Source organism: Eubalaena glacialis, chromosome 14 (assembly GCF_028564815.1).
Source record: "Eubalaena glacialis isolate mEubGla1 chromosome 14, mEubGla1.1.hap2.+ XY, whole genome shotgun sequence".
Lineage (NCBI taxonomy): Eukaryota > Metazoa > Chordata > Mammalia > Artiodactyla > Balaenidae > Eubalaena > Eubalaena glacialis.
Genome location: NC_083729.1, coordinates 25,368,229 through 25,485,162, shown reverse-complemented (window position 1 = coordinate 25,485,162; position 116,934 = coordinate 25,368,229). Strand labels below are relative to the sequence as shown.

Below are 116,934 nucleotides of genomic sequence, written 5' to 3'. Positions count from 1 at the left end.
CCTCTGACTACAGTGAGTCCTCCTAAACATCTTTGGGCACTTCAGTGTCTTTGTGGACATGTGCCCCATGGAAGTCCACAGAATGGCCACATGGCTGCCTTCCTCCCGGGGAGAACAGTGAGTTTGGGTCCACTGTAAACCTAAATTTTTAATGTGAGTTTATAGATCCCAAATAATAGTAGTAATTCACTTGATAACTCACTTGGTAGATATTTGGTAAATAATCTTTTGATATAGAAATAAAATTTTATACAAATTAAAGGGAGGATCAGTGAGGGACTTATCAGAAGAATCTTCCCAGTGCTTGATGGGGTAAATATTATACACTGAGAAGCCTTAATCTAGAGCAACAGAATCACCTGAGCTGGTTACTGAAAATGCAGCTTCCAGGGCCCCCCACAGAGATTCTGGTTAAATGGGTCAGGAGTGGGAGCCCAGGAATCTGCATTTTAAACAAGCAGGGAATACTGATGTAGGTGGTTCACAGACACAAATTGATCAAAAACACCTAGAAAAAGAGTGGGCCCACTCTAGGCCAGATGCTTGCGTACCTGCTATTCTGAGAGAATTTCCAGGGCTGGAGTCTGCCTTTATGAGTTGGGGGTGGGTAGGTGGGTCAGGCTGGTTTATACAGCCAGAGTCAGAGAGGGCAGTGAGGAAGGGCCCAAGCAAGGTGGGCTCTCTATGTTGGAGAAATCTTCTGGTTTGATCCTTGAGTTGTGGCAGCTGAGAGAAAACTAAAGTCCTCTTAGAGGGAATGGGACCAAGGAATGAGAGACTCAGAAGCCAAGGCTGGAGATGCAATGTGAGAGGGAGAAGACCACAGAGAGGGCTGGAAGGACATAGGGGAAGTGATAAAAGAAAAGGAATGTACATCCACACAGCACTGACTGTGGACCAAGGGCTTTACCTATCTATCTCACTCACTGCTCACCACAATGCTCCGAGCTGGCAAAAGCATTCCCTCCTACATGTGCAGAGAGGGTGGCTCGGAAAGGTTAACCAACGGGCTAAAAATAGGATGGCAGTCAGGATTTCATTCCAGGGCCATATGGTTCCTGAGCTCTGGCTCTTTACCTAGCGCTTTGAAAGATGAGTAAATTACGTGCAACCACTCTACCCATCTATACATTTATTCATTATTTCATTTATCCATCCAACATGAATGAGCTGCTACTAAGTCTCAGGCACTGAGATAGGGTCCAGGGATTGACTGGTAAACAAAACAGACATTATCCTAGATTTTAATAGACGCATACATTAGACAACCACACAGGTTAACTATAACTTTGCAAACAGTTGTAAGAACTAAAAAAGAAAATTGCAGGCTCTATACGACAGAAAGCAGGGGCTCTTATTTTAGGCTGGAGGGTCAGAGAAGGCCTCTGTGGGAATGTGACATTTAAGCTGAGACTTGAAGGATAGGTTGGAGTTAGCCAAGCTCGAGTGTAGGGAAGACTGTCCCAGAACTTCTGTGATGATGGGAATATCCCATATCTGTGCTGTCCAGGATGCTACCAATGAGCCACATGTGACTCTTGAGCCCTTGAAATGTGTTTCATGTGACTGAGGAACTGAATTTTAAATTTTATTTAATTTCAATTAATTTAAGTGTATATATAAAAAAGCCACGTGTGGCTAGTGGCCATTGTATTGGACAGCCCAGCTCTAGAACAAAGGGAAAGTTTGTGCAAAGGACCTGAGGTGGAAAAGGAGTTGGTGGCTTCCAGGAGCCTAGTGTTGGGCTGCAAGGGGGAGATGGAGCAAGGTGTCCAGGGGGGGTTTTCGATTTTACTGCGATGGGGAAGTTGTTGAAGGGTTTTCAGAAGAGGAGTATCTTGGGCAATTTTACTTTTTAAGAAGCTCGCTCTGTGCTATGCCAAAAGGATCACAGAGGGTGAAAGTAGGAGAAAAGAAACCAGGGAGGAGGGGATGGTGATGGTTCAGCCTAGGGCGGAAACTGGAAATGAGGAGAAGAGGACAGTTTTGTGCTACCATTTTCAGGTAGAATCGACAGAACATGCAGTTTAAAAGAGACAGAATCCATCTCCCCAGACCTGTGTTGACTAATATGGTAGTCACCAGCCCCTTGAGGCTACTTAAATTTAAAGTAATTAAAATTAGGGACTTCCCTGGTGGTCCAGCGGTTAAGACTCCATGCTCCTAATGCAGGGGGCCCAGGTTCGATCCCTGGTCAGGGAACTAGATCCCGCATGCTGCAACTAAAAGCCCACATGCCGCAACTAAAAGATCCCACACGGCAGCAAATATCCCACATGCTGCAACAAAGACCCGGTGCAGCCAAATAAATAAATTAATTTAAATAAATAAATAAATAAAGTAATTAAAATTAAATGAAATAAAAAATGTTGCTTGCCCACACAAGGCACATTTCAAGTGTTCAATGGCCACACCTGGCTACCGGCTGCCATTATTGGACAGTGTAGCTTTAGTGAACATGTCCATCATGGCAGTAACTTCTACTGGCTAGTGCTAAGATCATTTGCAAAAGTATTTTAAAATGGGTCTATAAGAGATCAAAGAGGTCATTAAGTCCAACACCCTCATTTTAGAGGTGACCTGTTGGAGGACGCCCAGGTGATGTCACTAGAGGGGTACCCACACAGGCTCTCCTATGGCAGCCTCCTACGCTCGCTTGCTTTGTAAGCATCATTGGCAGAAACTCCAGCTTTCCGGCTCCTGGAAGGCTCAGGCCTGATCCTGACTCAGACCACTTAAGCATTCCATAGCAGCCTGGAAGGAGAAGGAAGGGTGAGATATAAACAAAACATAAGCACCATTATTGTTTCCAGCTAACATGGCCCAGGGCTGGAGGCCCGGAGGACATGTCTTTAGTCCTTTCAGCAGGAAAGGATGCATTGCCTCTGAAAACCACACACCACATGGGGAGCCTCATTTTGTCATTCAGTCCCATCCCCTCACTCAGCCTCTCCAAAGATACCAAAGAAGTGGGTTCCAAAGAAATACTACCCGCTCACACTTTACACTCAAGTCTAGATCCCAAGTAGATCTTGTCATCAGAGAAGCAACAAGAAAAAAGAAAAAAGAAAGGAAAAAACTGAACTAGCGAAGCTTCCTGGTGACCTGGTAATTCTGGGAACAATTAAGTGAGTTCACAGGAAGTAGGCGAAACGAAAAGAGAGCCTGTTTTCGTCACCTCTGAGCTTCTGGTTATGGGCAGGGCTTAGCTTCGGATGAGTCAAGTGGAGGAAGGGGTGGGGGAAACTGTGTGAGGAGCGGACTTGGGAAGGAGACGGTGGAGGACAGCAGACGTCTAAGGGTTCATGATACCCCCCAACACCCTGATTTGCTCAACCTGGGACAAACTTTACTATGGGACAGAGGGTTCATCTCCACCTCCCCTCCCACAGCGCAGGCTGCTCAGGAGACCACCACCCTCCTCAGTGGAGGCAGCGGTGCCCTGACAGCCTTCCAGCATTTCTTGTTGCCCTGTGCCTTCTCGGACTGCAGAGAGATGATTCATGACTATGACGTACCCATATGTCATCCCCCTCAGACAATGCTTGGATTCACATCCCTTACATTCGTGTTTTCACTAACATTTGAGTAGGCTAACGAGCAGAGCTCCCATGAGTTGAGCCCCATCTATGTGCTGGATGCTGTGCAAAGTGCTTCACGTGCAGTAGCTCAATCAAACATCATGAAGAAAGTGAGGCTCAGAGAAGTTACAGTAACCATATGATCCAGCACTTGTACTCTTTGGTATTTACTCAGATGAAAACTTTACTCCATACACAAACCTGCATGTGGATGTTTATAGCAGCTTATTCATAATTGCCCAAACTTGGAAGCAACCAAGATGTCCTTCAGTAGGTGGGCCGAGAAATAAATTGTGGTACCTTGGGACAATGGATTATTATTCAATGCTAAAAACAAATGAGCTATTGAGCCATGAAAAGACATGGAGGAACCTTAAATGCACATTACTAAGTGAAGAAGCCTATCTGAGAAGGCTCCGTAGGATATGAATCCAACTATATGACATTCTGAAAAAGGCAAAACTATGGAGACAGTAAAAAGACCAATGGTTGTCAGGGCTGGAAGGAGGGAGCGATGAATAGTCAGAGCACAGAGGATTTTGAGGGCAGTGAAAATATTCTGTGTGATACTATAATGGTGGATACCTGTCACTATACATTTGTCAAAACCCACGGAATGTACACCACCAAGGGTGAACCTTAATGTAAACTAAAGACTTTGAGTGATAATGCCTTTGGGTGACAATGTAGGTTCATCAGTTGTAACATCAGGGCAGGATGTTGATGGTGGGGAAGCTCTGGATTGGGGAGATGGGGATATGGAAGTCTCTGTAATTTCTGCTCAGCTTTGCTGTGAACCTAAGACTGCTCTAAAACATAATCTACGTTAAAAAGTTTCAGTGCCTGTCCAAGGTCCAGCCTGAGTGGAGAGTGGAACTGGGACCCAGTGCAGAGCTTTTTAACCCCAAATACCCTGATCTTCACCTTCACCCTATCCCACCTCAGTGTAACCTTTCATATTATACTTCACAAATACTTTTGTTTTTAATTCACAGTGACTCTATGATGTGGGCGTTAATCCTATTTTCTAGGTAAGGAAATAGGCTTCAAGAGGTTAGCTAACTTAAGTTACGGAGTTGGGTGGGTGAGCAGCTGAGTCAGAACTTGAATTTAGGTCAGCTGACTTGCAACTCTGTACTCTCAGATAACACCTTGATTCCCCTGATCCAGAAACTCATCTGACCTAGAAACACACAGAGTGGTGTCCGCGCTGATTGCCTTCACCTCCCAGCTACGACGTGACGTTCGCAAGATGTTGAGTTATTCCATGAGCTGCTAGCGGTGGATGGATCCCTGTGTATCACGGGACTTGGGTCATTCTCCACCAAGGCAGGATGCCATTGGTCCACACCTAGAATAAAGGGGTGTGTGCTACATGGAGAGAGAAGGGACAAGGGAGGTGACTGGGCTTGTGTGCCGGGAAATTGAGATGCAGGCCCAGCACCTCCCGCCTCACCCCAGAGGGCTCGGCTCCTCTTCCCACTGACGTAATGGGCTTCTGGGCCGCCTCGTGGGTGGCCAGACCTCCTGGCTGCAGGGGAAAGCTCGAAGTAGGAATGGAGAGGCCCTTTGGAAACACTGGGAACATTCAGAACTCCCTTCTCCCTAGGTCCCCTCCCTAACGGGAAGTTTGACAATGCCCTCTTCTCCTCTGTATGCTGAGAACTTCCCTGATTGAAATCCTGACCACATGCTGGGCTCCCCTCTCCTCTTTCTTTCCTCTGATTCCAGGCCACACTCCTTTCCCTGTTCTCTCCTAGGAAAGGAGGAGATGAAGGGTGCCACATCATGTCTGTCTGTCAGGTTGGTGCCTTCTTTCTTGACCAGTCTACACTCTGGCCCACCGATTTCACTGCTCTATGAGGGGACAGCCTTCAAAATAGTGAAATGTTGAGCACACAGCCACCCTGCTGCAGAAAAACAACTCAAAACTTAAGGTGATAACCACAGGGGTTGCCAACATGGAGTCGGGCAGGTTGGACACTGCCCAAGGGTGCCTGGCACCGGGGGTGAGTGCTGAGTGGGATCTGAAATAGAAACCTTGGTATCTTCACCAGGCTGTACTCCCTCAGCCCAGAGGGGCATCTAATGAACACAGACGTGCCAAGCTGCCTGAGGTATTTTAAAGGCGGTGGTGATCACCGTTGTAATCGGCATTGCTGTTGTTATTTTTAGTCCTAATACTTGACCCAGCGTGGAAAGAGGCTGAGCTTGGGAGTCAAGGCCCCGGGTTCCATGTAACTTCTCCACTTATAGGAGGTAAGGACTTTGTAAGTCTCTTGGCCTCAATTTACCCAAAATGCTTCCAAATACATATTTTCATTGACTTTAAGAAAAGAAAAAGAAAAAAAAATTAAAAACTCTGTAAGGAAAGCAAAGCTTGAACTACCAGTCCCATTTCACAGAGGCAAAGTTAGGTGATTTGCCCAAGGCCACCAAGTTAGTAAGTGGTGGAGAAAGCATGGGACCTGGGTCTTCTCTTTTGGTTCCAGCCTACCTCTCTCCAGCACCCACCCACCCCCGCTCCAAACCCGCCACGGTTTAGCAAACCTATACACACTAGTATAACATTTGAAGCACTCTCACATTTGTTATCTTATTTGAGTCTTAAAATGAACCAGACAAAGATGACAGTGGATGTGTTTAGGGCAGGTCCTGCTGATATCTTGTTTAATCCAACACTAGGGGGATGAGTGTCCAGAATTAGCCACGAACACAGTGAATGAACACAATTCACTGGCCGTTCGCTAAATGATATTCTCTTATTTTTGCATAGCCCTTTGCAGTTTAAAATGTCCTTCCAAACATAATATTTGAAGCTCTCATTTGCTCTCCCACACAAGCCAGGGAGGAGCCAGGGCAGATCAGACCGATGAGGGTGCGGCAGTGAGAGGAGTGGGCTGACGCCTCAGCTCACCCAGCTGCAGGGGCAGAAGCGCAGGGCAGAATCAGACATTCTGGTGCTGAACCAGTGCCCCGCCCAGGACTCCCTTCTGCCTGGAGCCATGCCCTAACCTATTGGTTTTCAGAACTCTTGAGGGCTTCCTGGAGGTGACTCCAGGGCTTCCCCCTGAGGTTTGTGTGTATGGGGGCGGGGGAGGGGATCATTTGCATCTGCTCTAATAACATTATTTAAGTTTTTAGTAGATAATGCATACATAGTGAACAGACTTCAGAAGATGTATTTATTTGGCCAGACACACGTGTGGGTGCTTGGCCCTGTGCCAGCATGCCAGACAGAGGCAGATCGGCGTGCGGTGTGGAAGCTTGATTAGAGAGTGCTCTCGGGATGGACATCTGTGGAAGGAAGGGAAGGAGGAAGCAGGACTGAAGTGAGGGGAAAGCTGCGGGCTGGTGCAGCGGCAACAGACAAAGGCCTCCGCCAACACCGTGGGGAGCCCGGAAGCTGGGGTGGACCTTCAGAGTCGGATCGAGTGGTGGGGATGGTACAGAGCTTTTACACCTCCGCATCCACCAGTCACTGGATGCAGGTTGCCCTGGGAAGAGGGTGTCATTTGGGGCGAGGCAACTCTCTACCACCAAGGCAGTTCTGAAGGGGGTTCTCAGCTGGCAGCAGTTCCAGCAGCTGAGGGAGTAAGTTCTCTAGTCCTGAAGCGGCCTCTGGGCTGCTCAGCACAGCATCTTCCATGGTCTATCTTTTGTGCCACTCAGACCCACTTCTTCTTAGACGTTCTGGAAGCAGCTCCTCCAGGATTCTGGTGGTCTCTTTTCCTGGGAGACACTTACAAGAGGAAATGAGACAAACCCCAGCTGGTCTCAGGGCCACAACTATGCTCATATCCCCATCCTTGTTGCCCACACCCTCATCCAGCCCTTCTACTGGTCTCAACAGCTTCCCTGGTGGTGTGACCCAGATAGACCCTCATCCCTGAGGTGTTTGAGTCTCTTCAATGCTTTTCTAAGCCCATGACTGCTTCATTTTCCATATACTGTCAAGATTGGGGCAAAGAGTAGCAAGGGCACCCAAAGGAATGGCCTGGTGCCCTTACTTCTCCCTGCCCCCACCGGGTAACAGCAGCCTGACCTCCTCCTGTGACCATGTCAATCACCCCTGCCAGGACGGTGAGTCTGCTTCTTAGTTTCCAGCCTCATGACACACACACACACACACACACACCCACTCAAACTCAAATGTGCAGGTGGCAGCTGTAGCTTATCATTCAATGGACCTTCTTGATCCCAGGTAGAAGCTCCCCTTTAGAAAACCCATTGGATGATAACAACAAGTTTTTCTGCTTTTTATTTCATTAGAATTTTGAACTACAAGGAAAAACATGACAGACCTTAGTTGGGTTTCTTTCTAAGTAAGAATCAGCAGGCCTCCTCTATCATTTTCTTCTAGGCCCTTCCAGGCTCCAGAGACACTTCTGCTCCCAACTCTCTTAGCCAGAGCCCCTCAGAGCAGAGGCCCCCAGGCCCCCACTGGAGGCGACTGCTTTCGCAGCCAGGGGCTGCTCTTGCCTGTATCAGAGCCTGTGGCCTCACCCTCGGGTCCTGGTGCGGAAGGCATTCTTTCAAGGGCTCCAAGTATTTTTAATCATCCGTGTTTATGGGACCTGGCATGGGGCAGGGCTCAGTGGGCGCTCTGTGGTTTTTTTCTTTTTCCTGGACAATCAGCTGGGATTGTCAGGAATTCCAGGCTGTGTGTATTTACGGAAGGCCATGGGGTCCTGAGAGAGGAAAGTGACATGCTGACCTCCCTTCCCATGAGCCCCTGGGAGCCTAGAGCCTTCTCCTTTCCGCCCCCCCAGAGCCTGTGGCCCCAAACCCAGGACACCATCCGGGGGGGGTGGTCAATGAGACGTGCAAGGAAGGGAGGGGAACTTGGCCGCAGAGCCTCTAATCTGGGGTGTCACCCACCTCCATCCCTGCCCAGTCGGCAAGTATTTCCAGAATGTCTCTTGTGGGCACGCAGTGCTTTCCTCAGCCTGGGGAAACTGCTCAACTCAGGGCCACTTAAGGAGGGAACCAAGAGACAGAGAAACCGGTACAGCCCTGACGGCCAGAAGCACCCAGTAAATGCTCACGAGGGAGCGATTATTCCCGGCTCGTATCCATAGCCTATTGCCGACTCTCTATGTGAGCTTCTTTCATTCCAGCCCCACCTGCAGCTACCCCGGGCCACAGGGCAGCCCCCCCCAGAAATGTCAGTGAGTTGCAGCATGGGTCTGAGAAGCACGTGGCTGACCACCACCTCCCTCCCCGCCAGCCCCAGGATATTTTTGCAGGGTGCTTACCAGTCTGGGCCCAGCCGAGATCTTCTTTTACCCAGTAATCCTGCTGGCAGACAGGTGTGAAAGGAACCGAAAGCAGACAGCACGGTCTGTTGATTGAATTATTGCTCTTCGGAGCAGCTGAGTTTTGGTCTGGAAAGCTCCTAATGGCAGGTCTGTCTGTGGAACAAGAGCAGACATTGTGAGCTTCAAATAGGGGCTTGACAAGCCACAGCTGACAACGCTGAGCAGCCAGTCAGAGCAGCCAGTCCGGGCAGACTCCTGTGGCTTTGGCCCCCTTTCCCTGTGCCTCAGGTGTGGGCCGTGGTGCTCAGATGAGCTCCTGTGCTGGCCAGGAGGAGCCTGCAGCCAGGACGGGGAGGACGAGGCAGGGACACCCCTCGGGGGACGCTGAGCCGTACGTTACATGGTCCAAGAGGTGCGTGTCCTTTTCTTTATTCACTCAACAAGCATTTGTTAAGCACCTGTATCATTTGCCAAACGTTGTTCTTCCCTGGGGATACAATGGTGAGCAGGGAGTCACAGTGGTGAGTGGTCAAATGCCCCGTCTTCCTGGAACTTTTGTTCTCTGTTGCCCTTCGTCCGGTGCCCCTGTCTGGCCATGAGTTTGCAGATAAGAGGAAAGCTTTTCAGGTGCAGAGTCTCCGAGAACAAGCGTCTTGCAGAACGTGGCCCCAGGCCTGAGGTTATGCCAGTGTGGGCCCTGGAAGACCCCAGTGAAGTGTGGTCCTGTCAGCATCCTTCAGACAAATCCTGGCTCCTCAGACAGCCTCAGGCGCCAGGTGAACGGCCGGCTTTTCGTGCTGCCCCAGGTGGCCATTTCTGATGGCCTGTGTTTGGTGGGGGAAGGGCAAACCACGTATCAGTAAGGACTAGCCATTATTTCAGATATTCTCGGGGGTACGGGCGGAAAACTGGGGGCGAGCGAGGCCATGTCCCAGGGTGTTTGTGCAGAATGAACGGACAGGAGTAGCGACCTATCCATCTGTCTTTGAGCTGTTCAGAGACCGTGGGTCAAGGTCTTTGTCGGGGTCTCTGCTGGCACCGTAGTGCTCCAGTCCGGGCCACCGTAACCCTCACCTTCCACCCGAGCCCACGTGAAACAGCCATACCACCCCCGCGTGGCCTGTTCTGGGCATGCTTGACTGCCCGCGGCCCTGATGGCGTTGCTCTCGCCTCCTCAAACCCGCAGCCTAGTGCGGCTGGGTGGCGAAGGGCTGTGAAACAAGGGCGTTTTCAGCAGCGAAAGGATTCAGACGGGACACTCGAACACTGAAGGATCAGACAGCCTATGCCTTTCCTCTCTGGCTATCTCAATTTACAATCCTATTTTCTTCCGTCACAGGCATTTATTTAAAGCCAATATCAAGGGTCCCACTCTGTGTCAGGCATTGTGTTTACATGAATTGTTTCATTTAATCTTCCAGACAGTCCTGTGAAGAAGCATGATGAAACCTTATCTTACAGAAGAGGGAACTGAAACTTAACAAGGAAGGAAGTTTGCCCAGCATCCCTCAGATAGTTACGGGGTTTGACCCTCATGGGCTGGCCTTGGAGCTCCTGCCCTTAACCTGCACTCTGCGGACCCTCCAGGCCAAATGATGCCCATGTCATGCTTGTCTCATTCATGGTCAAGGCTGAGGTTCAGCTTTGAACCTGTCATTCAGTTAGTTCTGGAAGGTGGCTGATTTTCTTGTCTCTTCCTTTCAAGACCTAGGGCTCTGCCTCTCCATGCCTGAGGGTGAAATCTGCCCAGGCCCATAACCCAGCAGTCCCATGGGAGTCACCTGCCGCTCCTATGTCCACCATCCTAAGTGCCCTCCAAGGGGACCACAGAGATGGGGGAGGGGTGGTGGTATCTATAACCACCCATGGAGCTCTGCTCCCATGCTCACTCTCTGTGTGATCTTGAGCAAGTTGCTAACCTCTTTAAGTTTCAGTTTCCTCATCTGTGAAATGGAAGTAAAATGAGAACTTACCTCTTAGTCTGTTGGCGGATTATATGAGTTAACTCACAGTAGGCATTTAGCAGAGTCTGGCGTATAATAAGCACTCAATAATTATTATCTACTAGAGGTCCACATTCTGTTATCTACGGTTCTGAAGTCAAAACTCTGAAAGTTGTGTGGTTGGTGTTGAAACTCATTTGGAAGTAAAACCTCTCCTGATGTGGAATGCAGCTATATTTAGAAATACTAATGAGATGCTGCTTTGGACACTGCTGGGGTTGTTACAGAATATATTGTATATGCACCACATCACCTTTCTGAAATCTGAAGAATTCTGAATTCTGAAACACACCTGGTTCTGAGAGTTTAGGATAAGGGGTTGTGAACCTGTATTGCTTTTAAAAGCAGAGTCAGTATGGCCCCTAAATGAGTCTCAGTAGTGGTGACTGTCAACTCTGGAACTCTGAGAGCCAAAACCCTGGAAGGAATGGAATTAACTCTCTTTTCCCCCGGAAGAATTTTTTTTTTAACATCTTTATTGGAGTATAATTGCTTTACAATGTTGTGTTGGTTGCTGCTGTATAACAAGGTGAATCAGCTATATATATACATATATCCCCGTATCCCCTCCCTCTTGCGTCTCCCTCCCACTCTCCCTATCCCACCCCTCTAGGTGGTCACAAAGCATCGAGCTCATCTCCCTGTGCTAATGCGGCTGCTTCCCACTAGCTATCTATTTATTTTTGTCTTCTTTCTCCTAGAAGAAATTTTGGATTTCTATTTAAGGGCAAAAAGAACTAGAGGTAGTGAAACAATGTTCCTTTCTTCATTCGCTTGTGTGATCATTGAGGAGTTTCTAGAGTGGTCTGGTCCTGGGTGAGAACAATCTTTTTTTGTTTGTTTGTTTGGTTTTTTTTTTTTTTTTGGTGTGTTTTTTTTTTTGGCTGCATTGGGTCTTCGTTGCTACGCCGCGGGCTTTCTCTATTTGTGGTGAGTGGGGTCTAGTCTTTGTTGCAGTGCGCGGCCTTCTCATTGTGGTGGCTTCTCTTGTTGTGGAGCACAGGCTCTAGGCACGCGGGCTTCAGTAGTTGCAGCACGCGGGCTCTGTAGTTGTGGCGCATGGGCTTCGCTGCTCCACGGCATGTGGGATCTTCCCAGACCAGGGCTTGAACCTGTGTCCCCTGCATTGGCAGGCGGATTCTTAACCACTGTGCCACCAGGGAAGCCCGAGAACAATCTTTAAGGACCATTTAAATTCCCAGATTCCAGGACATGGTGGTCACTTCCTGCTTATTTAGCATTTTTCTAGGCCGGGATGAGGAGAGGGGAGCAGAGCAGTCATCCTCTCTCAAGGAATCTATGCTTTTATCGAGGATACAAGCTACGCATGCTTGAAAGAAACAGTCATATGTTAGTGCTGTAGGAAAAAATGTGGCGAGAGGATAGTCACGTCCCAGGCCTTGGGTGAGTCCCTGGGATGGACCGCCAAGTGAGGATCCTTAGCTTCGTGCTGGAAAGAATTCAAGAGTGAGTCATAATAAAGTGAAAGCGGGTTTATTGAGAGAGATACACATTCCATAGACAGAATGTGGTCCATCTCAGAAAGCAAGAGCTGCCCCGAAATATGGGGTGGTTAGTTTTTATGGGATGGGTAGTTTCATAGGCTAATGAGTGGAAGGATTATTCCAACTGTTTTGGGGAAGAGGCAGGGATTTCCAGGAATTGGGACACTGCCCACTTTTTGGCCCTTTATGGTCGACCTCATAACTGTCGTGGGTGTGTCATTTAGATGCTAATGTATCACAAAGAGCATATGATGAGGCTCAGGGTCTACTGGAAGTTGATCCTCTGCTATCTTGGACCTTATTGGCTCTAACCAGTTTATGTCCTGTCCTGTCCTTGACAGCTATGTCATTCTTTTAAAGGTTGTGCCCTGCCTCCTTCCTTCCTGTCTCGTTAGGAGACTCAGTTAGATTAGAATATATTAGACGATTATGAAATCAACATTCAAGTGAGTAACATAGCTCGTATGCACAGTAGGAGTCCAGAAAAGAGACCCCACAGGTGGGAGAGCTAATCTAAGGCCAGCTCATTCATAGCGAGAAGAGCCCCAAGGAATGACTAAGAATGGAGAGAAGAGGGGAACTGACATTGGAGTGCAAGGAAAAGCAGAGACTTTGGAATTCAGTCCACACTCCACGGGTACTAGCTTTGTGGCTTGGCTAACCTTCTGAGTCTGTTGCCTCATCTCTAATGTGGAGACAGTTCTATCTCTGTCTAGCTACAATTATTATAAATATTACACAAAACAGTGAATGTAAGGTGTTGCCGGAACACCCTTTCTTCTTTTGGGGGCCATGTCCCTGCAATTCGGCTCTCAGAATCTTAGCGCTCCTTGACTCCAAGATGCCTGTTGACCCTGGGCTGGGCAGCTCACAGCCTTGCTCAAAGGTGTGTGTTTGAAAGGCATATAAATCAGGAGGAAACAAACACAAACAGCCATTCAACCCGCTAAAACCTCAAACAAATAACCCGTACCCCCATGGCAATATTTGACAACGGGGCTCCATTCAGCCCCTCCTGAGCTCTAATTAAGCTAACGTAGCACTGGAGAGGGGAAACCAGCCCATCCACGGAACTTTGCCCACAAGTCAAAGATGTTTGTTCTCAAAGATCTCATTTTATCTTCTTCTTCTTAGGACCTCTTGGCCTGTTAACACACAGCACCACCCCATGGGAAGGTTCTTGACAGATGGCAATTGTCCTGGTATCTTGGCTCCAATGCCATCGTCAGGCTCAATAGGTCATACAAATACCAAATTCTACATATCAACCCAGGGAGAGGTTAAGGGGAAATGTAAAACGAAAGGGGGGAAATGTAAAACGAAAGGGAGTAGATGTTATCGTGGTAGAAATGCAGAGTGAGAGAAAGCTGCACCATATCTAATACAGAAGAAAGAGTCACCAGAACACTTAACACCAGAGCCTACCCCACAAACAGGGAGCTTAGGAAAACTGTCTCAATTTGATGGGAAGCATCCTTACCCCACTATAAACACCTAGGAGATCTGGGGCATATGAGGTTTTGGATGAATGGAAGCTATTATTAATAGTAGCAGCAGTGGTTTGGTAATATCATCGTCATCATCGTCATCACCCACCTTTATAGAGGGTGAAGGTTCATGAAGGTCATCTCTCTTAGGAGGGCTGGGCTCAGGAAGAGCACACGTACCTCAGTGACCAGTGACAGGGGGGAGAACAGTCTGTCTAAAGTAGAGGGGATGCTGGCAGTTTAGATGTAGAGATTGGAAGACTTTGAACACCCAGCTGAAACTTCATCTCTAGTCACTGGGATGTCATTGGGCATTGCTGAGAGAGCAAATGTCGTGAGTGAAAATGGTGTGAGGAAGCCCTGAGGTGACAGGTGACCGTGAATGTTTGACGGAGGAAGAGAAAGGAGTCAGGGAGACTAATAGGAATTAAAACGAAAGGATGAGTCCCAATGATATTCTTGTTTTGTTCAAATTAGTTTTATTGTTATTTTATCAACAAAAGTATTTATACCATTTACTGAGATACAATTCACATAACATAAAATTAACCATTTTAGAGTGAATAATCCAGTGGCATTTAGAACATTCATAATATTGTGCAACCACCACCTTTATCTAGTTCCAAAACTTTTCTGTCATTCAAAGTAAAACCCTGTACCCATTAAGCAGTTTCTCCCCATTCCCCTCTCCTCCAGCCCCCGGTAGCCACCAGCTGTCTTCTGTCTCTATGGATTTATCTCTTCTGAGTATTGCATATATGTGGAATCATATGATATGTGACCTTTCGTGCCTGGTTTCTTTCACTTAGTATATTTTCATGGTTCACCCACACTGTAGCATACACTAGTATATACTTTATTCTTTTTAATGGCCGAATAATGTTCCGTTGTATGGATATACCAAAATGTGTGTATCCATTCATCCATTAATGGACATTTGGACTGTTCCACATTTTGGCTATTGTGAAGCGTCAACAGAAACACGCACGTACAATCCCGATGACATTTTAAAGGTGACTTTAAAATGTGTTTTGATGGCGTCTCTGCTCGGATGCAAGTCAGACTTCGTGAAATATATCTCAGAGGCTAGTTTCCCAATTTTAGTTACTGCTGAGCCAGGACATGGGCATCAATAGGCAGAAGAGGCTAAAGATCAAATAACCCCCATCCTGGGGAAACAGCTCCAATTCAGCTCAAGAGGTCTGGTAGAGAACGTCCTAGGTTGGGGTCAGGAGACACACAGCTGTTTACATGATGGTTCTGCCATCCCCAGGCTGTGTAGCAGCTGGGCAGGTCTCTGGACCTCAGCCTCCTCCTTTCTCAAAAGGTGCTGTGATTGCTGCTTGCCTTCCTCACGGAGCTGTTAGAAAGCCAAGGAGCTGTCTGGTGTCGGGGTGCTCCTCAGCCAGTCCGGGATCACACATTTGTGCTGAGACTATTACCTTCCTGTTAGAAGACACACCATGTGACACCTCTGACTCACCATCAGTACACTGTTGCATTCATCACAGTGCTGTATTTATAAGTATTAGAAAATGGAGATCTTCAGAAGGCACCTGGGTAGCCCACAGAATTGGAGAAATGAATAATCAGACTCAAAAGGGGCAGGGGCCAGACAAGGTCTGGGGTCCTGGGGTCAGAAGCTGACTGCTGGGGTGAACGGGTGATGGTCATTTTTCTGTCTTTACATCCCTCCACTCAAGGTTCCAAATCCCAGGACAGGGTCTGATTGATGGGCCACTTGACCAGGGGAGGGCAAGAATCCTTGACTGATAGTTCCGTCAAGCCGGCGCATTGGGTGGAAGAGGTGATTCTCCAGATGGAAATGGGGGAGCCATTAACAGAAGGAATGGGAGCTGGATGCTGGGAGACCCCAAAGCCTCAAATGTCCACTAGAGACAAACTCTTTGAACTGTTTATGCAGAAGCAAGCACAGTGGGGACTGCTGAGCCAAAGGCTCTGAGCTACCCTAGAAGCAGAGCACAAGTTGGGGTGACCAGGGATTTGTGGTGAAGGCTGAGGCCTGGCACCTGCACACCCCCTGCAAGGTGCCGCCCTGATATGCCACGTTCCATGTGTGAGGTTCAACATCTCAGCCTGAGAATCTGGACCAAACTGCATCTGGCAACTAAAAATATCCAGGCCCCAGGGAACTAGCAGAAAGAGCTTTCCAAAGCTGGCCAAGGTCTTCAATGTATGTAGGAAATTATTCATCACACCCTGTGATTCTTCTCGGTATGAGCTGTCTTTACACTTTAAGAATAAGTAAATGTGGACCAGGGCCCACCGGGCCCCTCCTTTCTGTAATCATCCATCTCGGAAGTAGTTGGTAAACCCTGCTGTCCATGCCCCCCGATAGTCTTCCCTGCTCCCTGGAAAAACAGGAATTTCTTATCAGATCAACAGGAAATTCTATTTTTACTTGATGTTAGAATTAGAAATACCACAGGGAGAGAGAGGCACTCCCATATCCAAGCTGGGCACTAAGTTTATCCCCCCACCCCCAATGAGGGGTTCCCCTCCCAAACTTTGGTCGGGGGTTCACTCCCAGGGTTGACTCCCTCTGCGACTGGCCCCAGATAGCACGGATGGACAGAGAGCTGTGACATCCCAGCTTGGTTTTCTTCCTAACCCCAGGTAGCAGTGTTGCCAGGAGGACCACCTGTGACTCTAGGAGGGCGATGCTCCATGCATGTCATGGTTGGGCCTAGAAAGGTGCTCCAGAGACATCCATTAAGACACTGAGACAGGTCCAGTTAGCAGCACTCCGCAGCTGACTAAGTGGCCCTGGCTAAGAGTGGCCCTTAAGCCAGAGAACCCCTTTCCCTAAAGCAGTTAGGAGAATGGCATTGATTTGCTATGAGAAACCAGCCTCAGGAACATCAGGGAAGGAAAGGCGAAGTTTACTAGGGCCTGACTGTGTGCCAAGGACCTCCTAGCGGGACCAGGCCATTCAGTGTCCCCCGCAACCATCAGTGGAAAGTACCTTCAGCATCTTCCCCAATTTACAGAGGAGAACGCAGAAGCTCACAGAGGTGGTCAGGGATTGGAATTCGGGTCAACTTGATTCCCGAACTCTATCTCTTTTCTCTTTACCAGCAATATTTAGTTCAATGTCTTGCTGCAGGTCAGAAGCTAGGCTAATGGATCCAGTGGCCACTAGTGTGGGCACAGCCAGCTGGATGGGTGGCAGCCCTCCAGGACTCCTTTCTCCTGGAAGGAGTATCTGTTTAGCAGCGCAGCTGCTTTTGCTTGGCTTTAACTGGAGCACAAATAACTACCCCACTCGGAGGGCAGAAGAAATTCCCTCAATGCCCAGCTTGCTTGAACTTGAAAGTCACATGACTTCTTGTACTCTGCTAAAGTACCTTCAGCATTTTCGTCTGGGGTTCGTATAAACCAATACCTTATTTGCTGCTGAGTGGTATTTTTGTTTTGTTCTGGTTTGGGGTGTTTTAGTGGTACCACTAAAAGGGTATCGCAGACACCTAGCCTTTAACCTGCCTCTGAAGTGGGGATCTTGATGTCATTCATTTCTCGTCTCAGGGCCTCAGTTTCCTCATCTCTAATGATAAGAGGCTTCACTAGACCTGTGCTCTCAATACAGAGGCCACTAGTCACAAACGGCTAGTGAGCACTCGAGCTGTGAGTGGTCCAAAATGGGGTGTGCTGTAAGGGTAAAATACACACTGGATTTTGAAAACAGTTTCAGAGAAAGAATGTAAACTTTCTCATTAATAATAATTATATTGATTACACATTGAACTGACAATTTTTGGATATATTGGGGTAAATAAAAAGGTATCATTAAAATTAATTTCACCTACCTGTTGTTTTTTTTTACTAATGTGGCTGTTAGAATATTTAAAATATAGATGTGATTTGTAGTATGTTTCTCATGGACAGGTTAGACTAGACTTTCTGGGTTCCTTTCCATTTTTGGTTTGGTTGGTTAACTAGCCTGGGGTTAGGTGAAAGGGGGGCTTAGTGGAAGACTCAAGGTGGCTGCAAGGACACTGCCTCTGGCTGCTCCTGGGTCATTTGCTCTAATGTCCCTCACAGAGTTGGCCAAGGCGGAAAGGGGAAACCCAAGACTGCCAGTGTCCTTGTGAACAACATACTCCTGTGGCAAAATATTTGCTCTGAAAGGAGCTGCTCCAGGGCATGGCCTGTCCTCTCTGCCACCAGTATGAGGAAGAAGTCACCCATGCTCTGAGATCCTTCCTGCTCTGGGTTGACCAACTCCTTAAGAATGTCAGGCATGTGACTGATGGCTGAAGGGCAGCCTTGACTTTTGACACCATGTCCAGGAATACATGATGGTCTGCCATGTTTTAAGAACTTCCTGTCTTAACTTCCAAAGAACTGGTTCTTTTCCTGTCGAGGCAGCTTAAGGAAAGGAGATCAAAAGACAAAGAAAAGGAATTAAGAGTATGTCCTGGACAGAAACCTGATGACCTGATTAAAAGGCTGACAGCACTTAGAATACTCAAGAACGGAGGTGTGATAAGAAAAAACAAAAGAAACAAACACACACGAAAAAACAAGCTCACACCTCATGGACTCTATTGTCAAAGGCCAGGTGCTTGTGTGGAGTTGGTTAAGGATCGTACATGTTATTTGAATAAATACCAGTTAAAGGCAGGACCTGGTAGATAGTCAAGCATAAACTCACAGCTGTGGGCAGCTGGATGAGGAACTAGGAGATGGGAAGGGTGATTCAAGAGTGAGTCAGTGCATGTAGTCTGACCTTTGCCCCACCTGGAGAAGTCCTGGTTACTCCCAGGGAGAGATGAGATAAGCCCTTGAGATAGCTGGTTGGTCCTCCACATACACAGGGCACCATCATGAACACAGAAGGGTACAGGACAAGACAGCCTAGAAGGGTTTTTGTCCCGTATTCTCATTCTGGAAGTGGGGAAACAGTCTGTGAGCAGGATCACGCAGCTAAGTAGTGGAGGGCCGGTGCTGAGATCCCAGACTCCTGCTGTTAGGTCCTTGGTCTCAAGGATCCTACAGGATGGTGCCATGGAAACAGCATTGAACTGGATGTTAGGGGAACTTGGCCCTAGACTTGAGTCACTACTAATGATGTGACCTTGGGCAAGTCATTCCATCTCCTCTAAGCCTTAGTTTCCTCGCCTGTAAAGCAGGAGATGGGCTAGTTGTTCTCTTAGATTTCATATCATAGCAGTCAGGATAAGCCAGATTTTGCTGTGATAACAAACAACCTCCAAATCTCAGTGGCTTATGATGCAAAGACGTTTCTCACTCCCACTATATGATCATAGCAGGTCAGCAAGGTCTCAGGCTGATGGAAGCCTCACTTGACACATGTTTCATGGGGAAGATAAAGTGGCAAAGTATACACTGGCTTTTCAAGCTTCTGGCCAAAAATGACACGGATCACTTTCATTTACATTTGTTGGCCAAAGCGAGTCACGAGGTCGTCCACCAAATGCCCAGCAGAAGAGACTGGGAATATATGGCAACAGTCCTACCAGCCATATCGTCCCTACATTGTGACAAAACAATACGGAGAGCTGTGTGGGGCAGTGGGGATGGGAGCACTGGCCCTGAGCAGCCTTGATGGGGAGACTTCATGGAGAAGGCTGCACTCTGAGAGGCACGGATTGGAGAGCACAGGATCTAGAAGGGTTGGTGGGGGCAGAAGCAGGGCTGTGGCAAAGGACAAGAAATGTGAACTTAATGGGGAACTACCTAGTTTGGCTGAAGTGTAGGTGCACGAGGGGAGGAATAATAAGAGAGAAATCTGAGACCAGTTCACGCGGGGCTTTGAGTGCCAGGAGAAGGGGCGTGTGCCTTGTTTGCTAGGCTCTGCGATTTCTGAGCAGGTTTGTGAACGCATTGAGTGGCGTGTGGATGGTACCAGCAGCTCTAGAGAAGTAGGGATAAGAGTAGCACAGGGTAGGGGGAGACCAGGTAAGAGGCCACTGCTGTCCTTGGGGCTGGAGGTGATGAGACCCTAAGGTCCTGAGGCTTTATTCTAGGCTGGGTGCAGCAGGGGAAATGGGACAAATGCAAGTGAGACTACCTGTGAAGGAACCTAGCACAGGTCTTGGCCGCCTAGACCTTGGCTGTACAGCCTGTGTTCTCTGAGCATGTGTGGATGCCCACACAGGGGCAAGTATAATTAGTCTGGGAGTTACCTGGAGCTGCCCCGAGAGGTTCATGCTTCTAAGGGCACCTGGGACCTTCTCGGGAGGGAAAGGGGATAACCCTGAGGGCTTGTGGGAGCTCCCTCCTGAACTCTAAGGGGAGAATCAGGCTGAGCGACAGTGTGGACACTCCTGCCTGGTCTGGAGTCATGGGCAATGTCATGGGTAACATCCAGTGCCAAACAAAGGGGACCGCATGCGTCAGCTGTCCTTCTCTCTCATTCCAACTGGCCGTTTTGTGCATTTTGTCCCGATCTCAACGTGACATTTCTAAAGTGGCTGCAATCGTCTGGAGTTAATCCAGAAAAGACGCTGACGCACCCTCTCAGCCCCTGCTGCTATGATCCTCCAAGACTCTGAATATGATTATTTAAAGTAATAATGAAAAGCAAAACAGGAAATTCTTATCCATTTTGGCAGGAAATTCTTTAGCTGCGTGGAAGGTACTGCTCCGGGGGTTTGTGCCCTCCAGGAACCATTTGGAAATGATTTATGGTCCAAGATGGCGCCAGTCCCTCCTCAACACCCCGCGATGGAAGAGGGAGGGATGAGCTGGGCCATGGGAAGCGGGACCTGCATTATCTCGGAATGTGCCTTTCTGTTGATAACATGTTCATTGTCTCCACTAATAAGTTATGGTCCTGTTTTCGTCTTGCCCTGGGATGGGAAGTACCAAATTTAGGCAAATTAAAGATGTTCCATTTCAAGTTTGAAAAGTTTAATTCCTCAATATGTATTAGTTTATGTGGAATCCTAAGTAATAGGACTTAGGGGAGAAGGTTTACGTTGATTAAGGACACATGAGTTCCACATGTTGTGATAGACCTTCTTTATGTATCATGTTATCTTCTCTAATTATGGGTATTATTTTCTTCATCTCACAGATGTAAAAACTGAGGCTCACTGAGGTTAAGCAACCTGGTCTAAGACATATAAGTAGTAAAGGGTAGAACCAGAAGAAATGTTTTCAATAGACTCTGAAGTTACCTGAGGGCCCAGGCCAGGTCAGCTTTGCTCACCAAATGTGTCCCCAGCACCTGGCAGAGTGCCTGGAATACAGTATGTTTAACCCACCCCCCCCCCAAAAAAAAGTTCTCAAATGAAAGAATTAAAGTGTCTAGGAAATGGAGAGGCTGATTATGAGAGCTTTGCTGCAGTGTTATATGATGAGGACCCCTTGTTCTGTTCCCGTGAGGTCTGTTGATTATTTCTAGTATACACAGTGCCAGAGAGGATAGATGTCGTTAAAACGTTGAAGGATTGTTGATTTCTACCAAAAACCAGTGATATGGGCTGAATTGTGTCCCCCTCAAATTCATATGAAGTCCTAACCTCCAGTACCTCAGAATGTGACTGTGGTTTGGAGATACGATTTTAAGGAGGTAATTAAGGTTAAATGAGGTCATTAGGATGGGCCCTAATTCAATATGACCAATGTCCTTACAAAAAGAGGCAATCGGGACACAGACACACACAGAGGAAAGACCATGTAAAGATACATGGAGACGACAAGCCAAGGAGAGCGGCCTCAGAAGAAACTAACATGCCCTTGATCTTGGACTTGTAGCCTCCAGGACTGTGAGGAGATAAATTTCTGTTGGTTAGACCACCCAGTCTGTGGCACTATATTATGGCAGCCCAAGCAGACTAATACAGCCAGCCTCCCTCTGTGTCTCATTACCAGTGGGAATCACGTCCTTATGTTGGCTTCTGGCACATTCCTTATTGCACTTTTATCTCGGAACCTGCATCAGGGCAAGGCCAGTGCTGAAAGCAGTCTGAAGCTCAGCTTAGGCTGAGGGTCAGGGGCAGAAGATCTGTGTTTGAACCTGCCATGGCCACAGACCCTCTTCTCTCCCCCAGGGGTCTTGACGATGTAATGCTTGCAGTTGGAAGATAGAGATTGCAGTCATCAGGCTGCCACAAGCAGGCAGGCTCTTCCACTCTCTGAGCCGGTTTCTTCGTCTGTATTTGTGAGGCTGGCAAAGGTTTTGTTTTTAACCGATTTTTAAAGGCCTCCGTTGAAAAGGGCGTGCGTTCTCCGGTTCACCACCGCCCAGCACCCCGTCGTCGTGTACCTGTCTGCTTTACTCGCTTACATTTGGGTTGGAACCTCTTCTGGCTCCGGCAGCCTCTGTGTATGTGTTGCTAGGACAGTTGAGCATGTGGCTGAGCCTGTGCGTGGCCCTGAACTAAGGAGGCTTCTCACGGCAAGGCCGGTCCCCTCTGCTGCGTGGCCTCCTCTGTGGCTCATGTTTACACCTGGTGTCCTGCCAGCTTGTCTGTCTTCATACTGCCGACTTACTTCAAATTCCACCTCCGTGAACTTGGGACTGCCCCCTCCTTGTTTCATACCGAGGTTAGCACTGTTTTTGGGTTCTCCCCAGGTCTGATCATGTCAGCAATCCTATATTCACTCATTCATTTATTCATTCATTCAACAGATATTTATTGCTGGCTTTCCAGGATGTCTTTTCAGCTCATCGTTACCTCTGGTGCTGCTAGCTTATTTATAGTGTGGCTAAGAATTGGCAAACTGTTTTTGTTTATCCCTCCTAGGTAAATTAGGCTGACACTGGGAGGTAGGCATTTATAGACCCATTTTACAGATGAGGGAATGGAGGCTTGGAGAGCTTACTCACCCAGAGTCACGTGGCTAATAGCAGCAGAGCCAGCAGCTACTCTGGTTCTATATTTTCAGGATACCCTGTTTGATTCTAACCCCTGACAAATATGAAGGGGAGAGGTTTGTCAGCTTGGAGAGTTTCCTAAATTCTAAGAAAAGATACACTAATAAGGAATTGTGTACCTAAACCCTGCTCCTGAGAAAGCACTGTTAAAAGAAGTGGACCCAAGCTGGGGGAGGCTGGGGGAGATGAGCTGTCAAAGAGGGATTTGAGGATGTGGGCTCTGCAGGGATGTGGCCAGACGGGAGCAGGAGAAGGTCGGGGGACGTTCTAGCAAGCCCATCCATATGCTGCAGGCCTGAGCACTTCCTGGCCATGAAGCCCTTGGAAGAATGTTTTGATCCAAAGCAGAGGCCCGGCCTGGGACCTTGGCTGTAAGGAGCTTTATTTGTCAGGGGCTGAGGACTAACAGTGAAAGCTTGACTTTGATTTAGAGGGCAGAGAGCTAGAATGTCAGTGACCAGAAGGTTCTAGATAGTTGAAACGAGTTAACCAAGAGCTTGAATGGGGAGTAGCAGGAGACACCAAGACTTTAGCCCTGAGCCAAGCTAACTGAGCAACTGAGGATGTGTTTCTATAATCCGTAAACCCAAATGTTCTTTGTGCACCAAGAGACTTCCCAGTGGAATAAAAATTGGTGTATAGAAAGTCTCCCTTTTCAGGTCAGCCTTTCTACCTTTCCCAGGATCCTGTAATTCCCTCTCTCCATCCCCACTCTTTCCCCTTTGCATTTTGTAGGATGACCAACTCCTTCCGGTTTACTTGGGACTTTACCAGTTTTGATGCTAAAAGCCTCATATCCCAGGAAATGGCTCAGTTACAGGCAAGCCAGGAGTGTAGGTTACCCTAAAGATCTTTTCCTCCACTGACTCTTTCCTAACCTAACATATGCTCATGACTCCTCTTTGTTAAAAAATTCCACTTCCTTTTGAGCTCCTATTCCATTCTTTGTCATCTATGGATTGCTAAACCTCTCCCACGTGTAGTCCATCAACTCACTATGTCCCTGCCCACTTCCGGATGACTCCTGAACCTCGCCTATCAAACTTCACCAGCCTTCGTTCTTGGTAGCTTTTCCATTGCATTTAGTACCACTGGGTTCTGAGATCCCATTTTCTGCTTCCAGCTCTGAAGTGGCTGCTGCTCTGTCTCAGGTCTAAGGAGTGACTGCGCCCTCTGCTCTGTCTGCCTGTTTGGGACACCCCTCAAGGCTCGGGTCTTGGTCCTGTGCTCTCACTGATCTACAAAATGCCTAAAAGAGTAGGTGGGTGATGCGATCTGTTAGGCAGACTGAGTAGGGATGGCGTGAAGCGGAGAGTCTGTGCCCCATCTAGAGAGGTCTTCTTTTTAGAAGGTTTTCAAAAGAGTTGGCCACCCTTGGTTTGAGTGTTTTTGGAGTTCAGCTGTTATATGAAGTCAATTTGATCCAACCTGGGAATGGGACATTTCCACCCAAAAGCATGGAAACAAATCTGGATATACCTTAGGCAAGAATTCAGAGTTTTGGGAAATATCCTATCCTTGACTTGGGGGAAGAGTTCTTGTCCTTGCATTGGGGTGAGAAGGCTCTCTCCTCACCTGACTTCCCGCCTTTCCTCCTCCTAAGCAGGTAATCAAGTTCTTAGTCACAAGGCTCTCACAGTACAGTCAGGACCTTGATGGAGAGAAACGAGGGCCAGCTTGTCAAGTCCAGGGAGCATTGTTAACGTGGAAAAAATGCTCCTATCTGATGAAAGTCTTTTCACTCATCAGAGACTTATTATTCTTTCCATTGCAATTAAGGGATAGAATGTGGCAATATCATGAGTGCACGATGGTCAGCAACTAAGGATCAGATAGATCACAAGACATTTCAGACATGAACAAGGTCAACAGCTTGACTATTTAAGCTATTTTAGTATCCAATGTCACAAGTCTAGAAAGGACTTTGAAGAATAATTTGTCTATTCTTCTGGTCCCTAGTGGGGCTGTATGTAAATAATCTCAGATTTTCTATATTCTAATTCTTATTATTTCCCTAAAGAGTTTGTGCCCTTTGCTCCTTTTTAAAAAACAATTCCTTCATTCCTTTATTAAGCATTTTTTTAAGGCAATATAGTTGGATATAAAAAGTAGAAGAAGGTGTATCTCTCTCCTTGAAAAGTTTCCAGTTAGAGAGGGGAAGACGAAATATACATAAATCCTTGGAAAGACTTCCCGTTGCTAATCCAATCCTGCCACTTCATGGATGTCAAGCTGGGGCAAGTTAACAATCAAGTCTCATCTGAGTCCGTGCAAGGCTGGAGGCTTCTCTGACTGCAGCCCTCAAGGGACTCCATTCACTGGGCCTGTGACAATCTGTCCAACACCAAATACCAGCAGATTGCCCCTGGCTCGTCCAGGCAGTTTGGGAGGAAGCAACAGGAACAGGAAACTCAAGCCTGCCCGTGGAAGCTTGGAGTGTGGTCAACAGACAAAATAAAGACACTTGAGACCCTTAATAAACAGCTCAGTCTTACGTTATTAGGTGCTGAGTGTGTGAGTGCATCCAGTTCAGGAAAGGGAGAGGCCACTGTGGACTTGTGACCAGAGCTGAAAAGAGGGGAAAGTGGTGACAAGGAGAGAGGGCATATTCCCGAGCTGCCTTCTGTGGAAGGGTGTTAGCAGGCAGCACCGGGAGGAAAGGGTGCAGAGCGCTTACATTTTACAGATGTGGTTCAAAGAAGGGTTCAACTACCTGCCCAGATGATGGGCTGCAGAGGACCTGGTAGTGGGCTTGGTGGCCTGCAGGCCTGACTGGTTCATAATAGGTCAACATTGTCCTGAGTCTTCAAATTGCTCAGCTGGAAGCACTTTTCAATGTTGTCTTTCCAAAGCTGGAATTGCTTAAGAGAAACAGGATAGGAACGTTCCGGTAAGGTGTCTTGCAAAGTTGTTCTCAGGTACTCTCCAAAACTGTTGTACCACTAGAGAAGCAGGACAAAAATAGTTATCAACACACACACGCAGCCACACACACAAATACCCACACACAAGGCACACATAAATGCTCACAGATACTTTCTCTGTCTCTTTCTCTCTCTCACACACACACACACGAATGTTGAAGCCCTGTAGACACTGCACTACTCCTAACACATACTTCGGCAAAATTGTTGAATTAGGGCCAAAACCTACAGTAACTGAAATAGCTTTGTATGAAATCTTTTCGGGCAGTGGGAAGAGTCAGGGGAAGGGCATTGGAAGGATTACCTTACTTTTCATCCTTATTTGATTAATTCTCACAGAGAAAGGGCACGTGATGAAATTGATCATATTCCCCACACCCCCAATCTGCCTTTTTTATTGAACAAAAAAATGATTCTGGTTTCAGACACATAAATGATACATTTGGTTTTCAAGGGAAATTTTATTTTTGCATTGGAAGAAAATTAAAGAGTTCATTTTAAAAAAAACTTATCTAGCGAGTTGCATTTCCTGAGCTGCAAAGAAAAAAAAAATTCTTTCCCTTCTCGTGACTTATCTCCTTTTCTCTCAGCAATAAGTCATCTTGGGTTATTTTTTTCCGTGCCTGGATCAAATGAGACCAACAACGGAGGGAAATGATGGGACATGACGGTCTCAAAGCTTGGCCACGGTGGAAGGCAGGCCCTCAGTAGTAGAACTGAAATGGGGAGCTGAAAAGGGGTATGAGGACAAGGGGACCAAGTGCTCCTGAGATAAGCTGCAGCTGCAAAGATGAGAATATTGCAGAGTTAATTAAATGATCATCTATTTAAATCTTCTTTCTTTTCTAGACCCCAGTTCCCCCAAATCAAAACTCAGCCCCTCACAACACCCAGCAGTCATTTGACTTTATTTTGTCTCAGTGAGACGGGAAAGGAGCCGGAGAACCCAATCCCGTTGACCCCAGAGTTCATGCCAGACAGCACGTCCTTCACTGTGACATACAGCTACAGAGCTCCACGTGTGCAGACAGGGCCCTGATTTATTTCTTTCTTTTTCACTAATAGGCTTTATTTTTCGAGCAGTTTTAGGTTCATGGAAAACTGAGCAGAAAGTACGGAGAGTTCCCACACATGCACAGCCTCCCTAACTCTCAATATCCCCCGCCAGAACGGTACACTCGTTACAATGGATGAACCTACGCTGACGCATCACATCACTCAAAGCCCGTAGTTTACGTTAGAGCTCACTCTCAGTGTTCTACATTCTATGGGTTTTGACAAGTGTATTTTGGTCCTACATTCTTTTCAGATGCAGTTCCATGTGCGTGTTGATAAGGCAAAGTGTTGTGATAATGAGATAGTGACTGCTGAAAGATATCGCCTCCAGAAGAAATTGGTCTGGACACGTGGGTGGCCAGGGACAGTCATAAGGTTACAGAGCTCCATTGGTGGGTGTCTGAGGCTGGGTGGACATGATGATTTCCAAGGTCCCGTTCAACTCCTAGACCTGTGGTTCTATGACCTAGGCCAGACACAATCAGGAATTGGCCTTATGAAGGCATGTTCTATAAAGGGTGCTGTTACCCATCCTGCCACTCTGGCCAACAGGGGATTTACCGCAATGATTCACTGGGGTTCACCGTGTCCAGGCTTCTATTTGCTTAAAAGTGTCAGAAGAAGATCCTTTTTCTCAAGACTTTTCAAAGACGATAAAATGATTGAGACTATGAAATAAGATTGATATGGTTCATTAAACTATTAACTATGTCTAGCATAAAATTATTTATATAATAAACTATATACAATATACAATATGGCTCTGGTATTAAATTTGATTCCTCTTCACTGAGGAACTGGTGACATTTTAGTCTAGGAGGAATGTGCCACCATTCCCCATTTCTGTGCCAGCAAAGCCATAGCTGACTGGTCACGGAAGGCACTCTGAGTCCTCCCATCAGTGTTCCCGGCAGCTGCTACGCGTCCATGGCTGCTGGGATGTGGAAACCAGCCGTGAGGATCCTGATCCCCATCAGATCTTCTTTTGTTGCCCCAGTTCTTTTTCATCCACTGATCTATTATATCCTACAAGTCTGCAATTAAAAAAAAAAAAAATCTCATCCTTATCACCAAGGCTTTTACGGCAAATGCAGAAAAGTCTCCCAATGCAGTGGTTCTAGATTTCTGCTTAAGGACAGCATCTTCACCAATTCCGCTCCTAAGGAAGTGTCCTTCCCTCTAATGCTTACTTTTTGAAAGGATGTTCTCTCTGTCATCTATGGACCTCCATCTCTCTCTGAGCTGCAGCACGTCCAAGAACAGGAGAGACTGGCTGTCAGTAAGAAAAGAAGAAATGGTAGATTGAGAGTGATTTGAAAAAATGGTCTCATTCTGCAAAGAAAAAGAGTCCTATGGTCCTTCCCCTCATTTACTAATAAACAACCCTTTGGCTGGAGCTGCCTGAGGTGTAACTCAGGAACAATTTTGCCTTTTTCCCTGCGTTCCATGGTGCCAGCTTCTCCCAGTAATTCAAAGTGACCTGCCAAGTAGGTTTGGTGCCACATGGCACTTACCTTCTGGCAAGGCCACCTCTCCTATTTGCATGGTCAACTAAGTAGTTCCCATGAGGCCAACCTCTGATTAGATTTATCACTGAGCAACTAACTGACTGTTCAACTGTGCCAACCAGTATCTATTGAGCAGCTTCTATCTGCCAGACCCTCTCTTTTATTGCAGGGTGGGATCTCTGGGAAGCAGACCCTGGGATGGAGTTTAGCATGCAGCAAGTTTATCGGAGGGTGCTCTTGGAAAGGGGAAGGGAAAGATGCAGGAGGGGGCGGAGGGAGGTGTTGGGCTGCAGTGCAGTCAGGAGGGCTGGGCTGAGCCCATGTGGAGTTCTAAAATGAGAGGGCGCTTCAGAACCGTTCCAGGTGGGGCAAGGGGCCAGGCCTTCGTAGCCTCTCACTGACCCCTCATTGGGTGCAGCTGTTCCTGGGGAGAGGGTGTGGCACCGGGGGGAGGCCGCTGAGGATAATTTCTGGAGACGGCTTGAAGTTGAGGGCGGGCAGCTGGCAGCACTTCCTGCAGCTCGGGAAATAAGCACTCGAGGACAATCCAGGTGACACAGCGAGGCACCCCTGCACTGGGCTAAGCGTGTTCCATGCCCTGAAGGAGTTCATTATCTGGATGGTGAAATTCGACACGTATGCCAATGACGTTGATCCATTTGAATTAGGTCTTGGAAAATCCCAGCTTGTGGGTTTTTGTCATTATCCAGTCGAGGCAGCCCAGCTGAAATCCTTGGTGCATGAAGTGGCCCTTCTTGTACACAGACCACTAGACCTGGATTCCAAACCAGAAGTTAAGTCAATCCCCAGGACTGAGGAGTGACATCTGGCCGAGCACTGCAGCTCAGAGTCAGTTTGCTTGTTTTCTCTTCTTCTCAAGAAGTTCCAGGAAATGTCACTACAGAGTTCAGGGCTACTATTATCTCAGGCCTCACTTCCTGTGGTCCCTGGACGTGCCAGAGGATCAAGAGGACAAGCTGCATCTGCTCTGGGGCCTGGACGGTTACTCTGCTCAGGGCAAGAAGCACCAGCTGACTTCCTTGCAGTTATATCTTTTCATGCCATGGCCTATTCCTGAGGAGTAGAATTTTCTGGAATTGGGGAATTGCTGTGTACTGCCGAGAAAGCTGTGGAGGTATTTAGGAAGTAGATAAGATCCAGAGGGGAAGCCTGCATAGAAGCAGGTGTCTGCATGGTGGTGTGTCCCAACACCCGCCTGATCCTGAATCTCCTGCCTTCTTCTTTGATGGATTGACTGGGACCTTTCCCACTGGGCCATCCTGCTAGACTCATACCTATGACCAGAGCCACGGCCACAGCATCTGACCCCATGGTCACACATGCAGACTCTTGGTTCCTCAGATCAGCCAGTGGTCCCATGGCAGGACCCAGCTCCACGGGAGGGAACAGACATGGCTACTGGGAGTGGGGTGTGTGTGTGTGTGTATCACTGGTCTGGAAAGGGCAGAATGCCCAGCTGGGGAGAAGTGGTCCTCTGACACCCTGGATGGGGGTGGGAAGAAGAGCAGGAGAAAGAGGAAAGAGAGGAAGTGGGCTGTGAGAAGGGAGACGTGGACTGAAATCAGATTTCACTGGCATCATCATTACACCAGTAAGTGAGATTCTCGCAAAGGTGAACCAAATCCCAGTCCCATCCCGCAATGGGGGTGGGATGCAATGAGGGTCATCTCCTTTCTACTCTGATCTGGCATTTGCCACTCTCTTAGCTCCTTGTCTCAAACAAGGATTAAGAAATGCTATTTCAAAACAAACAAATAAACAAAACACAGGCTGGTAGAAAAGGAGACTTCACCTTACATAATAGTGTGATTCTGGAACTTTGTGAATGAAGATAAACCTTTGATATTTGGGTTGTGTATTCAATATCCTGGAGGATCTGCTATGACCTGTGACATCCGTAGATGGCCTGTGTTGGAGCCAGGCTGTCATGCTGCCCCTCCAGCCCACCCAGTGAGTGCACCTTGATTGTTCACAGCCCTCTGCTAGCACCAGAGCGTGGTGGCTGGGAGGCCAGGCAGGGGTGCCAAGCAGAGATGCAGGGCTGTGCATTTACCCAGGTGGCCGGGGCCCTGGTGGTCTAGGGCCTGCAGGTACCCGCAGGTAGTCTCCAGCCCCCGGGCACATTTCAAGAATTCAAGCACTGCAAGCCTGCTCTTCCCAGATCCTCCACACTTCCTCTTCCATTCTTCTTTCTCTCTGTGCCTTTTTGGGGCTTGGCTGCTTTCCTTCCCTCCCGTATGTAGGATTCTTGCCTCTTCCCTGAATCGTGCCTCTTCCAGCACATGCCAACAAAACTCACATGTGCAGCATTTATGTTACTGGTGAGCTTTCCCACCTATTGTCTCTTTGTATTTTCACAATACCTCCAAAAAATTGAAATGATCCCTACTTAGGGGAAAAATAAACGGAGGCACAGAGAGGCAGCATGGCTTATCCTGATGCTGGAGTTCAGGTAGCCTGAGCCCCAGTCCTTGCACTTTCCATGTCTTCTCTGAGTAATGAGGTGTGTACATGCTGACCAGCCCTCAGGCCATGGTTGCCGCTATTATGCTTTAGTGACGTTTCCTGGGAAGGGGTTGGGGGAAAATCTCCCCATGAAATTCTAAGGGAGGAGATAGAACTGCTATTCTTTTTTTTTACCATTTCCTTATTTTATAGTCTCAAGTATTCTAAGTACACACATTCGTACCCTCTGGATTCTTAGAAAGGGATTATTACTTTGAAAATTCCCCAGTCATCACTCTCTCTGGAAAGCCCCGCCATCCCCTCCCTTCCTCACTTATCCTGCAAGAACCACTTCAGGGTATCCTCCCAGCACACACATACACACACACACCCACACACCCCTCCAGGAAGCCTGCCCTGTTGCAGCCTGGGTCCCCTCTGCACGTCTCAGCAGTGCCCAGGCCCTCTGGTTAGGTGGCATATGATCATTTGCTGTGCTGTCACTAGTGCAGGCCACTGCTTCATCTGACCTCACAAGCAAGGCCTCTAGCTTCTTGAGCATAAAAAGGAAGCTGTGAAGTCAGGAAGCTTCTGTGTTAGCTGCTGGGTCCACCTCTGGCATGATCTGCTTCAGTAAACTCTCCCACGAGTACATCTGGTTGGCAGACCTAAACCACATCCTGAGCCTGGCTGCAAGGGAGTCTGGGGATTGTAGTTCTTCTCTTTCCAACCTGTGCACTCTCTGTTTAGCTCTAGGCAGACAAATGCCCATTCAATCCCCAGAATCTATATTATCACAGAAAGAAGACAGGGTCTATCAGCATTTGCCTCCATTAGTGCAAAGTTCTCCATCTTAAAAAGTGATATGAAGGGCTGGGCTGGGACATTGCAGAATATGGCTCAGACACTAAAAGACTTTGCGTAAATCACCTAAGCCTTCAGCTTCAGGTGAACTTGGTTCTGCAGAAAGCAGAAACTCAATCTCCTAGAAGACTTTCCTTTACACTTACTCAATGGACTAAACTTTTGGAAGAACTTAGCAGGTATTTTGGCTGTGATAGTCTAGGTGATGCTGGGTGATAAATAGCCCATGACTGTCAGCGGCTTAAAATTAAAATGACTAGAGTTCCCATTTTGCTCATGCCACCTGTCCAATGCAGACTGGCAAGGGATTTCAGAGTGACCCAGGGACTTGGGCTCACTAAGGCTCCCACGTGCATTCCTGGCCAGGCAAGAGAAACAGAATGTGGCAAACCGCATGCTTGTTTCTGCCAGGAGGGGACATGTCGCCGACCACCATATCTCACGAGCCAAAGCAAGTCACGCAGCTCACCTTTTTTCTTTTTTTTAACATTTTTACTGGAGTATAATTGCTTTACAATGGTGTGTTAGTTTCTGCTTTATAACAAAGTGAATCAGCTATACACATACATATATCCCCATATGTCCTCCCCCTTGCGTCTCCCTCCCACCTTCCCTATCCCACCCCTCTAGGTGGTCACAGAGCACCAAGCTGATCTCCCTGTGCTATGCGCTGCTTCCCACTAGCTATCTATTTTACATTTGGTAGTGTATATATGTCCATGCCACTCTCTCACTTCGTCCCAGCTTACCCTTCTCCCTCCCCGTGTCCTCAAGTCCATTCTCTACATCTGCGTCTTTATTCCTGTCCTGCCCCTAGGTTCTTCAGAACCATTTTTTTTCTTTAGATTTCATATATATGTGTTAGCATACGGTATTTGTTTTTCTCTTTCTGACTTACTTCACTCTGTATGACAGACTCTAGGTCCATCCACCTCACTACAAATAACTCAATTTTGTTTCTTTTTATGGCTGAGTAATATTCCATTGTATATATGTGCCACATCTTCTTTATCCATTCATCTGTCGATGGACACTTAGGTTGATTCCATGTCCTGGCTACTGTAAATAGAGCTACAATGAACATTGTGGTATATGACCCAGTAGTGGGATTGCTGGGTCATATGGTAGTTCTATTTTTACTTTTTTAAGGAACCTCCATACTGTTCTCCATAGTGGCTGTATCAATTTGCATTCCCACCAACAGTGCAAGAGGGTTCCCTTTTCTCCACACCCTCTCCAGCATTTATTGTTTGTAGATTTTTTGATGATGGCCATTCTGACTAGTGTGAGGTGATACCTCATTGTAGTTTTGATTTACATTTCTCTAATGATTCGTGATGTTGAGCATCCTTTCATGTGTTTGTTGGCAATCTGTATATCTTCTTTGGAGAAATGTCTATGTAGGTCTTCTACCCATTTTTGGATTGGGTTGTTTGTTTTTTTGACATTGAGCTGCATGAGCTGCTTGTAAATTTTGGAGATTAATCCTTTGTCAGTTGCTTCATTTGCAAATATTTTCTCCCATTCTAAGGGTTGTCTTTTCATCTTATTTATGTTTTCCTTAACTTTAAGGGAGTAGAAAGTTCGGTCCTCCCTGTGCCAGAAGGACCTGAGAACCACACTGTGGGGAACAGCACTAATTACCTCCAGGGGGAGGTCGAGCAGAGAGCCGTGTCCCTTACAACCTCCGTTTCCCTCATGGCTCCAGCTGGGATAACTTACGATCCCTGTTACCATTTTTCTTTTTCTCCAAGCACTGAAAATTTCAACTTGAAAGATACTGATAAAATTTTTGCTTGAAATGGCCTGTGAAAAACCAGCACAGTCCCCAGGGACAAAATTCTCATCATGCTTTTCCTCAAATACATCAGCGGTTCCGAGTCTGTCATGACTTTGTGGGCTGGGAATGCTGTGTGTTTACTTTTGTATAAAAATCCTGTCTTCCTTGGATTAGAGAAGAGAGATGATGGGCACAAGAGGCAGACTCCAGAAGGTTTCGGGCTCAGCTCAAGTGTCCCACCCTTGCCCCAGGCTTTCTCTGACCACCTCCTCTCCAGTTGGAAGCCATTTCTGACTCTCATGAGCCTCCACTTTTCCTGCACTCCCCCATCTCAGGACCTGTCATTGTCCCTCACTGTATTATCGATGTTTGTATAAATGTCTCACTTCCCCAACTAGGCTGTGAGCTCTTTGAGAGCTGGAACCTGATTGGCTCCATCTAGGACTGTCACCCTGCACAGGTGGCATTTATTAAGTATTTTTGAATGGCTCAATGGATGTACAAATCTCATCTTAGGGCCTTTTCTGCAGGAGATTCTCAGTGTCTTCTGAATGAAAGGATGACTGGATGGATAAATGGATGGATGGACAAATTAAAGAATAAAAGATTGAATATGTATAGAGGCTAGTTAACATCTCATAGGGAAAACAAGCCTATTCCCCCCACATGGCTGTGCTAATTCTGACCAGCTAACACATAAATGTAGATTCTTGGAACAGAAGGGACAAATGGGAGTGGGGTGACTCAGGGAAACCTCTTCCCACCCTGCAAACGGAGGCCAGGCCCTGCTGTGGCAGCAGTGTCCCCTGTACGTGACTGGGCTTTGGTCATGACTTAGTCCTCAGGTGCCAGGGGCAGGCTTTCTGGACACAGGGGCACAGGGCGTGGCTCTTCCTGTCTGAGCATTTCTGTGGCCCAGGCTGAGTTTGGGGGAAGGAGCGACAGGCCAGCGGAGCCCCTAGGGATTCTTGCCAGCGAGACTGCTGTGACGTGGTTCTGCTGTCCACATTAAATGTTTTTGAGGCTGAGGCAGGGGATCTCTGCAGGCCCCCAGAGCCCACAAGAGGTCAGTAGGTCGAGGCGGCAGGGGCAGAGGGACAGCCCCAGAGAAAGTGTTCCTCATCTGTCCCCTCACCCGTGGGGAGGAGCCTCAAGCAGCATTTCCTCTTTCTCAGGAGATGCCAACACGAATTCCCATGCCTCCCAGATCTCTCCAGGGTGGAGCCTTGAGGAAGGGAGGGGAGACAGGCAGGGAGAGGAAGGGCAGGAAGGTGGCACATGTGTCCAAGAGGTGGTGGGGTGAGGGGACAAACGGACACCCCCTTTTATCTAAAATAAAGACAGAAACCTCCCCTCCCTCTGCTGTCTCCTTCCCATTTCTCCTTCAGCTCAAGTAAAGGCACAGAGGTGAGAAATGGCCCCTTTGCTGGGCTTGGCACTTGAGTTAGAGAAGGTTAGACCTCTCTGCCTTGGTCTTCCTTTCATGAGAAAGAGAAATGTATGGATGCAGAAGGACGCCCAGGAGTTGGGGACCATCTTCCCTCCAGAGTGTCAGGGTGGTTCCACCAGGGCAACGGGCCTGGAGAGGCACCATGCCAACGGGATGCTACTTGTGGATGCTGGCTATGGGCGGCCCCGATCCTCTGCCAGAGATGCCCGAGTAAGAGTCCAGCTCCTCTCCTCAGCCTCCCACGGAATGATGCTCTGTGGCCAAGCAGGTACCAAAGGATAAATGTGCTATATTAACATGAACACTAATGACAAATGCACTGCAGTAGTGAGCACATCGTAGATACACAGAATAGTCTCTATATAGTCTGAACATAGATACAAAATAAGTTACACTTGTTTTTGTTTTCCATCACAGTAGGAGCATAGCATACAAAGTCAGTGGCCGCAAAGCAAGCCAAGGGAGAGACCACGAGGGAGACTGTAGGGCACCGAGAACGGTGGGGATTTGCCAAGGACGCCGCAGACTCCTGGGGGTCCTGCAGGGAACACGACCTTAGACCTCTCAAACTGGCCTTCAGAGAATCAGCAGGAGGTCCCACTTGATAAGAGTTGGTGGCTGCATTTGAGCTGGGATGATTCAGGCTACTGGGTGGGAAGCAGAGCAGAGATAGAGGCGAACAGCACCCAACAGGCCAGCCCACTCTCCCGCTGGTGCTGTTGGGCTTCTGCGATTTTAGGAACATGGGGAGCATCGCCAGAAGCCACGGTTTGCTTCTGTGCTGTGACAGATGGCCAGACTGATGGCCCACCAAATGCTGGCTGGCCCTTCTCCCTCGCCAGCCTGCTCTGGGAGGCCATGAGGGGGCTGTGTGCTCAGCTTATTCGCCATGGTTTGTCATGGGATCCTGTACATCATCACAGCAGAGGGCAGAGTCTGTGGCCCTGGCTCTATCACACGTGAGTTCTGTGACCCTGAGAGGCTCACCTGAGTCTCAGGCTCCTCTCTGCAAATTGGAGGGACTAATACATACTTCCTCGGAGCGTGGTGAGGACCACATGGGATAATGTATATAAAGTGCCTAACACAGCTCCTGGCACTCAGAAGAGGCTGGATAAATGTGAGTCGAGCACAAGCATCCAAACATAGAGGCCAGGTGGGAAAAAATATGAATCTCACAAAATCTGTGGAATATAAACCACCTTGACTGGTTATGAGAGCAGAGGATGACAGAACAGTTTCTTTGCTTTCGTTCCTGCCAAGTTTTTCCCTTCTCTCTCTGCTTCTGGGATTCTTTGAAGTGAAGTGCAAGCAGGTTTCAAAGCCAGGTCTGCCAAGGCAGTCAGAGCCTAAGCCTGGGAAAGAACAGGGCTCAGGGCCACGTCTCGTCAAGTCTGGGGCTTGGTTCGCTGAGGACGCTTCCCTCCTCCCCTCCCCTCCCTGCCGCAGCTCCCCTCCCCTCCCATCTCCTGGCCCCAGAGCAGACTTCATATTAGGAAGCCAAAGATGGGGGAGAAAGCACAGAAAAAAAGTGGATTGTCTATTAAGTGAAAAGCCTTTTCCACCTGCTCTGAGTCCGGGGAATCTGGAGGTAGGTGGGCCACCTGTGGGTGAGTGAACTGCCCCCTCTGTGGGAGAAGGCGGGTCTCTGGGCAGTGGAATAGGGGAGGGAAAGAGGGATGGAGACCTAGGCTTGACACCTGGGACCCTGGGAGTGCGCCTGTGCTTCAGCCAATGCTGAGAACTTGGAGATGTGTCTACGCAAAGATCCACCTGGAAACCTAGGGATCACTGTCCCCTCTTATCCGCAATGCTATTCTCAACATCTGTGTGTGTGTGTGTGTGTGTGTGTGTGTGTGTCTGTGTGTATGTGATCGCCTCTCCCATCTCCTCTAACACCTGCCTGCTCTGGACCTCCCCGCCTCCCATCACTCGGTGGCTTTCCTCTTGGATGGGGGTATGAGGTGGGCAGGCAGCTCGTTGGGCAGCTCATGCCCCTCCAGCTTGACCTTGATGAGGTGGTTGGCCAGTGCGAACTCCTCGTCATCCAACATGCCATCCTTGTCAATGTCGGCCAGCTTCCAGATCTTGCCCAGCACGCTGTTGGGCAGCTTGGAGCGCACCATCTCCTTCTTGGCATTGGCGCCCGTGATCTTGCCATCCACCGGTGACAGGGTGTAGAAGATCTCATCGTACATGGGTTTGTCCCTGGCCACCACCCACTCAGCATCATCGATGCCCTCCCCAGCCCCCTCCCCATAGCCGTGCCCGAAGGGGCCATGCAGGGTGCCCTCAAATGCTCCGCCCTTCACTATCTGGGCGGGCCGCTGTGTCTCCTCCTGGCGCACCAGCACCATGAGCTGGGCAATGTCATGGGCCAGCATGTCGTCCACCACCTCTAGCAGTTTGCTTTTCAGTGGCTGGAATTTGCTGAAGTCCTGGGCCTGCAGCTGGTCCTGCAGAAAGAGAGAGAAAAAAGAAGATGAGGACAGAAGACAATGGAAGGAGATCCACAAAAGATATGAGAGGAGGAGAAAAAAGGCACGTTGGCTCTTGGTGGATTTTTCAAGAGAGAAAATAGTTGCAGGGGCTGGAGAAGAAAGGGACATTTAACAATCACTGGTTTGATCCATTTGGATTTCCTTTAGCGTTCTAGAAAGCAAATACAGTCAGCTCTCTGTATCCGAGGGTTCTGCATCTGTGGATACAGAGGGCCAACTGTACCTCACCATTTTATATAGTGAACTTGAGCATCCATGGATTTTGGTATCTGTGGAGGGTCCTGGAACCAATCCCCTGTGGATACCGAGGGATGACTATGATTAAATTTCTCTTTAAGTTAGTTTTGGCTATTGAACAGTGAGTGGTTCTTGAATGCTGTACCCCTCTGAGACTGAGTCATGCGGGTGTCTACTTCAATAAGGGTTATACTCGAGAACACTGGCGGTGCTTTCACTACATTAATTATCTCATTCACTCCCCCGTGACCTTCTGAAAGTGGGAAATCACATGCTATCCCTATATAGGGAAGGAAACATGGAGGCATAGGCAACTAAAAACAAATCACAGTAGAAGCCAAAGGTCATTCCTAAGCCAGTAGTTCTTAATCAGGATGCTCTCGGGATTATCTGGAGAGAGTTTTCAACTATTGGCTTCTCCCTGAGGGTTCTGACTCAGTAGGCAAGGGCAACAGCTCCCCTCCTTGACTTCCCATGACACCCACAGCACACAGGAAAAGAAATATGTTCCGCTTTGCATGTCTTTGCCATTTTGAAAGGTCCTGAGTCTCAAGCATCCAGCTTCTCCTTGGCCTCTGTAATGATAAGACAAGAGCTTCCCGCTCCCACTCTGGCTCTGGCCACAGCAATCTCAGGACACGGGGCAGAGGCCAATGCACAGGGGACAGTGGCAGGACAAGCACACTGAGTTCACTGCAGAAAAATTCAGAAAACACCCACGGCTACATTTCAAGACCAAGTGTGAGCCTGGGCATTCTCACCTCCCTTCCAGGGCAGGGCTGGACCAGGGAGGCTGGGGGGGCTGGGGGTTGGAGGGTGGAGCAGACAAGCCTTTTCTCCTGCCCTCAGCACGACCTCCTAAGGTCCCTGTCTCTCCCAGCCTGTCCACAGCTAAGCGTGTTTGGTGGGCTCCCAACTAGGGGGTCCCAGTATCTTCCAGAGGACGTGAGGGTTGCTCCCATCGGCCCACACATATGCCCCCACCGGACAGCTATTTACATACCGATCCAGCATCCCTAACAGAACCTGACATCAGACAGGCAAACAAGTGAGAAGGTGAGACCATTTATGTTGCAAAAGAATTCCTCACATTAAAAAGTCATATGCAAGAGGGAAGAGATATGGGAACATATGTATATGTATAACTGATTCACTTTGTTATAAAGCAGAAACTAACACACCATTGTAAAGCAATTATATTTCAATAAAGATGTTTTAAAAAAAAAAAAAAGTCATATGGTCCCTTTCAAATGTCATCTTCCCCAAATGTTTGCTTACAGATCATTAAATTCTTAATACAAAGAGAAACTGAAAATTGAAACAATTCTGAAATTAGTGACTGGCTCTCGGTAGGTGGTTATAGGAATGAATGGATACATGAACAAATGCATACTTTGGATGTCTATTCTTTCTTTTTATTTTACTAGATAGGAAATTAAAAATGCGTATTTGGGACTATACTGATATTCTGAAACCCTAAAAGCAACAAGAGCAAAAACAATATTACTACTATATCTGCTGCTATTTTTTCCTAATTCCCTAATTCTTAAAAACTTTTCATTTTTATTTATTTTTTTATTTTTATTTTTATTTTTTTAAGCTTAAACCATGGTAGCTGATAATGTGAGTTGACTTGTAGTCACTTAAATCTTTTTTTGTTTGTTTTTTTGTTTGTTTTTGTTTTTGTTTATTGACTTTTATTTATTTATTTATGGCTGTGTTGGGTCTTCGTTTCTGTGCGAGGGCTTTCTCTAGTTGCGGCAAGTGGGGGCCAGTCTTCATCGTGGTGCGCAGGCCTCTCATTATCGCGGCCTCTCTTGTTGCGGAGCACAGGCTCCAGATGCGCAGGCTCAGTAATTGTGGCTCACAGACCTAGTTGCTCCGCGGCATGTGGGATCTTCCCAGACCAGGGCTCGAACCCATGTCCCCTGCATTGGCAGGCAGATTCTCAACCACTGCGCCACCAGGGAAGCCCCTCATTTTTATTTTTTTATTTTATTTTTTAATAAATTTATTTATTTTATTGTTTATTTTTGGCTGCTTTGGGTCTTCGTTGCTGCATGCGGGCTTTCTCTATTTGCGGGGAGCGGGGGCTACTCTTCGTTGTGGTGCACGGGCTTCTCATTGCGGGGGCTTCTCTTGCTGCGGAGCACGGGCTCTAGGCGCACGGGCTTCAGTAGTTGTGGCTCACGGGCTCTAGAGTGCAGGCTCAGTAGTTGTGGCGCACTGGCTTAGTTGCTCCGCGGCATGTGGGATCTTCCCAGTCCAGGGCTTGAACCCGTGTCCCCTGCATTGGCAGGCAGATTCTTAACCACTGCGCTACCAGGGAAGCCCTTCATTTTAAAATAATTACATGAGAATTAATCATGAGAAGTTGCAAAAATTGTGCAGAGAGCTAGGTTCCTCATGCTCATCACCCAGCTTCCTCTACTGGTGACATCTCACCTAACTTGCTACTGCATTTTAAGAGCATAGTTGGTGCCAGGCCATGCTAAGTGCCTTGCAAATATTATCTGATATACGCCCACAATATCCATATAAGGTGGTGCTTTTGTAGCCTCAATATGTAGATGAAAAGACAGAGGGTCAGAGAGGATCCAGTTAGTATGGTGTGGTAGTTTTTTGCTTAGACCTCGGACACTCCTGGGGTTTCTACTTGCAGGCTGTGTAAACACTACTAAAACCATAGGCAGGTTAATTACCTTTGTAAACCTCAGTTTGCTTATCTGTAAAAGGAGGATGAAATGCCTCCCTCAGAGGACTTTTCACACATAAGAAACTATGTGTGACTGACCCTGGCCCAAGAGAGGGGCCCATGGTATGCTCCAAAGATGGTGAGCTCCTGTGCGGATTTCTGCTTCTCTGTGGCTTATGTCCCAAATCGCTCCCAAGGAGGAGCTCAGTGGTAAACTTAAGCAATGAAGGGCCGGGAGAATGTCAGGTGACTTGTCCTGTTTCACATGACGTGGCGGGGATTCCAAACCTGTGGTGGCCAGGACTGGGGAAGGTCATAAACTTGAGGTATCAGATCCCCGAACATCCTCTAACGCTGCTGCCCACTGGGAGCACTGGGGCCCCACGTTTCTCCCTGAGCCCAGATACGGCCCCTGTTGGGCCAGTGTCAGCCCAGCAGGACGGGCAGACCCAGGGCCATCTGCCTGCCTGCCTACTGATTCTGGGTTGAGTTTCCACCCGGGGAATCCGAGGGTGGCCTCCTCCTCCAAGCTCAGGCTTCTTAGGCAGCTTGTTCCTTTCCTGGAGCCCCAGACCCCGGTTACCTGCATCCTCTTCAGGTTGGGGAAGTCCCCAGGTGAGATCTGGTGCTCCCGCTCGATCTGGCCGTAAATCTCGGCCAGGTTGTTCACCAGCTCCTTCTTCTTGTTGTCCTTTCCGAACACCGAGGGCATCTCCTTCTTCAGAGAGCTGATGATGTAGGCGTGGACCTGAATAACAGGGGCAGAGAGAAACCTTCAGATCGAGACGTCAATCCTTTCCTTCCCTCTAGGGCGGCTCTCACCCCATCTCTTCCCATAAATCCCCCCTCCTCCTGCTCCTACTTCCAAAATTATTTCTGTCTCCACCCTCTTTCTCTCCCATTGCTTGCAGCGCACGTGGTTTTGCTAAATCCTGGGGAAAGGTGAGATTGTGGGGAGGTTAAGGTCAAGGCAGTAACAGGGATGGAAATTCTGGTGATGACGTTGATGAGGAAGACAGTAACAACAGCTGACGTGTACAAAGCACTTCTGAGGATGCCAGGCACTGTGATGAGGGCTTTTCCATTCTTTATTCTACTTTACCTTCTAACCCTTTCATTTTACGTATGTGGAAACAGGCACAGCACAACTAAGGGCCTTGCTGGGGTCGGGATCACACAGTAAACTGTGGAGTTGAGTCCAACCTGGCCATCTGACGCCAGGGCTTGTGATCATTACCACCACACTCTCCTGCCCTGCCCCCCTTCCCCCCTGCAGCTCTTGCAGCTAACCCCCCCCACCCCAAACCATTGGCCCCGCTCATGCTGCCCATCCCCCCCACCCCCCCCAGGTAGCCTCACCTTGGCCAGCCTGGCCCTCTTGATGAGGTCGTTCAGCTTGCGCAGGGCAGCGTTTCGCGGCAGACTCTGGATGTCTCTGAACAGGTCCTGCTCCTCGGCCTCAAAGAGCTTCCGGTTGTCTGGGATGAGAAGGGGGTGGGACCAGAAGGAGCCGATGTAGACCCGGATCACCTCCGGGGTGTTCACGATCTTCCCCAGGGACCACATGAGGGCCCCGTACACCCGCATCAGCTGCTGCGTCTCAATCTGGTCCGCCTTGTTCAGCACTACCCGCATCTTGTCCTCGTGGTTCTTGAGGGCCTTGATGACTTCTGAGAACTCATCAGAGATGTCCAGCTTGTGGGCGTCGAAGAGCAGGATGATGCGATCGACCCGCTCGGCGAACCACTCGAGGACGGCCGCGAAGTCGTACCCTGCGACACAGCAGAGTCAGGGGGCGGGGCCTTTGGGGCGGAGGGTAGGGTTGTGGGGGGAGGCAGCCGGTGCAGTAGAAATAACATGGTCTCGGGAGGCAGATCTGGGTTCAAATCTGGCTCCTCCACATTTTCACAATTTGGCCTTCAGCCAGTTACCAAATGTCTCTGAGTCAGTGTTTTTCCATCTATAAATGGGCGTGCTAATAGTATCTAGTTAATAGAATTTTAAGGACTAAAGATGCTCAGAGCCCAGCACCTAGCAGCTGCTCAGTAGATGCTAGTTATTATTATTAACATCATTAGCCCCATAAAACACAGCCACCATCCAGCTCCCCTATCCTTGCTTACTGTATTTAGGAGCCAGGGGCCCTGTTGGAAAAGAAACTCTGGACATATATTTTGAATAAATACCCAGAAATTCTTAACAAGGTCCCATGGTTCAGACCATGCCCATCACTGGTCTGGAAGAAATCTGAGGCTCTTGACACACAACTTCTTCTCATGCCTGCTCATAAGCTCGCTTCATTCCTTATTCATCAGCTGCAGCCCCCAAATTCCCAACTCTTAAAACCACAAGGGGTTTCTTCCTTAGCATGGGACAGACCTCTGGCTGCCACACGTTGGTTATCTGGCACTGAGCTGCTTCAGGTCAGGCTGGTTCCAGGAACCCCACAGCACCTGCTCTGCTCAACCCCAAGTAGCAGTGGATCCGGGAGGGCCTGGAGGGGGAGGTCATGCCAACAGTCGGCACATTCAGCCTCATATTCACTGACCCTTAACAGCTGGAAGCAGCTTCACCTCTCTGTGCCTCAGTCTCCTCTTCCATGAAATAGAGGACAATAGATGGGGAAGTGAGGCTCAGAGAGGGAAAGTGACTTGCTCGAGGGCACACAGCCCAGGAGCAGCAGCACGGGGATGAGGGTGGAGGTGTTAGGCCCTCTGCCGCTCCCCCGTGCCACACCTCTGGCAGGGGGGTAGGAGCCCTTTCTTAGGCTCTGGTGGGATCAACGACCCCGGCTCCCAACATCACAGGCTTTCAGGGGCATAGACCCTGGGGCCCCAAAGCTCATTGCCACCATTGAGTGGGAGACCCAGCCATCGGGGAAAAAGCCAGCAGTTCCTGCCCTGCCTCACAAAGGAAGATTAGAGACCAGGGCAGGTCATTAGGCAGCTGCTTTGCAACTGAGTCAGATGCAAGCAGCTCTGCTCGCCTGGAACGGCGGTCCTCAACTTGAGCGCGCAGCGGAATCCCCCAGGGGGCCTGTTAAAACCCAGATGGCTGGGCCTACCTCAGAGCTTCTGATTCAGTTCACATCATAACCTCATTTCCCCTTCGCACCACCCTCTGAGGTAGGCACAGTCCCACTTTCCAGAGGAGAAACCTGGGGTTCAGAGATGAGGGGAGAGCCAAATCGCCGGCATGCTGTGGGGTCAGGATTGGACCCAGCCACGGGGCCCTGGGCGCCCTACACAGGCCGTGCTGGCAGCGGTCCTGCACCTGCGCCCCTACCCGCCCCGCCTCCCACTCCCCTCCCGTCTCCTCCCTGCACGCGGGCCGGCCAGCAGCCCCCCAGAGCCCAGGCGGCCCCTGCACTCCTGCTCCCGGTGGGCCAGCAGCCTGCCCCTGCTCTCTCCCCTGCCTCCTCCCTTCCCAGGGCTGGCTCCAGGCTATTTTCAGTCTCCCTCAGCACAGCCAGGTCTGAAGGCCCTCCCTCAGAGCCGTGGGCAGGAGGGGGGCAGAGGGCTCAGAAAATCAGGGCAAACTGACTCCCAGGCCCCATCCACCCCAACCCGGAGGACAGGTCACGGCCTGGCTGCTTTGGTGCCTGGAGCCTGCAGGCTTGCCCTCGGTTGCAGCTGGGGAGTGCAGGGGGCTCAGAGGCCTCTGGCCTTCTGCTGAGACCTGTTCCCAAATCTAGCCTGACAAGGTTTTGGCTGTGGTGGTGCAGGCCGCGGGGAGGGCAGCTGCGAAGAGCGTGCTGCGCCCTCCCTCCCTCCCAGCAGATTTCAGCCATCACTGCTCAGCGCACCGGCTCACTGCTCACAGGCAGCCGGTGGCAGCAGCTCACAGCCGGCCGTGCAGCCACAGCAGCTAGCCCTGGGCACTTAATGACAGGGCTCAAAGCAAGTGGGTGAGATGCGCCCAGGGCCAAGCAGAGGGAGGGCCAGGACCAGAACACAGGTCTTCCTGCCCTAAGCCCAGCACTCCAGCCAGCCCTCCACGGGCTGGGGAAAGCGAAGGGGCCAGAGAAGCTGCAGAGAAGAGGCTTCTGGTCCCTGAGATCTCACCAACCCCAGATGGCAGCAGCCGTGCAAGAGGAGCCTCAGCTGCAAAAGCTTGGACGGGGGTGGGGCAGATCCCAGCAAGCTGACCAGCCCCCGCTTGGGGTGGGGCAGGAGAGTGGCAGCAGCAGGTCAGCGCTGCCGAAATAGGCCAGCCCATGTCCGTTCCCGTCCTCACGGCTGGGTCAGGTGCCCCTCAGGCAGGCCCTTGCCTCTCTGCTCACCCAGGGATTTATCCTCCCCCCAGCGCACAGGGAGCTGGGCGGGGCAGGGGCTGCTCATCCTTCTCTGCTTCCTCTGCGCCCAGCATGGTGCCCCCCACACAGTAGGTGCTCTATCAGCATTTGCTGAACAGACCTGAAATGTGAGCCCTGTTCTGCCTTTTACATCCCAGGGACAGTGAACAAGTCATCTCTGGGCCTCAGTTTTCTGGTCTCTGAATTGGAACCCACCAGACCCTGCCAGAGGGTGGCTGTGAGGATCCAATCAAAGAAGAGGATGCAGGTGAGACTGCTTGCCTGTGACCCTGGCTGTCCCTATGGCTCTGCCCCTTTATAAAGAGCTCCTTCCAGGCACCAGTTTCCATGACTTGGGTGTGCTCTGAAGGGGTCACCCGAGGAGCACTGGCCCAGGCAAGCCCATCTCTAGTTTCTGCTCAGCTATGAATCTGCTGTGTGTCCTTGGGCAAGTAGCCTCCCTTCTCTGGTCCTTGGTCTCTTTGCATGTTAATCCACAGAGTTGGACTGGAAGATCTCTGAGTTTCCTTTCTCAGTTCACAATTCCCTGCTTCTAAGACTGAAGGTATGAGGGTGGGGAGTACAGCAGGATGGATGGAGATTAGAAACAAGGAAGCTCTTGCAGGACAAGGAGAAGGAAGGCTGGGGGCTGCTGTCTTTAATGCCCTGGGCTGCCTATGTGAAGCCTGCTCCTGCCTGAGAACAGGCCGATGGCTTCTGCGAACCCTTTCTAGGATTTCAGAAGCACAGAGGCCTCCTATTCATCCTCCCACTTTTGCAAATTTTGTATGTTCTGGCAAGGCTGGCTATCAAATTACCAGCTGGGTAATGCTGGAAGCTTTCTCCTCAGGTGTGGCTGTGAGGAAATGAGAATCAAGCAAGGACTCTGTGGGCTTCCTCTGAAGCTCAGCCTCACTGATCCTGGCTATTCAGAGGCTAGCAGGCTCCAGGCTGGGTATTTAATTATTTCTGTAGACTGGGCTTATGCGTATCCAAGAATGGGAGCATCTGAAAGGCACAGACGGAACCTATTAAGGAAAAGGGAACGGGTCGGCTCTCCCATTTATTCTGTGTGGTCTTAGGCAAGTCTGAACCTCAGTTTTTTCAGCTGAAAAACGGGAATAAAAACGACTGACTGATGAGGGGTCAATGGTAGAACCATGGCAACAAGATAGCGGAGGGAGGGCCCAGATTCAGTCTGGAGTCTCTGCCCTGACGTCTAGGGTGATAGGCCCCCTTTCCCTCGCTGGTCCTGGGAACGGCTCTGAGCCCCAAAATAGGAGCTCTTGAGCACCTGCAGCAGCCCAAGGGCTCATAAGATATGGACTAGTGGGTGGTGGGAGACTCAGGCTCCAGGAGACTGATGGCGAAGCTGGCTGTCCTGGAATTGCGGGTAGCAAGTCTGCCGCCTCTGGAAGATCTGGTGTGCAGGCACCTGGAGCAGAGACTGGGCAGCCTGCAGGGAGCTGGGGCTCTCCCCACTGACCCCAGGCTCCAGTGGAATGGAAGGAAAGCATTTCTAAGTAATGCCAGGCAGGAGGAAGTCAATGAGACAAACACAATAAGTGAGGCAACTCCTTAGTCATCAACCAGCTTCCTTCACAGCCTGAAAGGCAGTGCAGGGGCTTCCCTAGTGGCACAGTGGTTAAGAATCCACCTGCCAATGCAGGGGACATGGGTTCGAGCCCTGGTCTGGGAAGATCCCACATGCCGCGGAGCAACTAAGCCCGTGCGCCACAACTACTGAGCCTGTGCTCTAGAGCCCGCGAGCCACAACTACTGAGCCCGCATGCCACAACTACTGCAGCCCGTGAGCCTAGAGCCCGTGCTCTGCAACAAGAGAACCCAGCGCACTGCAACGAAGAGTAGCCCCCGCTCGCTGCAACTAGAGAAAGCCCGCACGCAGCAACGAAGACCCAACACAGCCAAAAATTAAAGAAAAAAAAAGCTTATTAAAAAAAAAGAAAGGCAGTGCAAGGGTGCTGACAAGGCAGCACATTTCTTTGTATTTTCAGCCACACGATCTCATTTGATCCTCACAACGCTCCATGTGCCAGGAGGTAAACAGGCACACACAGGGAAGGGAGAGGGAACAGAGAGGTTAAGGGGCTCACCCAAGCTCACACAGCCAGGTGGTGGCAAACTCGGGCCTAGGACCCAGATCCTTACTTCCATCTGCATTCCCTTCTCGGCTCAGAGCCCTGCCAGGCTGGAGCTCAGGGGGCTGAGCCCTCCAACCAGGCACTTACTTGTGGTGGTACTTAAAGTTCCCATCCTGCCCCCCAAAAGCTTTCAAGATTTAAAGACATTTTAGCAAAAGAGAAATTAGAAGGCATCAGTTTGCAAAATGTGGGAAGAGTTCAGATGACAAAGGCCACACTACTTGCCTCCCAGAAGTAACCTTGAAAAGCAGCCCAGCAGTTTCATCCCAGGCCTCCCAGAGGGCCACAAGTTGTCAGTGCAGCCTTTTAAAGGGAGTCGGGACCCTGCTGCTCTGTCCCCGCGTGTGATGCCCCCAGAGCCGTGTATGTACAGCATGCGGTCTGGGGCCCCAGAGGCCCCAAAGTGAGGATGCCAGGGATGGGAGGCTGTGAGGATCAGCCCAGACCCTCCGGGGTCCCCCAGGGGAAAGTTGTCCATGAGAGTTTGCCCTCATTCCTCTTTGAGTTCTTCCTGGGCAGGCAGGCCATGATAACGTGCTGAAAAGCCACTGGACGGGGAAGCAGGAGACCAGAATTCCCATCCCAGTTTTGTGACCTGGGCAAGTTTTTTCCTGCTCTGGCCCTCCTGAGTTCACCTGTACAGGAAGGGGTCCACTGGGAGTGATGTGTGCAACGCGTCATGGGGTTGCTTTTCTAGGGTGGGGCCTGTGGGGATTTCTAGCTGAGAAGCAGACAGGAAATGTGGTTCCCAAGTGTGAGGACACTCAGGCTTCCGGAGCCCTCCCACCTCTGCTGCATCCTTGCTTCTTCCCAGTAATGAGTCCTGGGCTGCATCCTGTCACTTCCAGGAACTCCCTCCCTGCCCCTCTCCCGCCCACCCCAGTGCATCTACATCCAGAGACAAGTGTGGGCCTGGGACTTCCCGGGCTCAGGTTCCCGGATGTCCCTTGCTTCTGCTCTCCCCCCAAGACTCACACAGCCCCCCAGGTCCGGGCAGAGGGGCCACACTTTGTCCAGCTGTGGCCCGGGGCCTGAGTGCTCCTTCCCGTGAAGCCTGAGGCCCGGGGAGCCCCTTGGGAGCAGCTGGCTTTCCAGAATGTGGCACATCAGGCCTCGGCCCAGAGGTGGCTCTGTGTGGATTTGATAACGATGCCCTGGCATCAGGCTCAGTGAGCGGAACGTGGGCTGGATTTCAGGCTTAATACACTCCTCAGTCGGGTGCCCTCCTGCAGGGCTGTCCGTGGACTATCCATGGGGCCCTGCCCGGCCCTGGGCTGGAGGAAAGCAAGAAGCACCAAATCTGTGCTGCGGCCAAACCCAGAGTTCTGAGAGCCCCGGGCGAGAAGCCACGCGAAGTGCGTTTGGTTCTGTGCACACACTTGTGTGCGTGTGTGGGGAGCGGGATGTGGAGGGAGGTGTGATGTGTGTAGATGGGGGGTGCATATGTGTATAGGCATAAACTGAACTACTGAGTTCTACGGCTGATTGTGAAAGAGGCGGAGGGGGTCTTCATACTGGAAACTTTTCTCATTTGGGGTGCCCCTGATATCTGAGGGTGTCTGATCCCTGGCCCCCACCCAACTTTCCTGGTCTCTGTGGAGTGCTGGGGTCAGCACTGCCCCAGGCTGACGATGCAGGACTGGCGGCCCAGCTCTCAGCTCTTGTTTTTATCACAGGCTACTTTTGCCAGCAGCTGCATTTATAGTCTAGAATCAGGAGGGCAGAGAACAACTGGTCTGCATGGATACACACAGAGCTATCACTTCTCCCAGAGGTGGGGTGAGACCTGGTGGTAGTCGGTATGGGGTGGCAGGCGATAGGAAGGGTGGGCAAGAAGAACAAGACCCCAATTTACTGTAGAGCAGCCACTGAGGTCCAAAGATAAAGTCAGGAGAAAAGGTAGAGGGATAAGAAAAGAATGGAATGGAACAGAAGCTGAGGAAGGCAGGACTCCCTAGGAGCAGGGCTGCCACATACAGCTGCATAGGCTGTGCACTGCACAACTGCAAGGAAGGCCATTCACGTAGATTACCCTGGGGTTGTTTAACAGGGTGACCCTGGATGGCAGATAAAGAGGAAAGAAGGGAGCTCACTGTGATCCAGACCCACAGCTGATGTCTGTGTTTCCATTACCATCTGTGGATCTCACGAGGTCATGTGATGGGTATCATTACCCCTTGTTATGCACGGGGACATTAAGGCTCAGGGGGAAAATGTGACCTCTGGAGACCCACAGGTTCTAAAACCCAATGCTCTAAACTCCCAGTCCAGTGCCCTTGGAACCCCTGAAGGCTGGAATCCTCTCTGGACCCACCTGTCAGGCTGCACTAGCCTTGTGTAGCCACCCACCCGCTGGGTAGTTCAGGTGGAGAATTTTGGCTGCTCTCCAAGCCTTCCTCGAGGAGATACAGGCTGTTTGTGTGAAACAGTAAATCCCCTTTAGGCCTAAACTCAGGATGAACTTGGAGGAAGACTTACGGCATGAGGTTAGAGACTGGTCAGGAGAGAGGGAGTATCTAGGGAAACAAATAGAAACAAGACAGAGAACCACCCACGCTGCACCCTCCCCCCGACCACAGGGCCCTGAACAGGGTGCCAGGGTGCTTACAAAGGGCAGGTAGGCCAGAAGGAGATGCTCCTCCACCCAGGGCCGTGGGTTCTTTGCCCCCCTCGCCCTCGCACCACCATACATGCACCTCACCCCAGGCACGTGCAGGAGGAAGGCAGACAGTCACCTAAGGTCAGTTCAGGGCAGAGTCCTGGCTGCTGCTCAGAGAGCTCTTGCCAGTCCAAAGCCTTCCCTTCCCAGAAGCTGCCCTCTGAGTGCCGATCTGGCTCCTGCCCAGCTCCCAGCTCCCAGCTCCTAGCTCCAGGACTGGGGTGGCTGTGGCTTCATCAGCTTTTCTTCCCAGCAATACGGCATGCGGCACAGAAAGGGTTGGGGGCTACCTGGGGCACACAGCATGGTGTGGCAGGAGAGGCTGGGGGAGGGGAGCTGGGAGCTGTAGTTTCAAGACTTTTACAGTATCCATCTAGGATTTTAGAGCTAGGAAAAAAACCAGTGATTATGATGATGATGATCTATAGCACCTCATGTTTACTGGGGACTTGCTATGTGCCAAGTAGGAGGCTTTTTACCTGTATTATTTCTTTTAATCCTCAAACAACCCTAGAAGGTAGATAGAATTATGTCGCCTACTCTACAGATGAGCCAGCTGAAGGAAAGAAACCCGCCAGGTCACCGTGCCAGGAAGTGTTAGAGGCAGGCTCAGGACGCTGGTGGTCTGGCTCCTGAGTTCCATCTCCCGACCCGCATGCCGGCAACCTCCCTCAGTGAACAATTACCCACATCTGTCTGGAATGAGCAGTTTTCAAGGGCTTTCACATACCCAGCTCCCGACTCTCACTCCCCAGAGCACACTGTCATCCTCACGTTGTTGGCTGGAGTCCTCTGCAGGCTTGTCTCCCCTGCGGAGCTGCAAGCTCCTGGGGCAGGGGCAGCCGGAACTTCAGAAGAAAGCCAGGGTCTGGCCCATGAAGAAACCCGATGAGGTGCACAATGCAGACACTGATGTCTCCATTTCACAGATGAGAAGACCGAGGCCAGCCATCTCCTGAGCTGCAGTGGACCCAAACCCATCTGCTGACCCTTGCCTAGGACGACCCCACAGAGCGCACGAGGCAGCACTGGCTCATCAAGAGACAGCAAGGCCCCGGGAGCCTCTCTCCTGGTATGGAAGCCAGAGAACGTACCAGAAAGAACACAGCACAGAGTCAGAGCCAACCCTACCAGCTGCCTCACTTACCTCGGCTGATCCTCTGCTTCTCCCCGGAGAGGATGCCCGGCGTGTCGATGACGCTGATGCTCTCCAGCACGGGGTTGGGCAGCTGGGCGCACACGAACCTGCAGCGGGGGGAGGAGACCCGTGGTGAGCCGCCGTCCTGTCCTTGCCTCTCAGGCACCCTCGTTTCAGCCACATGCCAACCTCTCCTGCCCTGGGCAGAGGTTCTGAAGCCCGGCCGCCTTCCAGGGCAGACTCCCAGCCCCAAGCTAGACTCAGCCCCAGTAGTGGGCCCAGGATCTGTACTTCGAGGAAGCTCCCGGGGTGGTCCTAAGGCAGCTGTGGGCCTAGGTTTGTGAGCCCCTGCTGTCGGGGACACCAGGATGTCCAGCCCTCGATCCCTGCCCCCAAGGAGCACAGTCTGGTGGAAGAGCAGAGGCATGCATAAGGACAACCATGATATGGGTGCGATGGGAGCAGCGCCCCCAAGGGAGGTCAAGTGAAGGACTCGGAAGATCCAAGGTGGAAGGAAGCCTTCCTGGAGGAGGCGGCACTGCAGCTGGCCTCGAAGAGTGGGGCACACCACCCAGGAACGTTTATCTGGGTTTCTAAAAGGCTGTGCAAATACCAAACATTGCTAGTAGGATAGCAGTCAAGCCTTATCCCAGGAAATATTCCCAGTATCACATCCCAAAGTCTCCAAATACAAATTGGTAAACCTAAGCTAGATCCTTCTGACTTCAAGCCTTCTCTCTTAAATGCCATTTTTGGTGGAAGCCAGCAAGGTGTCTGACCATCACAGGTACAGTTCACGGTCCCATAGTCTCCAAGAACAGACAGGGAAGGGAGCCTCTGCTACCCAGTGAGGTGGCTACAGAGATGCAGGTTAGGGGACGAGGCTGGGGATGCCCGGGAAAGAGGGTCCGGGAAGCTTCTCAGAGGACGCAGAACCTGAACTGAGACCTCAAAAGATGACCAGCATTTGCCAGGTGGACAGGGGGGTGGGCAGGAAGCCAGCGTACATGCGTGTGTGTGCGTGTGTGTGTGTAGCTATGTGAAGATACAGACATGCACAGAGGGGAGATTGGAATTATTGGAATTATGCTGCCACAAGCAAAATGCCTGGAGTAACCAGAAGCTGGAAGAAGCAAGGAAAGATCCTCCTCTACAGGCTTTGGAGGGAGCATGGCCCCGCCAACACCTTGATTTTGAACTTCTGGCTTCCAAACTATGAGTCAGTAGTTACCTTAAAGCCACTCAGTTCGCGGTAATTTATTCTGGCATCCCTAGGAAACTAATAGAAGCAGGTGTAAATGCAGCCCAGAAATGAGGGGCGGGGAGAGAAAAAGAGGGGGTGAGGGAGTGTGTGTGTGTGTGTGTGTGTGTGTGTGTGTGTGTGTGTGCGTGCGTGCAGGCACCATTCCAGGAGAGCGCTCATCACTGGGCGAGAACAAGAAGGCTGGAGCCCCTAGAGATGTGGCCGAGACAGGGAGGCAGGGGCCAGATCACAAGGGCCTTGAAAGCCACATTAAGAGACGTGGATTTTATACTGAGGGCGGTAAAAATCCATTGGAACATTTTAAGCACAAGAGTGACACAGTCTGATATGATGGTTGTCAGCATGTCCAGTTCAGTTCAACAAATATTTATGAAGCATGTGCTCTGTTTCTGGCATTGCGCTAGATAGCGGGGGTAGAAAAGTCCATGGCACAGCCCTCGCCCTACCGAAGCCCATGGTTTTCATTGTGCCTGGGGCCCAGCCACATTCTGGTCCTTAGGTTCTAGCATTCCTCAATACATTCCATGTTTTGCTGAAGCCACCTTGAGCAGGGCTGCTGTCACTTGGTGACCAGAAGGCCGTGTACATGGGGCTGGTGTTTGGGGCCAGGGCTGCGGTTGAGGTATCACCCAGGCTGGGTGCATGGAGTGAGAAGGGCAGGGGGCTGAGGATGCCACCAGGTCATAGGAGCCGGAGACCAAGGGGACCAGGGTCTGCTAGGGAGGCAGGAGGAGGGCCAAGGAGCTGGGAGGGGCTGGTGGTTGAGAGAAACCAATACCCAAGAGAGATGGGGTAAGGTGAGGACGGAAAGTGCTCACCGCTTGTCACTGAGAGGTCGCAGATGACCTTCACACGGGCAGCTGTGACGGGGTGAAGCCATGTTCCACAGGTTGGGGGACAGGGAAAAGTGAGGAGGTGAAGCCCTGAAACTTGGCTGCGAGAGGAAAGCGAGGGGGTAAGGGCTAGTAGGACCTACTGCAGGGCTTGCAAGAGGAGATAGATAGTTCCAGGCGGAGAAGGAGCCAAGGGACGGGGGAGCTGTCAGAAAGAGTAACTGACAGAGCCATCCCTGGGCAGATGGCCGGATGCACGGGTCGGGGGCACAGGGCCGCAGACCTGAGGGGAAAAGAGAGGACTCAGCTCTCTGCAGGCTACGTGGACGGCAGGGGCGGGGTGGGGGGGACGGGACTGATGCAAGCGAACTCCCTTTACGGACAGTTTAAAACAAACCAACTACAGGGAACCCATGGATACGGGCTTCCATCTTCTCTAGAATAGGAAGCAAGGTCATCTGCCAAGAGAGGAGGCTGAGGTGTCTGGAGAAGGCTTGGAACACCCACAGAGAAGGGGAGGGGAGATGTCAAGGGCCGCGAAATGGGATCACGGGGCAGCAGGCGTCCGGGGTGTAGTCTCCCTGTGGGTGTGCGGCTGCAGTGAGGCTGGTGACACATGGAGGGCCCTCTCCCACCCTACCCCCGCCCCAATCCTGTTATCCCTCCAATGGATGTGCCTGACAGATCCCCGGCCAACAGTTAGTCTACACATCTGTCACCCAGCTGTCGCACGCTCCTGTAGAGAAGCACGAACCTTACGGCGCCATCTACGTATGCAGTGCCATCTATGTATGTTGCAGTGTTCCTGCATTAAGCCACATTCTTTCAGTCCTCTGTGTGTATGTGTTTGTGTGTATATATATATATTTTCAGTTTTCTCTGCCTGGAATGTCCTTTTTTTTTTTTCAACCCTTTCAGTGTGATTTCACTCATGATTGAACATCCGGTTCAAATGCCAACTTTTCCGCCAAGTCCTCTTGCCTTGGAGGAGGACATTACTATTATCCTATTTTACAGATGAGAAAAGTGAGACACAGACCGGTCAGGTAACCTGTCTAAGATTGTGGTGCTATTTGGCAGGATTTGAACCCAAGTCTGTCTGAAGCCAAAGCCCATAGTCTTTACCTTTACTCTAAATGCCTTCAGTTAGAGAAAGTAGTTTAAAAAATTTTAAATGCAATACAGATGCAAAATTGTGGTGTGGATCTACATAACAAGCATGATCAGGGGATCAGCCTGCATTCTAGTTAAGCAGAATAATGGGAAGGCCTGGGTCAGCTTGCCAAGCAGTCTCTAGAGCTTCCTCCACTCAAATTGACCCAATGGCCCTGGTGTCTGCAGGCTGACTTGTCCCAGGGGAGGTGACTTGTCCAAGGTCACAGAGTGAGTTTAGTAGGAGGGTCAGTGCTCAAAGCCAGGGCTTCTACCTTATGTCCAGGGTTCCTGCCACCAAGTAAAAACAATATCTAGGCACAGAGAGGAACCTTCCCTTGTCTCCTTCCAGTTGTATGCAAAGCCCTTCCGTAGTTTAGGCAAAAGCTGGGAACTACACAGAGCAGCCCTCTCTGCTTTTACTGGAGGGAGGTACACATTAGAGAAATGTGATTTAACTAGTTGAACCCTTCCCCCAACTTGATCGGGAGAAATCAGCTCAGTGTTTGCAGCTCCTGCATCCCTAATCAACGGTGGTTTCATTCCCAGCAAGAAGGGGACAATCAAGAGAGATTCCAGGTCTGGAAAAGGTACAGAGTTTCCCAAGACCCTGCCCCACCCTTTCACCTCTCATACTCCAAGAAGAAAAGAGAGCCCCCAAGGCTTGTGTGTGTTCCCTCTGCACTCACCTGTTCAAGAAGGCATTGCCAAAGGCGTTCAATTTCCTGAAAGGTTTCTTAGGATCCACCACCAGGGCATTGCCGGGGATGATGCCCTCCACCTCTCCCTGCATCACCGCAATGAAGGAGTCCGTGGTCGGCTCGGGCCCAATCCTCATGCCTGGGAAATCCTGTTCCAGCAGGTACCTGGCAGAAGGGAACACAGTCATGATGCAGGGATTCTATTCACAGATCAACACCGCATGCCTACCACAAGGCAGACGGTGTGAGTCATGGCAGAGGGACAGATCCAGAGCAAGGAGATTTCACAGCAGGGAGAGATTTTCACCGATGGGGAGTCCAAAGACCTTTGGGAGGAGGTGGGATTTCAGTTGAACTTAAAATAACAAATCTGTCCTTCTCGGTCCTTATCTTTTTCCCTCCATGAAGCAGGGCCGGGGGTGTGGGGCGGGGGGTGCGGGGAAGAGCAAGGTTTGGGCTCAGAAATAAAGCGTGGCTTGAAACTGATTCCTACACAGAATATTGTAGACTTCACAGCTGTAGGGAGTCTGCCAAAGTCCCTGCACACAGGCATGGTTAGAATTAGATCACCCATAGGCTCTGCTGGCCATCCATAGGTCCTTATTTATTTATCTGCTTAGTCAGTCGTTTAATGTAAAAACAGCTCGTACATAATACAAACTGTGTGACAGGAACACTATGACAAGTGGATGTCCATCCTACCCTAGACTTTTGGTCCCACCCTCTAGCACAGGTGCCAGGCTGTGGCCCCAGGGGACAGGTGCCTCTCTTTGCTCTGCTCCAGGCCTGGGCAGTGAGAGCCCAAGGCCACTGCCCTTCTCCACAGCTCCCTTTAGAACACATGGTGAGCCACAGAATGAAGAGAACAGGCTGGAAAGACAACCAGGCCCTTTGGAAGGAGCTCAGAACAGCTTTGAGCCCAAACAGCTTACGGCTGGACTTCGGGCGGAGGAGCCCAGAACTGCCCTGGGCTGGGACAGGCCAGAGAAGAGTCCCAGGGGCCATGATGGACAAGGAGCTAAGGGGTGTGTTGCCCAACAAACACAGACCCTTGGGTGAGCCCGCACCGTGTGCCAAGACCCTCCCCCTAAACCTTGCGGGCCAATGTTCACGCTCAGAGGGAAAAGTCAAGGAGCCCTCAGGAGAAGAGATGGCAAGTCAGAGGCTGCTGGCTGGGGAGAGAGCCTGAGACCTCCAGGACCAGCGGTCCTCAGCTGGCTGCCCATGGAGCAACCGTGGAGCTCTAGCTGCCGGTGTCGGGGCCCAGCCCAGAGGTTCTGACCCACTGGCTCAGGGCGGGGTCCTGGCGACCGGTCCTTTTTAGGAACTCCCCAGTTGATTCTGATGTGCAGCCGGGGTTGACAACCTGCTCTAGACCCTGTCATTATGCTGATAATACCACTGACACTCAATAGCATGTCCATGCCATACATCGCACTCATCACTTTGAGAACGTATCTCTTTCTGGCTTCACCGCACCCCTATAGGTAGGTACAGTAGGGCTCTGCGTATCCGCAGGTTCCACATCTGAGGATACAACCAACCGCGGAGGACCCGTGGTTGAATCCAAGAATATGGAACCCGCGGATCCGGAGGGCCGGCCTTACTGTGCCATTTTACATACGGGACTTGAGCATCTGCGTGGGAGGTGGGGTCCTCGAACCAAGGTCCCGCGGATACTACCAAGGGACGGCTGTACTGAGGAAACCCAGGCTTTGAAGGGTTTCCTCAGTACAGCCGTCCTATTAGCTCACTATTAACTCTTTAACATGATGGAGCTGGAATCCAAACCCTTATCAGTCTAACACCAAATCCTTTTCTCTTCAACTGTCTTCTACCCCGAGGAAATGCTCTCTGCCCACCCTGTGCCACCCCAAGGTGGGTCTGCTCTACCCAGCGCGTGGCAACCAGGGGCACTGGCTGGGGTTTCTTCCGGCTCATCGACATCCCTCTGTGTCCTGAGCTGTTAGTTTACTCTGTGCTTCCAGGGCAGTTCAAGTCGGGTTGCCACGGGCTCCCTCCCCAAGGAGCTGGCAGGGGAGCTGCTGCGGAGGGGCCGCTGTCCAGGGCCACCCCGCCTGCACCGGGGGTTTTAGGTTGCCTTGGGAAGCACCCCATCTCCCTCCAGGATCCCAGCCCCGCATTCTGGGTGTGAAGACAGGATTTCCTCCCATCAGAGGACCATTTTGAAAGCTGGATTGTGATGAGGATAAATCACCACAGCCGCACTTGGACGACACTTGCTGCTTTCTCAGACGCTCCTCCTTCAGGGTTTTGGGCGAGAGACAGGGAACCTCAGGGCCTGGGGCCAGCAGACCTGGTTTCTCTAAGCTTCAAAAGGTTCTCGACCTCTGCAAACCTCAGCACTTTCCTCTGTAACATGGGAGATCATTGTTCTGATTTATTAAGCACCTGTGATGTGCCAGGTACTGTTCTAGACTTTCCGTGAATTGTCTCGTTTCATGTCACATTTCTGCTGATGTGAGCTCTATGACCCTTATCATCAAATGGGCCTCATGGGTGAACCCACCTCATCGGGTGTTCTGAGGGTTAAAAAAGTTACAGACCTTAAGCACAGAAACCAGTACCTAGAACCTAGATCACCATCCCATTTTACAGAAGAGAAGATAAAGGTTAAACTATTTGCTGCAGGTTATGCAGTCAGTAAACAGCAGAGCTAGGATTTGAATCTAACACGCACGCTCCTAACCACTACATTCGCTGTCTCCCTTCCTGCCTGAGGTATCTCCTTGATCAGGAAATGCAAAAGGGCTGAGCACGCCCTTGGGACTAGAAGAAGTGGGGCAAGAAAGCCACGAAAGAATCTGGTTTGGCAGGAGGCTGGCCGGCACCAGGCCCTGGGGGCAAGGTTAGGCTTCAGGGCCCACAAACCCAGGAACTACTCATCTCCATAAACATCTGCCCTTGGGGTTAACACTTTGGCCTCAGCCTCGGTGGGTGGGACGTGGCAGCAAAAGCTGTTGCTATCAGGTGACCCAAGCAGGCCCCAGGCCCACTGGATCTAAAAGGATATTCTTGGGACTTGAAGCAGTTTCAGGAGAATCAACACCAAGATCTGGAAACCCCACCCATGCTTGGCCCATGTGCAGGGAGCACTGGTCCCAGTGGGTGCCTGGGTGAGAAGCCCCAAGCAGGGGGTGTGGCATGGGCGAATTCTGAGGCAGAAGGAGGGTGGTGGATATCATCAAAGGCTTCAGGGACGGCTGAAATAGACAGGGGTGGAAGCAAACAGCCTGAGGCACCCTTGAAAATGCCCAGCCTGAACACTGCCAAGCAGCAGTGAGGAAGTACCTTCCTGACCCAGGCGTCTCAGATTTCATCCCTGAGATGCACTGTGCTGGCAGGCAAAGGGTGATGCGCCCCAGCATAGCGGGGGCCACTTCCTGGGACGTTCTGGAGCCGCAGCCTCAGGCGGCCCAGCCAGGGCCTGGAGGCTGGAACTGCTGTCCTGCCTCCTCGGCTAAACCCACATGACCCCAGGTTTGCCGACCACACATGAGTCTGGAGAAATATAGAGTCCAAATGAAGCCAACAGCAAGTCCAGGGATGCAGTCAGACCAAGCAGAGAACCCAAGGCTGGGTAAATTCTCAGGGACATTTGGGTATGGCCTGCAGCCCCAAGTGCCCCCTTAACAAAGCCACCACTGTGTCCAGAAAGGAAAACCTATTGAGGAATATCATGGCTGCTTCTCTATGGGGAGTGATACAGATGGCCTCTGTTGCCAGGCAAAAACATTCCCAAGGCAGTGTAAAAAAAGAAAAGTTAATTCAAGCCTGGGTGGGAGCAGCTGAGATGGGGAAGCAAGAGAATAAGGCGGGGCTGACAGGCTGAGCACCCGCTGTAAGGCCGGTGCTGTTCTGCGACCTTTCCCTGAATTATTCTACTGAATCGGTCCTAGAAGCACAGTGGAATGGCTGAATTATTTCAGTTTTGCAGGTGAGCAAGTTGAGATGGAGTCTGCCCGAGTTCAGGGCCAAATACAAATATTTAGAGGCCCAAAGAGCTGAAAAGTTTTGGGTCCCCCCTCCTTGCTATCCAATGTAAGATAAATACTAAACCATAAAATGGGTATAGGGAAGTCCAACGCAATTCAGATTTTACCCATGAGGCCTACTTTTCTTCATATTTTTCTTAAGCAAACTCTTTCCTAACATTTCCCTCATCTTTTGGTGTCCTGCTTGGCTGGCAATCTAAGCACGTGGCTTGCATTACTGGTGACCTAAGCACCCAGGGTAAGGCGTGGAGCCAAGAATCTTAACCCAGTCTCCAGTGTACCCATCTCTGCAATAGCGGGACCAAACCTGCCCGCTGCTGGGGCAGCATCCAGGGCGAGGAACAGAGGGCCCGGGGCCACAAGAAGTGCCACCAGAGGCCTTGGGCTGGCTGGACCCTCTGCCTTGGCTCAGTTAGGGAATGCGCCTTGGTGGGTGTCTGCTTCATCACAGATATGACCTTGGACAAGTCCCTCAAGAGCCCACTGCCTCAGTTTCCCCAGTTTATAGAGCAGGGCTAATCCTGGGTTTCTAACTAGCTCAGAGGGTTAGAGTGAAGGTTTTGAGATGACATACTTGAGTTTGGGAAAAGCAAAGGCTACACCAGACATGCGCCCACATTGGCAGAGACAATAATTAGAGAAAACAAATGTCTCATCACTGCCTGTAAGAACTCAGCGCATTTCTACCTGGACTCCAAATCCAGGGCCCTCGCCGCCTCTGTGAAAATCCACATAGCTCTTAATTTACATATCTTCAGGTAGACACAGAAGGCACGTATCACTTTCTGCCCGTGTTAGGTATTCGTGTTATATATCTGTATCTTGGTTTGTTTTGTTTCTGTTTTTGGCCGCACCATTTGCCGTGTGGGATCTTAGTTCCCTGACCAGCGATCGAACCCGTGCCCCCTGCAGTGGAAGCGAGGAGTCCTAACCACTGGACCACCAGGGAATTCCCATATATATCTGTATCTTTGATCTCTCTAAGCCTTGTGTACTTCAGCTTTAAAATGGGGTGAAGACAATAATGCTTGTCCTGTCAGCCTCTCGGGGTTCCGGGGATACCGTAAGTCACTCCACGGACACAAAGTGAGGTAGGAGATGGGGGACTCAATGGCTGAGTTGAGGTCTGAGTCAGCTCTGTGCTCCACGGAGCAGTCACCACTGTCCCTGGGGCGCAGCAGCCTCCACCAGGGATCAAAGTGACCCCAGCACAAAGGAGGCCAGTGGCCAGACTGTCAAGCCTCCCACTAGCCTTGCCTTGTCCGCCCACCCCTGCGACAGGCTGGCCTGAGTGACCCTATGAGGTGTCACTATTCCCATGTTAGAGACAAGGACACTGAGGCTCAGAAAGGTCAGACCTTCCTAACATGGTCTCTTGGCTGGGAACTGGTGGAGCCTGGGTTCTGCTGGGCCGCCTGTGTTCTTTCCATGGCTGCGTTCTGGTGTCAGTGGGAGTGGGATGGAGCCCTTCCCCAGAGGTCCTTCTCCCAATGACCTCCACTCCTGACTCTCAAGGCAGATCTTAAGCCGGACCTCAGGCAGGTGGACCCAGTGCCTCTGCCCTAGGCCCTCTGCTCCCTTGAGTAACACTCAAGCCTTGTAAGATGCAGGTGGATTTCCACCTAGTCCCACTTAAGGACCAGGAGATCAGAGCCCTGGCAGGAAAAGGACATCCATGGACCTCAGAGGGGGCACAGGAGTGAGGACTTGCAGGGGCCGTGGCTGGCAGCATGGGCCTGGCAGAGGTCAGTGGGTCTACCTGGAATGGAAGGATGGCCCCTTCTCTAGCCCTTCAGCTTTCCAGAGAATCATCTTTCCTGGGTGGTGATGCTGCCATGAGGCCTGGGCAGCAGAGATGCCAGGGAGATGATGGGAGAGGGTACAACCACAGGCAAATGCTGCGTCACCTTGGGGGGGAGGATGCAGAGAGCCCCCTGAAAAAGTGGGGGAGGTCGAAAGGGCTGGCTGAGCAGCCCCCCCGACTGGCCCACCCCACCATGTGCTCATTCATAGTTGAGAGTCTGGGTCACGCTATAGAAGAGCCACAGGCGATCCTCAAGACCAGCTCAGATCTCCCTGTGGAGCGCCAGGCAGCTTAGCTCCAGCAGCCCTGGGCCCCATACCCAGTGCTCCCGGCCCTCTACTCCAGTGCCGCCGCGGTCCAGAGAGGCCTCCCTTGCGGCCCCTCAGACACTGGGGACACTGGGCCTTGCAGTCCCTGGGGCAGCCAGTTATTCACCTCCATGACCAGGGGGCCAAACGGTGAGAGAGAGGAGGGACTTGAGGCTTCAGGCCAGCAGGAGGAAGAGTGAAGGGAGAAAAACAGCAGAGAAGGGAGGGAAGGCTGTCAGGCCAGAAGGACACAGAGCTACTGTACTTGGAAGAGGCAGCCTGTGTTGAAGGAAGCATCCACCAGGCCAATTTATTGTTTATTATCCTGGGTTGCCGGGCCTTAGGCCAGGGAAGTTATTTCAGGCAGAGGTCATAGAACATTAATTAGTTGTTAGAAGAATGTCCTTTTCTGTATGTTCTTCCTGAGACAAGAAATAGACCCTGAGGCAAGTACATATAACTGAAAGTGGATGGACACTCAGGTGGCAAAAGGCCAAGGGCCGAGGAATGAAGAGGCAAGTCTGCTTCCGAGGGAAAGGTCCCTCACAGGTTCAGGCCGGAACACAGACCTGAATCGCTGTGTTCAAGGCAAGAAGCAGGGTTGCGAGAGGGCGTAGCTGCTAAGGCAGGCTGTACTCTGCACCCAGGCGCATTTAGCTACCCCAAGGGGAACTTTCTTTGCTTTGGGGGAGGGGTGTTGTACCAGCCTACCCTCTTGGAAAGCAACTCAAAAATATGACTCTTAATACCAAGATTAAAAAGTAAGAAAATGTTAAAACAAAACAAAACAAAACAAAAAAACAACCCCAGAACTCTGTACAACCTTTGGCCTAGTGATTTCACTTCTGGGAATCTCTGAGAAAACAGTCGAATATGTGGAAAAATATTATGCACAGAGATATTCAGAGTGATTCTACAATAGCAAAAAATAAAATTAGAAACAACTTCAAACATTCAAAAGAAGTAGATTGGTTAAATGAATAACTGCATATACATGCAGTGAAATATCATGTGGCTCTTAAAAATAATGCTTACAAAGATTTTTTTAATTTACCCGGGAAATGCTCACGCCATAAGTGAAATAAATCCACATACAAAATTACATGATCTCAACTGTGTTATAAAATAGCTAAAAATACTGGTGGAAAGAGATATATATATATATATAAAATATTTAAAATGGTTTCCCGAGTCGTGGGATGATGGGGCATTTTTTTCTTCTTCCTCAAATGTATTCTTGTCTGCATTTTCCAATTTAAAAAAATAGCTGTTCAGTGGATTTAATGAGAAGAAAGGAAAATATGTAATTTGGTTTTGGAGGGCTTCCCTGTGCTGCAGCCCCTCCTCCCCTGCTGGTAGTCTCTCCCTCAAAGGGAGACAGCCTTTGATGCACGAGCTAAATTCAGTTACTGATGTGAGTAGGGAGGGAGAACGCTTGTACTCGGAGGATAAGAGAGAGGAGGGATCTGCCTCTCCTGGCCTTCCAGTCTCCCTCAGATAAGGAGTAATCTATGGCAACTTGGCTCTGCCACTTTCTTAGACCCAGTTAACAGCGAGCATGACTCAGGCAAAGCCAGGACAGTGTCTCAGACAAGAGGCACGTCTGCTGCTCCAGGATCCTGCCCTCAGGGACGCTAGCTTCTCCCCATCTCCCCTCCCATTCTGCAAACCTCTACTGGGAGCTCCTGTAGCTGAGACCCCAGGCAAGGCCCCAGGGAGCTAAGGCACAGTAGTAAGTGCTGGTGCTACAGGAAGGAGAAGCTCTAAATAACGTACTACGAATTATAACCAAGGTGTGTCCAGAGGGCTGCAGAAGGCTGTGCAAGGGCAGGAGCCACCTGTAAAAGGCCTGTGCTTCCCATGGGGCATAAACCGGGCCAGGCGGAGGATGCGTGTTACAAAGGAAACCGTGAACAGAACCCAGGTAGCTCTGAAGTGCCTTTGGCAGCAATGGGTGTTTAACAAAATAAGGGAGATGGATTAGATCAGGGGTTCTTGCCCTAAGGGCCAAGGCAGCCCTTGAACCCCCCAAATTATATGTAAATTTGGGATGTATGTGCATTTTTCTAAAGATGGGTCCACATATTTCATCAGATTTTCAAAGGAGGTACTGACCTTTTGAAAAGTTAAGAAGCAAAGAATTAGATTCATCATTAAGGGGCCTTGTAGTTCCAACAATATAAGATATCCAAAAGCCAACATTCCCCCTGGGTACCCAACTTCAGAAATCACTCAGCCTCTCAAAGCTGCTGAGTCCAAGGCTGTCCACCCCACAAGGAAAAACTCATCTGGTGTTCCATTCAGACATGACATGTTAGTATGGTACATGCCCTGCTTCCAAAAGGCTTCTGTTAAAAGCTTAGAGCTAGGGAAAATTTGAATCTAGAAAATCAGGAACCAGACTGTGAACTTCTCTGCTTTCCTCGCCAAACAAAGCACAGTGTTTTGCATGTTGCAGGTGCTTGGTCAGTGAATGGAAACAAGAGCACCCCTGCTTTGACACCTTCCACAGGAGATGAGCACCATTGACTCTGGGGGCGGTGGGCACAGAACACATCACCACTCTGTACAAGCCTGACTCTCAACACAGAGGGCCACGAGCACCCTCAACAGCTTGCAGGGCTGTGAATGAGGCCGAGGAAGATGGCCTGGCCTTGAAGGCTGTGTGGACTGAGGACTGGAGAGAAGCCTGTCTTCTAAAGATAGGAAAGGTCCTTATCACTCTGGTGGACAATATATGGACCTCTCTGAACGCAGGGTGGACAAGCTGACTTCCTGAGGATCCCTCCAGCCCAGGGACTCTGTAATTCAAGGGGATGGATGACTCACCCTCAGAGTTACAGGCATTTAGCCAACCATCTCCTCCCATGCATCCAGGACCTGCATCCCAGGTCAGCCTCCCACCCTGTTATATGGCTCTGAACAATGTATTTAACCTCTCTATGCTTCAGTTACCTCACCTGCCAAGTCAAGGGGCTGGATGAGACCATGGCCAATATCCCTTCCACCTCCAAAAGACTTTAATATGATTACTGAGCCATTAAGATCAATGGAAAAGAAAAAAGCATTCTGCTTCTGGAAACTGCTTGTCGCCAGTCTCCAAGAGATATCTGTAGGAGCTCTGCTCAGTGAAGGAAACGGATAAAAGAAGGGCAAGTGGAACTACCAGACAGAGGGCCACAGGCTCCCAAGCCCACCTCCTCAGCTGCAACTGTAAAGACCTCATATGAGAGGCTGAAGCCTTTAGAAGGCAAGGGAAGTGGTCCTGCCCATCAAGGGTATGTCCCTACAAGGAGAGGGGGTAAGACAACCCCACCAGCCTAAGGTACTCTTGCGACCAGGAGCTTTCTCACTTGGGCTTCCTGGGTTTCAGTTTCACCGTCCATAAAATGGGAAGAATAGGGATGGCTCTGAATTTTAACACTTCAGACTGACCACCAAAGCCAAGGGCTAAGTGCAATGGAGAGGCACTAGGTAGGATGGAGAAGGGGACCATCCAATGAAATTGTGGGGTAAGCTTTGGATACCCGCACACAAGGATTTCTTCAGAGCCTTCAAATGAAGACTTCCCGCTTGTCTCCACGCAGGAGGGGACATCGGGAGTGAGCGGAGGGCGTAAGCGCTGGGCGGCTGGGTGGGCTGTGGGGACCCTGGCCGGCTCACCTGATGAAGGTGGTCTTCCCGGTGGAGTACTGGCCCACCAGCAGGACCATGGGCTTGTTGTCGAAATCAGCATCCTCCAGGGCGGGGGAGTGAAACTCGTGGAAGCGGTAGTGCTCTTCCAGGGGCAGCAGCTTGGTCCTGTAGAGTTTCTTGAGACCCTCGCTCACCGTCTGGAAGACCTCGGGGTCCTTCCTGCGGCGGTCATCGGAACGCAGCCAGCTGAACATCGCGGCCACCGCTCGCCCTCTCGGGCCCGGTGCGCAGTCCCAGCAGGAGGGCGCGGAGTCCGGCGACCCCCGTTCCTTGGGGAAGGCGTCCTGCAGGGCGGGTCCGCCGGGCTCGCAGCTGCGCCGCCGCCTCACCGGAGCGCGGGGCTCAGCCACACCATGGCCGGGGCGCAGGGCTCGGGGGTTCCTGGGGCGACTGCGCGGGGCCGCGAACGCGCTCTTCCCCTGCTCCTGGGACCAAGCCCAGGCCCGGCTTCATCCAGCAACCAAGGCCAGAGGGAGATAAAATATCTGGGCTGGGCGGGAGGGCTGCGATCTTGGGAAAAAAGTCAAACCTGCAATTAAAATGTCAGATGCCGGGGTCCCCGGTCTCCCCCAGCTCTCTCCCGCTTTGGTTCGGGTGCAGTTTAGAGATGTTTTGGCTCTGCTCCCGCCCGCCTGAGAGGCTCAGGGGAGGAGGGGGCGCTGCCCACCCAGCGGACAGCTCAGCATCTGCAGCCGCAGCCCGCAGCCCCAGGCGCCTGTTTTAATGCCAGCCGTGCAGGAAGCCGGCTCGCGGAGGAAGTCCCCGAGTACTGGCAAGGCTGGCGTGGCCCTGCGGCCCCGGCGGGGAGAAGCTGAGCAGGGCGCCGCCATGTTTATGGGCAGTCGCCCCACTAGGGACCCGCGACCGCTTGCTGCCTGGAAAGGGAGGGATGCTGAGCCCGGTGGGAACGGTCTGGTGTTTCATTCCCGGCCACTGGAGGTTTGATTTGGGAACAGCGCCCTCTCAGGGACAGCTGCGAAGACAGAGTTGACCTGCTTCACGCTCTCCCTGCTCTTAGATATAGTCTTTCCTTTAGTTGCTGAGTTCAATTCCTTAGGATGACAGGTTCCCTATTACTTGGGAATATTTTTCTTGGGGCGTGGAAAGAAGAGCCCAATATCAGCTTGCCCCGAATGACCAAAACTGTCACTACCCACACTTTTTGCTAGGTCTAGGATGAAGTCAAAACCATTTTCATTCATTCATTCCGTCCAGTAAAACCAAACAAAACAAGCAAAACCTCCACAAGTATTGAACCGGTATTACGGCACAATTTTGGTGACTGTGGTTGCAAACTTGATCACCAAGATGAGCACATACAGTCTCTCCCTTCCAGGAGCTCCAGCCCAGGCCGGCCTTAAAGAGGAGGTAGGAGCAGAGGGCCCTGGGTGCACAGCGGGAGGAGGCATTCTTTTTGCCTGGATAATATGAGGAAGATGTCACAGAAAGCATGACTGTGAGCTGGATCTTTTTTTTTTAACATCTTTATTGGAGTATAGTTGCTTTACAATGGTGTGTTAGTTTCTGCTTTATAACAAAGTGAATCAGTTATACATATACATATGTTCCCATATCTCTTCCCTCTTGCATCTCCCTCCCTCCTGCCCTCCCTATCCCACACCTCTAGGTAGTCACAAAGCACAGAGCTGATCTCCCTGTGCTATGCGGTTGCTTCCCACTAGCTATCTATTTTACGTTTGGTAGTGTATATATGTCCATACCACTCTCTCTCTTTGTCACATCTTACCCTTCCCCCTCCCCATATCCTAAAGTCCATTCTCTAGTAGGTCTGTGTTTTTATTCCCGTCTTGCCACTAGGTTCTTCATGACCTTTTTTTTTTTTCCCTTAGATTCCATATATATGTGTTAGCATACTGTATTTGTTTTTCTCTTTCTGACTTACTTCACTCTGTATGACAGACTCTAACTCCATCCACATCACTACAGATACCTCCATTTCATTTCTTTTTATGGCTGAGTAATATTCCATTGTATATATGTGCCACATCTTCTTTATCCATTCATCTGATGATGGGCACTTAGGATGCTTCCATGTCCTGGCTATTGTAAATAGAGCTGCAATGAACATTTTGGTACATGACTCTTTTTGAATTATGGTTTTCTCAGGGTATATGCCCAGTAGTGGGATTGCTGGGTCGTATGGTAGTTCTATTTTTAGTTTTTTAAGGAACCTCCATACTGTTCTCCATAGTGGCTGTATCAATTTACATTCCCACCAACAGTGCAAGAGGGTTCCCTTTTCTCCACACCCTCTCCAGCATTTATTGTTTCTAGATTTTTTTTTTAAGTAATTAATTAATTTATTTATTTATTTATTTATTTTTGGCTGTGTTGGGTCTTCGTTTCTGTGCGAGGGCTTTCTCTAGTTGCGGTGAGCGGAGGCCACTCTTCATCGCGGTGCGCGGGCCTCTCACTATCGCGGCCTCTCTTGTTGTGGAGCGCAGGCTCCAGACGCGCAGGCTCAGTAGCTGTGGCTCATGGGCCTAGTTGCTCCGCGGCATGTGGGATCTTCCCAGACCAGGGCTTGAACCCGTGTCCCCTGCATTGGCAGGCAGATTCTCAACCACTGCACCACCAAGGAAGCCCTCTAGATTTTTTGATGATGGCCATTCTGACCGGTGTGAGATGATATCTCATTGTAGTTTTGATTTGCATTTCTCTAATGATTAATGATGTTGAGCATTCTTTCATGTGTTTGTTGGCAATCTGTATATCTTCTTTGGAGAAATGTCTATTTAGGTCTTCTGCCCATTTTTGGATTGGGTTGTTTGTTTTTTTGTTATTGAGCTGCATGAGCTGCTTGTAAATCTTGGAGATTAATCCTTTGTCAGTTGCTTCATTTGCAAATATTTTCTCCCATTCTGAGGGTTGTCTTTTGGTCTTGTTTATGGTTTCCTTTGCTGTGCAAAAGCTTTTAAGTTTCATTAGGTCGCATTTGTTTATTTTTGTTTTTATTTCCATTACTCTAGGAGCTGGGTCAAAAAGGATCTTGCTGTGATTTATGTCATAGTGTGTTCTGCCTATGTTTTCCTCTAAGAGTTTGATAGTGTCTGGCCTTACATTTAGGTCTTTAATCCATTTTGAGTTTATTTTTGTGTATGGTGTTAGGGAGTGTTCTAATTTCCTACTTTTACATGTAGCTGTCCAGTTTTCCCAGCACCACTTATTGAAGAGGCTGTCTTTTCTCCACTGTATATGTTTGCCTCCTTTATCAAAGATAAGGTGACCATATGTGTGTGGGTTTATCTCTGGGCTTTCTATCCTGTTCCATTGATCTATGTTTCTGTTTTTGTGCCAGTACCAAACTGTCTTGATTACTGTAGGTTTTTAGTATAGTCTGAAGTCAGGGAGCCTGATTCCTCCAGCTCCATTTTTCGTTCTCAAGATTGCTTTGGCTATTCGGGGTCTTTTGTGTTTCCATACAAATTGTGAAATTTTTTGTTCTAGTTCTGTGAAAAATGCCAGTGGTAGTTTGATAGGGATTGCATTGAATCTGTAGATTGCTTTGGGTAGTAGAGTCATTTTCACAATGTTGATTCTTCCAATCCAAGAACATGGTATATCTCTCCATCTATTTGTATCATCTTTAATTTGTTTCATCAGTGTCTTATAGTTTTCTGCATACAGGTCTTTTGTCTCCTTAGGTAGGTTTATTCCTAGATATTTTATTGTTTTTGTTGCAGTGGTAAACGGGAGTGTTTTCTTAATTTCACTTTCAGATTTTTCATCATTAGTGTATAGGAATGCAAGAGATTTCTGTGCATTAATTTTGTATCCTGCTACTTTACCAAATTCATTGATTATGAGCTGGATCTTAAATGACGAAACTACAGAGAAGAAGGAGGACATTCCAAGCTGAGTAAAGGGCACTTGCAAAGGCTGGGGAACATGGAAAAACTTGGTGTGGTGAAGGCAGAGAAAACAGTTTGCTACCTAGAGTATTGGGTTCAGGAGGGTGGAAGGGAGTGACTGAGGCCAGGCACAAAAGGCTTTGCAGAAACAGGAATCATGGAGGAGATAAGGAACCAATAATAATGTTATTGCTAATAACTGTTAACATTGACTGAGCACTCACCATGTGCAGGGGCCTGGGCTAAGTTCCCAGCGAGTATTGTTTCATTTAACCTTCGCAGCAGCTCTATGAGGCAGATCATGTCTCCAGTGTCATGCCAAGGAGAAGGGGATGACAGCTGGCCAGGTGTAGGCAAAAAGGGATGTATTTGTCTATAGGGAATTTAAACACAATAATAAAACCAACTCAAAGTCAATCTGCTTTATATTCGCACCATTCTCATCAGCGTCAGTGACAAAATACTCTCTCCTGCCAAGGCAGATGGCTCCCATATACTCCGCTCCACAGATGAGGAAACAGAGTAGGCTAATGGGCCAGGTGGGACTGCTAATGCTGGTAGCGGTGCAGGGGAGGGGCTGGAGAAGCAAAAGAGGCTGGAGGCCAAGAGACTGATTAGGAAACTATTCAAAAATGTAGGAGTTGGGGTAATCAGGCTGGGAAAAAGTCATATTCAAGAGATTTTTTCTTTTTTAATGACATAGAATTGACAGATCTTGGTAAGCAATAATAAGGGTAAGATGGAGTCTAGGATAATTCTGAATTTTCTACTGTAGGGGACAAGATGGTTGGAGACACTGTTCCACCAATTAGGGGAGTTGGGAAGAGAGCAGACTTAGCATTTAAAGTCTGAAACATGTGGTCAGGTGCCCATGGGAACTCCAAGGGGAGGAGCGTGGTGAGCTGCAGGGTTTCGAGTGGGGTTTGTCAGAGGTGGGGGCTGGCTCCAGTCTTCTTGGCTACAGCTCAGATCTCCTGACTCCCTACTTGAACCCCAGAGCTGATCGCCTCTTTCTGAGCTCTCAGCACCCCTGGTTGAGAAACCACTCAGATTAATATTTCACCCTCGGTGTTAAGTTAGCACTGGCATATGAGCATAAGAGGCAACTTTCAAAATATTTAACAGCTCACATGGCATGGGAATGGAGCAATCAGAACAGACGTCTGTCTTCTCAGCGAAGCAGGGCCTAAGGCCCTTTTTTGTAGAGATACAAAAGACAATGAAGGATATTACAATAATAAAACCCACAAAAGAGCATCCAAAATATATAATTAATGCCTGTATGTTAATAAGGAAAAAATTCCAATAGAAAAAAATTAGCAAAAGACAAAAAAATTCCTTTTATAAAAGAGGCTACCAGCATGTCCTAAAAATATAAGAAAAGATGTTAAACCTCATTAGTAGTGTCTGGAAGTTGGGAAGGTCTGGGTCTGTTGAGGGGGAGAGGCCAGGATGGCCAGGGTGCTGGTGGGGAAGTCAGGGGTTCCTTTGTGGAAATATTTCAATATTTTAGTAATTAATACAGCCATGGTATTGTGTACAACTAAATGTCAGCCCTGAATATCTAACTTATCGAGTGCATGTTGACACATCTAACTCTAGCTCTCAGTCGTGAAGAGTTGGGAAATCTATCTTTTAAAAAAAGGAATCAAGTAATGATGCAGCATGTCTATACACTAACAATAACGAGTTACAAGAGAGATTTTTTTTAAAAATAGATCATTTACAAAAAGTAAAAAACATAGGGATAAATCTGACAAAAGATGTACAGACCTTTAGATGAAAAGTAATAAAACTTAATGGAAAGACATAAAAGAAGTTCTAAATAAGTGGGAGAGACATACCATGTTCAATTATGGAAAGATTTCATGTCACAAAGATGTGAATTCTTTATAGCGTAATTGCCAGATTCAATAATAGATAGAATTTAAATTAAAATCTGAACGGGGTTTTCCATGGAAATTAACATGGTGATTCTAAAATGTATGTAGAACAATAAATAGTCCAAGAGTAGCTAAAGTATCGCAGAAGAAGAAAGAAAAAGAGAGGAAGGCACAGGAAGATAAGAAGGAGGAGGGAGGGAGAAGGAGGAGAAAAAGAAGACAATATCAACAGCAAGAGCAACAACTAGGCGAAGGGAACTTGCCATAGTAGAAGTCATTATCAAGTTACAGTGGTTAAGGTGGTGAGGTTTTAGCATATATTAGCAAAAGACAGATTCCTTTTCCAAAAGAGGCTACATGACTTCTACCCTATAAACGCAAGAAAAAATGTTGAACCCCATCAGTAGTTAGAGAAATGCCAAACCACAATTAGATAGAACTTCACACCCACCAAAATGGCCAAAAAGAAAAACATTGGTTGATAACAAGTGGTGGTGAGAATGTGGGGCAATGGGAACTCTCACTCGTCACTGGTGGACGTGTAGATTGTCATAAACGCCTTAGGAAACAATTTGGCATTACCTGGCAAAGCTCAAGGTGTGCATGTCCTCCATCTACCGTGCAATCCCACACCTACTTGTTATCTAGAGAGACTCTTGCCCACGTGCAGGTGCATGAGGAGATAAGTATGTTGAGGGCGGCATTGTTTGTAACAGCAAAATATTATAAACAATGAAATTTTCTTCACCAGGAAAGTGGATAAATTGTGCCATGTTCATATAACAAAATTAATTTCATATAATAAAATAGTACTATACAAACGTGCAAATGAGGACATTGGATCTGATGCCAAAACACAGTGCTGGGTAAATAAAGCCCGAGGTAGGCTGTGATGCAAAGCATAATAAATACCACTTATCTAAAGTTTTAAATTATGCCAAAAACACTCCCTGTTGTTCATGCTGCTCAGAAGTTTTTAAAAAGTAAGGGAATAGAAAACAATCTGGAAAACAATGTCCTCTGGGGACTAAGGACGGAAGTGAAATTGGGGCTGGGGACACAGGTGGCTTCAACTATATATTCGCAGTGCTTTATTTCTTAACCCTGAATATGAGTACTTGGCTGTTTATTTATTTTTCCCCCTATCCTTTATAAAAAATATCTGGTCCTTAGATACACAAAATTAGAATTTTTTTCATAATCGTGGTTCAAGACAAACTCCTTATACCTGGCTTTTTTGTTACAGTTTTTTCTTTTTTTATTGAACACACTTTTAAATAATACAATGAACCCCTGGTGAACCCATCAGTCAATCCAAGAACTGGAAAAATTAGCAATAATTTGCATGTATCTATGTGTCCCTCCCTTATCCTGTGCCCCGCCAGCCCCAGAGCTAGCCACTACCTGGAATTTATTCCCTTGGTTTTTAAATTAATGTTACCATTAATAATAGCATATTGTTGAGGTTTCGTGCTCTGGAACTTTGTAAAAAGCATATCCTGCTGCACGTAGTCCCCTGGAACTTAATTTTTTTCCTACTCAACCTTCTGTCAGCAGCATTCGCTTTCAGCCCCCGCTGGCTCCTAGCGGCCTCTCTCCTACCAGGTGCTTCTCCTAAGCCCACCACGTGGCTCCTATAGTCTGTTACCCTGAGGTTCCCAGGCAGACAACCTGCAGTAGACAGAGTCCCTGGGCCTGCACATCCTTAGCGACCTCAGGAAAGTGGCTTCACTCTCCCAGCCTCAGCTCCGTTGTGAGTGAGAGTTTTTTGAGAATGAATGGAGACAATGCATGTTGATTGCTCAGTGACTGCCTGGTCCCGTTGACAGTGCTCAGTATACACTGTTAGCTCTTAGTATAATAATCACTGTTATTGTTATTCACTATGTGGGCACTGCCCTGTGTTCTGGACGTATTTAATAAGCTAGCATATCATTGGTCAGTGAGTAACTTTTTTCGGTTCATTTGTATCTTAACTGAGGGTGGCTCGTGGGCTCCAAGAAACACAACTGCTAGTAGTGGAATGTGTGGCCTTCACTATAGGCCCTTGAGGGTGACACTATGAAATTGGGCTTTTTCCTTCTTTTTCTTCCCTTTCTCACCAAGACCACCAAAGTCTGGCCAGAAGTAGAGGGAGAAGAAGGTGAAAACGGCAGTGGCAACCTGGAATAAAAAAAAGCTTGAGCCCTGGCCCTAACCTGGGGAGGTTAGAGGAGTCAGGAGGACGGTTCAAGTGGCGGCCCAGGTGTCCACAACCCTAGAGCTTGGGCCCCTCCCAGCCTGGCCCCTCCCAGGTGACTACACCATAGTTTACTCATTTTGTTGAGCTCCACTGAAGGGGAAAATGCATCAACTCAGCCAATTCCTCTTGTTGAGAATTAAACTAAGCTATTTAACCTCTTCTTATGGCAATATCCTCATTTGTGAAACCCGGTCTAAGAATGACACTGCACAATGCTGTCATGGCGATAAATTGACACAGTGTAGGTTAAGGACCTAATACCATTTTATAATCTCTATACAAATATCTATCTATCTATAGACATAATTACATATATGCATATATATGTGTGTGTATATATATGTATGCACATACATATGGCATGTAAGTTCACTTTTGTTCATTCAGTTTTCATTCATTCAAGGGGAAAGTGAACTACTGTTCTTTCTACTTGAACTACTGTACTTTCCCCTTGAATGAATGAAAACTGAATGCATACAAAGAAAGGGAAGTCTGGAAAAAAAATAAGGAGATTAGGAAATTGTACTCAGGAAATTTATAAACAGAAAAGGAGATGAAGTAACAGGCTGAGTCCAGTTGTCCAGTTGTCCCTGAACAGCCTGCCCTGTTCATACCGTTACTGCCACACCTATTGATACTTAATTGCTGGGACGTGCATCTGTCATACACAGCAGCTCTCGTGGGCAGAAAGATAATCTCATCCCTAGGTTACCAGGGGTGAGCTCACCGGAAAAGTCCAGCATCATAAGGAAGAAAGCCCACACCATGGGAGGCAGTGGTGGATGTCTGGTTTTATTAAAGTGTCTGCTTCTTGAGCCCCTACAGCTGTTTTCTCTCTGAGAACCTCATCTCCCAAAGGCAAGACATTTGTAACTTACAAGATGTGAGCTATAATTAGAAAACCTTCCATCATCATCTTCATTTTCAGTCTCTGCTTTCATAGCACTTGTGTTCCTAGAGGGTGGGCATTGCCCTTGTAGCATCTGGTCCTCACAGCAGTGCTGAAAGTGAAGATAGGAATGTTTCCTCGAGAGGAACACTCACGCAGAGAGGTCGAAAGCTTTGCCCACACAGGCATCCTCTGTGGAGCTATCTATCATCCTACCTCCTTTCCCATCAATCCACAAAAGGTGTGAGGCAGCTTTCCAAAATCTCCTGAATTCTGAAAAATAATTTAACCCTTGAGGCAGTAGATAGGAGGAGAAGGGGCAGGTGGCTCGTGCAGCGATCATGTCGGGCGGAGGTGCGCTCACCCAGTGCTCCTTAGAAGTGAGCAGCTTGTGCGGCTCCGAGCTTCCTGATCAAAGCAAAACCAGAAGCAAGTTCTTGGTCCCAAGCCCAGACATATCAATCTGTCCCTGCAGGCAGTACCTTGATTGCACCATCCCACTAAACAACCCCCCTTGGGTAATAAAAGTAACAAAGCAGTGAAACGACAAAAGCACAGGAATCCAGAGGGACCCTGGAACAAGGACAAGTCTTGAGCATCTTTCCTAGATGGTAAATCTTGCCTGTCTCCCCACTAGGGGAGGTAGAGGAAGCTTCTTGATGAGGAAGGCTGAGCTGTCATCTCTCTTGAAATCTAGCTCAGTGCTGGAGCAGGCCCCAAACTTGACTCATTACGGAAGTGGCTCTTGATGGGCAGAGAGACTGGAAATGTGAATTGCCTGCAGTTGGCTAATGATTGTAAAACAATAAGGCTATGACCATCACAAAATGTGTACCAGCAGAAGGAACCTGATAAAGGCAGAAGATAGGAGCAGGCATTATTTAAAAATACAAAAGCAGACAACAGTGGAAGTTGAAGAAGCAGAGCCTGCTCCTGTCTTTAAAAATCTGCTACTCAGCAACTATGTCTCGATTTTTCTCTATTTAAAAACTGTATTTATTTTTATTTTATTTAGTTTGTATTTTGCTTCTCAATTTTGATTATAAAATTTTTTTTTGCTTACTAAGTTTAAAATTGTTTTATAGGAAAAGTTATTGGGTTTTTTTTTTTTTAATTTTATTTATTTTTACTTTTGGTTGAGTTGGGTCTTCGTTGCTGCACACGGGCATACTCTAGTTGTGGCGAGCGGGGGCTACTCTTGGTTGCGGTGGGTGGGCATCTCATTGCAGTGGCTTCTCTTGTGGAGCACGGGCTCTAGGCACGTGGGCTCAGCAGCTGTGGCTCGCAGGCTCAGTAGTTGTGGCACACGGGCTTAGTTGCTCCGCAGCATGTAGGATCTTCCCGGACCAGGGCTCGAACCCGTGTCCCCTGCATTGGCAGGCGGATTCTTAACCACTGCACCACCAAGGAAGCCCAAAGCTATTGGTTTTATTCTTTATGATTTCTCCCATTACTACATTAAACTTAGAGTTCTCCTGCTCAAGAATTTGAATTTTTATTTTCTTGAAATTGTTCTCTAGTTTGAAACTTTTATATGTAACTTTAAAATTCATCATTAGCTTTTTTTTTTTTTTTTTGGTATAAAGTTGTGGAGTAGTGATGTATTCAAAATTATTTCCTGATTCTTTACCAGTTCTCTGTTGAATAGTCTTCCATTCTCTTTTGATTTGTCAAGTCTTCTTAAAGACACATTATTATAAATTATTGGATAATATAAGCCCTATTTCAGAGTTATCCTGTTTCAGTGAGCTGAAACTGTTACTATTTTTAGTAACATGCCATTTAAATTACTGTAATCTTATGATACATCTTACTATCTGGTATGAATATTCACTCTCCCTTACTAACATGTTTTAACAATCTCTTAGTCTCACTTTCTTCTTGTCCTTGCTGTCTTCCCCCTCCTCCTCCTCCTCCTCCTCTCTCTCTCTCTCTCTCTCTTTCTCAATCTTCTGTTCCTTCTAATTGAAAAGTAATTATGAAATTTGGGGTTAATTTAGTTCCATCTTATTTCTGTCAATATATATTTATTTATCCTCTGCCTTTTCCCCAGTCAACATTATACCATGTGTATTTCACATATCCTGGAAAATTATTCAAATAATTAATTGGAATGAATGCTAATATTCAACTCTATGGAAATTCCTTAATTTAATTAACCGTACTAAATAACGAACATGTAAGTCACTGGCAGAGTTATTGCCAAAAATAAGAAAAGCTTTATTTCAGAGTTATCTATTCTGTTTCACTGAAAGATGAACACCTTTGTACATAATTCTTCATCCATGGTTTTATTTACTTAATATGTATTTTATAAATGGAACCATTGGGAACATTATTAATTCTTTCGATACTTACCACCAAATTGCTTTTCAAAAGAGGTACAACAGTTTATATCCCTATTGCAGTGATGTTAGAGTTCCTAGGGTTTTTTTTTTCCCCCCAACACTGTATGTTATTATTTAAATAAATTCACCAATTTGGGAACTGGAAAATATCTCATTTTTTAAAATGAGTGTATATATTATTACAAAAAAGTTTGAAATTTTTCATTTGTTTATTAGTCATTTATATTTCTTCTGTGACTGTCTATTTTTGTTTATCCTTCATTTTTCTAAAAACATTTTGTGTTTTTCTCATTGTTTTGAAAAAGTTTCCTTGTTTTTACAATAAGGACATTAATCTTATGTCTCTGTGTTTACTCATCCAGATTAATTTTGAAGATGTTTTGTCAATTACCTTCTCCTCCTCTTTTCCCTCCCCCACAAAACAAGACCACTGGGATACTTTTTATCAGAATCTCAATAAAACTATAAATTAATTTTTGGAGAATTAACATTTTCTTAATATTTAAATTTTCAATACAAGGAAATGATACAGCTTTCCACTTATTTTACATCCGTGTAAACTTTTTGTAGTTTACAAATAGGTAAAAAAATTTCCTTTGAGATTATTCTCAGTTATTTTATATTTTTATTGTTACTATGAAAGATATTTCTATTATGATAATTTCTAACTGCTTATTGCTATATATAAGAATGCCATTACTTTAAAAAGTATTTATCTTACGTATAGTTTTTTTACTTAATACTCATTCATACAGTACTTTTTAGTTCATTCTTAGTTTTCCAGTTAAATGAGGATCAACTAGTGTTTTTCTTCTTTATTTATACTATTTAAGTTTATAATTGTATTTCATATTTTGCCAGAATTTTCAAAACAATGTTGAAATTTTAAAAAGGAGCCTTCTTTTTTTGTTCCCCATGTCAGTGCTATTCTGATACCTATCTGGATTCTTCTTTCTTTCACCTCCTTGGCTTGGGAGTTGTGATCTTTTTCAATGCTTTTTTTTTTTGGTCAGATAAAAAAGTATTCTTAGCATCTGGCATGTAGCATCCTCTTAGATTTGACAGATACATGTATTTGTGTGTAAATAGACTCCTACATACATAATTACGTATTTGTGTTATGTGCTCTGAGTGTTTCTTAGAAACCTGGGTAGATGGTGATTCTGTGAACAGAAACTGAGACCACAGGAGGAATAGTAGGTTTGGAAAATGATACCTACTGATAGCCACAAGGATACCGAAGCTCAGTCCAGGATCTTCTCAAAGGGTTTCCTTTTGCAGGATGGGACAGAACTCACATGTTTTAACATGTGAGACATGAGATTGGACTGACAGCAAACTCAATGTGAGTCAACACTAAGATGTAGTTGCCAAAAATAATTATAAGATTTGAGCCGCATGAGCCCAAACATAGGAGATGAGGACAATCAGTGCTGCCTGGAAGCCTGTTATATGGCTGGCACTATGCTAGCTGTTCTCACACAGATGACTTACTTTGTTTTCATGACAGTTCGAAGTGTCATGATTCTCCCAGAGAGCAGAACAGAAGCTTGGTACCTAGAACGAGGCAGAGCAGGGCATGTACCACAGTTTTTATCAAGTGTAGGCGAACTGATTGATAAACCCAGATGTTCTGATATGGTATGGTTAACAGTAAGGGAACCAGTCACTATGTTGTATTATGGATAATTTAAGGAACTGAAATTTTAAAAATTATATTTGGAGGACTGTTCCCTGCGAGGGCAAAAACAACCAATCTACTACTGTGCTATTACCCACTTGCAAGATTTCGGTTACCATCTGTATGCCAATAATCCTAAACATTCATATCTCCAGTCTGAGCTTCCCCTGGATATCCTGTAGACAGGCAGCTCACATTCAGTCCCAGGGGTTAAGAGTTTCCCAAAGACCTCTTGGTAAGCACTAAATTCAATCATTAAGGAATAATTTTAATTACTATTTTAACACAATTTACTGAGTGCTTATTATGGACCAGCCACCGGACTAAATGTTTTGTATTCATTACGAAATGAATAGTTGAATTTTCCCACTAATCTTACAAAGTGTATACTATCCCTATTTTGTAGATGATAAAACTGAAATGATAAAACTGAGTCAGTAAATGGTTAGAGTTGGGTTCAAACCCCAGGTTTATCTGGCTCTAAGTGTAAGCTCTTTCTAGGACACAGATTCCAAAATTCTAGAGAGGGCAGATCAAGGTAAAACACATCATGCATTTAGGAGGCTCAGACCTGAGGGTGACTAGGTGACTGACGTTTTCAAAATTGCTGCCTCATCCTCGAAAGCCCAGACACTCAGGCTGATCAGAGATTAGGCTCTTGGCTTAAAAGGATGTTTGATCTGTTATGTATTGAAAGGCACACACAAACCCTTCCATGGAACTGTAGGAGGAAAATATATTTCAACATAAATTTCTGCCAATGTCCTGTTGAAAACTTTAAGCCACACATTCCATAAAAGCGTGTTGTTTTCTGGATATAGAGAAACTCTTATTTTAAGAGAATGCAAGGTTGAGGACGGCTAGTAGACATAATTGTAAAGGTGAGGATTTCCTTTGATTGGCAACCCGGAAGCTTCCATGCTAGAGACATCACTTTAGACGGTTATGCATGATGGAACTCTCAGGAATTGGAGCTACTCTATTGGCACTTCTACTGGAGTCATCACCCTGGCTGGGATGCTCCTGGCTTTGGGACTTTTTTCACCTCCTTTCTTGGATTTTTCTGGGCATGAGGAACCGTGTCATACTCATTTTTGTACCCCTGGGATTAGTCACGGTTTATTTACCATCAGAGCATTTTTCCTGACAGAAATCTTGCCGCCACCTCTTGGAAGGAAATATGGAAACCACACTGTTCTCCTCAGAAATCAATTTTCCCTGCCATGAGCATCATAATGGCAGGCAAACGTACTGCCAATAAAGATAGCCCAGGGCACAAGTCAAATGGAAAATAAACAAATAAACAGATCCACACCGACAGATAAGTAGAGGTAAAATTGTGAGACACTCAGAGCAAAATGATGTCAGGAATAAAGTAAGGGCCGGGAAGAAGAATGGTTAGCAATATGCTCTGTAGTTGTGTATCAGTTAGACAAGTTTAATAATGCCAAGAATACAATTAAGAATAGAGGCAGAAAATAAGAAATGTATACTATGAGGCTTTGACAGAAAGAAGTCTAGACAACATTTTTTTATCTGTCAGGGAACCAGACTAGGAGCTAAAAAAGAAATGAAAAAACAAATCATAATGTAGACCTTTTTGTTCCTTTGTTTTTCTCTCTTTGGACAGTCTTTGTTTGGAAGAATAATCCATAACTTCATAATTGTGTGATTTTGGGGGGGATACCAGGAAGGCCCATCATGCCAGGAAGATCTCCCCTAGTGGCTTATGGTTAATAGATGAAGTTCTAGGTTTCAAGGTCTATGTTTTATAATTGAATCATTGGCATTTGACAATTAAACTGTCATCAGTCATGCACATCTTTTCATGAATTAGGTTATCAGATTCTTTCCAATGGCCATGGGGGAAAGTATGTTAAAAAAAAAAAAAAAAAAAAAAGCCCAGAGTGCTAGATTAATGGATGTTTCATGAACTTGCTAAAGAAATGCCAAAATGCACTTCCAGTCAACTGAAATGTTATATAATGTATATGATATATATGTCATATACAAGTGTGTCCCAAGCATTACCCCAGTATGACCCTACTTGCTACACAAACCTGGTCCCCTGGACCAATATTAGGTCAGAGAAAGTGGGGTAGAGAAAACAATAACCCGAATGGAGGGTGATGGAGGAGGGTTCCTGCTTCTGCTTCCATTTAACCTCCATCCACCCCAGATTTAGTGACCAATTCTGCCCCAAGACTGGGGAAATAACTAGGACCTAATTTAGATATTTTATGGGCCCTTGACATCTATTGCAATAATTCTGCTCTTTTGTTGTATGGTTTTCTATGGGAAGCAATTGCCTTGCATCCTAAACCAAGAAGAGCTCCTTGCCTCAGACCCTCTTCCCTAAGAGACGGAGGTCAGCCTTACATCCGCCACTTTTCTAGGAATTCAGCTGTGTTCTGTGGTCAGGTCACCATAGCTGTTTTAGACCCTCTCTGATGCTGCCTGCCTGGAGCTGGACCCCGCTGTATTTCTGCATCTTTTTGCCCTCACCCATTCCAGACCATCCTGCCCTGATGCCTGCCCTGCCTCCTGATCTGCCTGACTCCCAGTGCATCCCCAAGCCCTTCCCAGATACAGCACACCTTGACAATTGGAGTTCACTCGGGTTATGGGTTAGAAATAAATGTCCTTGAAATTCTAATTAACTCTCTGACAACTCAGGAAAACACCCTCCTGTTGAAAAAATACCTTGTCTGTTTTTATTTCCAAACTTCCTAGTGAGTTTCTTAAAGAATATTTTCCTATGACATTCTGAATATATTTTCAGTGTGAAGAAATTAATAACTTAGGTCTTAGGATTTACTTTGGAACCTTGGAGATGACTTTTAATTTATGAGCTCGCCCACAAAGCCTCTTTTTATTATCTTGGTTTTTGGATAAATTTCTAATGCTTAAACGTTATATATGGAACCACCAATTTTTCCTTTTCCTTTCTCCTACTCACAAATCAAATCTCTTCTCTTTTCCTTGTTGGATCCTAGTTTTAAAGACATACAACCAACTGAATAAGGATCAAGTGGGAAGAAACATCAGAGATACTGTCAATTTGTTTTATGAAGCTTTGGTGCTGCCATAACCACCAGGACCTTAAATCCCCGTCTATAGGGCTGCCAGAAGTAACCCTTGCCAGAGCTATAATATCTCATGATTTTCTTGTTTCACTCTTATATCTGCAAAAAAGGGGATCAATGCGGGCAGTGGTTAGATCTTAACCACAGTATTTCAGAAGTTTTTCTCATTTACAATTGTATTGGACACATAACAGCTTTGTTTGTTTTTTAATGTGAGTCTAATATAAAACATAAGTGATCCACGTAAGCAAGAATGAACGCTTTTGAACAGTTACTATTCACTATACTGGGCACCTTAACTTATTCCTCTCCTGGACTTTTTTACTTCTTATTTCACTGCCTGAGATTCCAACCACCAAGGATTAGGGCAAGGAGTTTTCTATTTAAAACGCAAATACCTATGGTGAAGATAAGGATTTGCGAGCCCCTTCACACAATAGTGAGAACTAGTTCAATCAGATTGCTTTCCAGTGCCCTAAAAGAATGAGAAGTTTGATTGGAGGAAAAGGAAGGAGATACTTCAGAGAATGCACTGAAGTTTGTGGGAAGGTCCGGCTTGTGTAGAGCACGCGGGTTCTTTGAAAGAAGAGTACCAGGAAGTTGGGTAAGAAGAGACAGAGTCAGTTTCTGACAAGAATTCTCTTCCTGGCTGGTAGATGGCTGCCTTCTCAGTGCACCCTCATGTGGCATTTCCTCGGTACACAATGAGAGAGAGAGAAAGAGAGAGAGAGAGAGAGAGAGAGAGAGACGCCTCTGGTATCTCTTCTTTTAAGGACGCTAATCCTATCGGATCAGGGCTGAGTCACTACAAACTCATTTCTTTCCTTACTCCAAATACAGACACACCGTGGGGTTAGGGCTTCCACATATGGATTTTGGGGAAGACACAAACATTCAGTCCATAACAGCTATTATTATCAGTACTCTTTTCTTTATCAGTATTACTCAAACGAGTGAGGTGATAATTGTACAGAAAGATCGAGGTGTGAGAGATTAGAGTCAGGGCAAAAGGCCACTGCAGAGAAGCAGGTAGGAAGGGAGAGGAGAGAGGAGTTCTAGAGGTAAGGGACCTTTTAATTCCACTGACATGTACTGAGCACTCACTGGGTGCCAGCCATCGCTCTAGGTCCTAGGGATCCAAGGTGTGCAAGCGTGGAGTCAGACAAGCTGGAACTGACTTAATCACCAGGAAGAAAATCTGTGCAAGTCGTGCTGGGAACCCAGGAGAAGTCTTCCCAAAAGAGCAACCATGTGAGCACCGGGAAGTGTTTTGAGGGGGGAATAGCCAGTGTGAAATGTAAGGAAACAATCAATAGGGGTCAACACTTCTAGCTTTGAGTGGTCAAAGACATGAAGGCAAAATTGGCAGAAAAGTGGGATTTGGAGAGCAGATTTGGGAAGGGAGAGGGGGATCTCCCCTATCTCAGTAGGAAAAAGGAGTCACAAAGTTCCTCCTCAGCAGGAAAAGCTGCATCAGACTCTGAAGACCGCAAAGGAAAATAATAATTGTATTATTTCCGGCAATGGTATAATGCTCTAAGCCGTATCTCCAAATACCCTCCCTAGATTGGAACTGAGAAGATGACTAACTCTCTTCAAGGCATTACTGGAACAAGTTCTGTTTGTATTTTGTTCTAAGAAAATAACTGGATTTGTACCATGTCATCACAAAGCCCCGGGCGGTCCCCTCCCTTCCAGGGAACACACAGTGGGGAGGAACCAAAACTGTGGAAGGCAGGAACTCAGACTCTCAGCCCAGCACTTGTGCCTAAGAAGGACCTTACATAAAGAGTAGTCTCGGGCAGCCGGGTTCTATCTGCATTGGGATTAGAGCCTGTCCAGTTGCTTAAAGAAGCAAGATCTCCTGTGCAGGTAAATTTCTTTAGCTCCAAGTGTGGGTCCAGAGCCTCTGAGGCCTCTGTGAGGTCTGGGTTCAGAAGGTGAGAAAGGTAGTTGCTTTTCCTGGTATGAGCTTTGCAGGTCAGAGTGTATATAGAAAGAGTCTGGAGTCTGGAGATATGAATGTTGTTCTCAGCTTTGCGTTTGCTCACCAGTGTGACCTAGAACAGTGGACTTCAGCCCTTTGGTCTCAGTCTCCTCATTAAAATCAGGGGGTCTTTGGACCTGGGTGATTCCTGGGGTCCCTCCTGCTCTGATTTCCATCAATGGTGATTTGGTAGAGTTATTAATGCTGCTAGGGGCTGTCATTTCCTGGGGCTCAGGACTTCCCAGGGATCTTCTGAGCCTCCTTGATTTGGGGAGGGGGCTGAATGGGGCCTGGGGCCTGGTGGGGTCCTGATGTCCCAGGAGACAGGCTGCTCTCTGGGTGCTGACAGGCAGCAAGGCTGGTTTGACGTCCTCTGGGAAATCAGATGTAAAGAAACACTGATGACGATGCTCACCTTCTGTGAGAGCGAAATGGTCCCTCACATGATAGTTGTCAGTTTGGTGCTAAGGAGTAGCCCTTGCTTAGATGAGAAATCTAGAAATCACCATGCTGGAGCAGTTTGCTGGCCTCTGGGCATCTGAGGCTTGGGATGGCTCCGGAGGAAGGTCGTCAGCTCTCAGCTCAGTGTGCGACCCTGTCCTGTGAAGGCAGAGGGAGACACCCTTTGTGTGGGTGGGACGCAGCCTGGATATAGGTTAAACATTTTTGTTCCGGACATGCCAGATTCAGTCTACAGGAGCTCAGGGCTAGAACTGTGATCCTAACTTTGAGCCAGTGAAGTGGACTTAAGTTTCTCAGTCTGGGGAAATCTTCCAGACCTGGCAGGGTGGGAGCATATCTCTGACTTTAGAGAGTGAGGATTCTTGGATGGGCTGGGTACTGACCATTACGGAGTAAACCTCACAGGGAAGAGAGGAGAGCCCTCTCTCTTGGCCTGTGATGTCCTTAAGGGCGGAAATTCTGATTCATCCTGCATCCCTGCCATTGAGGGCCCATGGGGAGGTGTCCAGTCAAGCAAGACTTGTTTAAATGAGTAGAATGTATCGCTTTTCAATCTCCCTTGTAAATCTCTCTACTGATGATCACAACAATCAGTAGAAAGGAATAGAATCTATTTAACTATTAGTGGCATAATTGGTCTGGGGACAAATCTCTCCACCCCAAGGGTAACCACTAAGCTGATTTCTAACACATAGATTGGTTTTGCCTTTTTTGAAAGTTATGTAAATGGAATCATAGACTTTCTGTGTCTGGATGTTTTCACTCTGTACTAAGTTTGTGACTTTCATCTGTATGGTAGCGTGTAGTCCTTGTTTGTTCACTCTCAATGCTCTATAGCATTCTATTGTGTGAATGCTCCCCAGTATCATTTATCCATGTTCATGGCCTTGTGGGTAGTTCTCAGTTCAGGGCTATTTTGAATAATGCTGTTATGAATATCCTTGTACATGTTTTGTGATACACAGATGTAAGCATTTCTGTTGGGTAATATCCAGGAATCGCTGCATCAGATGATGTATATATGTTTACCTTTAGTACTGACTGCCAAATAGTTTTTGCGAAAGATGTTTTTGATTGACTTCCTTTTTCTGAAGTGTTGCCTGGGTTTCTAACTGCATAGCTTGATTTTCTGGAGTAGTGCAAATCATAGCCTGAGATGCGAGGCCACCCATTCCTCAAGCCCAGTACCAAGGTTTCGGGAGGCTGGGAAGTGCTGTCACCCAGCATCATCCTCCCCAGGTCATAGCAGATTTGGGATTGTTCTTTCATGTTGGCTTCTTTTGCAACAGTCTCCTTTTAATTCTGTCACACAAGCTCAGAGATCCTTAGAATACCTTTCCTGAGGTGTGAAAAATCTGTGCATCAATGAGGTAACTCAGCTGTGAGAAGATAAAATGTGCTAGAAAGCTGGAGAAGGCTCTGGGGAGGAGGGGAAACTTGACCTGAACTTTGAAAAATGGATGCAGTTTGAACCAGAGAGGGCAAGACACATCTTGTGTTTGTGTGCAGGTGAAAGGTGTGTTGGAATAGAGCAGAGGGCGTGTGCTGCAGGTTGTTTACCCAGAAAGGGGCCCAAACGCTGAGAGCCTGTCCATTTGGGTTTGAGGCCACGCTCTGTGTGAATCAGGGGAAGGAAAGCTATTTCTGTTTCATCAAATAATGCAGTTCAAAGCCTGTGACTCTCTTAAGATGCAAATACTCCTGAAAAAAATAAGAGGAACGCATTTACATCTGTTTTAGAACTCCTTCCTATTCAGGTGTGTTTTGAAATGTCCAGAAAGGAGAAAAATCAGAAAGGTGGTCCTTTAAAAGTGTGGAAGGTGCTGGAGAAATCAGAGTAGGGAATGACTCCAAGACTAGGATGGTAAGAATTGCAAGAAGCAAATGGTGTGACCCCACTGGGGTTCCAGTCTAGGAGCCTGTAAAAAAGTAAAAAAAGAGGATGTGCCAAGAAGATGCCCCCGGGCTTTTACACCAGCCAGGCTGGATGGCCAAGAGCCACTGAATCTGCTCGGAGGTCCTGCTTCTACACAGGGCCGCTGAAAGGGAGGACCACCCACTTCCTTCCAGCCCGCCGTTTAGTTCACCTACAAAGAGTGACATCAGGGTCTGGCTTCCACATGGGCCAAGTGAATGTTCGGAAGCCCACAGAAATTTACATGGCAACTCAAGGTGCACTCTCACATTCTGGGGGAGTCTGGGGGTGTCTGCACTTCTACAGAGACCTATGGCTGTGTAATGTCTCACAGAGTCAGATGGAAGATGGGGCAGTTGGGAGTGGGTAGGGAGCTCCATCAGCCAAGTTCTTATTTCTCCAAATGGTCCTGTAATCACCCCAGAGGACCCTCCCACACAGCATCACCAGTGAAAGCAGAGGGCTTCCTGCCTCTCTTTCCCTAACCCCTGCCCCGGCCCCAGTCTACTCTCCCGGCGCATGGTCACTATGGAGACTCATTAAGGCTGACCTTGATTTTACTTTGTTCCTCAGGGCACTTTGCCCTAGATCCCACATACCCTCCTTGGAAAGGAGCCCTAAAGCCAGCCTGGATGAGGAGGGAGTGCTATTAAGGAGGCCTTTGAAAACTGTTCTCAGCCTAAACTAGTTCCAGGGATGTGATCAGAACAACAGAAGAGCAGCCGAATGGTTGAGAGCTCACAGAAAGTTTTCCTCTCCTTTTCTCCTTTCAGCTTCACATCAAGAGGGGTGGAGAGGGCAGGCTTTACCATTCTTTACATTTTACAAATGAAGAAACATCTATTCATTCATTCAGTCAGTCAGTCAGTCAGCAAACACTTATCAACCACTTCTTTTTTCATAATATAATGACGGGCTCTGCAAATCCAGGGAAAAAAATACTCTTGCCTTCAATATCTCATAGCTGGACCACGTCCTTCATTGTTTCCTGAAACGCAATGTCTTGGGGTCTTCTATTAAAAACTCAATCTAAATGCAGATAGATCTCTAAATGGTAAAAACTTTCAAGATCCTTTCCAACTGTTAATTTTGTAAAATCATTTCCCCTTTTATGAACAGGTCATGATCTGTACATAGAGATGTGGGTTTTCCTATTCATAATCAGTACCCACAAAAGCACCTGAAAACTGCTCAAGAATGCCTGATGTCATCACCTCTAAAAAATGCATTAGAGACCAGACTTTAGCAGAGAGAAGTGGCAAGCCAAATCTTTAGGTCTTTTTGAGACACAAATGTAACTGAAAATGTTGAATCTGTAAAAAAAAAAAAAAAAAAAAAAAAAAAATCAATAAATCAATTAGAGATAAAATTCTGTTGCATTAAGATAAATTCTCAGTGATGGATTCAATTAACCACATTTTATTCTGTGACTTCCTCCTTGGAGCTTACCCCTGTGCCTAGTGCCACGCAGCAACAATCCACCTGGGTTAGGTAGTGCTTTACAGCAGACTTCTCTGTAAAGGGCCAGGCTGTAAATATTTTTACTTGTGGGCCATATGATCTCTGCTCTAACTACTCAAATCTGCTTTTGTAATGTATATTGCAAAAGCAGCCATGGACAGTACATAAATGGGTAAGTGTGGCTGTGTTTGAATAAAGCTTTATTTACAAAAGCCAATGGTGGGCCAGATTTGGCCCATGGACCATAGTTTGCCACCCCCTGCTTTAGAGTTTATTCAAGCCACTTCACATCGTTGTCTCTTTGAGTCCTGAGAGTAGGCACAGTATATGTCATCTCCTTTTTATAGGTAAAGCAGCCAGCTCATGCATGGTAAGTGGTCTGCCCATGGCCACACAGGTAAGAGGTGGCAAACCCAGCCACCTGCTGGGTTTTCTAATTCCAAATCTGGCACACCATGAACACTGTACAATGCCTGTTACACAAAAGAAGGATAGTTCTTCCCAAGATAAATCAGGCAGGGCTGATTCTTAGTCTTGTTCTTTTGTTCCGACCGTCAAGAGAATGGAATTGATCATTTTTTCCATCTGATGCCTTTTAATCATGTAGACAGAGCCATTGTGCAAGGAGCCTAGGTTTCTATTCCAATTTTACCTGAGACAACTCAGTGGGTTGTGGCGAGATGCCAGAGCTCTCTGGAAATCAGTCATCCCGTAGGAGGATTCTACAGGTCCACTGTACCTGTGAGCGGGGACATGCTTCTTATTTCTTTTGTTTCCTTTTCAGAGCCCCGACTCTACCCTTATTGGTGAGTCAAGAGCCAAGTGTATGTGTCCAGCATGGTACTGTGTCTGCACATAGTAGGTTCTCAGTAAATAGCTGAATGAACTGACCATCAGGGCAGGGACCCGAGGCGTGAAAGAGACCCAGTGTCTCACCTGGTGATGGTGCTCCATGTTCACCAGCCAGTTAACATTCTAAGGCCTCCTGGGGGTCATGAGTACCAGGGATCCCCCTCCCCACCATAAAGCTCTCTCTTGCCCTCAGCATCTACAGAGAAGGCAAGCATAGCCAACATGGGAAAAGTGAAGGTTGAGGCTCTGACTGCTGATTTGCTGAGGACAAATGAATCCCGACCTGAAGAACATGATGGATGAGTCCAACTCCCTCTGGGGAGCCAAGGAAGCTCTCAGGCCAGGCAGCGTGTCTTCAGGCTGCACACGCTAATACCTGTGTCCTGGTTAGTGTGTTCATTTACCGGTCTGCTCCAACATTGCTCACTTACAACAGTTAAAGTGCATTTCCACATATGACCGAGACCCATGTGGCCCTTTGTAGAGAGCTGTGGCAATATGGGAATGAGCCAATTTCTTCCACAGCTTGTAACAGAAGACACACAAGAACTTCCAACGGGCTGCATCTGGGTCTAGACTCCCCTGAAGGTGACTTAGGAATACTTCTTTAAAGATAAGGTATGTGTGTGTGTGGCCTCATCCTGAAACTTGGAGGGTGAGAGGATCTTGTGTTGGGCATGTTGTCCTCTGAGCCCCACAAGGCACCAAGGCTTGTGTTGAGATGCAATGTTTTCAGGCCCGGAGAGGCACCTGAGGGTGACTCAGCACTCGGTAAGGAGGGCATGACCCTGGGCCACGTTCTGAAGCCAAGGGACCCACTACCGTTTGTCACGTCACAAGCAGTGACAGATGGCTGTTCACGCTTGAAGGACAAAAAAGTAAGACCTTGCCTTTAGGTGGCCTGATGTTTACAAATGTAAACGGTGGAAGAAACTTGTTGGAAAGGAAATGGGCTGGAGGAAGCTTTGCCTGATAGTCCATATCAGGAAGAAAAACACAGGGGAAAACACAAGACCAGACTAACCCCTTTTGGATCCCTCTAACCCAGGTTAGGAGGGGGCTGGGTCTTCCCCCAGGGGGTGTGCCAGCAACTGTGACAAATAAGAACAGCCCGGAATCAGGGTGTCCTAACCTCAGAGAGAGGTAAGGGTGTGAGACTAACAGCATTTCACCAGTGTTAATCCCGTGGGGGATAGAAGACTGGTGTTAGGCAGGAGAGGTTTCAGTGCATGAATCACTCAGAGCAGACCCACAGTGGGGTCCAAGGACAAGGCCATTCCACAAGCTGGTCACTAGCAGTGCATGATGAGCTAGGTCTAAAACGAAGGTGAGTGTTTAGAAACTTTCACAGCAATTGACCAAATAATTTTATTTCTGTTGAATCTGAAATTTTTTTAAAAGGAGGGCTTGTGTATTGTATATCCTTTAAATTTTTTTTCTTTTTTTTTTTTTATAAATTTATTTATTTTTGGTTGCGTTGGGTCTTCGCTGCTGCACGCGGGCTTCCTCCAGTTGCGGTGAGCGGGGGCTACTCTTTGTCGCAGTGCGCGGGCTTCTCATTGTTGTGGCTTCTCTTGTTGCAGAGCACGGGCTCTAGGCGCACGGGCTTCAGTAGTTGTGGCACGCGGGCTCTAGAGTGCAGGCTCAGTAGTTGTGGCTCACGGACCTAGTTGCTCCGCGGCATGCGGGATCTTCCCGGACCAGGGCTCGAACCCGTGTCCCCTGCATTGGAAGGCGGATTCTTAACCACTGTACTACCAGGGAAGCCCTAAAATTTTATTTTTCTATTAACTCATTTTCATTAGATTTCTGTGACAAATTGGAAATAAAAGAATACAGATCCTTTACTAGTGATAATTTGAGAAGCACTAATTAGGGGGCAGTAGGGACTCCGCCAGGGTAGACAGTGGGTCAGTAGATAGGATGAGGGGAGCTCAGTGAAGACCAGGCATTCAAGGAAGGCTTCCTGGGGGAGGGGTCACATTGGACTTTGGAGGATGGGCAAGATCTTGACAAATGAAGAGGACCCTCAGGTCACATCTACAGCTGTGAGGGGACACTCACACTTCATATAGACCTATTTGTAGGTGGCTTTTAGTGCGAATACATTCTGTCCCAAGGGCTGTACTTCACACAAAGGTGAGTTCCTGGCATTGAGGGCTAAGCACTGTAATGGGAGTCAGGGCCCTGGGTCAGGCTCTGATTCAATTTCCTCATGCAGCACTGGGAAGATCATTTAAACCCCCACTAGACTGTAAGAGCCATGACAGCAGGGACTGTCTCTGGAGAATGCTGCCTAGCTCGAGCCTGGCAGATGACAAGTTCAAAATAAAATATTTGGTGAATGAATGGGTTTCAGTTTTAACATTTGAAAAATGAGGTGGGCTAGAAAAGACTAGTAATTTTCAAACCATAGGATGAGAAACTTTGCAAAGGTGCATTGGGGTCCAACCTGCAAACTCAAGCCTCCACCCTTGAGTTTCTGTGGGATTTCATTGGAAGAAAGAACCTTACTGCTGAAACAATTTTGGAAAACACTAAACTAGATGTTTTCCAAGGCCTATTCTAGCTGTGACATTTTCTGATTCTAAGTAGATAAGAATGCAAATAATAGGGGCCATAAAATCATTGACTTAACGAATTATAACTGTGCAATAATAAAGGCAGGAGATCTAAGCATATGCTAGAATACTGGGATTGGTGGGGGTCCATGGCTTACAGAGCTCTTACTATAAAGTTCATGGCTGAGCTTCAAAAGAGGGACCCATTGACCCCCTAGGATATATATATATATAAAATTTTACATGCCATTGAGTATCAGTTGAGAGTGCTATGGCTGCGTGAAGCAGACATCCGTACAGTGGCTGACATAAAAAACATTACAGAGTCTGGCCACTACCATGGCTTAAGTAAGCCAATGGTTTATCCTTTTCACGTAAGAAGACATCTAGAGGTAAACCACCCAAGGCTGGTGCATTTGTTCAAAGAAGTGATCAAGATCCAGACTCCTTCTAGCATGTGGCTTTTTCCTAATGGTCTCAAGACAGCTGCTCCATCTCCAGGCATCACATCTGCTTTCCAGAAAGGGGAGAGGGGGAAAGCCAGAAATAGTGCCAACTGAGGCTGTCTTTTTTTTATTAGGAAAGTCATAGCTTTTCCAAAAGCCCCACCTAGTAGATGTCCACCTTCATCTCATTGACCAGCACTATATTGTGTGGGCGCCTTGTCTGGCAAGAAGCCCCAGGAAATCATGATTTGTAGCTGGGCGATAAAAACTGGGATTCTATTGATAAGAAAAGAGGGTGAATGGCTAGGTACGGGCAACTCAGCATTTGCCATAACATGTCTACGATTTTTTTTTTTTTCCACATTGCCAAAAACGCCTTCAAGGCAAGTTTTGAAGAGCGGGTAGAAGGAGGAAAGCAAGAGGCATGGTTTTGCCGGGAAGGTGGAGGAGGACTCCGGAGCATTCGGAGGGACGTGTGTGAGCTCGGAGTCCCTGGAGGGACACAGAAGGGGCAGCCACCGCCCCCTCCATGTGTAGTACATGGACCCCCCAAGTCCAATGAACCCAGCTTACACTCCTGCTCCTCTCCTCCCTGTGTCCCCGCTAAGCGGGAGTGGCCCTGTGACACTGGCACAATCAGGCGCCCAGGACTCAGTCCTGAGGCTGGGGAGACCCTCCTGTCACACAGGACTCCCGACCCCCCACCAGGAACCCCAGTACTTAAGCAAACGCGCTCCAGGATCCCCACTCTCTGGGATAAGAATAAACCGGGTGCTTCAGTCCCGTTCTCACAGCTCCTTTCTCCTCCCCACGTTCCCTCCATCTTCCTCCTCCTCCCCGCGGGCCGGGCAAAGCCTCAACGGGAAGTGAGGACACTGCGCATCCTCCGCTCTCGGTTTCAGGCGCAACAGACCCTCTGGGAGGCGCGGGTGTGCGTGAACCCGGCCATGGCCCCGTGGTCTCCTCTCCACTGCAGCTGGAAGCTGGGGCACAAGGACTCGGTGGGCGGCCCTTCCGAGCTCCCCAAACAGGACTACGAGGCCCTGCAGGAACGGTGCATGAGAGACGGCTGTCTCTTTGAGGACAAGAGCTTTCCGGCCGCCCTGCGCTCCATTGGCCGCGGGCCCCTGCTGCGGCCTCCGGTAAGGGGTCTCCGGCCCCCGCACGCGCGGAAAGGCAGCCCAGACCCGCCTGCCCAGGGCTCGGGGCTTACTCCCTGTCATTGATTCCCCCCACCCCGACCCCGTGAAGGGCCCCGGGTAAGTCCTCACATTCCCATTTTCCAGAGAAGATCAGGGGTGATCCCGAAAGGGGTCTAAGCACTCCCTTACGCCCTGCCCAGAAGTACACGGAACAGCTGCAGCCGGAAATATATCAAGGTCCTGCTCGACTCCATCTGACTCACCGATACCCTCTGCCAGAGAGAAAGTTTAACATGTCTTCACTGCCCTCCCCCAAATCAAGCCCCATGAAACATGTACGTGAAGAAGCTATTAATTACTTTACAAGTGTTCTTCTGTTCATAAAACGCATCAACAAGCCCTTTAAAAGGCAACTTCTTAGTGTGTTCAAAGGCAATCCAGCTCCCCCAAACTTGGTTAACACACAAGATTTCCCAAACACGGCTAGTGAACAAAATGAAGTCAATCTGTGCTACACATTCTCCCCTTTTCTGTTCCCTATTCAGCCGTTACCATCAGAGCCTGTAGCCCCCGACTTACTAAGTCCCTACTGTGTGTGAAATTCCCAAGTGAGCCTCCTAAACTAGATGACAGCCAAGATTCTCCTTCTCCCAGAAAATCTTGGGAAATGCTGATGTAGTGAGTCTGTCACACACCTGACCTTGAGGGATTAGGGCCTGCTGTGGAGCAGAGACGGCCCCCCACTCCCCCTGCCCCCCCCCAGCCTGCATCTCAGCATGGAAGGCCGTTAGACTGGGGGTTGGGGGTGGGAAGGAAGAGTAGGGGGAGAATAAGGAGAATGAGAAGATCTCTAGGAAAAATGAGAACACCCCCTAAGAGAGGTGCTTCCGTTTTTCACAGATGCTCCAAGAAAAGGCATTCTTGATACAAGTGCTACTTCTCAATATCTACACGGGGTTCTCCAGGATTCTCACTTAACATGAGCTGCAAGAAGGAATGAGAAATACAGTGGGCAGAATCTGTATGCCTGATTTTCTGGAACAGCCCTGATTTCACATATGTTCTATATTTATGTCCCCAGAAGTCCAGTTTGGGGATATGGGAAACTGCGGTCCTTGTAGCTCCAGGAGCTTCTTTGTTCTCGCTCAGAAGGACATTTCTGTTTGTTCCTACAGGAGCTGCACAGCAATCCCCACTTCTATTCTGCCAAGGCCAAAAGGCTGGTTCTGTGCCAGGGACCGTTAGGTAAGTCTGCACAGCCCCTGAGACGCACAGCTGGCAGTAGCCAGCCCAACCCAGACAAGGCAGAGCTGGCTGGAGAGGAGGGGGATTGAGAGAGCCCAACGGGGGAAATGGCCACCCTGAACTCTACCTTGACATGTTGTCATTTGATGAGAAAATGATCACAACTGGTCCCCTGAGGATGTGTGGGAATGCCACACCTTGCCTAACTATCATCCTTGTTACCAGTTTACAGGTCTAAGTTTCATCTTTGGAAAATGTGCTCACTCTACCTTAGTCCCTGTAATGAGTCCTTCTTGGCACACCAGTCACTAGATACCCCAGAATCCAAGCAGATCTATCCTCAACCCAACTTTGTTTTTAGAGGAATAGAAAAACCCTTGGCCATGAGGGAAGGCACGCGTGTAGTGATACCCATTTCACAGACAGAGAAATGGAGTCCAGAAGGGTTGAGGCTTTCTCAGAAGAACATAAATCAGTTACAGAAGCAGGCCTTAGAAAAGTTTGGTTGTGTTTGGGTCCAAGTTCCTGACATGGGGGCAAGGGGAAGCTAAAAGCTGGTGCAGGAATATGGTTCAGTTCTTGGTGTCAAGTCTGGATTCCAGACAATGTTCCCCACCCTCTATTCTGCTCACTCACCATCTTCCTCCCCAATATAGAATTCCCTTCTCCGAAACTAGGCTGCAAGCCCAGACAGGGTAGCAATTGGCACCAGACATTTCTTGCATGCAGTGAGTCCTCAGTAGACTCATGTGGACACTTGTAGCATGTGCAGGCCTGTACAGCACATCCATGCAGACACTGTGGTCTGTGCCCGCATGTCCAGCAGATTCATGTGGGTACTGTGTGCTATCTGGCTTAGGCGACTGCTGGTTCTTGGCGGCTTTGCAAGCTCTGACTTTGCACCAGGACATCCTGAGTCGTGTCATTCCCCTGAATCAGAGTTTCACTGAGAAGTATGCTGGCATCTTCCAGTTCTGGGTGAGTGTCCTCCTGGTGCCCCAGCCTGGAGGAGGCCATAGGAAAGAGGGTTCTGGAAGAGTCATGTCTTTGCTCCCTGGGCTGACTAACCTCCATGGCAGTCTTCACTCACCAGCGGGCACTCTCTCCTTCCACTTCTGGCACTTTGGGAAGTGGGTTCCAGTGGTGGTAGATGACCGACTGCCTGTGAATGAGGCTGGCCAGCTGGTCTTTGTCTCTTCTACCTACAAGAACTTGTTCTGGGGAACGCTTCTGGAAAAGACCTATGCTAAGTAAGACACCCCCTTTCCTTCCCAGCCCTTCCCACCTCCTCTGCCTCTGTCTCCCTCTCATCAATGTTGAGGGAGGACAAGACGAAGAAGCAGTGAAGTTTCTCACGTGAGAGATGAGGCGCATCTCAGCAAATATAGACGTCACGCTATCGGAACATGCTTTCAAGAGTCTTACCTTTCCCTGATGGATGGAGTTCTTTAATAGGGTTAGAAACTCTGAGTATATATTTTCTTTTTTTGCCCCTAGGATGCAAGGAAGGAATAGCAGACACATGACCGGGGAATAACCAAGCGGGGGATTCTCTAGACTTGTTTGGACCATCCCAGGCTACAGCATAAACACCCTTCCCTTATCCCATGCTTATGCCTTCCCTGGGCAGGCTCTCTGGCTCCTATGAAGACTTCCAGTGTGAACAGGTATCTGAAGCCCTTGTGGACTTCACTGGAGGGGTGACAATGACCATCAACCTGGCAGAAGCCCCCGGCAACCTCTGGGACATCCTAACCCGAGCCACCTACAGCAGAACCCAGATTGGCTGTCAGACCCACTCACGGGTGAGGCTGGGCTGCGCCCTGGCAGGATGGCCTCCTCCCCTGCTCCCATCCCCTTTGTCAACCAGCTGCTGCTCTCACCTAGTGTGGGCCCCTGGACTCCACCAACTCGCACACCCAGAGTCCTAATGTTCAAACTAGAACAGCAGAGCTGAGCCCCCGGGGCAGGCGACAACACCGTAGAATACAGAGGGTGTTCAGAGAAGGGAGCTAACAATTCTTGAGTGTCAACCACATGCAAGGCCATTTACCAGCACCACTAGCTGTCACCGTCTAATTTCATAACAAACAAGAACCCGGAAGTGGAGTAGGAAGCCCTCAGTTCAGCCCTGCCTCTGCTAACGACCGTCGTGTCACCTCACATGACTTGGCAGCTCTGAGTCTGTGTTGCCCTCGGGAAGGTGGGGTGCTAATCACTGCGGAGTGGCACCCTGACTTCTTGAAAGGCTCAAATGAGACTGCAGGTGCTGAAGAGCTTTGAAAACTGTAAGGAAACACAGCATGGGTCTCTCCCACCCCCTCCCCATAAACCCTGGCTCCAGCCAATAAATCCCCCCAACTCCCAAGTTAGCTGTACACAGCAGAGTGCCGCCAGGAGCTCCCTGTCTCTGCAGAAGGAGAGAGCGCTGAGGAACGGGCTGGTGCAAGGCCACGCCTGTACTCTCACAGGGATCAGGAAGGTGGGTGGAACCCAGCCCCTCTGTCTCCCTTCAACCTCTCCCTTCTCTCCCGGGCCTTTTCACCGAGGCCTTGCCTCATCTTGGGGAACGTTGGTGTCTGTGCCCAGTCTAGGGGGTGAGTTTTTCTGGTAGGCCTGCCAAAGCAGGTAGTAGGCTCCCCGGACCTCCGTGCCGCTTCTCTGGGGTGAAGTGGTGGGTCCAGCCTTTGCCACCTCCATCGCACCATCCCAGCCTCTCTTGACAGTCCCAGCCAATCAGCCATCTAGCCCTGGTGTGCCTCACAACCTTTCTTTGAGCTTCACTTCGCTCTAGGCTGCCATTGATAGCTTTTCTATCTGGGTTTTCCCTCCAAATTCCTGCTTCTTTCCCACATGCTCCTTTTCCCACAATCTCCCAGTTTCCTTCTGATGCTATCCATCTTTTGAGCTCTACTAAACATTGAGAGAAAGATGAACCAGACGGGGACCCTGCCTACAAAGAGCTTACAGTCAAGTATGGAGGCAAACCATATTTGAAATGGATAGGGAAGCAAAGTAGAAACTGAAAGAAGAAAACAATGGTGAAAGGCTTGAGGGGTTTAGAGGTAGGAGAGAAGACATTTACCTGGTTGGGTTGGAGGGAAATCAGAAAAGACTTTATAGAGGAGGTGACATGGAGTTGGCCCCTGAAAGATGGGTAGATTTGTGTGAGGGGAGAAGGGCCTTCCTGGTGGAGGGAGGGCAGGAGCAAAGCACAGAGATAAGGAATCAGCAGGTTGAATCTTAAAGAACTTCTGCTATCCTCTAGAGAGTGTGACTTCCCCAAAGTCCTCCAATTCCCTTTAACTCTCTTTCAGATTTTTTCAACTCCATTCGCACCTGACTTCTTCTTTCTCTTAGATCTCCATCAGTCATGTTTGTGTGTGTCAAGAACTTTTATTTTCATATTTAGATAACAAAATTTATATTTAAAAATATTTATGTTTATGATTTTATATTTATTTAACAAATGTATTTAACAAAATGTAGCACTTAATATGTGATAAATACTGTCCTAACTGCTTTACCAATGTTAACTCAATCCTCACAACAGTCCTATGAGTAGGTGTATTAGTGTCCTAGGGCTGCCGTAACAAATTGCCACAAGAGAAATTTATTTTTCACAGTGTTTTTTAAAGCCAGAAGTCTGAAATCAATGTGTCCTTAATACCGTACTCACTCCAATTGCTGTAGGGGAGAATCCTTCGTGCCTATTCCGCCTTAGGGTGGCTCCCAGCATTCCTCAGCTTGGAATGCATAGCTCCGGTCTTTGCCTACATCTTCACATGCCCTTCTCCTCTGTGTCTTTCCCCTTCTCTTCTTTTGTAAGGACATTTGTCATTGGATTTCGGACCCACCCTAATCCAGGGTGATTTTGTCCCAAGATCCTTAACTTAATTACACCTGCAAAGACCCTTTTTACAAATAGGATCACATTGACAGATTCTAGGTAAACATATCTTTGGAGGAGGGTACCCATTCAACTCACTGCAGTAGATGTGACTATTGGCTTCGTTTTACAGATCAGGAAAAGGACACAGAGAGGTTAAGTAACTTGCCTTAGGTCTCACAGCTAGTGAGCAGCAGAGCCATTTTCTCCTCTTACCAACTCCCAGGGCCTTTGATCGTTCATTTCAAGGTCTCATCTGCAGGCATGAATCTCACCCAGATATCTGCAACTTTTGCTATTGGCACTCAGCCCAGCCACCTGGACTGGTTCTCATTTTATACAGGTGACCTCCAAACATGGACCTGCGTACCTCATCAAGCTGCGGAACCCCTGGGGAAGAGTGGAATGGAAAGGAGACTGGAGTGACAGGTGAACTTCTGAGACCGGCTGGGAGGGGTGAGGACGGGGTAGGTGAAGGCTGCAAAGGAGGCTGCCTTTGGCACACAAATTCAAATGCGTGCTTTTGACATTTTCACATATGCATTATCATTTAAACATTTTTATAGATGAAAAAATGAAGGCTCAGAAAAATAAGTGAAATATTACTCCTGATAGAATGTACTACACTCTATTTATTATACATTAATAAAGAGAATTGTCGGAGGGACTGGGTCTATGTGGAAAAATGGCATCCAAAGATTTATATAAATCTTTTTTTTTTTTTTTTTGGCTACGTTGGGTCTTCGTTGCTGCGCTTGGGCTTTCTCTAGTTGCAGCGAGTGGAGGCTACTCTCCATTGCAGTGCTTGGGCTTCTCATTGCGGTGGCTTCTCTTGTTGTGAAGCACAGGCTCTAGGCGTGCAGGCTTCCGTAGTTGTGGCATGTGGGCTCTAGAGTGCAGGCTCAGCGGCGCACCAGCTTAGTTGGGCATGTGGGATCTTCCCGGACCAGGGCTCGAACCCGCGTCCCCTGCATTGGCAGGCGGATTCTTAAACACTGCGCCACCAGGGAAGCCCGATTTATATAAATTTTAAAGTGTTGTAGAAATATAGCATCATAATGTTGTTGGTAGTGGTTTGTTTAGGAAAACAAGTGCTTGCCTTTGAGAAAAATGATGGGTTAAATTAACTTTGGTAGCTGTGTGATCTTAGGCAAACTTCTTAATTTCTTTGAGCCAGAGGTGTGATGAAGATTAAATAAAATGATGGGCTTTATTCCATAGTGTCTAATCTGCTGTTAGTCTCATCCAGAGTAGTTTTCATTTTAGATATTATATTTTTTAATACTAGAGATACCATTTGAGAATATCTTTCACTTTTCTCTTCATCATGTCCATAGTTCCCTTTACATCCTTGAGAACATGAAGCACATTTATAATGGGTGTTTTAATGTCCTTATCTGCTAATTCCATCATATCTCTCTTATTTCTAGGTCTGTTTTTACTTGTGGTCATGGATCACAGTTTCTTTCTTTTATTTTTTTAAACATCTTTATTGGAGTATAATTGCTTTACAATGGTGTGTTAGTTTCTGCTTTATAACAAAGTGAATCAGCTATACATATACATATATCCCCATATCTCCTCCCTCTTGCGTCTCCCTCCCACCCTCCCTATCCCACCCCTCTAGGTGGTCACACAGCACCGAGCTGATCTCCCTGTGCTATGTGGCTGCTTCCCACTAGCTGTCTATTTTACATTTGGTAGTGTATATAAGTCCATGCCACTCTCTCACTTCGATCCAGCTTACCCTTCCCCCTCCCCGAGTCCTCAAGTCCATTCTCTACATCTGCGTCTTTATTCCTGTCCTGCCCCTAAGTTCTTCAGAACATTTTTTTTTTCTTTTAGATTCCGTATATATGTGTTAGCATACGGTATTTGTTTTTCTCTTTCTGACTTACTTCACTCTCTAGGTCCATCCACCTCACTACAAATAACTCAATTTCATTTCTTTTTATGGCTGAGTAATATTCCATTGTATATGTGCCACATCTTCTTTATCCATTCATCTGTCGATGGACACTTAGGTTGCTTCCATGTCCTGCTATTGTAAATAGAGCTGCAATGAACATTGTGGTACATGACTTTTATTGAATTATGGTTTTCTCAGGGTATATGCCCAGTAGTGGGATTGCTGGGTCGTATGGTAGTTCTATTTTTACTTTTTTAAGGAACCTCCATACTGTTCTCCATAGTGGCTGTATCAGTTTACATTCCCACCAACAGTGCAAGAGGGTTCCCTTTCCTCCACACCCTCTCCAACATTTATTGTTTGTAGATTTTTTGATGATGGCCATTCTGACTGGTGTGAGGTGACACCTCATTGTAGTTTTGATTTGCATCTCTCTAATGATTAGTGATGTTGAGCATCCTTTCATGTGTTTGTTGGCAATCTGTATATCTTCTTTGGAGAATGTCTATTTAGGTCTTCTGCCCATTTTTGGATTGGGTTGTTTGTTTTTTTGATATTGATTTGATATTGGATCACATTTTCTGCTTCATATACATAGTAATTTTTTATTAGATACTGGACATTGTAAATTTAGTTGCTTAGGGATTATTTTGATACTTTGACGTTTTCTTTTAGGACAGATCTAGGAAAACTTTTAGTTGGGACCTAACTTGACCCCACTGCTAAGGTGTAGACCCTTTGAGTTCTCTACTAAAGACCCCATGTATGCTGTAAGGTCTTTTGACTCTGGCTGGTGGGAACTCAAATGATTTCCAGCCTGGTGTCAGCTCTGGCAATTGTTCTGTGTATAGTCCAGTCTTGTGGGATTTCATTTTATGTATGCACAGATTTTGTTTTAGCCAAAGACTCAAGGGAACACCTATGAAGTTTTCTGGAGGTCCTTGTTTAAGTAGCCCCCTCTTCTTGGGCACTTTCCCCAGCAAATTCTAGCTGTCTTGTCTCCCTGAACTTCAGACTCTGTCTCTTCCACTCAGCAAGACTGCTAGGCTCTTTTTGGGTCCACTTCCCTGCATCACTGTCTAGGGAATTAGTTTCAGGCAGGAGTCTAGGCAATGTTAGGGCTCACTTTATTTGTCTCCCTCCTCTTGGGGTCACAATTCTGTGCTGCCTGCTGTCTAATGTCCAAGAACAGTTGTTTCTTGTATTTTGTCCCATTTTTAGTTGTTTATAGTGGGGAAGTGGTACATGAAAGCCTTACTCCTTCGTGGCCAGAAACAGAAGTCCAAAATGATGGGCTGTGGAAAAAAAACCAATAGCAACATAGGTTCCAATGCTAGTTCTGGCATTTAATAACTTTGTGACTTCAAGCAAGTGACCCAATCTCTTTTAACCTCAGTTTCCTAATCTCTAAAATGGCAATAAAAATCCCTACTTTGTAAAGTTGTTGTTAGCCTTAAATGAAATAAAATATGTCAAGAGCCTAGCGCAGAACTTGGCCCAGAGTAAGTGATGAATTAATGTCACACGTTGCTTTCATAATAGAGGATGTGAGATGTAATTGTCTACAAGCAGTATGAAGATGAGAATAAATAGCAACACTATAGAGCATTTACTGAAGAATTTCTTGCATGTCCCTCTCAATCCTTTCCTTCCCCATGAAAACATTTCTTTTCTGTTTTCAGCTCAAGTTGGGAGTTACTGAGCCCCAAGGAGAAGATTCTGCTGCTAAGGAAAGATGATGATGGAGAATTCTGGTATTTGACTCAGAGGCTTGGGGCACGTGCCCTGGCTTACATTAGGACATCCATCCAGCAAACGTTTACAGGGTGCCTCACGTATGCCAGGCATCTCTTATACAGAGATCAAGAAGACCCTTTAGGGGCTCACGGTCTAGCAGGGCAATCAAACAGTCACAGTCTCTGTGATGAGAGCAGAGACCCCTGGCATGGAACTCAGCAGGTGCTCAAAGCAGAGGGTGGGTGTGGCCACTGCCTCCTCTCCGACTTCTGTTTCTTGCCAACTATAAGCCACCGCACCTGTGCTCTCCAGAGCAAAGCAGTACTACTCCCACCCACCCCAAAGCCTCTCACCCCTTTTTATGAAAGGCCACCAGACACCCTGAGCTTATGCTGCTTCTGGGTGTCTGACGTGAGACCCACCTGTTCCCCGTTCCTTCCACTTTTCACCCTTACTATTAACTCCCACGCTGCCCCTCTTCTCCCTGTACCCATCCTTTTCAGACTGCTGTGGCCCTTTCGCTCTTGAAGTAGGTGGTCATTGAACTCAAGAGTCCTGCAAATACTGTTATTTCCATTTACAGATAGTAAACTGAGCTGGTTCAGACAACACACGTCGGGGCACAACGTTAGCCAATAGGGGTGAAGATTTTTATCAATTGATGATGAGGAACTGATTTGTGCAGTTCTTATTGAACATGTATAAATCAACTGACTAGCTATGAATGCCCCAATTCCACTTTATCACCACCAGCAGCGGCCCAGGAGCATTGCCCTCAGGCAGCCATTGTTGGAGGCTGCTTCCAGCCACAGGGTGGGGTTTCTTGGTAGCACCACCTGCCCGAGATGGACCCTCACACTGGTCCATCCAGCCCCAGTCTCATGGGTCCAAAGCCAGCTCAGCTCTGCATGGGGGTGTGGAGGATGGGGCCCTGGGTCCAGCAGAGGGCTGGGGTGCCCGTTACTTAGTTGCAGCCTCCCTGCTGGTCCTGATGACTGGATGTCATCTCCTTCGTCCTCTACACAGGATGGCACTGCAGGACTTTAAAGCACATTTCATGCTTCTGGTCATCTGTAAACTGAGTCCAGGCCTGCTGAGTCAGGAGGTGGGCCAGAAGTGGTCATACACCATGCTGGAGGGGAGATGGGAGAAAGGGACCACAGCTGGTGGCCCGACAAAGTCACCCCAAGGTGAGCCTGTACGCAGGAGCCAGGGGCTCTTGTGTCTAAAGTGGCAGCTTCTCCAGGCAAAGGTGGGGCTGCAGACAGAGCCACTGCCCAGAGCCCCTGGCTGAAGGTGAGGGGGCTTTGCTGGCCAAGCTGTGTGTGCTGGCCCTGGGCTCTGTGAACCAGGAAGATGGGGCACTTCTGTCCTAATTTGCACCAAGGCGTAGAATTCTCAGTCAGGCTGCCTACCTCTTGGGGGTGTATCTTTCCAGAGGGTTCCCTTTCCTAATCGGCACCAGGAGGCCACAGGCGCACAGGCATAGTAGAAGGTTGGGTTACATCTTTCTGTGGTTTTAGGATAAGGTCACTGATATGCTGAAGTAACCACCCCATAACAGGCATGATTGAAATAGTATTTATATCGTATGTATCGGGCCCTCCTTACCTAGAGTTTGGTAGAGAAACAAAATCAAGGATTCCCAGGTCATCAGGTATAGGAGATAAACGTGTATACATTCTCCAAGTGGAGAGGTTTGGGGACTGTGTCCCTTTCTCCACAATGGGCCATCTCTTGGGTAGGAAAGATTTGAAGGGGGTAAGATCTCAGCGGGGCCCGGGTGGCCCTGGCTCTGGCTTCATCTCCCCCACAGGGTCCCCCCAAAGGCTGAAGCTGCACATAAGCTAAGGTCCCCGTTAAAATGCTGCTTCCCTGGGACCACAGGCACGTTCTCTTCAGTTAGTTAACAGTCACTGACCCAGGCAGTGAACATCTCCAGGACACAAAGTCTGTGCCAGGCAGCGTGCTGGGCAAAAGCTACAGTGGAGAGTAACTCTCAGGTCTGTGTGTCCATAGAAGAACCCAAGGTGGAAGAAGTGGGAGGGAGGGGGACAGAGCTGTGATGAAAGAGACCCCAGCTCTATCCGGGTGGACCTTGGGTGGGAATCCCGGGGCAGCACCCTGGGTCTGTGCTCCTCTCTGTGGTTTGGCAAGCAGGATGCTAGGGGACCCTGTCTCACCTTGGCTATGTTCTGCCCCAGACACATTTTAGAAGAACCCGCAGTTCCTGCTGTCGGTCTGGAGGCCCCAGGAGGGCAGGCGGTTCCAGATGCCCTGCAGCATGCTGGTGTCCCTGCTCCAGAAGCCCAGGCACAGGCACCGCAACAAGAAGCCTCACCTTGCCATTGGCTTCTACCTCTTCAGGGTAGGTGGGCCTCTCATGGAGTCTTATCCTTTCTTCCTGTTTCCTGTCCTCTTTACCATCCATCTCTGTCTACCTACATCCTTCTCTGTCTACCATGGGTGCAAATCCTTGAGAATATGTGATCTAGAACGAGCCACCTTCTTGCATTTGAACATCAGTTTCTACATCTGTAAAATGGGGACAATGATATTTATGCAAAAGGTGGAGTGAAGGAAGATCGTGTAGCAGTGCTTATCATTGTGCCCGGCACAGAGTTGGTACAATTAATTCTGGTTCCCTTTGCCCCTCTCCAAAAGCCGAGCTTACCTTGCCTCACCCTTTTCCAGGATTTCTGATGATGGATTAAAATGTCACTGACTAGAACAGCAAGTCTTATGGGAGGAGAAGTGGCCTCTGGGTAGAGTCTTCTTGTATACCAGCCTCCATTAGAATTCATGCTTGTGAAAGAGCTGGATTCACTGCCTAGTGAGGCCTCCCTTTTTTGTTTTTCAGATGAGCAAGGTGAGTTGCACACTTGCCAGGCTGGCCCTGATAGGGAGTGATGTCCCGGGTTCACTGAGACTGCAGCAGCCTCATGTAAGGAGCCACGGGAAGGTCTGGCAATAATGCCAACTGCCTCTGTGTGTGCAAGTAAAGAGCATCTGCTGTCCTTTTTTTATCCAAGGGCCCCCCAAAGTCCTTATACCTCCATAGACAGGTCTGAGCCTGATGCAGAACCAATAAATTTTAGAATCGATTAAATCCCTACATAAATACTTAGGGCTAATATTGAAGACTGTCACAGCATAGGAAGAATGATAAATCACAATCTTGCCTGAGTTATGGAGCCCATAATAAAATAGATCTATAACAGATGGGACATCAGGAGCCCATGCAGCCCACCTACTAGGGGACAAGGGACAAAGGCTGGGAAAACAAAACAGAAACACAGGCAGGGGACAAGAGCAGCTCTGTGTTTCAGCTGCAGTGGCAGCCTAGAGGGATCAGTTGAGAAGGCCTGAGCTATCCCAGCCTCTGAAGGGTGGCAGCTATTCTTTGTTTCCCAAAGAAAACAGGAGTGAAAAACTTAATTTTCTCAGATTGGACTGAATCGAGTAAAAGGGTTTTTGTAAAGAAACCATTTTGCATTGGGTGTCTTGGGTCGGTTTGGGTTTTTTGTTTTCCTCACGAGGGAATACTGAGTGCTCCCAAAGTTGCCTATTAATTTAAAAAGAAAAAGTTATTTAGTCGGGGAGTGGTGGTGGGATGAATTGGAAGATTGGGATTGACATATATACACTAATATGTATAAAATAGATAACTAATAAGAACCTGCTATATAAAAAAATAAAATAAAATTCAAAAAAAAAAAGTCTAGGAAATAGTATAAATGATGCCAGATCTCAAAATAGACATTGGTAAATCTAGACAAATCTAAAATGCCATGAATTTCTATTAAATTCTACTATTTCATTTTAAAAAAAGCTATTTATATCAAGCCTATTCCTAAATAGAATTGGGTCAACCTACAATAAAAAGTATAAACAGAACAAAACTATGAACCAGTTACAGAATTCAAAAGGCAAGAAAAAAGTTATAAATAGATGAGGGATTGGGAAGCAGTTAATTCTACCAGGAACACTAAACCTAGAACAGCTACTACAGCTGATTATAAAATTTAGTTCTGAGATTCCTGGCAGCCAGGGCAAAGACAGCAAAGGGCTGATTTTCTAGTTCTCATTGTCTCAATAAAGAAAGCATGCATCACCAAGAGATACATTTTGTTTCCCCAGTCCTAAGTGGAATCTGGGAAATGTCTTTATGTGGTGGGTAGTGTCTTTAACAGCAACTGTGTGCATCCCCCTTATGGATCTCCCCTCCCTCCATAGTCCTGCATGAGAGCCAAGGGAAGAGAAAGCAAGAGAGAAAAATAGGGCGAAAGGGGGATATAAAAGAGGGAGGGAGAGAGAAAGAGAGAATAAAAATAAGAAATAAAACAAAACACAAACCAGACCTCTGATTTGGGTCTTCTGAGCTTTGGCCAGTACTCTTTCCCCTTTATGAGGCTGCTTTCACTGAGATGACATGGAATATCCAGTTGATCTGTATGGAGGGAGATGGCTGGTGGTCCGTCTGTACCTATGAGCATAATCATGTCATAGTCAACCTTGAAATTGTAGCACATACATGGAGGCAGCATCAGGAAGTATCAAGAACGTGGACATTGGAGCTCAGCTGCCCTGAATTCCAATCCTGGCTGAGACTCTTACCCGCTAGGTGACTTTGTGCAGATGGCCTAACTTGTCTGAACTTCAGACCCTCAACTGTAAAGTGGAAAGTGCAGACACAGTGACATTCCTCACCTCATTTTGTGTATGATATTGTTTTTAACACAAAGTCAAATCAGTCGACATATTTATTCAACCTCATGTAGGGTTCCAGCAAAGGTGCCCACTATGGATGTGTTCTGGTGTTTTCTCTCCCCTCCTCATCCCTTTATCTCATCCTCCATTGGGGCAGGTGGGATTTGGCAAATCAGAGGCCACCTTAGTCCTGGCTCCTGGCCAAGGGGCCCAGGCCTGGCCACAAGCCCTGGGTGATCAGCTCAACTGCTGCCCTCTGTCCTCCACCCACAGAGCTATGATGACCAGAGGAGACTGCCTCCCAAGTTCTTCTGGAAAAATGCTCCCCTGAATTGGTCTGAGACGTTTCTCAGAGAGAAGGAAGTGAGTCGGCAGCTGTGGCTGGAGCCTGGGACATATGTCATTGTGCCCTACACATCTGAGTCCCGCCAGGAGTCTGAGTTCGTCCTCAGAGTCTTCTGCAGGAAGCACGTCTTTTAGTAAGGTCCAGGCCTCTCCCGGAGGTTGGGGTCCACTCAGGCCAGGGGAGGGGGGCAGGGCAAGGCGAAAATGGTGGAGGACGGGGGTCTCTGTGACCAACACAGGGGACGGGGTGAGCAGGAGAGGAGGCGCAGACATCCCTCACTTCTTCCTCCCCGCTCTCCTTCTAACAAATGAACACTCTGCTGGACGTAGAGAGAAAAAGCTAGAACAGGTCTGGCCCCTGCCCTCCAGGAGCTCAAAGTCTGGAAAGGACATGGACGTATGAACAGTTATTTATGTTACGCTGTGTCTGGGGCAAGCGTTTATCTGCCCAGGGTGTTTGGAGAGCACCAAGGAGAAGCATCTGAGCCAACCTTCCATGGTCCTGGGGGAAGCATGGGTGGCTTCAAGGACGTGGTGATTCTTAAGAGATGCACAGGGTTTGTTCAGTTGGGGGGGGGGGCTGTCATCAACCATCAGGCTCAGACGAATCAATATACACTCATCCCAGCCAAACTTATTACAGGCCTACCTTGGCGATATGGCAGGTTTAGTTCCAGACCACTGCAATAAAGCAAGTACTGCGTTAAAGAGAGTCACAGGACTTTTTTGGTTTTCCAGGGCATATAAAAATTATGTTTACACTGTATCGTAGTCTATTAAGTGTGCAATAGCATTATGTCTTAAAAAAACAATGCGCATACCTTAATTAAAAAATACTCGGGAATTCCCTGGCTGTCCAGTGGTTAGGACTCTGCGCTTCCACTGCAGGGGCCACAGGTTGGATCCCTGGTCCGGGAACTAAGATCCTGCATGCCGAGTTGTGCGGCCAAAAAAAAAAAAAAAACTTGACTGCTAGAAAATGCTAACCATTGTCAGAGCCTTCAGTGAGTTAGAATCTTTTTGCAATAGTAACATCACTGATCAAAGATCACAGTAACAAATATAATAATGAAAATGCTTGAAATATTGCGAGAATTACCAAAATGTGACAGAGAGACCGGCAGTGAGCCAATGCTGTTGGAAAAGTGGCGCCCATAGACTTGCTCGAGGCAGGGTTGCCAGAGACCTTCAATCTGTAAAAAAATGCACTATCGCGGAGCACAGTGAAATGAGGGAGGCCTGTATTTTGCCTATGATTGTTCTGACATGACAGCCCTTCAGTGCTTAGAACCCAGTTCTTTTTCCATCATATTTCGGGCATAGATAGTTTAACTTGGTCCCAGGCCTCACTGCCTTGTGAGACCACCGAGTCTGAACGTATGAGTGGGAGTAGTTAGACGAGGGTGGGGGAAGGAAAGGGCACACGGAGTGGAGGGCCCCGCTTGAGCAAAGGCCATGTGGTGAGAACACAGGGCGCGTGGGGAGGTACAGCCGTGTGCTGAGCCCTGTGCCAGACTGCACGTTTCAAGGGCAAGTGGGGCGTCAGCTAAGGAACTGGGAAGGTGAGTTCCCAGGGGTGGGAGAATTTTGGTCAAAACGTTCCCAAAATGATCCCCAAGAAGTAATTCGGTCTTTTCTCCCCCCTCAGTGAGATTAGCCGCAATTCAAGTGTTGTCTTCTCTAAGGTGAGTTGTCAGGTGAATTCCACATGATGGGGACCGTTTACAGAGAAGGGAAGGGGGGCTTCTCCCCTCACATTCAGGGATCGGGGGAAGAGGTCTGCAGATCCTGCAGGCCCTACTCTATGGCACACATAGTATGTTATCCATCGTGCCCTAGAAGTATGCAGGTTCTGCTGTTTTTGCACCAAAATAACTGCCCTTCTGGTCAGGTCCTTGGCATTGAAGGCCCAGAGCCCCAGATGCATGAGTCACACTTCCATGTTCTTCTGTTTCTCTCTACCTGGTGTTTCTTCTGCCCCTTTCACGGTTTGCTACTTCCCCAACGCCAGTGATGATTGGAGAAACAGGGATGTGAGTGAGTGCTATGGTAAAACATTTAAACCAGCACTCAAGGTCAGACTCACAGATTTCAGAGGCCTGGGAGCCGTGAGCACATTAGTGTGTGCACGAGAGTCCATTCGTCCAGGGGAATGACCAAGTCCTTCTGTGTGTCTGTTCCTATAGGAAACTGTAGACCAAAGTGAAGGGCAGGATGAATTCTTCACCAAACTCTTTGAAAAGGTAAGTTGAACCAAAGGAGGTAGCAAGGAGCAGGGGACACTGTGGAGCCTATGATTCCATGGAGGGTGGGTTTGCATCTGCCTGACCCTGTGTATAAATTGTGATTTAAGGCTTCCTAGTCCCCAAACTGCCACTTTCTATGAAAGCCCTCAAGGTTTTAGACAAATGAGTAGAGCTGTTGTTTCCAGCAGGCTCCTGTAAAATGCATATCCGTTCTTGGAAGCTACATTGATTTGTTGTAGGAAAAACAACTTTAATTTTTAACCCCTGTGACGATGGAATATGGCAGAGGTGAGACTCAGTGTTGGGAGGAGTGGGTAGAACGTGGCAATGGTGAGCCCTGGGGGGTCTGGGGGAGGGAAGCCCGGGGAGAAGACCCCGTGGGTGGGTTGGGGGGGGGTGGGACTGGTAAGAGGCATTGGGGAGGAGGAGGGCTACCCGCCTGGTCCCTTCCAGTTCTTTCCTTGGGCTGACCCAGGTTTGAGCACCAGCAAGAGGCCACCCGTCCCTAACCTGCAGGACGCTAAATACATTTAGGAACAGGGCAAGAAATCTGGGCCTGCCATCTGAGTGATGTCATCACAGCTGGAAGAACATGAACTCCCTGTGTTAGTAACACTCCTGATTTCATTCACAAGTTGCCTGCCCTCCCGTCTTCTCTCATCTTCACCACTGGCATTTTGCTTAATGTCGTCAGAGAGGATACATCAGAATCTTATGTGTGTTGTTTATAAAAGTTTTCCTCCATACCAGGGGTTTCCAAACATTTTCTGCGGCAGTCCTTTTTATCAAATGGGATCTCACAGAGAAACCTAACATATATAAAACAGATAAATATGAACAGATAACTTATAGCCATTTTATAAGTTCAAATTTATGGTACTTATATTGCATTAATATGTTCTAAAGTTAAATGTTCATGTAAAGGGTTGCTTTTCTGAACTCTAAAATGGAAATCTGGACTCTTGGCTAAGGATAGTTTATTAATAATAAAACTGAAACCCAATTGCTGAACTTTCAAAGCATCTCTATAGAACCCAGTTTGAGAATCACCGCTATTAGTCTACCTCTTAAGAGTCCTGCCCTGCTGGGGTGCTCTGAACTTGGCACCCAGTTAAACTGTTGTAGAAGTTCTTATGAAATTCCAGATTTAATTGTATGTCTAGTCATGTTCCTTATGTGCAGGAAAACGGCATCACTTATTCTGCCCAGAAATGGCATATGTGCCACCCTGTGCAGATGTGGGAGAGGCCTTTCCCAGCCCGCTTTAGCTGTGGGCCCTCTGCATCTAACGAGCCTTCAACAATGATGATTTTCCTCTACCCCTCTGCTTCTGCTCTAGCATCCAGAAATAAATGCAGTCCAACTGCAGAAGATTCTGAACCACATGCCCTGGTCAGGTGAGTATTTCAGAGTCATCCTGTAGGACTCAGGGGACACAACTTTTCTGAACTCTGGGTCTATTTCTCTTTCTCCTGGTGGGACATGTGAATGCCCACTGGTCGCCCCAGGAGCTGTGTCTTATACCAGGGTGGGTCATGTGCTCTGAAAAAGAGGTAGAGGAATTTATGCAGCTTAGAAAATTGTTCTTTTTTTTGCTTAGTTGAGTGTGTAAAGATAGATGGCAGTGAAATGAAGATTTCTGCTAGTTTGCTAGTTTGAGAAGAATAGCTGACTATTTCTTTCTTGGCATATAAAGTCCATGTGGAAGAATGGCATTCATTTTCTCAACCCGACAAATAAATATTAAGTATCGACTAGCTTACCAGGGAGCTCTCTGATGAGCTCATATTTAAATTGATTAACCCACAGAAATCTGATAGAAAGGAGCACATCACGTAGGAGAACTGCAGATGGGCAGTGTGGATGCCTTTGTATGAAGCTTGGGATAAATCATCAGGAAAGCTTAAAGCCCATATAAAAGTATTTTATGTGTATATTTTGAGTGAGAAAAACATGATTTTGAAAAGAGTAAACCAAACAGTTAAAGGGTATTTGCTACCTGAAATATGTGATTGCTTCTCCTTTACATGAAGCCAAGATTTCAAACCCAAACACACTCAGAAACTGTATAATTTCCAGATGGTTTCTCAAAGCCAAACTCGGGTATCATAAAAGAGCCAGAAAGGGAGACTCTAGAAATTATACAATATGAGATGCGGCCCCTCCCTACCCCTCCTCAAAAAAAAAAAAATTGTAAAAGAGATGGCACATTTAAATTTTTAAGGCATTAATCACAAGTATGCAAAATGATTTTTGAAAGAATGGATGGACACATTGCTTTCATTTATTCCTGTGAGAGGATTTCTGGTTGATAGATCAGAGAGCTACTATAGCTTTTGGCAAAATAGTTGGTAAAGTCTCCCATAATAAATGATGAAATGTGGGTTGGAAAGTTGCAGTATGATTCACAAGTTTTATCATCATCCCAAGAGTTATATAAATATGAACCCAGAGAGATAATTCTATGTTATGGGTCAGAGCCTATACGTTTTAGATATTTAGTTGAGAGTCTCTGTATTCTGCCCTTGGTCCCCTTACACTTCCTCAAATTTTATCAATGGCTTGGAAGAAGACATGGCATGCAGGCTTATCAGATCTGCAGATGGCACAGAACTGGGAGGGATAATTAATATAATAGCCAACAGAATTGAAATTCAGAATGCTCACCACAAGCTGTGCCCAAGCCAAAAAGATGAAATGTAGTCAGGGTGGTAATTAAAAACTGCCATTGTATAATATTTAAAAAATCAGTTGAACAAGTTCCTAACAGAAGAGACGTCATCTTTGTGGCAGTTAATTTGAAAGCTATCCGGTTAATTTAGTTGACCTTGAGCTTCACATGTGCTAATAGTTTCAAGTTGCTGCTAAATAAGCTAATCCAAATTCAGGCGGTTTTTAATGGAAGCATTTAGTGTGTGTTTTTGAAATTGTGTTCCAAGAAATGTTGGAAACCAAGAGGTTTTAGTAAGTGTTCCATGAAGTAAAATGGGTTAGATTCTATGGTCAATTGTGCTTAGGAAATTCTGCATTAAACAAAATTTCAACATTGGCTCCTGTACACCGATCACGTGCTAAGGTACATGGTGATGGAGACAAGGGTCATAGATACAGAATATTTCAAATGTATTTGAACTCAAAACCCTTTCTCTGCAAAACATCTCCCTTGGAACCTAATTTGGGAAATGCGGACTGAAAATTTTGGAAGTGATAGACCCACTGTACTCTGCTTAATCCACCTGCGGCTGCAGGAGTGCATTCCAGTCTTGGTACCACATTTTAGGGAGACGCTGGCAAAGCATAGTGCGTAGAAGAAGGAGGTGGGGATTTAGAAACCATATCATCTGGGGAACCGATGGAGAAAGGTTTAGATGTTTAGAATGGAGGGGGGGAGTCAAAGAGGGGACAAATACCTGTTTATGCTTCTCTGGAGGTAGAACTAGGACTAGTGAGTGAATTTTACAGGCGCTTCCTTTGGAATTAACATGAGAAATTTCTCCTGACTTGGAGCTATGGATCCATGTGAAAAAGTGAGCTCCCAGAACTGACAGGCCATCTGTCAGGACATCTGAGATTGTCTCCCAGTTTGGGTGGGAGCTTGAAAAAGGTGCCCTTTCAGACTGGGGAGCCTGTGACTCTATCGTCCTGTCTGCCCCCACCCCAGCCCTCCGATACACAGGGCCATGTTTGTCTGACCTACTGTGAAGCAAAACCAGAATGTTCTCTGCAGGGTTTTACTGTGTTACTCGGATGTAGGAATCCTCTCTAAGCCTTCTCTCTCTGTCTCCACTGTTCTCATTCTTCCTGCCCCAACGTAAATGGTGGTCATTGGACCCTATGGCCGGCCTAGACAGCACTGCCTCTTCCTGTTCAGAAAAGGGCCATGCAGTCCTGGGGCCACCCCCATTCAGACTCTTTCTGTTCCTTCACAGGTCTAAGGAGCGAACAGCCTCTCTTCAGCCTCGAGGCCTGCCAGGGGATCCTGGCCCTACTGGATGTATCTTTTTGGGTTTGTGGGAGGATGCATTCTGCTGTTTGAGAGCTTTGCCCTGGAGCCAGGCTGCCTGGGGTTGAATCCCAACCCTAGCTCTTACGAGGTCTGTGATCTCTGACTAGTCACTTAGCCTCACTGTGCCCCAGGTCCTCATGTGCAGCACAGAGATGGTATTAAAACCTATTCTGGGGCTTCCCTGGTGGCGCAGTGGTTAAGAATCCGCCTGCCAATGCAGGGGACACAGGTTCGATCCCTGGTCTGGGAAGATCCCACATGCCACGGAGCAGCTAAGCCTATGCGCCACAACTACTGAGCCCGCGTGCTGCAACTACTGAAGCCCGCGTGCCTAGAGCCCGTGCTCCGCAGCAAGAGAAGCCACCTCAATGAGAAGCCTGTGCACCGCAACGAAGAGTAGCTCCCGCTCACTGCAACTAGAGAAAGCCCGTGAGCAGCAACGAAGACCCAAAAAATCGCAGCCAAAATACAAAAAGACCCACAAAAAAACAAAACCTATTCTGTAAGATTGGTATGTGAATGCAAATGAGATAACCCATGTAAAGTGCTTAGGACAGAACTGTCATCGAAAAGTGATCAATATTGTTATTAATAACAGTAAGCTTACTTCCTGATAGCGAGGATGAGGCAGCTGCAGGGTGGCGGTTAGTAACAATTCTCCAGGTTACAAGAAGCTTTTACAAGAGCCTCAGGGTCCTGAGTTTTCCATTCGGTGATGGGGCAGCAGCTGCCCCCATTTACAGATCAGGAAACCAGAGCTTGGGGAGTTCCATGACATGCCGCAAAATCAGCTTTCCTCGTTCTTAACACTGTCATTTTTCTAGCAAACCGTCTGCCTTAAGTTATTCGGAGTTTAATTACCCACACCACAGAGAGGCACGCAGAACGGATACTGTGAGAGGGGTTGCAAATATAAAGAACGTTGGCAGAGACTTTGCAGAGGCTGAGGGCAGTGTGGGATGGTGGTCAGGTATGCAGGCACTGGGGCAGGTCCCAGCCTTGTCACCAGCTGTATGAACTTGGACAAGATCATGCTCTCTGAGCCCTCATTTCCTCATCCATAACAGGGAGGAGTTAGTACCTACCCCACCTACTAGGTGAAAATGAAGTTCCATAGGTCAAGTGTAGAGCTCAGTGCTTGGCCCGCCATCAGGGCTCAAAGAGAGGTGGTGTGTCATGGTGTTTCTGAGCCAGTCTCTCTGATGCGGGGGTACTTGGACGTGGTCTACAGGGCTAACCATTCAGCTTTTAACTGTTCCTAAAATGACTAAATATAAGAGGCATCCTTAGTCACTCTGTGCCTGACTCCTTCCATGAGTTGGTTTTGACAACAATGAAAAAAAGAGTTACTGTTTTTTATTTAAATCGCATCAGATTGGCCATGTCAGAATAGCCTGCTTCGCTAAATGGTAACTGTCATCATCACCATCATCAGACCATCCTCTCCTCCCAGTGCTGCTGTGTTCCAGCTCATTCTGTCCTGTCCTAGTAAGGGCCGGGGAGCCCTGGGCTGGACTGATCAGTCAAGGGAGGCCAGCTAGGGACAGCTAACATTGAATGGGGTGTCCCAAAGAGCACATTGCTGTGTGGAGGGCCCATCACTGCCTCCAGAGGTGTGGACAAAACTCCCCTGGCGGCTTTGACCTTAACCCTGCTATCAGCTTAATGCGTCCGGCACCGTGAGTATCCAGGAATTCAGGGACCCGTGGAAGCAGCTGATGCTCTATCAGGTAAGAACAAGTGTTCACCACGCCTCCCACGGGACAGTGCAGAAATGGCAATTCTGCAAAACTGTAAGGTACCTCTCTCCCTTTCAGCCCTTTCTACCCAACCACTCACCCAATCTTCCCTAATGTGCTTTTAGTATTTCCTCCTTTCTCTCCCAAACTCAGAGAGCCTGTTGCAATAGTCTTCTGAACTTTTAAGGCGACATCTGATCACATTGCTTCCTTACTAAAAATTTTTTGAGACTCCCCATGGCCTTCCGTCGGGTTCACACTCCTTAGCATGGCATTTAGAGTCCTTCATAAATTGGCTTCCTCCTACTTTTCCAATCATTACTCACAACTCTCCTCCCATCTCCTGAGTCATAAGGTTGGAAGCCCTTCAAAATTTGGATGGCGTGCTCAGATTAGGCACGTTTACCTATCCCCAGACTCTCCATCCCCCGTAACAGAAAGACCGCCCCCTCTCACAAGCCTTAAGGAGAACTGGGAGAGGAGGTGGCATCCTGGCAGGGACCCCCTGCCCTATTCTTGTCTAGGCAGCCGGGCCTACTGGTGGAGCTCACACTCAGCAGTCCTGCAGCCTTGACACTGGGGTGTGAGGGGCTCTCAGGTGGGGCTTGGAAACGCCTGGCTTCCTTAGCCTTTGGTGTGGGCTCTTTGCAGGAGGTTTTCTACAAGCAAGACACTAACTGCTCAGGATGCCTGAACTGGGCCCAGCTGCGGGCTGCCATGAGGGACACGGGTAGGCCCGGTGGGTGGGGAGCTGGTGCTGCAGGGCGCACACCAGGCAGGGGAAGGGGGGGGGGCGGGTGAGTGGTGCTGGGTAGGGCATGTGGCGTCCTGCAGTCTTCTAATGAACAGAGTTACTCCCCGAGTTCAGAGGCCCAGAGACCAGGATCCGTGAATAACTAAACCATTGATTATTATCACTATGATCACAGCTAACATTTATTGAGGGTTGGCACATGCATACTCACAGTTAATCTTTGCCAACACCCTGTTATAATCCCCACTTCACAGAGGAAGAAATTGAAGCTCAGAGAAGTTAACTTGCCTGGGGCTTAAATCCAGGACCCCCAGACTCCAAGGCAGATGCTCTTGACCACTAAGCAGACTGCCTCCTGCCTTCAAGGCCAGTAACCCACGTGATAAAAAGATCCTCATGCTGGTTGCCTAGGGGACAGGGATGGAGAATGGAGAGACAATAAAATTAATAGGCTAAATAATTGAACAATTCACAATGAACCGTGTAAAAGAAGATCTTAGGCTATTAGGATTCAGGTCCCGGAAGTGGAGGGACAATTTAAGGGGCCTCAGGTGGGAGGGGAGCTGGATATGAGGTTTCCGGCACCCACGGTGGGAGCCCTTGTTCAATGCAGGAATCGTGCTAGTGATGACGTCTGCCGGCTGATGCTTATCCGCTACGGTGGCCCTGACCTCCAGATGGACGTCGTGAGCTTTGTCCGCTTGATGCTGCGTGTGGAGAACATGGAGGGTGAGCTGGGGGGAAGGAGGGAGATCCCGGGCTTCCTCTGCTCTCCTCGTGGATTGCCCACCTGTCCTCAGTTCAAGCACGAGACAGGACTGTTGCCAGTGCGGGGAGCTCCAGGGGACGCTGGCTCTGTGCCTGTGAGACCCAGCTGCATCTACCCGAACTAACTTACGCCCTGTCTGCTCCAGGGCAAAGGTGTGAGGCGGCTCACCTAGAACAAGCGTGGCGCGTGTGATTGCACAGAGGCCAAAATTGGCTTCCTGGGTGAGGGCCCGTATGGGAGGAGCTAGTCCCTCTTGTTTCCAACACATACACACGCATTAGCTGTGTTCTTTTCTACTGCATTTTCACAGATGCCTTCCAAAACTCGACCCAAGATGGCAAAGGGATATACCTCCAGAAGCCAGAGGTAAGACCTTCTCCACGGGGTCGATTCATGTCATCTTAGGGAGCAGTGGCCGCTGCCGGTTCAGGGGCTCGTAAAGGAGAAGGGTTCTGAGTGCCCTTCATTCTGCTGAGTTCACGATGGAGCACTGTATTCATTGCACTTATTCATTGGTGCCTCACATATGACTGGGCAGCCACTGTGTGCCAGGCATATGTGAAGGTACAAGTGTTTGTTGAATGAATGAGGTGATATGCTGAGGAGAAAACACTTCTGTGTCTGACACTGATTGTCTTCCCTGATCATTCAAGCTGCACGGATTTACTGAGCACCTGCTATGGGCCAGATGTGGAGACACTGGAGTCTGGAGTTGAATCATCTGCCCTTTCTGTCTAAAACACATCCTCTGTTTGGGCTGCTTAGAAAGAGACTAATAAAAGCTAGGGTTTCTTCCTTGACCTCAGGTGTTCAGTTTATGGAATAAGCTTCTAAGATATAGGGACCCTCAATGTTTATCTACCCTCAATCACTCCCATATTTGAGTGTGAAGGTGGGATGCAGGTGGAGGGGCAATGGTTAGAACTTCTGAGCCCATACCCAAGCACAGATCCCCAAGGACACCTGATCCCAAGCAATCCTTCCACAGCGACATACTCAGCACTGAGAGAGCAGGACAGCCATCACAGAGGCAACTGACACAGGGCAGCGCACAGCTTGAGCAGGTTCCTAGAAAGCAACGTGCGATCATGGCAAGAGAGCTGGCCTGAGACCCAGGGTGAAGCCACAGCACCCCTCGTAACCACCTGTGGGACTGTCAGCAAACCACGCTACATCGCTGGGCCTCAGCTTCCCTATGTGCAAAATGAGCTGGCTGGGTGAGGTAGTCTCTAACGTTCTCTCCAGCTCTGACCATCTCTGGCTCTTTGAGGAGATCCTCAAGGCCATCCGAGGAGGCCTACAGGGAGTGGCAGCCAACTTGCTGGAATTTCACTCTGGGGTTTTCACTGACCCCACTGGTAACTTCACCATTCTCGTCTTCATCATCACCAGCATCAGCATCACCATTTTTATGTAACTGGCCTGGGGAGTGGTTTCCCCAGAGGTTCCCCCCTATGTGAGTTAGAGGGACCATTCATCACACCCACATAAAGCTGTCAGACAAATGGGCCCATAAATGTAAACATGTAGACTATGCTCTACTGGATCTCTGCTACCCAATCGTTCCACACACCTGCACACTGCTGTCACAAGCATGCCAAATTGAATTCATGGGAGAAAATTGCATTGAGAATTGAATATAGAATCAGCCTGCATCTTGGCTATCATCATTCACAGGCACCAAGGGAAGTCAAGGTTGATTATATTTCAGGTTGATTTATACTTACTATGGGATGGTGTGCTGCCTCTGGCTAAGCTATCCATTAATGTCCTGTCTCTGGCTTCCCAGGAGTGATGGGGGAGGAGGCCCCAAGTCCTGCGTCAGGCTCTAGGACCTGGTGACTGAGAAATGAAGCATTCTTAACTGAATGTCAGAGATGGGTCTGAATAGATCATAATTTTCTTCCCCATTATTCCAGTGGCTGACGATGACTCTGTACTCCTGAGAAGGCTGGACGCTCATCGGCCCGCGCTGAGGACTCTGCATATGGCCCAAGGGTGGCCTTTGGCTGAGACCAACCTGTGCTCAACCCACCTACAGTTCTTCAGGACTGTGTCTCCAGCCATCGCCTTCTCATCTGGGAAGATTTCTTTTCTGCAGATCTCCCCTTTGGATGGGCAGCATACAAAGAGGGAAGCAGCGAGGTAGTAAAGATTGCCTTGGACTTGTCAAGACCACCTCTCTTTCCCTGTGACCACGACCTTGTCACAAGCAGAAACGTCGTCTAAGCGATCTGATTCCAGGGTCGGTGTGCTTTCCTTTACACAATACTGCCTCCACAGGTGTCCAACTTAAATGACCTTAGACATGCTGCGTTCTCACATTTGGGGTAATAGTCTAGGTTTCAAGATCTGAAGAGGGAATGATATGTTTGTAGGCATCTGTACCGGCATCTATAAACTGGTAGAAGGATAGGCTAACTTTTAACAGTCTGGGGGTGGGGCAGGGGTACACTGAGCTTTTAAGAACACAGAAAATAACCGAACTGTCAGGGTCCAGGTGGGATGGGCTGGATCTGGCATCTGAGGTCACTGCGTGATCTT

General features: G+C 48.0%; 2 protein-coding genes across 2 annotated transcripts; one reads left to right on the top strand and one right to left on the bottom strand.

Moving 5' to 3' along the window:
• Window positions 1-36,597: 36,597 nt before the first annotated feature.
• On the bottom strand, window positions 36,598-65,075 carry EHD3 (EH domain containing 3). The gene is made up of 6 exons (XM_061210806.1): window positions 64,182-65,075; window positions 54,379-54,555; window positions 50,450-50,547; window positions 41,547-41,959; window positions 40,771-40,935; window positions 36,598-37,210 (listed from the first exon to the last, which is right to left on the bottom strand). The coding sequence occupies exons 1-6, from the start codon at window positions 64,406-64,408 to the stop codon at window positions 36,683-36,685; spliced, it is 1,608 nt and encodes a 535-aa protein (XP_061066789.1). The 5' UTR covers window positions 64,409-65,075; the 3' UTR covers window positions 36,598-36,682.
• An 8,366-nt stretch (window positions 65,076-73,441) lies between these two features.
• Window positions 73,442-115,807, top strand: CAPN14 (calpain 14). The gene is given in 21 exon segments (XM_061210876.1): window positions 73,442-73,480; window positions 90,802-91,041; window positions 92,217-92,286; window positions 93,146-93,268; window positions 93,380-93,536; window positions 93,917-94,091; window positions 94,706-94,768; window positions 96,519-96,604; window positions 99,767-99,838; window positions 100,848-101,011; window positions 102,026-102,193; window positions 104,773-105,010; window positions 106,525-106,561; window positions 107,063-107,119; window positions 108,462-108,519; window positions 111,052-111,116; window positions 112,790-112,858; window positions 113,519-113,610; window positions 114,247-114,350; window positions 114,701-114,756; window positions 115,664-115,807. Coding segments are annotated over 21 exon segments (2,277 nt in total).
• The last annotated feature ends 1,127 nt before the right edge of the window (window positions 115,808-116,934 follow it).

What these genes read in the sequence shown, in the direction of transcription:
- EHD3 (XM_061210806.1), bottom strand. Translation starts at nt 64,408, where the DNA reads ATGTTCAGCTGGCTGCGTTCCGATGACCGCCGCAGGAAGGACCCCGAG. An exon ending in GGCAATGCCTTCTTGAACAG is followed by an intron (nt 50,548 to 54,378) that starts GTGAGTGCAGAG and finishes CCCCCGCTGCAG; the next exon opens with GTTCGTGTGCGCCCAGCTGC. An exon ending in CCAACCTGAAGAGGATGCAG is followed by an intron (nt 37,211 to 40,770) that starts GTAACCGGGGTC and finishes CTCTTTCTGCAG; the next exon opens with GACCAGCTGCAGGCCCAGGA.